The sequence below is a fragment of the Artibeus jamaicensis genome, unplaced genomic scaffold, assembly GCF_021234435.1.
Source record: "Artibeus jamaicensis isolate MK-2021 breed Jamaican fruit bat unplaced genomic scaffold, CSHL_Jam_final scaffold_1283, whole genome shotgun sequence".
Classification (NCBI taxonomy): domain Eukaryota; kingdom Metazoa; phylum Chordata; class Mammalia; order Chiroptera; family Phyllostomidae; genus Artibeus; species Artibeus jamaicensis.
This window is the reverse complement of record NW_026522028.1, coordinates 5937341-6081519: the sequence shown is the minus strand read 5'-3', so window position 1 is coordinate 6081519 and position 144179 is coordinate 5937341. Positions and strand designations below refer to the sequence as shown.

Sequence of the window (144179 nt, the reverse complement as noted above, 5' to 3'; positions counted from 1 at the left end):
TTAATGTACACTGGTAACTGAGATTCCATTCTATCCAAAGGAGATTAAATTTAAGATTCTCAAGAAATTGTAATCATAGCCTACATTCGGATCTGTGTCTAAGAAAGTAGTTAAGTGTGACTAAAGCAGAGAATCCATTCACACGCTTCCCCCAGAGGATGCTCAATTCCACATCATTAAAAGTTTGTTATTGTAGCCCTGGCTGGTGTAGCTCAGTGGGTTGAGTGCCAGCCTGAGAACCAAAGGGTCGCTGGTTCAATCCTCAGTCAGGGTACATGCCTGGATTACAGGCCAGGCCCCCAATTGGGGGCAGGCAAGAGGCAACCACCCATTGATGTTTTTCTCCCTTTCTCCTTCCCTTCCCCTCTCTCTAAAAATAAATAAATAAAATCTTTTTTTTAAGTGTGTCTTTTTTATTGCAGACATGAAAAGAGGTCTCTAAAGGAAGCTACTGTAGTAGTGTCTTGTTCCTGCTGGGCTTGCACCTTCAAACAGATCCTGAGGCAGTATATCAAGACCTTTCTAAAAGAACCATTATGTGAATTCACAAAATAAGCATTGAAAAGTAAAACTGAACTAAAGTTCCCTAGGAACAAAAAAAAAATGAATAGTCTAGAACAATGGCTCCACAGTTAATTAGGCCAACATAATTCTTAAAGTTTTGTGTCTATCAATGCAGTATTGAATTGCTGACAAATTAGGGAGACATGGTCTTCACCCACAAGCTTCTGTTTATAAATACCAGATGTTTCTGGAACTGCTACATTTGCTAGGGAAGTTTAATTTTGCTTTGCAATGTAATAAGAAGAATTGAAATGGTTGGAATATATTCTCAAAGCTAAAGTATTCCTGGATTTATGGGACAACCAGTAATAAGTATACTTATCTCAAAAGTTGAAGTTTTGTGGATGAACAATTCTGTGACTATTAAATGTCTTTTTAACTTATAAGGAGATACAACCCTTCATTAACTTTTTTGGAAACCCTAGGTTTACTTTAAAGGATTTCAGCTGAGGTATACCAATTGATATAAAGAATTTTTGCTTATTTTACATTCACTATGTCTTCCCATTCCTTTGTGTGTTTGGTGGGGTGGGGGAGGGCATGTGTATGCACAGTCACCAATATCTTCTCTTAGAATAGAATCTTGGATATACTACCAATAAAAGATGAGCTATTTCTGCTTTCCTTATAAAATATGTTTAGTTTGTTGTTCACATAAAAGAGTTAGCAACACTATCCTGTTGAACAGTAATAGTCATGAATTACCAAATGACAGAGAAGTCACTGTGGTTTAATGCCAGCAGAACTTGCTGGAAACCCACTCTAACCTGCTGTAAAAAATCAGTCCCCTATAATTCCTGTGGAACTGTTCACAGAGAGGAGTCTCATGAGAGGCACTCTGCTCTAAAACCACTCAAGGTGGTTCTTTTCCTTCCTGGCTGCTTGAAGATTGGCCCTCATCATGAGGTGCACAGGAACTACCCTCTGGAGCAGGAATTTTATGACCAACAGGCTACTTTAGCAGAAATAAATAGTCATTGACGTCCCTCGCCCTGGAAAAGCAACAGTACCCAAGACACAAATTCAGGAAAAATTAGCCAAAATGTATAAAACCACACCAAATGTCATCTTTGTGTTTGGATTCAGAACTTATTTTGACAGTGGCAAGACAACTGGCTTTGGCATGATTTATGTGATTCCTTGAGTTACACAAAGAAAAATGAAGCCCAACATAGACTTGCAAGACATGCTCTATATGAGAAGAAAACCTCAAGGAAACCGAGAAAGGAATGCAAGAACAGAATGAAGAAAGTCAGGGGTATGGCCAAGGCCAATGTTGATGCTGGCAAAAAGTCAGCTGGAGATTGGACAACAGAAGGAGTAAAGATTCCTCAGTGACTTTATCTGTAGTGATTGTGCAGATTTTTCAATGAGAAGATTAATAAACCAAGAACTTTTTGGTCCCCAGTAGGGGGTGTGTGAGAGGCAACCACACACTGATGTTTCTCTTCCTCTTTCTCCCTCCCTTTCCCTCTCTCTAAAAGTAAATAAATAAAATCTTTTAAAAAAACCAAGAACTTTTATGCAAAAAATACAAATACAACCACTCAAGATGGCTGCCCAGGGAAACTTCTGCACAACAGATGCTGCTGGCTTCTGTGCATCCTGGGACCTGGATACTGAAGAAGCTGCACTGGTGAAGCCCAGCATCCTAAAGGAGCCTGCTAAGCAAGCACATCAGCCTATGGTTTGAAACCCTTTCTCCCTTCATTGTCTCTCCAGCATTTTCTACTGACAAAGCTCAACATTGTGCCACTGGAAAAGCAAGATTTAAAGGGTCCCAATCCATTTTCCCCTAAACTAGGCAAAAAGAGTAGAGAGAGTTCATAAATCAGTAACTGGCACAGGAGGTGAGAAAGGAGAGGAGTCAGTGAACAGGGTGACGAAAGCCTGGAAAATGTCTACGTAGGACACCTCTCATATGCCAACAAGGTTCTGAAGAACAAAGCTGGCTGCTGGTCTGCCTCAGTTCTCTACCCAAAAGGTTTTGGATCAGCTGCTAGCTCTCCACAGATAAAAACCATTTAATATTTGCTCTGAGTCTCTGTGCACTTCCTTCAGAAACCTGTGGTATTTCAGGCAGAAAGATATACTGTATCTCCATTCTCCAGTGACTTCAACTTGCACTGGTTATATTTGTAAGGTGTTACTAAAGGCCAAGGAGCATTTATTTTTTTTTAATTGATTATGCCATTACATTTGCTCTATTCCCCCCCCTTCCCCTCCACCCTGCATACCCCTCCCCCACCATTCCCCCCTTTAGTTCATGAACATGTGTCTCAAATTCTTTAGATTCTGTATTTCCCCTACTATTCTTACCCTCCCCCCTATGTATTTCCTATCTACTGTCTATGCTACTTATTTTCTGTACCCCAAGGAGCATTTAACCAAAGATGGTGGCTTGAACAGACTGACAATATAGTCATTTCCCCAGCTTGCCCTTCCCCAACAGGGTAATGTAAGAAATATTTATCAAGTCTTTATCAGACTTAATAAATTAAGTCTTTATTAGACTAATAAAATAAATTAAGTCTTTATTAGACTAGGTACCTTTATATATATTATATGTACATATTTTATAGACATTCATTTTACCAGAAAAAGGCATCTGAAAATTAGTGACCTGCCCAAGTGACACAGCTGTGACCAACTCATACCTTCTAACTCAAGTTCCAGAGTTCACTCCACTAATCCACGTGGAATACTGGCCATCCCATAAATATCACCAAAACAACTTGTTGATAACACAAAGCTGCCCTAACCGTTGTACTTCAGTGGGTTGGGTATTGTACCACAAAGTGAAAGGACTCAGGTTGGGTTCCTGGTCAGGGCATGTATCTGGGTTTCAGGTTTGGTCCCTGCTGTCAGGGTGTGTATGAGGCAACTGGTCAATGTTTCTCTCTCACATTGATTTTTTTTCTTTTTCTCTCTTTCTCCCTCCCTTCCCCTCTCTCTAAAATATAAATAAATAAATAAAATCTTTTTTTAAAGACAAAGCTGAGTGAAAAAGCTGCAAATGACCTTGAAAGTATCTTGGATGGGGAGGGGAAAGTCAAGATATTTATGAGATTTAGAAGTCTGTGCTAAGGAAGGCCTTTCAATGAGTAATCTTGCTTAAGGTTAGGTCAGGATCATGATGTAATAGTTTAGGATTGGTGGTATACACAGAAAGCTGAGGATTTTTATGAAAGGTTTTATTTATTGACTTTCAGAGAGAGGGGAAGGGAGGGAGAAAGTGAGGGAGAGAAATATCAGTGTGAGGGATATTGTTTGCCTTTCACAAGCCCCCCAGCCAGGGACCTGGCTCTCAACCCAGGCATGTGCCCTGACCAGGAGTTGAACCAGTGACCCTCTGGTTCTCAGGCTGGCACTCAATCCACTGAGCCACACCAGCCAGGGTGATATGTGGCAAATTATTTATACATTGATCATTAACCAGTTTCAATATTGAGACCAATCTTAACATAATAACTAACTCTTACTTGTACTGTCTGTGTGTTCTTCACATACTAGCTCATTTAATCATCATAACTATGAGATAGGTGCTATTTTTATCCATATTATAGGTGGTGAAGCTGATGCCCAGAGTGGTTAAGTAACTTATTCCAAGTCATAGTGCAATGGAAAATTGAACTGGGATTTGAACCTAGGCAGTCTAACTCCAGAGTCTTTTCTCAAGACCTAATTATTCCAGGTTAGGGTTTTACGGCTGACTTTCCTTCAATTCATGCACAACTCATATAACTTAAATGTGAGAGGTGTTTCAGATCAACCTGTTCCCCAAGGTCATTCTGTTAATAAGTTATGGCCTTAAAACTAAATGGTTTGGAGTTTCTAACCTGAGTTTTCCCTATCTCCACTTCTGTAACTACCTATTAATTTCCAAAGACCAATAAAAAAATCATTAAATATTGCCCAATAAAGGGCCCTAGCTGGTGTGGCTCAGTGGATTGAGCATCATCAGCCTTTGAACCAAAGCATTGCTGGTTCGATTCCCAGTCAGGTAATGTGCCTGGTTTGTAGGCCAGGTCCCCAGTAGGGAGCGCTCAAGAGGCTCAACACTATGCATTGATGTTCCTCTCCCTCTCCCCCTCACTTTCCCTCCCTCTAAAAATAAACAAAATAAATAAAAATTTTTTAAAAATACTGCTTCCCTGGCTGGTGTGGCTCAGTGGTTAAGTGCCAACCTATGAGCCAAGAAGCCAATGGTTCAATTCACAGTCTAGGGCACATGCCTGGGTTTTGGGTCGGTCCCCTTTGGGGGGCACACAAGAGGCAACCACACATTGATGTTTCTCTCCCTGTCTTCCTCTCTCCCTCTTTCTAAAAAATAAATAAATAAACATTTTTTAAAATATTATTCAACAAAGACAAAAATATCAAAAAATATAGTTCTTATAAAATTAGGGGTCTCTTCAAGTTAGAGCATTGACTGAACTTTGATTCCTGGTATAAAATAGAGTAAGGAAACAACACAGAATTTTTATGTTCCAATTGCTCTGAAGGGTTTTTCCTAAAGGACTTTCATTAAAAGAGGTGATTAAAAGTAACACTCTTTTACTGAAAACAAATATTTAACTCCTACAAATAAAATGTAAACAGCAATGATCTGTGATTCCTCAATATGTTCTTCTTTGCTGAAGGACATTTAACTACTTCTGATCTATAGTCAGGATAAACATAGAACAAACTTTATTTTTTAATTATATTTTATTGATTATGCTTTTACAATTGTCCCAATTTTTTCCCTTTTATGCCCACTCTGACCTCAACCCAACCTTCCAGCATTCCCCACCCTTAGTTTATGTCCATGGGTTGTACATATAAGTTCTTTGACTTCTCTGTTTCCTATAACATTCTTAACCTCTCCCCATGTATTTTATGCCTACCGATTATGCTTATTCCCTGCACCTTTCTCACCCATTCTTCCTCTCCCCCTCCCCACTAAACCCTCCATGTGATGTCCATTTCTCTGATTCTGTTCCTGTTCTAGTTGTTTGCTTTTGTTTTCATTTTTTTAGGTTCAATTGTTGATAGTTGTGAGTTTGTTGTCTTTTTACTGTTTATAGTTTTTGCTCTTCTTCTATTTCTTAGATAAGTCCCTTTAACATTTTATATAATAAGGGCTTGGTCATGATGAACTCCATTAACTTTACCTTCTCTGGGAAGCACTTATCTGCCATTCCATCTAAATGAAAGCTTTGCTGGATAGAGCAATCTTGGATTTAGATCCTTGCCTTTCAAGACTTCAAATACTTTCGAGCCCCTTCTTGCCTGTAAGATTTCTTCTGAGATATCAGCTGATAGTCTTATGAGCACTCCTTTGTAGGTAACTGTCTCCTTTTCTCTTGCTGCTTTTAAGATTCTCTCTTTATCTTTAATCTTGGGTAACTTAATAATGATGTGCCTTGGTGTATTCCTCTTTGGGTCCAATTTCTTTAGGACTCTCTGGGCTTCCTGTACTCCCTGGAAGTCTATTTCCTTTGCCAGATTGGGGAAGTCTTCCTTCATTATTTGTTCAGATAAGTTTTCAACTTCTTGCTTTTGTTCTTCTTCTGGCACCCCTATGATTCTGATGTTAGAGTGTTTAAAGTTTTCCTGGAGTTTCCTAAGATGCTCCCCATTTTTTTGAATTCTTTTTTCTTCATTCTGTTCCAGTTGGATGTTTATTTCTTCATTTTGTTCCAAATTGTTTGTTTCAGTCCCAGTTTCCTCCCTTCACTGTCACTTCCCTGAATATTTTGCTTTATTTTACTTTGGGCAGCCTTCATTTGTTCCTTCATTGTATGACCAAGCTTAATCAGTTTTGTGAACATCCTGATTACCAGTGTTTTAAACTCTCCATCAGATAGGTTGGCTATATCCTCTTCACTTAGCTCTTTTTCTGGAGTTTTGATCTGTTCTTTCATTTGGGCCATCTTTCTCTGTCTCAGGACACCTGTTATGTTGTAAGGGGATGGGGCCTTATTCACCAGGGCAGGCAACCCTCTTTGCTGTGTTGTGTCTCTGTCTGTAGGGGAGGGGTCAGAGAGGGAACAATGCAGCTCACTTGCTTAGCTCTTGCCCCACTTTCCACTGAACTATCTCATGTGAGACTGAGAGTTTCTCCTGCTGTGGCAATCCCTGCCATAGTTTACAACTAGCGTGAGTCTTTAGTTACTCATTCAGCCAGGCCTGCCTTGCTGACACAGTCTACTACCTTGCCAGGAGTCCTCTTCTCCATCCCTACCTCGCCTGCACAGTCCGTTGCCTTGAGGTGCGTCCTCTCCACTTGGCTACCCATCTCCTACTGATCTGGGTGAATTCTTCTTTAACTCCTTGCTTGTCAGAATTCCATGCAATTTGATTTTCTAGCACTTCTGGTGGTTTATTGTTTTTAGATTGGTTGTCATCCTTCTTTTGGTTGTGTGAGGAAACAAAGCATTTCTACCTACACCTCCATCTTGACCAGAACTCAGAACAAACTTTAAATTTCCAACAATAAGGATACACAGGAAAGGTAAAGCCATGACATAAACCTCACTTAAAAGAGAGAAAATAAAGCGTGGTGCCATTAAATGTCTAACACTAATGATTTTTTTCCCCAATAACTCAGGAAATTGAGCTTTATAAAAGTCACCATAGTTTATCTTTTTTGGATTTTTAAAAATTTAAATTATTTTATTGTTGTTCAATTACAGTTGTCTATATTTTCTCCCCACCACTCCCCCCACCCCCTCCAAACCCACCTCCCTCCCTTGCTTCCACCCTCCCCCTTGGTTTTGTCCATGTGTCCTTTACAGTAGTTCCTGAAAATCCTTCCCCCCATGGTCCCCTCCCCCTCCCCTCTGGCTATTATTAGATTGTTTTTCATTTCAATGACTCTGGTTATATTTTGTTTGTTTTTGTCTTTTGTTGATTATGTTCCAGTTAAAGGTGTATCTTTTTTGGATTTTAACAGAATAAAAATTATTCTGTCTTTCGGTTGTCATGCCCGTTTTTTTTTCTGGATTCCAAAGTTGATGGGCAAGTTGATACACATTCTGAGTGAATGGGAAGAAAGGTAGGTGTGCAACTTACTTACAATTGCCAGTGAAGATATTACCTTTCTTTGTTGTACATTTCACAAGCAGATTACATAACCTCAGGATATGTTGTCAGCAGCAACATTTTTAAATAACATATACTAACTACACGAAGGTACTTGGCTTCTTGAACAGAGGTAGTTTGAAGTGGGCTTCAATGTTCCTGTCTTTCCTCTTGGTGGGTAGAGTGATAGGAGATAGGAGAGAGGAGTAAGGGTGATAGCAGTGTTCTGTAGGCTTGCTTGGAGAAAGGCACTCATGAGTTCCCTATTTATCCCTGCAACCCAGCACACACACATTACATAAAGAGCCCCATGCAGATGAATGAAGCACTTTATAATGCTTTGAAAATGACACAGCAATTGTGCTTCTCTCAGCAGCCTTTCCCTGGATTTCCATGGCCAAAGTCATGCATAATTTACATTCCTTATCCTACCCCAATGCCTCTTGATCCCACACTCTCCTGACATCACTTCCTTGTGAACCAACCACTAAAGAAGCTATCTGATGTGAACTCCAGCCAGTGGGGTCCATGTGTTGTGGCTGCAATGAACAAATTCACATGGACTACAGAAATCCTGTGGAGAAAAAGGGATGGCGTGGCTATTTTCTGAGTGAGAGAGCACCCTGACCCCTGCCTGGACAGGCTTTTATTGCTTTTCTGGGTACATTACATTGAGGATTGTCCTCATTTACTATGCACGGGTTGGCTTTTGGTGATTACCTTTTACAGATAACAAAGGAGAGAATGTTACTAATTATTTCAAAGAAAAAAGATATTTGCAAATGCAAGGGGAAAGGTGGTTGAACTGGTTACACTCCTCCTTGGGAGGTTCAGCATAGATTTTACGAAGTTACTTTAAAGATATGCAGTAAATATTTGCTGCCTCAATTCAAGGTGAGGGAGTTTTAGCAAAAAGCGAGGCTCAAAGTAGCCTAGGTATAATGCAGGCCTGATTCCCCACAGGAAAACCTATCTGTCAGCTCAGTACCTATGTGCCAACTTGCTCCCCACTGGTTTTCTGAATCAGGGACTGGGCTACATTCGCCACTGCCACATGGAAAGATTCCCTATAGCTATCACCTGGTTTCTAATATTTTGCACCTTTCCGCCAGGTTAAAAAGAGTATTATACTACAGAAGAGACCATGTCAAGCAGCAAATAGAACTTGCTAAGAGCCTGCAATGGGCCCACACCTTTAGCCAATATCAAGTAGAGCAAATATAGGAAGAGCCCTCCCATACAGAACACTCTAACCCCGTCCTGTGCTGACAATAACAGATTCTCCTATTTGCCCAGCCACCTCAGCCTTGAAGTTTTGCTCATCTCTCTGAAATGCAACAAATCAGCATTTTTGTCTCCGCTTTAAAAAGTAAAACTTCTAGAACCGAAAGTCAGAAGCCCTGCACTTGAAGTTCTAGTTTAGTTCCCTCTTGACCCTCTTAACCTATACCACCTCCTTAGGTGGGTCACTTATTCATGATTAATCTCCCTCATTTTGATTCATTTTAGCTGGTGATGTTTTTTTCTGACCTGGTTTTCAAATTCTGAATTCTTTAAGCTGGGCTAATGACGAAATTACCAGAGGCAGATTAACAGAAGAAAATGTCCAAGTTTATTACACAAATGCACACTTAAGGATGCCATAAGAATGTGACCCAACGTGGCACTGGGCACTTGAGGTTTATATGCCATTATGGACTAAGGAAGAAGGGGGACAGAAGTCTGAGATTTTGAAAAAAAAAAAAAAAGCAGGGGGAAGTCAATTGACAGGTAGCTGAAAAGAATGGCAAACAAATTCTTGTTAGACACCCCAGAAACAATGGGACACAGGAGGGGATCTAGCCAGCAGGCCCTGGTCGGAGCCTCCCTTACTAATGCTAAGGTGAATATGCTGAGTCCCTTCCTGGAGCTGACTTTTCCATCTGAAAAGGGGGGAGGGAAAAGGTCTGTCTTGATCTTTTGTTTCTTAATCAGCTTAAAATCAGTATTTCAAGGAGAGCATTTTGGGTGACAAAATTTTGGTCCCCTTCACCATGACATCAGAAGGGAGGATTAAGCTGTGGAGGTAAAATTACATAATTGTTCACAAAAAGGTACACTTGGGACCCTAGACAAAAATTGATATTGCTAAACAGTATGATTTTGTTTAATTATAGAAGCAGTTTTCCTTATTATGCCCAAATTAACTTTTACTTCTGAATTTTTTAATTGAATTTATTGAGGTGATATTTATTAATAAAATTATATAGGTTTCGAGAGTACAATTCTATAATACATCATCTGTATGTTGTATTGTGGGTTCACCACCCCAGGTCAAGTCTCCTTCCATCCCCATTTATCCCCCCTTTACCCTCATCTCTCTCCCCCACTCCCTTCTCCTCTGGTACTCACAATACTGTTGTCTGTGTCTATGAGTAGTCCTGGATTTTGTATGGGGTTTCCATTTCCAGTCAAATTGTATTCTTCTTTTCTTTTCCTATAACCTGCAGAGTGAATTTTGTGTATGTGTGTCTATGCCACAAACATACAACTCAAATTGTTAGCAGCAAAATGGCACTAGAGTGTTACTAGTGATTGGACCTCAGTTCAGCAACCTTAGTACTTGAGTTCTGGCTAAGAAAGAATTTAGAGCCAACACTCAGACACAAGCAAAAAGTTTATTTAGAAAGTCACATAGGCAGAAGAAGTGAGCCTTGGAAAAAGTGAGCCAGCTGGGCTGTGTGGGCTCAGGAAACAAGTTACAGAGGCAAAAGAAGGGCCCTTGGAGCTTAGGAAAGAAAAAGCAGAGAGATGCCTAAAGACAGAAGGTGCTGGGCAGCTCTAGAGCAGCAATTTTCAACCTTTTTCATCTCATGGCACACATAAACTAATTACTAAAATTCTATGGCATACCAAAAAATATTATTTTTGCCAATCTGACAAAAAAAATTAGTATAATTTTGATTCATTCACACCAGATGGCTGTTGTGTTGGCTGTTGTCATTGTTTTATTTGACAGTCTAAGGGAAAAGAGGTCAGTGCCCCTGACTGAATAGTCAGGTATTGCATGTTTTAAAAATTCTTTGGGCACACCAGTTGAAAATCACTGAGAGAGAGAGAGAGAGAGAGAGAGACACTGAGTTCTTCTTCTTGAAAGCTTTTATCTGCTTTCCAAAGGTGAGGATTTCAGGGGAGCTCCCAGGGAAGGATCTCAATAGAGAATTCATCAACTTTTCAGGTATGTCCTCTCTGAGTCCTGGTCTCTACAGATTGGTCAGTGTTAGGACTGGGGGCATTGTTCAGTATATCTGGTCCTGACGTCAACCATGGAGTAGGTAGGCCTGGCCTTGCTGCTTTTCTGGGCCTGAAGCTGGAACACAATGGAAGCCTAGGTATTATCTAGTTTATCTAAAACTCTGTCTCTGCGGCCAAAAGACCTGAGGTTTGGTTCTTACAATTACTTCATGTATGAGAGTGGGCAAGGTCGGGGAGACCAAGGGGGGAAAACTGGGGCAACTGTAGTTGAATAATAATTAAAAAAAGAGTAAAAAAATTAATGTGGGTCAGGACCTCATTGTCTTGAGGGCTTAATGCTTAAGGGAGTGGTCGTGCAAGGGCCAGTATGGGAGTTGTGTGAGGCTATTATTTTCTGGCCCCCTTGTTCCTCCTCTGAGGGGGTCTACCACATGACTAGCGACATGCTGGGGAGAAAAGGCCATGAGAGATTCCAAAGTGCAAGACTAGCGATATGAAAATTCAGGGGGTCTAAATCACATGACTGTCAATATAATATGCTAGGGGAAGAAAGGTCACCCTGGGGCAAGGTCCCAACCTCAAATTTTCCATTGCCAGGTACCCAGAGCTAAACTCAAGACTAGTGATAAGCTAGGGGAGGAAAGCTTACCCTAGAGGTCTTTGTTTTTCAAATTTTGCCCATTCCTAGGTACCTGGGGCTTTCTGCCCTCATTCCATATTGGCCTATCATTCCTACTCTGCTCCTGTCTAACTGCCTACTACAAAACCAGTGATACTAACATACTTATCATATATGCAGAGTAGTGATGGTAAGTGTATTTCAGCAGGGGCTCTGGTGAGTGGTAAAATTTGCATAGGAAGTGTGCTAAGGGCAGAATTCTGGGCAGCAGTCTCCCACTGGGGATGTGATTGTCTTGGTGGATGAGAGACTCCACAAAAGGGCAAAAGCATTGATGCAGATGTAGCACCAGCAAATATATCCTAAAATTTAAAAGAGGGGAGAAAAGGTAAAGAAATTAAACAATTGGGAGTTTCATACTCAACTCACTAGGAAACTAGTGTAATAGGTTTTCCTGCAGGCTACCCCAGACTGAGTATTGTCAGCATGAGATTATAAAGCCACATTCAGCCACTCCAGATGTATTACTAGCATTCCAGCCCCTCTGGCTCACATTAGGAACATCCCTGTACAGTCCCAGAAGTGACCCTGTCCTCCTGTCCTGTGGTAGGCAGAATATGGTCCCTCCAAAATGTCCATATTCTAAATCCTGGAGTTTTTGAATATATATCCTTACATAGTAAAGGGGATTAAATTAAGGTTGCTAATCAGTTAACCTCACAATACAGGAGTTTTCCTAGATAATTTGGTGGGCCCTATACTATCAAAAGGGTCCTCAAAGATTGAAAAAAGAGAGCATCAGAATGAAGCAATGTGGGAATGGCTGGCTTGGCCTCCACTGACTTGGAAGATAGCCTGAGTCAAGGGATGCAAGCAGACTAGAAGCAGGAAAAGGAGAAAAAACAGATTGCCCCCAGGAGCATCCAGAGGACAGCAGCATTGACAGTCCTTCACGTAAGCCCAGTGAGATTCATTTTGGGCTCCTGACCTCACAACTGTAAGATAAATACATGTGTGTTGCTTTAAGCCACTGTTTATGGTACTTTGTTACAGGAGCAGTAGGAAACTAATACAGGTACCCTATTGCTTCATGGTGAATTTCTTAAAAAGATTTTATTGCTTTATTTTTAGAAAAGGGAAAGGAGGGAGAAAGAGAGGAAGAGAAACATCAATGTGTGGTTACCTCTTGGGCGCCCCCTACTGGGTATCTGGCCCGCAACTGAGGCATGTGCCCTGACTGGGAATCGAACTGGTGACCCTTTGGTTTGAGGTCTGGAGCTCAATCACTGAGCCACACCAGCCAGGGCTCATGGTGATATTTTTCATTTAACTTTTTACTTTATTAAATTTTTATTTTTTTTTAAATAAAGGCTTTCTGCCCTGGCTGGTGTAGCTCAGTGGATTAAGTGCAGGCTTGTGAACCAAGGGATCATGGTTCAATTCCCAGTCAGGGCACATGCCTGGGTTGCAGGCCAGTTCCCAGCAGGGGCCAGTTCCCAGAAGGGGATGCACCAGAAGCAACCATACATTGATATTTCTCTTCCTCTCTCCTTCCCTTCCCTTCCCTTCTAAAGATAAATAAATTTAATAAATAAATAAATAAAGGCTTTCTGTTCTTCCTTAACAATTCTGCCCATCTAAAGTTATAATGTGATTATATCCTAAGAATCCTAAAACATCAATATCAAAGAACCTATGCACCACAATGTTCATAGCAGCACAATTTACAATAGCCAAGAGTTGGAAGCAACCTAGGTGCCCATCAGTAAATGAATGGATCCAAAAATTGTGGTACATATACACAATGGAATTCTATGCTGCAGAGAGAAAGAAGGAGCTACTACCTTTTGCAACAACATGGACGGAACTGGAAAGCATTATGCTGAGTGAAAAATAGGCCAGGTGCTGAAAGACAAATACCATATGATCTCACCTTTAACAGGAAGCTAAACAACAAAACAAACAAGCAAGCAGAAAAAAAAAACAAAGACACTGAAATAGAGAACAAGGGGACAGTGACCAGAGGGGAGAAGGAAGGGAAGTGAAGGGGAAAAGGGGGGAGGGATTTGGAGGAACAAATAGGAAGGACACAGGGATGAGAACTAAGGGGGGTGGAAATGGGAGGGAGGTGGGGAGCAAGGGGCGGGGGAGGCTGGGATGGGAAAAATAGACAAAAAACTGTACTTGAAAAATAACTAAATAAAATTAATTTTAAAAAATAAAGAAATAAATAAAAAATAAAGTTATAATGTAATAGTTATCCTTTCCTAGCTTTTTTAATAAAAAATTTCACTTTGCAACTTGCTTTTTTAAATTAAATCATGGTTAATATGCAACATTGTTAGTTTCAAATGTACAGCATGGTTATTCAACATTTATATCCCTAACAAAGTGATCACCATTACAAGTCTAGTAATCATCTCTCACCATACAAAGTTATTGCAATATTATTGACAATATTCCCTATGCTATATATTACATTGCTATGATATTGACTTTATAACTGGAAACTTGTACCTCTTATTACCCATCCATAAAAAATGAAATCTTGCCATTTTCAACAACATGGATGGACCTAGAGGGTGTTATGCTAAGTGAAATAACTCTGAGAACAAATACCATATGATTTCACTTATGAGGAATCTAAAAAACAAAGCAAATGAACAAACAAACCAAACAGAAACAGACTCATAGATACAGAGAACAAACTGATAATTGCCAGAGGGGAAAAAGGAACTTACTTTTTTCACTGAAAATTCTTTGGACATTTTTCCAGGTCAGTTCACATGGATATAACTCAATATAAAAGTTTAAATATTTATTCTATTTATCAGAGAAATATAAATAAAATATGCAGAGGAGTATAAAGTTGCAACAAAAAACACAAAGAAAAAAATATTGACCCATGATTCCACACCTATATAAATTCTGTTGACTATTCTAAAATATCAGTAACAGATGTAACTAGGTACAAAATCCATTCTGTACAGATCGGCACAAGATATTAAGTGAATGCTATCCATTTTCCCTTCCTCCATATCCTTCACTCCAAAGGCAACTACTGTTCAGTTTCTTTTCTTTTATTCTAGAGTTCATATATACATGTGTGTCTATGTGTGTGTGTGTATGTCCCATTCATGATTGTACACCTTCCTTTTTCTCTCTTCATGATTTACCCTACAGACCTGTCTCAATTTGACATACACAATCCCATTTTTAGTGGTTGTATAGTATTCCATGTGAAGGAATAGTATCCCAATTTACTTAAACAGTTTCCAATTACTCAATGCATTTGTGATTCCTTTTTTTCCTATACAATAACGTTATAATAAACATCCTTTGGAACAAACTTTGAAGAACCTCTGCAAATCTATTTCTGGGGTAAATTCCTAGCAATGTGATTTCTGGATGAAAAGTGCATTTAAATGATTCGTAGCTATTGCCAAATTGCCCTCCAGAAATCATTGTGTGGATTGACACCCCGTCCAACACAATATGGCAATGCCTGTTACCCTAAACTCTCATCGTCACTAGATATCATAATATAGTTTTAATTTATTACTAATCTTAAGTGATGTATAGCATTTTATTATTTTAATTTTCATTTTTTAAATTATGAGCAAGGTTGAGGTAATAATACTTTTAACATTGAGTTACTATATTTGATGGATCATATGCTCATTTTGAGATATGGCAAAGCTGTTCATAGAAAATAAGTAATGCCTGTACATCATCTAAAAATTAATTTGCTACTGACAAGTTCTGTGACTTTGAGCAGTCCCTTTGTCTCTCTGGGCCCCAATTCCCAAAATGAGAAGGGTGGACAAGATAATCTCTAATATTATATCTAATTCCAAGTCTACAAATTGAGTTGAATAAGAAAAAAGTATCAAAAGTATCAAAAGATATCGCAATTGTAAATAGTTGGGCTGCAAAATCCCATAGACTGGGTGGCTTATAAACAATAAACAGGGAAAATCAAGGAACCAGCAGACCTCTTCCTGGTTCATATCTTCTCACTATAACAATACATAGAAGAAGGGACAGGGACTTTTCTGGGGACTTATTTGTGCTTAGAGAGAGGGCAAAAGAAAGAAAAACTTCAGTTGTGTGATTGGATGCTTCTCCCATGCCCCCAACTGGGGACCTGGCCCACAACCTAGGCATGGGCCCTGACCGGGAAGCAAACCCCATTCTACATGATGACTAATCCCATTCCTGAGGCCTCTGCTGTTACAACCTAATCACCTCCTAAACACCTCACCTCCAAACACCATCACATTGGAAATTAGGTTGTGGCACATGAATTTTGGGGTACACAAACATTTAGTCTATAGCAGTAAATAAATCATAATATACAGATGTGAAAAATTTTGAAGATAATGCACAATCCTGGGGAGTATTTTATTTATTTCTGACTTTTTAATGTATTTTCAAATTTTTGTTTTTAAGTTTTTAGATACACAGTATAAAACAAAGTCCAATCAAAATATTTAAATGAGCCCTGGCTGGTGTAACTCAGTGGATTGAGTGCTGGCCTGCAAATCAAAGGATCACCAGTTTGATTCCCAGTCAGGGCACATGCCTGGGTTGTGGGCCAGGTCCCCAGTTGGGGACATGTGAGAGGCAACCACACATTAATGTTTCTCTCCCTCTCTTTCTCTTTCCCTTCCCATCTCTCTAAAAATAAATAAATAAAATATTTTTAAAAATCTATTTAAGTGAGGGGGAAAATATTTGTTTTAAAGTTATTTCTTATTTAGCAACAGGATCCCTTCCAACCCTACTGCTTATGCTATAAATTTTATAAGGCCAATATCAATGTATGTACATCATTTATGTTATTTAACAATATTTTATACATGTATTTTCACATATTTATATGGTCCTAACATTTGTCATTTCTAAGGAGAATATTAACCCATTGCCCAAACACACCACAATTTGCCTAGCGATTTCTCTGCAGTGGTGTTTCAGATACTTTCCAGTTTGTCCCAGAATACAATATGCAAATAGAAGTGTCTTTGTACAAATGGGTCTTTTTCCTTACTTTGGAAGTATTTCCTTGGTAATGATGGCTCAAATTCACTCAGTAATATATAAGAATATCTTTTCCCCCCACAAGTCTGTCAACAATAACCTACTCAAATTGACTTATTTTTACTAGTTAAATATAGTTGACACCTCATAGTTGCCTGAAGTTACCAAATTTTAAGTTCTTCTGAAAGCTAAACTTTTGAATAACATTTGATTGCTCCATATATTTCTTCTTACGTAAATGTGCATTTATATTTTTTTACCTATTGGAAAGTAGTTCCTGCCTTTATAAATGTATATCTGACTTGCTTACATATATTAGGGCTAAAATTTCTGTTCCTACATATGAATTACAAATATCTTTTTTCACTCATTTGTTTTCATTTTCTTATTCATTGTTGTGGGAATACATTGCATTTCTTTTTTAAAAAAAATTTTAATTGGTTCTAGAGAGAGGGGCAGGGAGAAAGAGAGGGAGAGAAACATCTATTGGTTTCCTCTTGCACATGCCCTAACTGTGGACCCAACTGTTGGGAACCACTCTGTTTGGTTTCAGGAGTTGTAACTGCCCCCCATGGCTAAGGCTGAGTGAGCAACCTCTGGAATGTGAGCCACTAAGGAGACAAAGCTTGTCTCTGCTTCCTCCCCTGCCTCCAATGCATAGTCAGTCAGTCAGAGACGGGTAAGAACCCTCAGAGGAGGGGCAACCTAAGCCAGACATGACCACTTGGGAGGAGATCAAGGAGGGACTCAGAGGGCTGTAGCAAAGAGAGAGTGATGGACTCTCGCCCCCCAGCTATTCTGACATAGCCCAAGTCCCCATTTCCGTCTGGGAGAAGTGCTTCCTGGCTCTAATCCATTTAAGCCTAAAACCTATGATGGGGAGGCTATGCAGTTCCTTTGCCAGCTAGAGTGGGATCCAGGGTCATCGGGCATAAGAAAGAGTTCCTAAAGTCCTGTGAAGCCTGCTTTGCTAAGAGTGCTTTCATTCATACATTAAGGGTCTGAGCAGGAAATGAGTATGTCTCCCAAACTTTTTGCAACCCCCTCACCTGACAGACACTGACTCAGACTAAGCCCTCGGATTTCTTTGAAATGTTATCTATTGTTTGATCCTTGCCACCTGACATTGATTGATCAGCTTTACCTGTATTCCTGTGTGTTCTGAACCTAATAAAAGCCATTGAAGAAGAGGTTCTTGGTCTTTCTCCTCTGAGAGACTGACCACCTCTCCTCCCCAAGCAGATCGTGTCTTGGTAGTTTCACTCTCATCCATGGCAGAAGAGGGGACTTGCGAGCAAAGTTGCCCCCACACACAACCAGCAACCCAGGCATGTGCCCTTTTGGGGAATTGAACCGGCTACCTGTTGGTGTGCAGGACAATACCCAACCAAATGAGCCACACCAACCAGGGCTGTTTCATTTCTTATTATATCCATTTTATCACAAATATTTTTTTTACTTTAATTACCAAGAAATTATCTCTCTTCCACAACCCGTTTAAGATCTCTGATTCCCCTTTCTTCTAGATTTGTTTGCAGATAATTTTTACATGTAATCCTATAACTAATTTAAAATATATTTAGGACGTGATACAAGATATTGCTGCACATTTATTTTTCTCCATATTCATATCTGTTCTCTTTAACACATTTATTAGTGATTCATTTTTATTACTTTGTATCATTTGATGCCATGTGTTAATATTTTTAAATGTTATTAGTCATTTTTATATCTACTCTACATCATCATTCTGTTTTCTCTACTTAAGATAGTAGCAGAAAATTGTGACAATCAGTTCAAAGTAAATCCTGTGCTATTATCGTATTTTATAAAAATATTGCTTGGATGAATGTTTCTCAGTAAATGGTTTACAAGATAGTCAAGTTCTGTTAAGTACTCTGTTGGGATTTTAATTGGTAATGAATTGATTCTGTAAATTAGCTTGCAAAATACATTCCTTACTATATTGTCTTCCCAAACAAGAGCACGACTATTTCTTTTTGTGTTCAAGATGATCATTTCTGTGGTTGAAGTTGTTGAATCCTCCTTTACAAGTTACAGCTATCCCTCATTAGATTAGTAACCAGACAGTGTTTTTTATCCCCTATATTTCTAAAGCTTGGTTCATCCAGAATTGGTTTTCACCATCTCATCACTTAACGTTTTGTTGTTTACACAGTGCTTTGCTTTCCCAATCATTATCTCAGTGGAGCCTCACACCAACCCAATGAAACAGGTCAAGTTTCAGGCTTGTGACTTCAGAGAAGAACCCATGTAAGAAGTTAGCCCAAGGTCACTCAGCTAGTAACTGCTGGAAGTAAGTCTCAAGCTCCAATCCAAAACACTTTCCACCTCCTTATTGGATCATACAAGGAAACAGTGAAATGCCAAGTGTTCCCTTTGTTATTATTCCTTACTATTGTTTGCTTCAGAATGAAAGTTCATGAACGGTCATATAGTACAAGGAAAAAGCACAAAAATTCTGGCACAGTCATTTGTTACCCTTATGCTAATCACCAAGGCTTAAACTCTTCGAGCTTTGTTTTCTTGTCTGCAAAGTTGGAGAGCACCTGTCATTTCTACTTCACCAGGTTTCAAAGATAAAATAGCATAATGTATATATGAAAATCTCAAAGACATGTTAACTGGCACAGTCACCAAATTTCTCTTAATTTAATTTGTAATGTAGAAAATGTTGATTTTCTACATTAAAATGTAGAATGCTAATCCAAGGTTACTTCCAACACAAATATTCCATCATTCAAAGCTGCTAATTTAGAGGACCAATTTGCATTGAATTTAAGGCTACTGTAGTCCAACTTGATCATGCAATTTCCACCTTTTACTGAAGGTGGCAGTGCTAGTCTCTGTAGAGACCACAATTTTTGGAATTTCAGCAATCTTAGATTTTATAAAACCCTTATTACCTCTCCTAAATATCATATGTGGCACGTTTATATATTTTAAGTGGAAACAAAGGGAAACTTTGTTTCAAATTAGAATATAGTACCATTGGGCCAAGATGGAGGCAGAGGTAGACACACTGTGCCTCCTCGCACAACCAAAATAAGGACAACAAAAATTTAGAAACAAAATAACAACCACAACTGACAGAAAATTTAACTGTATGGAAGTTGGACAGCCAAGGAGCTGAAACAGACACATTCATCCAGACCAGTAGGTGGGGCAGAGTCGAGCAGCCAAGCAGAGAGGGGTCATGGCACAGAAAGCAGTGACACCGGGCACGCAAGTCACCCCGGGCAGGTGAACAAGATGCAGCAGGTGGACCCTGGGCATGTAGGTGGGGGCTAGCAGACCCCAGGAACAGGGTGGCAATGGGCAGACCTACCGAGGCAGCGATTGAGAAGTGAGGCACTGCACACAAGGCAGCTGGCTGACCGGACAACGGTCCCACATTCGCGTGCAGATAACTGGGGAGAGAGACAGACCAAGCAATCTAGGGTCCTAGTGCTGGGAAATAAAACCTCAAAACACTGATCGAAAACACCTGTGGGGGGTGAGGTGCAGGGAGAGACTTCCAGCCTCACAGGAGAGTTTGTTGGAGAGATCCACAGGGTCCTAGATCACACAAAAGCCCACCTACATGAAAATCAGCACCAGAAAGGCCCAGTTTGCTTGGGGGAAGCAGCAAAAGGGACTGAAGTCTGACAGAGAGCAGAGCAAGCATCTTTATTCCCTCTTGGACCCTCCCCCACATATAGTGTCATGACCCAGCAACTGGGTGAACAGCAACCCAGTTCACTGGGTTGCCCCACCCTGGTGAAAACCTAAAGCTCCACCCCTTATACATAATAGGAGGGACAAGACAAAAAATGGCCAAAAAGGAAGAACTGATCAAATCTCCAAAAATAATACAATTAAGCAACCAAGAGATAGCCAACCTATCAGATGCACAATTCAAAGCACTGGTGATCAGGATGCTCACAAAATTGTTTGAATTTGGTTGCAAATTAGATGAAAAAAAATGAAGGCTACACTAAGTAAAATGAAGGAAAATGCACAGGGAACCAATAGTGATGGGAAGGAAACTGGGACTCAAATCAGTGGAGTGGACCAGAAGGAAGAAACAACCAAACAGAAAAGAATGAAGAAACGAGAATTCAAAAAAATGAGGAGAGGCTTAGGAACCTTCAGGACATCTTGAAACATTCCAACATCTGAATTATAGGGGTACCAGAAGGGGAAGAGGAAAAGCAACAAGTAGAAAACTTATTTGAACAAATAATAAAGGAGAACTTCCCCAATCTGGCAAAGGAAATAGACTTGCAGGAAGTCCAGGAAGCTCAGAGAGTCCCAAAGAAGTTGGACCCAAGAAGAAACACACCAAGGCACATCATCATTACATTAGCCAAGATTAAAATGAAGCAGAGAATCCTAGAAGCAGCAAGAGCTAAGGGGACAGTCACCTACAAAGGAGTCCCCATCAGACTGTCAGCTGATTTCTCAAAAGAGACCTTACAGGCAAGAAGGGGCTGGAAAGAAGTATTCCAAGTCATGAAATCCAAAGACCTACCACCAAGATTGCTCTCTCCAGCAAAGATTTCATTTAGAATGGAAGGACAGATAAGGTGCTTCTCAGATAAGATCAAATTCAAGGAGCTCATCATCACCAAACCCTTAATATATAAAATGTTAAAGGGACTTACCTAAGAAAAAGAAGATAAGAAACATGTATAGTAAAATGACAGCAAACTCACAGTTATTAACAACCACACCTAAAACAAAAACAAAGTAAGGCAACAACTAGAACAGGAACAGAACCATAGAAATAGAGATCACATGGAGGGATAGCAACAGGGGAGTGGGATGGGGAGAGAGGGGGAAAAGATACAGAGAATAAGTAGCATAGATGGTAGGTAGAAAATAGTGGAGGGCAGGGATAGTATGGGAAATGTAAAAGCTAAAGAACTTAAGACACATGGACATGAACCTAAAGGGGGGAATGTGGGTGGGAGAGGGTGTGCAGGGTGGGGGGAATGCAGGGGGGAAAATAGGATGACTGTAATAGCATAATCAACGAAATATATTTAAAAAAAGAAAAAAAGAATAGAGTACTATCTTTTTCTTTTTTAATGGTATAACATTGAGTGTCACTGGTACTAAGGTTCAAATTTCACTCTGGTGATTTGTGCAACTTCAAGCCAAACCTTTACACTTGAATGTTATGAAATTTTTGTGGGCTATCTTCACTGCATCCACATTGGTTCTTTAACTAGATTAAAGGTCATCCTGTACCTTTCCCCTTTTTATTACCTGTGTGAATGCCAATGTCAACCATCGAAAGTAGAAGAGAGTCCTTGGGAACAATTAAGGCACTCCGGTCTACCCGCTTGTCATTGGACTTTGTATACTTCACTAAGCAGAATTAGTCTGGGGCAAAAACTGTGGGAGTCATGTCATTTATTCTCCAGTTCCTAACTTTTCTTTTATAACCTCTTCTTGACCTTTTGCCTAGTTGTCTCCCACCAGGAGGAGCCAGGTCAGGAAAGCAGAATGTAGAGGAAGGAGAGTGGCTTTGGCATCAGAAAACCTATGTTGTCATCATTACTCTTCTGCTTTGAATTTGATTGACTCCTGATTAATCATTAAACCCTGAGCCTGGTTTCCTATTTATACATTGGGATGAATGATAGCTTCGTGAAGGTTTTCAGAAGACATAATAGGAAATTATTCATGTAACATATACATTTAGGTTATGAATTTACCAACATCTACCATAAATACTTAATGTGTTTCTCCTTACAGTAACTTGGGAAGAACCCCAGGACCTTTGTACGTGCTACTGACTGTTGGAACGACTTCTGCCCTTTACTCTCAGGATTCTGACTCTAAAAGGCTGGTTAAGGTTGCCCTTCTTAGAGGCTCCAATAGCACTTACACTTCCCTCTGTTTCATGTTTACCACATGTTACAATTCCCATTTACCTGTCTGCATCTCCTTTTAGACCAACTAGAGTCTTTTGAGAGAAGAGATTTTGAGTACATGTGTCTTTATAGGCCTACAGAAAATATCGGATGTCCAAGACATAATGAACACAGAGGGAAGAGGAAGGAAAGGATAGATAAAACAAGTACAGGTAAAATGATAATACAAAGCAGACTGTGGGTTGGACTGTGGGAGTTAAAGTTGGAACAGGTCATATTTGCTTGAGTAATCCCCTTCCTGGGAGAAGTGGAATTGGCGATCGGCCTTGAAGGATAAGCCTCTGATAGGCAAAAATTAGAAAGACAGCATCCCAGGTGGCAGGAACAGCACAGTCAAGGCACAGAATAGGGGAAGAGTAGGATGACTTTGGGGAATGGAAAGCCCGCTCATTGGCAGTGGATAGAGTACAGATGGGGAAGTTGTGGGGGATGAGGCTGGGCAGATAAACAGGAGCTTACTCTGAATTCAGAGATGAGGAAGTTTAAAGAGTTCCCACTGCTGCTTTGGCCTCTGTCCATTTCTTCCCCTAAGTGCTTGGAGGAAGCTCCTCCCCCACTTCTCCTAACACTTCCAGTCAGGTCACGGCCTCTTTTTGGGCCAAAGTGACTAGCTTGCATTAGGAACCTCTTCCAGAGCTCTCAGAGTAAGACCCCTGCTGATTATTTACTTTTATTGCCTATCCTTCCTACCATCAATTTACACTTACTGGGTCTTCTGACCTTGTTATCCTGATCTCTATACCTTAAACAATCAGAATCAACTATGAGAACATGGGCCTCCTCTGAATTTTATTCTTTAAAACAGTTATATGATTTTGCACATGATTCACACATGACAAATTAAGGAAACAGATAAGGCAATACATCAGGAATTGCCAACTGAGTCATTTAAACAAGTGGTATGGTGGGTTAGGGGGTGGGAGGCAGTGACTTTACAAGCCAGAAAAGGCACTGTGAGCTAGCACGATCAGTCCATGGTTGTTCTTTCTTCTCAGGCCCTAAGGACCTTCAATCAGCTTTCATCTCTGGCCCTAGCCAAGCCTGACCAAAGCAGAACTTCTGGGACCTGAACTAGTCTTGTTCTATTAGTCTTGGGCCATTGCTTGCTGTTGTGCTGACACCTTGCCTCTGGCCTCTTCTGTTGGCCAGATATGTAACTGTGTGTCTGTGTTGCTTTCCTGATGTGCTGAGCAGTTTTCTCATTCTAGGGAGTACAGCCAGGAGAACAACCTGGCAGGTTCTCTCCACTATTGGGCCGTTATGGCCTAGAGATTACAGTTACAGTGCCAGATTGGATGTCCTGGAATATTAACGTTGATCCAGAGCAAGCCCATATCCATCATGTCCCTTTAAACTCTTGTCATTTTGACAATCTTAGAAGCCATGCGTATACACGAGTTAGTTTCTGTAGTCCTAGACCCATCTCTTCCAGCTCTTCAACATTAGTCAACAACACTACCATCTCCGCTCATCCAAAAATGAGCATATCAAAGACACAAAGGCCCTTGCTAGGTAGCTCAATTGGCTAGAGCATCATCCCAATATACCAAGGTTACAGGTTTGATCCCTGGTCAGGGAACATAAAAGAATCAACCAATGAATGCATAAATAAGTGGAACAACACATCCCACTCTCCTCTCTAAAATCAGTTTAAAAAAAAAGAATATGTAATGCTTATTTTTTTAAAAAGATATAAAAAAAGGAAGAAAGTGTGCTAGGTTGCATTGCTGGTCCTAATTCTTCAGCCCTACCTATGGGCAGACACTTGCCATGGTCTCATCATGGGTGGAGTGGACTTCCCTGCTCCTTGACTTGAGGCTTGGCCATGTAACTCATTTCAGTGAATGCTATCTAGAGAGAAATGCCAGTGTGACCATTTCTAGCCCAACCCTTGATAGGCCTTGCATGTTTCCATTTGTCCTCTTGTACTTTCACCATCACCACAAGATGAAGATGACTAAGAACCAGCTACATTACTGGACTAAGGACAACAATAACACACATGGAGCAGAGCCACCCTAGCCAATACACAACCTGAAGTAATTTTAAAAAACCCACCCTAACTGCCACAGACTGAGGCAGGGACACCTAGCTGAGTTCAGCCTAGATCAGTAGAACTCCAGCTAACCAGTAAATGCACAAAGTCTTCCTGCTCACCCATCTGTTCTATGTTACCCCTGCTGTCTAGATCGAGGTCATCATTTGATTCAATGGTAGCAAATGAATTGAGCCAACCAAATCTTCTTTTTGTGTTTAGAAACAGGTTGTAATTGATAAGGGATAGAGTCTTCTAGACTTAGAGACTAAGTTGTCATTTGGAACCCTGTGCAACTTGATGAATAAACAGAAAGCCAGTCTTCAGAATGAAGTAGGAAAGAAGAATAGATGTTCAAAGAGTTTCAGAGTCCTAGACAAATACATACACACACATACACAAATGGTTAGAGTAGACTCAGTTCTCAGAGGCTTCCCAATACCAGCAAATGTGAAGCCTGGCCCGGGCTGGTGTAGCTCAGTGGATTGAGTGCCGGCCTGAAAACTAATGGGTCACTGGTTTGATTCCCAGTCAGGGCACATACCTGGGGTTGCAGGCCAGGTCCATGGTTGGGGGCATATGAGAGGCAACCACACATTGATGTTTCTCTCCCTCCTTCTCCCTCCCTTCCCCTCTCTCTAAACATAAATAAATAAAATCTTTTTTTAATCAGAAAAAAATGAAATAAAAAAACATGAAGACTCACTAAGCTGCAGGCCTCAGGTCTTCTAATAAATTGTTTGTTATGTCATTAAAACCATCCCTTACCTCCCACTCAGCATGTGAACATTCATACACACATACACACATAGAATTTAGTTTTTAGCTAACTCAAATGGGTTTGGTTCCTTGTAACTAAAGAACTGGACTACTGTATTTTCAATAATGGAAGAAAAAGAAAGATGAGCAACCAGTTGTGTAACTGGTATCACATAGCTTTTCCTGCATAACAAACCACTGAAACTTAGGGGATTAGAATAATAAAATATCTTATTTAGCTCAGGGTTCTGTGGATTGTGTTGTTGGGGACATTTGGTACATCTGTGATGGCCTTTCTGGTCTTGGCTGGCTAGGCTGGAGTTAGATGGTCTGAGATAGCCTGGCTCACATGTCTGGTGATTGTCAAGCTGGTTTTTCTAGTAGGGCCTTGCTTGCAATGATGTGTCTATGTTCCATGGGGTCGCTCATCCTCTGGAAAGCTAGCCCAGGCTCCTCCATGTGGTGGTTTCGGGGTTGCCATAGGAGCAGCAAATGGGCTAAAGCCCAAATGAGGAAGCTCATTTTAAGTTTCTGCTCACATCATAGTTACTATTGCTCCCTTAGGCAAAACAGATCACCTGCTCAAGTGTAGACCAGGGTGATGGAGACTAAGCAAAGGCTTGGATACAAGGAGGAGTGAACACATGGAAAGCCATTATTGCAACAAGATACCACAAACTACAGTGGATGGTGGGAGAAATGAGTACTGGTAAAGAAGACCCTGTGAGCAAAAGTCAAAGGCCAGGGGAGTGGTATTTTTAAGGGAGTGAGTCTAACAAATCTTTTAGTTTGCTGTAACTTGACCTACATACCTTTGGAAAAGTACAGACTTCAATTGAAAGACTCACAACTCCAAAGCTATAGAAATATTGGTCTAAATAGTTATAAAATATACAATGAGTATCTATGATATTTTCACTCTTGTTGGAATGTATAATTTGCCTTTCCTCTTTTAGAAAAAAAGAATTTCAGTAGAACTAATGAGGAAAATAAAAAATGAATGAAAATAAAGTCTGTCCTGAAATACAATCCTCATAACAAGCTCTCTTATACTTGATAGCAGAAAAGGTTCCTAAATAACAAACATAATTATAGGGAGCAAAATTATTTTGCTGCAAAATATTTTACTGTGGGGGGGTGCAGGGCTGGTTGGTGTGGCTCAGTTGGTTGGAGCATCATTCCCTGAACTGAAATGTCACAAGTTCAATTCCCAGTTAGGGCACACGCCTACATTGCGAGTTTGGTCTCCAATCCAGGTGCCTGCTAGAGGCAACTGATCCATGTTTCTCTTTCATGTTGATGTTCCCTCCCTTCCATTTTCTTTTTTTTTTTAAATATTATTTTATTTAGTTACTTTTCAAGTACATTTTTTTTTCATCTATTTCTCCCATCCCACCGTACCCCCCCGCCCGGTCTCCCCCCTCCCTCCCATTCCCCCCCCAGTCCTCATCTCTGTGTCTTTCATACTTGTTCCTCAAAATCCCTCCCCCTTTTTCCCCTTAAGTTCCCTTCCCTCTCCCCTCTGGTCGCTGCCCACTTGTTCTCTATTTCAGTGTCTTTGTTTTAAAAATATGGAACGCTTCACGAATTTGCGTGTCATCCTTGCGCAGTCCATTTTCTCTAAAAATCAATAAGTATGTCCTTGGGTGAGAATTTAAAAAAAACGTTTCACTGGGGGTACCACAGAAAGTAGCAAACCCTTACTTGAAATGGGGCTTGTTCCTTTAAGCTTCAAAACCACAGAGCCGTGAATCATAAGTTAAAAGCCATCACTCTGTTCCTTTTTCCTGAACATGTGTGCCAGTCAGGGTGTCCATAGACATGAGATTGGTAGATTGGAGATTTCCCAAGGTCAAAACAATAGGGACTTTGTCACACCTGTGGGGTATGCAGGGATCCCAAAATGTCTAATCATAGGCACTACATCAAAGCCAATTCTCTCCAATAGACAGAGAGGTCATATCACCCCATCCGAGAGGAGAGGGAGTCATGAGAGTCATACTAACATGCTTTCTTCATTATACAACTGCTAATTGACCAATAGAAGTCATTTGCCCTTTAACAAGTTTCCTCTTGCTATGTTGCCTAACTGCCAACCAACGATTGTGACACCACCATCATTTCTAGGCAGCCAGACAGACACAAACTACAAAGGAAATGTTTGTTTCTTCAGAACTCTAGAGTCATTCACCAGCAAGTAGGGAAATGGGCATGAAGAGGAATAGAGAAGTTAAGGCATATTTGAAAATGTTAGTACAAAGCTTACATAAAATTTCCCTAAAGAGAAGGAATTTTGGAACCAACTCTTTTTAAAAAGACAAAAAAATACAACCCTATTACCCATAAGTTAGTGCTTTCATGTTGTGCCAATTGTTTTTTTACAAAATATTTAAAATAGACTTAGCTTTAAAAAGTATGACATTCATAAGCTGATTTTAAAATAACTGAAAATTCTATTAAAACTTATTTTATCATAATGCAAGGAGATATACCAATAAAAGCAGTGTGGTCAAAAGGAAAGGATGTCAAGACCAGAGAATCGAAATGGCCAGGGGAAGGAAAGAGTGGTCATATCTCCACCAAGGTCATGCAGGCCCAGTATGTGCAGTCAGCTGAGCACAATAAGTAGTGGACAAATCTATCCAAACTATCCAAATTGTCTCTACTGTTCTTTTAAATAGATTTTTTTTTTAGAGCAGTTTCAGGTTCACAGCAAAATTGAATGGAAAGGTCAAAGAATTCCCATATGACCCCTACCCCAATACCTAGAGCCTCCCCCACTCTCAACATCTCCCATCAGAGTGGTACATTGTTGGGAACTGCCCTGCCTGGTTTCAGAAGCTGTAAACCTGCCCCCCCCCACCATGGCTAAGGCTGAGTGAGTGACCTTGGGACCATAAGCCACTAAGGAGACAAAGTTTATCCCTGGCAGGGGTGCCACCACTGTTCCGTTTACTTCACCCTGCCTAGCCCCCAGTGTTTGATTGGTTATCCAGTGACTCGTAAGATTTCTCAAGGGAATGAAGACCTAAGACAGGCATGATCATGAGGAGGCCCTCATTGAAGGACTCAGGGTGGCTACAGAAAAAGGGGGTGATTGACCCTTGACCCTCAGCTTTGACATAGCCTGAGTCCTCATTGTGTCTGCAAGAAGTCTCCTAATCTCTTGGCTGCCTTACTTCCCCTGCCTAACTTAAGCCTGAAACAATGCCGGAGGCAGGGTGCAGCCCTATGCTGGAAAGGGCAGGTTCCCTAGGGTGCTCAGGCCTAAGAAAGAATGCATAAAATCCTATGAAATGTACTTTGCTAATACCCTCAATTAAAATAAGAGTCCAAACATGGAATGAGTTTCTTTCACCAAAGTTTTATGGCCCTTTAACTATCTGACCCTGACTCAAAATAGGCCCTCAGTGTTCTTTGAATGCTATCTATTGCTTAATCATTTCTGCTGACAATGATTGATGAGCTTTATTCCTGTGCAAATTGAACCCAAGAAAAGCCTGTCAAGGCAAGGTTCGGGGAGCTCTCCTCTTGAGAGGGTGGACGAAGCGATACGAGGCTTTTTCTGCTCTTGAGAGAGAAGCTGCACCATCTCTTTTCTTCCACAGGACTCGGTAGTCCATGTGAAATAGTCTCGTATCTCATCCACAATGTCGTGGACCCCACGAGCCGGGGTCTGCATCAGTACATTCGTTACAGCTGATGAACCTACAGTGATTGACACATTGTTATTGCCCAGAGTCCACAGTTAACAGTAGGGTGCATTTTCAGTGTGTGCCTTCTATGGGTTTAGACAAGTGTATAATGATGTTTATCCACTTTTGTGGTATCAACACAAGAGTACTTTCACTGCCCAGAAAATCCTCTGTGCTCCAAGTCTTCCCCACTCCCACCCCAAAACATCCCCTGGCAAGCACTGATTTTTGTACTGTCTCCACAGTTTTGGCCTTTTTAGAATGTCACAGTTGGAACCATACAGTATGTAGCCTTTTCAGATTGCCTTCTTTCACTTTGTAATGCGAATTTAAGATTCCTCCATGCCTTTTCATGGCTTGATAGCATACTTCTTTTTAGCACTGAATATTTCACTGTGCATGTGCCACAGCTTATGTATTATCTACCCACTTACCAACTGAAAGACATCTTGGTTGCTTCTAAGTTTGGCAGTTATTTTAGAAAAGGTGCTATAAACATCTGGTGCGAGTTTGATGTAAACATAAGTTTTTGACTTCTTTGGGTAAATACTGAAGACTGCAATTGCTGCATTGTATGGTAAGAGTCTGTCTAGCTTTGTAAGGAATTGCCAAAGTGTCTTCCAAAATGGCTGAAGCATTTTGCACTGCAAGCAGCGGTGACTGAGAGTTCCTGTTGCTTAACGTCCTCACTAGCTTTTGATGTTTCAGTGATGGCTTAATTATTTATACACATAATGTTTATATATTTATAGTATAGTTGCAAGAAGTGTACTGTTGATTCACTGTAGGTTGGATTTTACTGAGTTCTTTTTTTTACCCTATTTTTTATTTAATTATTTTGCAATTACAGTATTCTGTCTTTTACTCCCATCCCAGCCCACCCCCTGTACCCCCCACTAAGTTCTTTTTTTAGAGAGAGAGAGAGAGAGAGAGAGAGAGGACAGAAGGGAGAAACAGAGGGAGGCAAACATCGATGTGAAAAAGAAACATTGATCAGTTGCCTCCTGTACGTGCGCTCAGCTGGGGATGAACCTGTAACCCAAGCATGTGCCCTGACTGTGAATCAAACCAGTGACCTTTCAGTTTGTGGGATGACATCCAACCCACTGAGCCACACTATATACAGTAACAAAAGACAGAAAATAAAAAGAAACATGTAACTTTGTGTCTCTGCTATTAGTCACTGGAAGCTTAGAGGCATGTAAAAAAAGGAAGACAAGATAAACAAGTCCACATGCCCTGGGTGGTATCCTCAGTGGACTGATCACCAGCCTGTGAAGCAAAGGGTTGCCAGTTTGATTCCCAGTCAGGGCGCAAGCCTGGTTGCGAGCCAGGTCCCTGGTGGGGGACCCATGAGGGGCAACCACACATTGATGTTTCTCTTTCTCCCTCCCTTCCCCTCCCTCTAAAAATAAATAAAATCTTAAAAAAAAAGAAGCCCATGAAAGAGACAGTGTGATGAAAATAAGAGGAATGTGAGACCAGAAAGCCAAAGGGATGCTGAGGGAAGGAAATAAAAACAGCCAGTGACAATGGTCTTGCCTTAAGTACCACTTTGTCCTTAACAAGACCTCAAGGGCATTTCAGGTATCTCCCAAGCCCCAGAACCCTGAAAACCTCTCAACTTGCATCAGCTGCAAGTTTCCAAACATGCTTGAAAAATGAGAGAGGTTCTGGATGCTCATATTGTGATTTTCCCAAAAGACCCAATGTCTTGGTTGTAACCAAAAATGGCCATGAATTAAATTTTGTTAGGAATAGAGATCACACCAAAATGTACTCATTGTATCATTTATTTGTTGCTACATAACATACCACTCCAAAACCAAGTAGCCCGAAACAACCATTTATTATTTCTTATGACTCTATGAACAAGCTGGGCTTTGCTGGGTGATTTCCCTGTGATCTAGATGAGATTGGCTAAGGTCACTCATTCAACTAAGCCACCCATTTAGCAGCTACAATCAATGGCAGCTCTGCTGGGGCTGGTCTATCCAAGATGGTTTATTCACACATCTGGAAGTTGGTGTTGGTCAGCTAAAGTGCCATTGTTCTCCTCCACAGGGCTTCTTATCTACTAGTTGATTCGGTTGGCTTTCTTGCAGCACTGCAGCTGGATTCCAATAGGGAAAGACCCACTTTCATACAAGCACGTTTCAAGCCTTTGCTTACATCGTGTTTACTAACATCCCATTGTTCATGCAAATCATGTGGCGCAAGCCCAGTTTTCTCTGCACACATAAAGGGACAGACATTGGGTAGTAACTAATAAGGGTGGTTGAGGCTAGACCAGGTAAAGCAGTTACAAGGAGCTGGGAATGTGTGTGAAGTAACAGATGGATTTTGTCCGCTTTTCAAGGGACATTTTAGTGTTTTGTACCCAAAGGATTCACATGGGTAGCCTTTGACACAATGTACTCCAAAAATCAAGTTTATATTTTGGAGTGGTTATTACAGCTTAAGATTTTATAGGTACAGCCCTACTTGTGACAGCTGTATGCCTTTATTTAGTATCCAGCAGCCAAAGGCTACAGTAAAACTTGACAACAATAAAAAAAAAATGTGGGAGGGTACAACACAAGGACATTATTATCAGAAAGCATGACTCATCAGGAGTCATCATATAAGTCTATCACGTTCATTCATTCATTCATTTGATTACTTATAGAACACGCAGACCCGAGGGATATAATGATGGTCCAAGCAAAATCCTTGGCATTGGGAAGCCTAGTTCCTTGCATTTGAGGGGTTGGGGTAGGGAGAAAGTAGCAGGAATCTGCATCCTTAACAAGTATCCTAGGTGATTCTGACATAGACAAATGTCTTCAAGCTTGTGCCTTAAGCCTTTCTCTATCAATATTCTAAGTGGATTACTTGATTGTTAGCAGAAAATTAAGATTTGTGAGAAAAGAGCACTAACACAAATTGTAAGACAGATTTCTCTTACCGCTCAGTTTTGTCAACTCTTTTTTTTTTTAAAGATTTTATTTATTTATCTTTAGAGGGGAAAGGAAGGAGAGAGGAAGAGAAACATCAATGTATGGTTGCCTTTCGTGCGTCCCCTGCTGGGAACTGGCCTGCAGGGAACCTGCCTGCAACCCTGGCATGTGCCCTGACTGGGAATCGAACCGCGATTGTCTGGTTCGCAGGCCCGCGCTCAATCCACTGAGCTACACCAGCCAGGGTAGTTTTGTCAACTCTTATGTCAACATTATAAATGTCCAAACCTGTAAGAATTTTTATGAATTTACTTGAGCCAAACCAATGACAATTGCCAGGAAGCAAAACCTCAATGGATTGAGAAACTGTTCTGGAAATGGCAGTTTTGCACAGAATTTTATAACATTACCATTGAAAGGACGCATAAGTGGGTTACATGAAATCCATTGGTGATAGATTAGGGGAGCAGGAGAAAGCAAAGGGGGGGGAACCTCTGGGATTGGATAAAAAGTAAAATGATTGGCACATACTTCTTTTAACTAGGTGGGTACAGGATGGTTAACAGCCAAAAATTAACATAATAACAGTGAGGGGATTTGTTGTCTCTGCTCTGGTGTGGCTGTTATGTTGAGAGATGGTGGGGTGGAGCAGGAAGGTACTTTGCTATTTCAAAGGCTTGTTTATCTGGTATATTATCCTAGATTCCAAAAGACAGCAGACAGTCTCAGTTAAAGTAGAGATTGTGTGTTTCCACTTGCAGATTGACTTTTGTTAGAGAAAAATACTGCCCTAGGACAAAACTGCGCAGCATGAACTGCTTTTGTTAAAAAGTTTTCATTTCAGACCATCCTATGTGGTTATTTCAGGTCTCTGAGTTTGTAATGCTACCTCCCCTGAGCTTGTTAGAATGTGACCCCTTCTCATTCACAGCTAGGAAAATAGGGATCGCTGTGGAGCCATAGCCCAGTGGTTCTCAAAGTGCAGTCCCTGTACCATCAGTATCAGCATCACCTGGGAATTTGTTAGAAATGTAAATCCTCAGATCTCACCTACGGAACCAAGATATCTGGGGTTGGGGCCCAGCAACCAGGTTTTAACAAGCACTCTAGGTGGTTTTGATGCAGGTGAAGTTTGAGAATCATGGCCATAGTCTAATTCTGTTACAACTGCAACGTTGCATGAAGTGATACAGAATTTTAGATAGTTACACTGAAATTTTTTAACACACATGTGAGTAGATTCTCCAGTTTCCTGTGGAGCAGGGAGGGAGGGAGGCTATTTTTAACATGCATCTGAGTAGATTCTCCAGTTTGCAAGTGTGTGGGGGGGAAACTTGGCTATTTCTATCAAGTATATTTAAATTCTTAATCTGTCTTTAACTCTGCTACCTTGAGCAAATCACTTCTTATATCTGCCCAAATCATCCCAATCCCATAAAATAATGGAGTGCCTGTGCTCTTCATTGTCATCTTTCCAGCACTAACTTTCCATGTTATGCTTTCCACATCCATGTCAATCCATAGCCAAGTTGTCATTAGCATAGCAAAGAGAGATTAAGGAAAGGCAAGTTTACCAAATAGACTAGACTAAGCAGAATAAGTCAGGCAAATATAAGAAGACCAAGAAGTGTTACTCTACCACACACACACACACACACACACACACACACACGATTCTCTAGGGAAACGTAGTGTTCCTGCTTACATAAATTATGTTGCGTAAATTAAAAAAGAACAGGAAAAGTCAGAGAAGTAAATGGGGATTAACATTGATTTCTTGCTCTACCAGTCAGAAATCATCACAGTGAGCTTCAGATGATTCAAGCTAAGCTACTTAAATCATTTTCATTAAAGATCTTCATCTTCTCCTTTGGCTTTCTTTGGTGAAAACAAACTTGCCAGTGAGAATGCATCTTGCCTTTCATGATTAACCATGCTGCTTGTAGAATGATTTCACAGGCATTATGTCACATTAACCCACCCACATCAGAGATGTTTTCCCCATTTTACCAATGAGCAAAAAAAAGCCATGGAAGGAAATGAGTTACTTAAGGTCAGGAAAATCTACATTGAATGGCAGGGCCAAGATCAGACCTTCGCTTTCCAATCCAATGTTTCTTCCACTGCTTTGCCTTCAGATCTGGCTTGGGTGGCAGGGAGATCAAGGTAGACCAGCATCCTACTTTCTTCCTCTTTATCCACTTTCCTTCCTAATATTTCTCATCTTTCATTCCCTCAGGCTGCTGGGAAGTACACTAGGCTTGATGTCAGGTGATCAAAATTCTAGTTCTGGTTCTGCCACACAGGGCTGAACCTTTAGACAAGTCACCCAGGCTCTCTGGCCTCAGGTGCCCCATTGATACTTCCAACTCTGCCTCAGTGGTAGCATGATAAATGAAGTGAGAATGTTACAGAACCGACCCAGCAGGGGGTGAATGATATACTATTACTGAATACACCTACCCTTGTGCTCTGAGCATCCTCCACCCCGTACTAGGTTCGCCTTGCCCACCACCAGGGAAAGACCTCTCTCAATGCCAGAGATTGGTGAAAAGGAAAGGGATTATTTATTTAAAGAGTTATACAAACTTAAGAGTAATAACTTAATGTCTTCATTGAGATCCCAAAGTCCTTTAGCATACCCACAAACGCAGAGTCCTTCCTTCCCACTCTGCTCAGTCTGGGGTACCATATCTCAGAAAAAGAAATGGAAGTCTGTGGTTCTTCTCTGCCCAAGCCATGTGGTCCTAAAAAGACCCTGCATGGATGCCATGCCTGAGTTTAAATCCCAGCACCAATCTTCCTCTGTCACACCATTTCTGACTCCGCCCACAATTGGCCACGGCTGCCAGCATTCCCATATTTTTCCATCTTTACTGGGCTGCCATAGTAAGTATGGGCAGGTGTGGCCCTGTGGTGTGGAGCCAATCATCTCCAAGCTCTCATGTAGGCGCTGTAACCAGGGGGAGCTGCCTCCCAGTTGCATCAGGGGTTGAATTCGCTCCCATCCCCCTGGCTCAAAGTGTGACCACAGCTATTTAACATATCTATGAAACCAATTAAAGGTTATAGATATATTAAATGACCATTCTAGAGGTGATCTGCAAAACCGTTGCTACTCTAAACAGCTCTCAATGGCCCTGCTCCATGTGTCCCTAGCTCAGACTCGTGGGGGTGAGGACATCATATATATTTTTTTCTAATATTTCCTGGACATTGAGTTCTGGACCTCATTGCAAATCCCTATTTGCTCCCCCCCCCCCGCCCCCGTTGGCTGCACCCTGTTACAAGAACATCTATTGACTGATTTTTACATTTATTTAAATTTGAGTCTTCAGACTGCAGATGTAGCTTGAAGAAATGAGAAAGAGCAGATAAATGGGAATAATTCCAAAAGGAAAAAAGAAAAATGGGTCTATGAGAGTCAGAATAAATATATAGCATGTGGAGTTGAGGTAGGCTGGGTTAGACTCTTCCCATTTAGGACCATTCCCTTTGACCTTCCATGATCTCTAAAAGGAAGTTAGGTGTATGTGTTTCCTGAAAGCTCAAATAATGTTTTGGCCTGCCAGTTTTGTTTTGGTGAAAGAAATGAACATGTGGAATACAGATTATTGTGAAGACCACAAGATCAATATATTAGAGAATCTCTCATGTACATCTAGCCAAACTTATTCTGAAATGTCTGAATTCCAGTCCCAGTCTACTGCCAAACAAATAATTTGCTGTCCTGTTAGAATCTGAGAGTCAAAAGTGTGTGAAAGTTCAAATAGGGTCAGGAATTTTTTTTAATGAAATCAATGTCGTAAGTTAGAAGGCTTTCAGAGTCTCAGAAATCCTTATCCACATCATTCAATTAATACCTTTCACGGTGTTTAGAGGCACATTAGCCTACTTCCTTTATAAGCCTGTATGCCTATCTGTGTTTTTTCCTCTTCCAGGAAATTCAGAAATACTGATTCGTCTATATCCCTGTCCTAAAGCAAGCCGGTTTATCAGTAGTTATCAAATGCAACATCTCCGTAAGCAGGCCTCATCTGAAACACCAGAATCTGATTTCTAAACAGAGTCTAGGAAAATTTACTTCCAGAGCAAGTGTGGTAAAACTATAAACACAGAGGTGGGCAGATGAGGTAGTGTAGAGAGTAAGGCTAGAGGGAAAAAAGAACTGATGTTTCAGAACACTGAAAGATTGGGGAAAGGGATGGAAAAAATTGAGAGAGTGGGAATAGTAGAGTGCTTTAGAAATTGATAGAAAGCATGGTGGTTTACAAAATCAATGTAGCGGTTTTCAACCAGCATTTTTTAAAAATGCTATGCAATAGAATAAAACAATGTGGAACACATAGCACGGAAGAGTAAATATTGTTTTGGAAGCATTTTTAACATGTGAATGAAGACTTTTGGGACAGTCTTCCCCCAGGTGTGACACTTTGGCACGTGAATTATTTTATTTTTAAAAAGATTGTATTTATTTATAGTTAGAGATGGGGGGGTAGGGTGGGGCAGAAGAGATGGAGAGAAACATCAGCGTGTGCTTGCCTCTCTCATGCCCCACACTGAGGAACTGGCCTGAAATTTAGGCATGTGTCTGGACCCGCCAGGGATTGAACCAGCAGCCCTTTGGTTTGCAGTCCCGCACTCAATCCACTGAGCCACACCAGCCCCGGGTGAATGACTTTTATTTGTTTTTTATTTTAAAAAAATGCTTTGTTCATTAAGCTTTTTTTACTTTGATGTAAGTATAGTTGGTATACAATACTATGACTCAGGTGTACAATATAGTGATTTGACATTTATCTACCTTACAATGTGATCATCCTACTAAGTCTAGTAATCAGTGTGCAAATCTATCACAATGTTATTGATTATATTCCTCTTAACCTTTTTCACCCATGCCTCCACCCCCCTTTCACCCTCCCCTCTGGCAACCATCAATTTGATCTCCGTTTCTGTATCTTTGTTTTGTTCATTTTTTCCAGATTCCACATATAAATGAAACCGTATGGTATTTGTCTTCCTCTGACATGTGAATTACTTTTGGCTGAAGGTAATGGAGACTCTGCTAGCTCAGGAGAATCATTTACCCCTCCCTTAAATAATTCAGATTGGGGTTTTGTCCCTTATGAGTTACCAGAAATTACTTTGTATGAGCTATCTATAGGGTAGGGCAAATTTCTAGTTACACAACATCTGCTCTTCTTATCACCATAAGAATGACCTTCCTCCCCTCTGAAGCCTCAGGTGCTTCACCTCAAACTTAACCCAGAATACCATATAGACCTCATTTTCCCTTTCTGTCTCTGAACCTCTCATGCATGTAGGTCTCTGACTCTGTCATGCATGTGGGGTTCATCTCAATACGTATGCAATTAAATGTAGTTATTTTCTCTTGTCACTCTGTCTCTTGTGGATATTATTATTAGACCAGCGGAAAGAACTTAAGATTGAGAAAAGTTTCTTCCTCCCTCACATAAATAAATAAATATATATACATATATATATGATGTATTTTTGTATATGTAACTGTAATGTATATTATAAATAAACGCACGTGGCCACACGCCCAGGGCTCCTTTATAAACTATTTCCTACAGTGGGCCTTGGTCCAAAGTTTTAAAGCGCCTGAAACACAAGACTGGAAAGGAGCTTGGCAAGGAAAATTCAAGGTCAAGTGAGAACCCCTTGACTCTGCGTTTGTACACCGAAGCAGTTAATAGGAGAGGAAACGACATGTGAGGGAGGGAGCAACAGAGTGAGGTCAGGAGAAGAGGAAGAGAGGGCGCTTCGGGACAGGAAGGTGCTTTCTGCCAGGACAGTCAGTTGACGGGACCTAGGGAGGTTAATTTTGAGCGCCTCCTTTAAATGGTAAATCAAAAGAACTTCGGCGTCCCTTGTCCCTGAAAAGCCAACAAATATGAGAGATTCGCGCTGCCTTTGGAGGTGACACTACTTGGGGTCAGTCCCCGTAGAGGGGATTATTATCGTTATTCCAGGGCCAAGAGCTGGTAAAGTGGGCGGGGCATCGGGAGCGCGGGAATGCCGGGCCGGTCGCTCACGTCTAAAGACCGATTCACTCCGCACACGGCACAGAGCCTCAGAGAAACGAGCAGTTCTGCACTTTGGGACCCATCCGCAGGCAGTAGGCCCAGGGCGCGGGAGGCGCTGGTGGGGCCGTGTCCTTGTAGCAGGGTAGTGGCCCTCCTTGCCAATGGGCAGAACCCGCCTCTGCTCCCGGCCCCGCCGCAGGTTGGCTCAGCCTCCGCCGCCGGCTCCCACGTGACCTACTGCGCGGGCCACCGCCCCCGCCGCGCCCAGGCCCCGCCCCCGTGACGTCCCGGAGCCCTCTGATTGTCCCGACGTGCACTGTCTGTCTGCGTTTGCCAATTGGCCGGTCTGCTAGACAGCGCCCCTGCCGCCACGCCTCTGGAGTCCTGGGCAACACGGTTGGGGACGGGCTTGGGCCGGAGGGGCGGAGTGAGAAGACTCCGCGCGGGTAAAGGGGCTGTCTAGAGCACCGACTGATCATTTTGCGGTCACAGGCTGCTTTCCCCTCCTCCGCTGGCCGCCGTCACCCGGGAAACCGGCCACGATCTCCCGCTGACCCGAACCTGGTTTCATGGCAGCCGCGAAGAAAGCAGTTTTGGGGCCGTTGGTGGGGGCAGTGGACCAGGGCACCAGCTCGACGCGCTTTTTGGTGAGCCCCGGGTGACATTTGAGGAGCTGAGTCAGGGCGGGAACCCCGGGACGCCGGCACTCGGTGTCGTGTCCCCATCCCGCACCTCCCTCGGCCCCCCGAGTTCCCTGCCTCAAGGCAAGGGAAGGAGGCCAAGGCCCCCAGAACAGGAGCTGCCCAGCCTGGGCCTGGGGACCTCGGCTTCTGGAGACCCCAGCGGCCGAGCTGAGCAGCCCCGACCTCCGTGGTGGAGTCGGGTCACCTACTAACAGGGGACTCCTCCAAAAGGAACTAGGAATCGGCGAGCATCCGTGCGGAGCCGCCCGCCTGCAGCCAGGGACAGGTGGTCACATTGACCGCTGCTGCGGTCTTCCCCTTGAGCATTTGGCTTGTGGGGCACAGGACGTCCTTGGATGGGGGGAAAGCTGTGTCACGGCTGTGAGAGCCTAACACAACGTCGTCCTTTGGAGCTGTAGAACAAATATAGTATTAGCGTGATGATGCGTTGTCATCCTTTCTCACAGAAATTGTAGAAGGTAGAATGCTACCGGGGAGTGGGGGCGGGGGGGGGGGAGGGAGGCGCAGAACACATCAGGAAAGACTGACTGTACCTCGCCTTTACCAGAATCTTAATGTTAGACTAGCAAATTTCAGTTCTCATACTTTGCCTATTACAAACGCTTCATGCTTCACAGCGTAAAGTGACAGGGAAATTCTGCTTCTTTTTTTATTTACTGTACCAGGCTGCTATTTAAATGACTTTATGCTAGGAATCTTACTCTTAAAGTGATCGAACTGGCTCTGAGTTCAGTAAGGTAATTTTTAAATAATTTAAATAAACGGTTGTTGGTTAACCCATACTTCAGTGGGCATTAGACTAACCTGGCAAGTTCACGTGAATGTTTAATGATTCTTTAGCTCCATCTTCATTACGTTACCTCAAATCATATTTTCATGCATTATTTAGTATGTATGTATGCAGATGTATACTATATGTATACACTATACATACAATGTACATGTTGTTCCAAACTTATGTTTAGCTGACCACTTGACTAAAACCTTCATTTGCGCCTTTATTTGGATATTGCGCTCGTGTCTACACTGGAAAGCTTTCCATGCAGTTTTAGTTTGAATCTTATTTCAAGAATTACCTTATTTTGAGCTGCCAAGACACAGTTCTACAACCTTACATTGTTTATCTTTCGATCACCCAGGGCAGGTTTCACTTTGTCTTATTTTCATAAATGTTTATAAAGTATTCCTAATTCAGATGTAAGAATGTTTGCCTAACTGGATTTGATTAATATATACAGGCATCGTGGTCTATTTAAAAGGAAGAAAGGGCCATTAAGACATGTGTACTAACTAACTCGTGGGTTGAGTTTTGACACCATATTCAAGAATCACCCATGCAAATGCCTGCAGGGACCCAGGCAGGTAGAGGTTAGGCGACTGGACTGGAGAGAGCAGACCGGGCCAATGGAATAGCCTATAGTTGCCAAGCAGCAACACAAGCCCAGGGTTCCCAGATCTTCGAAGTCTTTATGAAAAGGTGGTCCTGTTGAGTTTTCAGTGAAAGCTTCCTATTCTTGAATGTTGGCAACTACTTCAGAAAGCCCCCTGGGGGCCAAATCAAACATGATGATTGTTCTCAAGTTTATACCGTCATTGCCTTCTATGAAAGCCTGTAAAACGTTTTATAACTTTATACGCTTTGTAGGAGCCAGCCTAACTGTGTTTGTCTCTTTCTTTTTTTTTAAGATTTTATTTATTTTTATAGACAGAGGGGAAGGGATGGAGAGGGAGAGAAATATCAATGTATAGTTGCCTCTTGTGTGCCCCCTACTGGGGGCCTGGTCTGCAACCCGGGCATGTGACCTGACTGGGAATTGAACTAGCAACCCTTTGGTTCACAAGCCGGCACTCAGTCCACTGAGCTACACTGGACAGGGCATGCTTCTCTCTTCTTTCGACTCTTCACTCTTGTTCTCCACATGGCCCAAAAATCTTCTTTATTCACTGAAGGCTGTTCCTGGTCCCTCAGATTCTGTTGCCCAAGAGATGTCTTTCCATGCTGGTTTGGAAAGAATAAGTCAACTTCATATTGTTGAAATCAGTTGCTCAGTATGTGACGTGAACAACATGAGCCATCGAAAGTAGGTTTCTGTTTATTGGGCTCTGTCGGCATGATCTCAATGAGGAAGCTAAGGTACAAATTCAGGAGATTCCCACCCTGCTTATAGTATGATGTGTAAAAGTCGATCAGTTAAGTTTCTGCTTCCTAACAAACAACTAAAGAAAGAATGCTTCATAGGTACATAAAGGATGTAGAGATCCTCTGCAAAATCAGGAAAAACTTAGGAATGAATGGTTTAGCAAAGTCTTTTTTTCTTTGTTTATAAGGGAAGGGCTTGTTAAACCACTCCCTGCAAAATGCAGATAATAGAATTGCTGAATAAGTGCTTCAATCCCAAGGCGATTCCCAGAAGTCGTCCCAGTCATATTGTTCCAGGTTGTAATTATGACTCAAAAATAATTGCTCGCTTTCTCACCAAGACTACAGTAGATAAGAACTATCTTAAGGAAGCTCATAAAGTTAAAGTTATTTAAATAACTTCCTGGACATTGCTCATTCAATTTACATATCCAGTTCAACTTTCAAAAGACCAATAACATCTCCAAGCTTCTCACCTTTCACTCATAAAGGACACAAGTTTTCTTTATTCATGGTCTTTTATCCAATGGAAACGCCTCCTCTATGCCCCATACCGTCTTGAAATTCTACTCTGCCTCCAAATAGTAGCTCAACTACCATCTCTTAGTAATCTTCTTCAACCCCTTAGTCAGAATTCCTCCCCCTTTCTATAGCACTTTTCTTATGTCTCTCTCTCAGTAGCTCTTACTACTGGCTTTATGCTATAATTCTATGCCTGTTGTACTTGAGAGCAGGGAACTCCTTTTAAGTCTACTTCATCATTGTATTCTTTAAAACATCTTGGTCAACACAGCAAATACTTGTTTTGTCTACAGGGAGCACTTTACACATACTGAATAGATTTTATTTCTTTTTATAGGTCAGCTGAATTTTAATTCTGGTTATCTTCTTTACATGTCAAAAAATCTTAAAGCTACCCTGGCTGGTGTAGCTCAGTGGTTTGAGCATGGGTCTACGAACCAAACAACCACGGTTCGATTCCCAGTCAGGGCACATGCCTGGGTTGCAGGCCAGTTCCCAGAAGGGGATGCATGAGAGGCAACCATACACTGATATTTCTCTCCCTCTCTCCTTCCCTTCCCCTCTAAAGATAAATAAATAAAATCTTTTTTAAAATAAACTCTTTTTTAAAATCTTAAAGCTTTCTAACTTGGGTATGTTTGATTACTTAATTTCTTCTATTTTAGTAGTAGACCTGCAACTTTAGAACACATTATTAATTTCTTCCTCTAGTTGTCAAAGAATTACTCTTGGCAACCTATGAATGAATATGCTTTGTAGAAAAGGAAATTTTCCAATTTGTCCCATAGGAAAGCGAACTGCGGTTGGTTAGCAGGTAGTTATTCAGAATAGTGAGTAACAACTTCTTGGAAAGAATTACTGTAACAGCTTTTAAGGAGGGGCCATTTCTGTATAAGACAAAAGTTGCAGCTTAAACAGTCAACTTCCTTCTCTCATTTGGTAACTTTGTTTTTTTTCCCCCATTAAGTTGAATGTTAAAGAAAAAACAAAGGCTTAGAATGTGCTGTAATTGGAAATGTATCAGGTATTATAGAAAGCACTTTCCCAGCATTACCTCATTTAATCCTTATAACAACTGGTAGTATGATTAAGCTCCTGCACACAATTAATTAGACCCTCCTGGGGATGGTGCCCAAAGTCCCAGAGTAGCTGGTGGAACTAGGATTCAAGTACAGGTCTGGAGCACTAAGAAGCCTGGCCTGACTCCTTGTCTTGGCTCCCCGGCTGCCTGGAGTACGTGGAGGGGAAGGTGGGATGCCGGAAAAGGCCACTTACCCATCTATCACTCAAATGTCAGTTCTGATTATGGTCATAAATGATTCTTCACCAAGAAAAATATACTTACAATTTGGTTTTGCAATATGTGAAAAACTTTGCCTTTGAATAAGTACTGATGACTTGATTATCTTGTAACTTGGGCAGGTCCTGGGCAGGGCTCAGGTGTAGTCACCAAGGATATGGTTGTGTAACCATTCCGTTCCAATAGCCAACATCAAGAATGAGTAGAACTGAAGTTCTGTGCTTGTTTTGGCAAGAAACCCTGCCTTGGCCCCAGGTGTCTCATTATATGTAGAGACTTCATAAGGCTCAGGGATGGATTTCCGCTTTCTCTCGTTTCTTTATTCAACACACTTATTAAGCAGCCATTAGGGGCCAGGGACTAATGAACAGTAAATTTGGTAAAAACTAATTTGATTCATAGCTGGAAGGAGACCATTCTTTTTTAAAAATATGTTTTTATTTCTTTATTTTTAGAGAGAGAGGAAGGAAAAGAGAGAGGGAGAGAAACATCAATGTGTGGCTACCTTTCACATATCCCCTACTGGGGACTTGGCCTACAATCCAGGCATGTGCCCTGACTGGGAATCGAACCTGTGATCCCTTGGTTCATAGACCTGCACTCAATCCACTGAGCTACACCAGCCAGGGCAGGGGACCACTCTTGTGACAACTATAGTTGTGATTTTTTTTTTTGTGAGATGCTTTCCCCACTAAATTGGTTTGTTTTCTTGACTGTTCCATTACACAAAGGGCAAGGACATGTTCTCACCAGAGATCTGATACCTTCTTTTGTCCTCTTTCAATTTTGAGCTTTTAATTTTGAGCTCCTTGAGGGGCAGAATGGTGTCTTTTTTTCCCTCCCCCAAAGCCTAATACAGCATCTGGCATGTGGTAGGTGCTCAGCACATGACTAGATCTTCAAAGAGAAGGACCTTACGGGGCTCAGAGGTGTTGACTAGAAATCCTGTATTGGAAGACTAGGAAGGTAAACCTTGTGGAGTCTCAGAAAGAGCGAACTCCTGCAACTATAGATATATTAGATATATGTCTAAAGTATTTGACACAATTTCATTTTGAAGAACAATATATACAGTGTCATTTGCTGTGTTTCCTTCTGTGGCTTGTTGCAAGATGCCACTATGCTTTTTTAAAAAAATAAATTACTTTATTGTTGTTCAATTATAGTTGCCTGCATTTTCTCCCCCCGCCGTCCCCCCCACCCCAGCCAAACCCACCTCCCTCCCTGCTTCCACCCTCCCCCTTGGTTTTCCCCATGTGTCCTTCACAGTAGTTCCTGAAAACCCTTCTCCCCACTGTCCCCTCCCCCTCCCCTCTGGCTATTGTTAGATTGTTCTTAATTTCAATGTCTCAGCTTGTATTTTGTTTGCTTTTGTCTTTTGTTGATTAGGTTCCAGTTAAAGGTGAGATCATATGGTATTTGTTCCTCACCGCCTGGCTTATTTCACTTACCGCTATGCTTTTTGTGGTCAAATTTGCAATGTAACATACTTTTATTTTAGGTCATTTAAATTTATGTAGCATCACAGTGTCCTAGAGAGGAAATTTACATTCCTGAGAATAGTCTTATCACATAGTAAAGTTGAGTGTGGCATTAAAGAGTCAGCTAGTGGGGAAATCACATGGGGAGGGAAATGAATGTGCATATTTCTGATGGGAGGGCTGCATTAGTCATAGGATGAGTGAGACCAGCCTAAGAGTCAGTTACTTAGTGGGCAGGGAGAGCATTTTGTCTCTCCACTACTCTTCTTCTAAGAGAGGGCATGTGTTGCTTCAGAAAGTTATTTTTAAACAATTCTTTAGAAAAATAATGTTCCTTCTTTGTTTAGTTTTCTAAGTATCCCCCTCTTCCAAATCAGGAATTGAGTCATGAGTTAGCTGTAGAGGTGGATACAGAGCTGGTGACGACTCCTAATTCTAATCCTACGATTTACAAGGACGAGTCCTGGTAGTAGCAGCAACAAGAACAAGCCTCAGCTTGTAGTAATAGCAGCGGTAGTGGTAACATCTTTTGGGTGTATGGGGTGTGTCTACACGGTGCTCGAATCTTTTCCTGCTATGACTTTCCTAACACTATCACTTATCGGTGGTGGTGATGATAGTAATAGTACTAACAGTAATACAAATAGCAGTAATAGCGGCCATAGTAGTGAGTCTTTTGGATGCCAAAACTTTTTCATCAATGATTTCATTTAAATCTTTTACACATGGAAAAGTCGAAGTTCAGAGAAGTTAAACAGCCAACAGGGGCAGGGCTGGGGTTTGACTCTTCTCCCCCAGCTCTGCACTTCCCCTCTGCCGCCCCCCCCCACGAGTCTGTGCTCTGTGCTCTTAGCCTCCCTGTTATACTCAGCATGAAGTTCTCAAGTCCGCTTTATTAACAGGTCCAAAATGTATCTTTTAGTTTACCTGTAATAAGAAGTCAAGGATAAACTTGGACCTATTTCACAACGTTTTAGTATTTTATCATATTCGGAAGTGATTTACATATTCAATGAATTTAGCCTGACTCACCATTCAACTTGGCAGAACTCGAAGGTTTCAAGTTACCAAAAGATTTCGGGAACCTGTTTAAGCAGACTTGTCATAAAGCAAATATTGCTGACAAGTTCACCTAAAAAAGTTTTTGCCCATCTACATCTATTTGTTTTACTTGTTCTCAACAATTAGGTTTAGGTTAGTTATGAAATTTCATCAGACTGAGTTTTTTTGTTTTTTGGTTGTTTTTTTTTTTTTGGCTGGCAAATTTTGGAATGCAGAAAACATGGACTTAATTGACAAAATAAGCCCAGGCAAAGTAAAACTTCAAGATGATACTCTAAGGACATGCCTATTTAACCAAACCAATCTCAAACCAGCCTCAAGAGCAAATGTTTACTCATATCACATGATCCTGAAAAAGCATTTGGGTTAGTTTTCTATTATATATTTTTTAGATTTATTATTTTCAGAGAGAGGAAGAGAAACGTAGTTGCACGAGAGATATACACTGATTGGTTGCCTCCACCCCACATGCCAACTGACACATGGCCTGCAACCCAGGCATGTGCCCTGACTGGGAATCAAACTGGCAGCCTTTCAGTTCACAGGCCGGTCACTCAATCCACTGAGCCACACCAGCCAGAGCTCTATATTATGTTTTTGAGAATTTTTATATAAGCATTTAATTCCTTTAAGCTGATTAAACAGAGCTCTTTGCAAACCAGTTCTAGTAATATTCTCTGGAGGTAGACATATATACACTAATATTAGATATAACCTGATACCTGATGGTTTTGTTTTTAAAATTTTAGCCATGAGCCCTGGCTGGTGTGGCTTAGTGGGTTGGAGCATCATCCTGTAAATGAAAGGTTATGGGTTTGATTCCCTATCAGGACACATGCTTAGGCTGGGGTTTGATCTCGGGTCTGGACGTGTAAGGGAGGCAACCAACTGATGTTTCTCACACTGATATTTTTCTCTCCCTTCCTCTCTCTCTCTAAAAGCAATGAAAAAATGTCCCCGGGTGAGGATTTTTAAAAAAAATTATAGCCATTGAGACAGGTACAATAAGACAATAAATCCCCTGATTTATAACAGTTGGAATAAATTAAGTTTATTTGTTCAGATGGTGAAGGCTTTTTCTCATTAATATTTCTTGGCAAGGAGCCTAGGACCCAAAGCAGCAGTTTGGGTTTTAAAAACATGCGAATAACCCTTGGGCTTTAAAAACAAGTACAAGAATAATCCTCGTTTGCTATATTTTATTTTCAGTCATAGGACTTGAGGATGGTAAAGATAGGTGGGCTTTGAACTGCTTCTAGAGTTGCAAGACCAGTTTCCTAAAGATGTATAAGTACACTTGCTCTCCACTCCCCAAGGATTTGGTTGTAAGTTATGTGACATTGTAGGCTGACCTATCAGTCTAAGTACGTCATTACAAATTTGCTTCTTTCCCTCTGGATACCTAGTTTATTTTACCTTCAAGGGAAAGGCTTTAAAATTTTATTTCTATTAGTCTCTGAATCTTCAGCTTCCGATTTTGCCAAGTGTCTGATTAAAAGTTAAGTCTGGTCAAATATCTTGTCAGGTTTCCGGTAAGAAAAACAAGGAAATTTAAAATACTAGTCCAGATGCCAAAAGTTTCTTTTAGGAGCATTTTAAAGCTGTTTTGTCTTTTCAAGTCATTTTGTCTCTTAAAAGCTTCTGCATATCAATCAAAGAATGCAGTCATTGTCCCCAAGAGGTCTGGAATCTTCCTCTTTAATAACGCTGGGGAGGGTAGCCTGAGGTGAACTTAAAAGGAAAAGTTTAAGTTTTAAATTCTTCTGGCTAAGTTGGTCCATCTTATTTAAAAAAGCAAGGAAGGAACTTTTTAGAGGGTGCAGATCCCGTGTTAAAGATAAATTCCCCTGAAAGCTGTCGGGGACCCACAAAACAGCAAAAGAGATGATAATAAAAGACCCAGGTAGTGAGCAAACTCTCAGCACGAGAGAAAAACTTTATCTTTTTTTTTTTTTTACATGCACATTAACAGCTTTAGTAAGACTTAGGTCTCTTGGAGTCAGACTAATAATACCTAAGGGGGATGTGCCCTCAGGATTGGGGATTGTGTGCCATTTTCTAGTGTTCCTGGGTGCACAGTTTTGTTTTGTTTTTTGATGGTGGTGGGTGACCTGATGTCAGTCTAACCCGTTCTGTGCTGAGACTCCAAAGACTAAGTACTAAAAAAAAAATGTAAAAGCCCTCATTAATAATTTCATATTGGTCATGTGTTGAAATAATAACCTTTTATTGCCTTAAATAAAATTTGTTATTAAAATTAATCTCATCTGTTTCTTTTTACTATTTTTTTAATGAGAAGATTGAAAACTACAGATGTGGCTTGCATTTGTGATTTGCACTAATTATATTGTAATTGGATGGTGTTACACTAAGAAAGTTGCACATTCTAAAAACATTAAACCTGAAAAGTGTTGAGCCCTGGCTGGTGTGGCTTAGTGGATTGAGCTCCAGTCTATGAACAGAAGCGTCACAGGGTCGATTCCCCCAATCAGGGCACATGCCTGGATTGTAGGCTGGATTTGCAGTGTGGGGCTCACAAGAGGCAACCACACATGGATGTTTCTTTCCCTCTCTTTCTCTCTCCCTGTCCCTCTCTAAAAATAAATAAATGAAAATCTTTTTCAAAAAAGTGTTGACAAGCCTGGGAGTAGTGCACACAGTCCAATTCTAAACATCTAAAGATGGGATCCACTTCCTGCTCAGATTCAGCACTCTGAAGAAGTAGGGAGGTCCGGGCTCCTTCCTGTTTGTGTCCAAATGCTGTGCGATCAGACGTCGTCATGCTCTTATATAGCAAATAGAATTGACCAAAATCTTTCCTTCTTCTTTGCCTATTTCAAAGGCCTATAAGTCCATTTTTAGTGTGAGGGTTCTGAAGTTAGCCTAGCCAAAACTAGGAGGTGATGAAAGAAATGTCACATTTCATTCATAGCCCTTTAAGTCTAGTTACTGAGATTTTTATGAATCCAGCCGGCAAAAAGGGACACATTGGTATAGCCCCAGAGTCCCTTGGGGATTTGAGAAGAGACCTTGGGAGCAGCAGTAATATAAATAAAAAGAATACAACTGTGGTTTCCTATTAGAGTTTAGGCGACATAACTGTTTCTTATTTGCTAATTTTTGTTTTAATAAGTACCCGATAGACCAAATTTTTTCCCACATGCAACAAATATCCATTGAGTACCAACTCTGTGTCAGACAGAGAGATGCCTCAGCAAATAAAATAGAACAAATGGAGCAGATACGCTAAAGGCACTCTAGTGCTAAGTCACCCATGGGGTTTTAATGTTCTTTTTCACCCATGGGGTTTTGATGTTCTATATCAAGGGTCAGCAATTCTGCCAAGTGTCCTTTACTTATGTGTTAAGTTAACCTTTGACCTGTAAGATATTTTATCTCCTCCAGGGGCTTGAGAATTTGCCTTGTTTTTTAAAAAATGGACTTAGCAAGTTTTGTTATCTTTAATTTGTAGAGAGAGATGAAGGGATGGGACGAGAGGGAGAAAAACACCAATGCGTGGTTGTCTCTCATGCACCTCCTACTGGGGACCTGGCCCCCAACCCAGGCATGTGCTCTGACTAGGAATTGAACCGGTGACCTGTTTCTTAGTCCGTAGGCCTGTGCTCAATCCACTGAGCCACACCAGCCAGGGCAAGAGTTTGTCTTCTTGCTTTCATTATGTTTATCATTTCCTCCCAAAAAGGAGGTGTGGGGGGGGTGAGAGGGCAGAGCAGCAACTCACCCTGGTGTGTTTTCTCTTCCTTCTCTTTCTTAGTCTTCAGTGCTCAAGTAATCTTCTCCCACAGGACACCTAAGCATGGAAGTATGTTCTTACCTAATTGTATGTGACTCTACCACTGCAATTACAGTGATTTTGGAAGTTAATATTAATGAAAATATGAATCCTTACTCTGAAAGACTTTAGTGCTTTGGTACTTCAATAAAGCTACTCCCAGGTGAAAACAATATCCAGTTGACTCTTGGAGAACAAAGGTTTTCTTTAAGTGGTCCAAGTTCAATAGACCCAGGATGTTCAAGGGTCACCTCCGAAGTGGGGAGTCCAAGTATGTGGGTATAGCTACACGTGGACTTTCGACTGCATGGGAGGAACACCCACCCCCCTGAGTTATTTAAGAGTCAATTCCATATACAACAAAGGTTGCTAAGTTTTTTAAACTGTGGTTTTAGTAGCATTAAATTTGTGGAGGATGGTACAGCCCTTCTTTGTTAGCTTTCACCCATGGGGTTTTAATGTTCTGTATCAAGGGTCAGCAATTCACGACCAGGATATCACTGAGAGCCCTCAGCTGGGTGCCAGGATATAGTTCCATTTACCTCTTATTGCCAGATGTACTTCCCTTTAAAGGAAGTTCCGCAGTACACTTCCCTGTGAGGCATCTGTCTCCACACCCACGATGGATGCCAAATGGAACTTTGAGCCGTCACTACTAGAACCTTGCCAGCTCTCCCTTATTCTTGGTTTTCCTACTCTCAAAAAGAAATCCTTGCTATTAATTGCTTGGTGCCTACATGTGGAGCCATTTTGGTTTTTTAAAGAGTAAGGAATGGCCTCTTTAGCTTATCTTCGATAGGTTTTTATTTACCAAAAGGGAAGTTATTAGTTCGGAAGCTACTTTATAACTTTTATGTTATGGCAGTCCATCTGATTGGACTCTTTCCATCAGTAAACAGGAACCTGAGTTGCTGAATAACTTTAAACATCTTCACTCCTTGCCTGCATTGTGACCATAATGTTGCAATATATATTTCAGGTTTTCAATTCAAAAACAGCTGAACTACTCAGTCATCATCAAGTGGAAATAAAACAAGAATTTCCAAGAGAAGGGTATGTTTCCTAATTTCATATGTAAAGATATAGCACATTGACTAGCCCATCTCACCCCACCTGCTATGGTGCTTTCTAAAGTAAACTTGACCTAACACTGTCCTGAGAAGGCTTGAGGGATAGGTATTGATCAGGAAAAGGAGCAGTAATTTTGTAGCTCAGCAAAATATCTGGGTATATGAGGCTTAGGAATTCAGTGACAGAAAAGAAAGGGATGATCTATTACTAAAGCAAAGATGTATAAAATATTGGAAATTCTGCATTAATTTTAAAGGCATTTAGTTCTGTGTCCTCATTGTTGCTAAACTGATGTTTGCTCATTTGATGTTTTTTTATTTAATAAAGATATGTTTTTCTAAAAAGCATTCATATATCTTATCGTCAATACTAAAATCATCCTTTTCGAGAATAATATTTGTATGTGGTAATTCTGATTAAATAGAATGTTAAATATATTACTTAAAACGGCGATTTTCAACCAGTGTGCCACAAGAATTTTTAAATGAGCCAATACCTGACTATTCAGTCAGGAGCACTGACCTCTTTCCCCATAGATTGTCAAATTAAAAAAAAAAATCACCATCGCCAACACAACAATAGCCATCTGGTGTGAACAAATCTAAATTATGTATTTTTTTTGTCGGATCCGCAAAAGAAAATTTTTTTTGGTGTGCCACAGAGTCTTAGTGATTAGTTTATGTGTGCCATGAAGTGAAAAAGGTTGAAAATCACTTATTTAAAATTTAATGATGTGTATTACACAACCACTTTGAAAAATATATATGGCAGTGTCTTACAGCTGTAGTATTGCAGTGCGCCCTTAGGAATTAATCCAACAGTGGTGAAAGCATATATCTAAAGAATGACTTATACATAAGTGTTTTTAGCAGCTTTAGCCATAATAACCCAAACTTGGAACAACCCAAATGTCTGTCATTGGTAAAATGGGTAACAATGAAGTACTGTTTAGCAGTTTTTAAAAAATGAGCTGATATACTCAATAACGTAGATGAAGCTCATTGATATTGTGGAAAGTGGAAAAGGCTGCACAAAAACGTGCATACTGCATGGCTGCACCTGAGATTCAGGATGAAGCTAAACTAATTGAGGATGACAGAAATCCACAAATTGGTTGCCTGTGGAGTATGTGATTGACATGAGGGAGGCATGAAAGAACTTGCCAGAATGATGGCAACATTTCATATCTTCACTGGGTTGTTTGTTAGATGGGTATGAACATTTGTTAAAACCCAACAAATTGTCCACTTTAGATCTGTTCATTTCACTATGAAGTTTACTTCAATTTAAGAAAGCGAAAAGATTGGTGTCTTGTCAAATTTTATATTTTCTTTCTATGAAAAAATGTTCTGATTTTAAGAATTCCTTTGTTTAATGATAAAAGCTATGGATATGTTAGCAGCATTAGAATGACTGTCCATGGGCCTGATTGCAATGCAGTTTGGAGAGAGGATACCTGCGTGTTGTGTGTCTTGGAAAGATGAAAATTAGAAATATGTGGGAGGAGATTGCATTCTTGGAAATAAAGAGTTTAGAGACAGTACTCAAAGCCCAGGAAAGCCAGGCAGGCCTGAGGAAGGCAGAGAAGAAGGGCCTGTGGAATTCTCTTGTTACTTGCAGATCCTATCCGAGGGTAGAATTCTTTTAGTCTGTCTCATTTCTGCTTTTGGGGTTTCCTCAGTTACCATTTGTTTCTCCCATGTTTCCCTTCCTCATTATTTATTATGAGCCTTTCAGCCTTCTGAGGCCTTAGTACTGTCCCAAAATTATGCTGGGATTGGATATAAAAATCGGACCGATCACTTATCGATTTGAAATTGTTACGAAAACAAATTTAAATTATTTTCCAAATACCAAACAAAACATTTGAGAAAAATGACAAAAGACATTAGTATACTAACTTGACTTTTCAGCATTTCTTTTTTAGATAGATAGATAGATAGATAGATAGATATAGATATAGATATCAGTCTACTTAGAAATAATTTTTAAGAAAATAACTACTGACTAGTGAAACACGTAGGTAGTTTATCACTTTATCGAACCCACGGGTATAAAGAATTGGGGAACTTAAATATTGGATATGAACAAATGATTTAAAAATAGGTAGAATATTTGCTATTTTGTGATCTATTACTTGCCTCCTTTCAAATGATTAAATACTGTATAAAGAATAATACAAATGTAAGGAAAATAAAATGGGATTTTCTTTAAATCATTTCCTTAGAGTACTGAATATGCTTTGCGCATCTGATTTTAATTTATACACCAGCCACATCCTCATAAGTGAACATTTCTAGAGATATAAATTAAAATTGTATTGCTTTCTTATGAACTAACCAAATGCATTCTTTTTGTTCAAAGATGGGTGGAACAAGACCCTAAGGAAATTCTGATGTCTGTCTATGAGTGTATAGAGAAAACATGTGAGAAACTTGAGCAACTCAATATTGACATTTCCAACATAAAAGGTATTTTTAATGGCATATTTTTCTCCATGGTATGATTATGTCAATCAAATTCATTCAGTCATTCAGCACATAATTGAGTGTCAGTGTAGCACCAAGCATTTCTGTGAGAACTGAGGATGCAACAATGAACAGGAAGATTAGGTCCCTGTTCTCATGAAGCTTTTATTTTAGTGGGTTTGAGACCAACAATTAGTGCAGATACATAGAAGCTAATTTTAGATACCAATACGTTCCATGCAGAAAATGAAACTGAGTAATATGGTAGGGTGTGCCCAGAGAGGCTTACTTTAGATTGGATGGCCAGAGAAAGCCTTTTTGAGGAGGTGACACTGCTACTGAGGTCTCAAAGACCAAAAAGGGGCCTGCCATGCAAATAGCTGGGGGAAGAGTATTTGAGGAAAAGAAAGCAGCACATGCAAATGTCCTGGGGTATGAATATGCTTGCAGCACATTTCTGGGTCAGAAAGAAGGCCAGCGTGTCGAAAATAGAGTAAAAGAGGGTGAGGGGTAAGGGTGGGTAGGTAAGAGGTTTCAATAGGAGCTGAAACCAGGGAAGTAGACAAGAAGTAGCACCAGTCAGAAACTCGAATGCTATTAGTATCACAGAGAGCCATGAAGAGGTTTTAAGCAAGACAACAAAGGATGACAGAATCTGACTTGTGGTTCGAAGACAACTCCCTGACTGCCATGTGGAGCCATGTGGAGAGTGGATGGTAAAGGCATAAGTGTGGACACAGGGACACCAGTGTAGAGGCTGCTGTGAGAGTCCTGAGAGAAAGACAGTGAAGGTGGGAAGAAAGGGCCAGAACTTCCTGATGGACCAGATGTCAGAGTAGTAGAGAGAGTAGTGGGATGAGGGGAAGATGGGTCAAAGATGATGCTCGGGTTTTTGCTGGAGCTGCTGGATAGGTAGGGACGCCTTTTCCTAATGAGAAAAAGGCGAGAATGAGAAGCAGGGGAAAGGGGAGGTTTTTTGAAATCAAAACACTTGGCTTGTAAAATCTCCCTGAAAGGACTGTTTGAGAGTGTTAGACTGTTACAGATCTCTTTGTTAATTCCTAGTAGGCTTCATAGGATATCTGTCTAAGTTGGACTTTGCATCATTTATACAGGGAGAAAGAAAAATAACCCAGTCATCTAAAATCAATAAGATGGTATAAAGGGCAGCAGCGTAATGTGGTAAATGCCATATCTTTATAGTTTAAACTTTACAAGTTCATCGTTCAAAGCTGTTTGTTTTCTTCATTAAGTAGTTTGACTCAAAGTAGGGGGAAGCCATCACTGGTGATGGCAAATACCTTAAGATTCACATCATCTCTCTTGGCTCTTGAGATTTACCAGCACTCCCGAGATGAAACTTTTATTTTTTTCAGACTGTTCCCTATTTGTATAAATAAAACTCACTTTAAAAAAGACTAGACATAACCAAAACCATTCACTCAGCAAACATATAAAGTGCCTACTATGTGCTGGGTGTGCTAGGGAAATAGTGGAGCACGAATAGGGTTGTACATCTCATGGTCAAGTGGAAGAAACAGACATTGACTCAATAATCACAATAATTGCCAATTAATGGAAAATTGTAACAGTAACATAGTTATTTCTATTACTGCAGATTTTTAAGAGAAACACCCATGTGGACTTGATATTTTGTTGACAATTTAAAAATATCCTACCCTTACTTTATCCCTACAACTAAGTGGAAGTGTTTCAACCTTCTTTTAGAGTTGCATCCACCAAATTTCAGATGAGTTGTATATCACAGTGATTGCTGGGTATTTCCTTGAATTGTTCTCTTAGCTTTCACAGTCTAAACAGCATCCTTCATAGCACAACTCTGTTGTCAAAACATTCATTACCAGTGACATAAATCATCTAGGTGGCTTAAAGCCATGTACTGGATGTAGAGTCCAGGGTGACTGGCCATGGTTTTGACATCATTTACCTACTTTACAGGTAAGGTGGGCTGCAACATGTTGGCCTTCTGTTCCCACTTGGAGACCATGCCCTTTTCTCTTGTTTGTGGTGTATATGGAGATGACATGCAAACTCCAGTCCAAGTGACTTGTCTTTCACTTGAACTAACTGGTCTGTAAGAATACAGAACATGCTGGTCTCTGCTCTACACGCCTCTATCCGGCCAGTCTGAAAGCCATACCTGAGCCAGAGCGATCCAACACTTCCTTCTTGGCACTGCCAGTGCATGTCCAAGGCCGAGAACATTCCACAAGCCACTCCATACCAAGCCAATTGTGCTAAATGTTCCCCCAGATGATTTATTGACTGACTCTGCCAAGGACCAAGATTCTGCTTGCCTATATAGAACTCTACACCGCAAACACTAATGCTATTAAGGATTTTTGGTCACTAGACCTAGCTGCAAGAGAGGGAAGGGGACTTACTACAGGCCATGTAGCTGTGCAGTGTGTTAGGTAACACTGGGTAGATAACAGATGCTCCCTGTCTCCTAATTCTGTGCTCTCTTCCCTGAGCCACACTGATGATAACCTCCCAAACCATTTCAGTTTTTAGTTCCAGTGTTGCAAATACATAATTTGTATTCCATCTCAAGAGCAATTTGTTATTCACACAGCCTTACCTGATAATCAGTAAGGGTTCATCAGAGCTGGTTGTATTTCTTTTGCAAATCCCAGTCTCGTTTTTACTTGTCCTCATCTTTCAGAAAGTTGGTTGATTTTGGGTCCCAATGAACAAGGCCTGCAGAAATTAAAGTTCACTCTCTAGCTGAACAGCGCAGGTGAACACAAGACAAGTAGATAGGCTGCACCTTTCCTTCCTGACTTAGAGAGTTAGGTAGCTCTGTTTGCCTGTCACTGGACTGAAGGAGCTATAAAGTGCGGGGGGTGAGCAATAGGAATTTTACTGCTCTCAGTATGTGAAACAGTTTATTCTTGTGTTTGTATTATTTTTTCATATGAATGACCGTATACCTAGTTGTGCCTACCCCTGTATAAAGAAATACTTTATTCACTTTATTTTAAGAAAGAGTGCATATTTCTCCTAATCAAAGCCCATAATATTATCCATTTGAAAATGATACCAGATTAAAATAAAATAAAATTTATATTATGTTGATATATTCTTTTTTTTTAAGATTTTATTTATTTATCTTTAAAGGGGAAGCAGAAGAGAGAGGGAGAAATGTCACTGTATTGGTTGCCTCTTGTGCATCCCCTGCTGGGAACTGGCATACAACCCAGGCATGTGCCCTGACTGGAAATTGATCCGCAGTTGTTTGGTTCGCAGGCCCGAGCTCAATCCACTGAGCTACACCAGCCAGGGATGTTGATATATTCTTAATTTACAACTTTCACATCTAAAGTAGCATTTCTAACCATCATTAAGCCCATATAGTATGATTAAATTAGAGTAGTGTTTCAATCAGGGAGTGACTAGTCTAGATAATTTAAATAGTTATTCTTCAGAAGAAAAAATTATACTACTAGATACTCTTCATTTATCCTCTCATGTGATAAAATCCAAGGACAACATAAACTGTCAAAGATGAGAGTATAACATTCTCAGCAATTATAAAAGTAGTCATCTCAGTGTGTTAAGCAAAAGGAAATGGTTGCATTCATTTCTCTACTGCCTGGCCCTGCCCTGCGAGGTCACATGCATTTCTGTCACCTGCTTTTCCATCACCTGAGAGTCTCAGGGGTCTCAGAAAGACCTCTCATTCTCCTAAATAACTTTCCAGCAGTGGCCACATCTCCTTTGCAATGGTTAAAACTTGGCTCAAGCACACAACATCCAGATACTATTTCCTTCAACCTTTATACCTCCTCCCACAGGGCACTTTCATTATTTTGCTCTGTGTGTTTTTACTTTTTTAAATGTGTGTTACAATTACAAATTAAGTTTTCAATTTTCTTAAAGATTTTATTTATTTTTAGACAGGGGAAAGGAAGGAGAAAGAGAAGGAGAGGAACATCAGTGTGTGGTTGCTTCTCACGTGCCTTGTACTGGGGACATGGCCCACAGCCCAGCCATGTGCTCTGACTGGGAATCAAACCAGCAACCCTATGGTTTACAAGCTGGCACTCAATCCACTGAGCCACACCAGCCAGGGCAAGATTTTTATTTTTAAATAAGGATGTATATCATTCATAATTCTACCAAGACGATTATATAACATCCTGGAGGGTTTCCAAAGGTTTTTTCCTAAGTATATTTCCTTAATTGATGATAATAACTTTTTATAAGGACTTTCAAACAAAATTGAACCAGAGATGTTGAATGCAACATTTAACTAGTGAATTTCATTAATTTCACAAGATATACTCAGTTAACAAAAATTCCCCCTGAGACAGAATGTATAAGTGAAGCATGAACCTGAGATATAAGAGTACTAAATTGGGTTTACATATGCCAACGATTATAGCATCTGTAACTGAAAGACTTTGAGGCCAGGAAATACAGTGACTTTCATATGCTCTTAAATGGTAAATGAACTAGTGTGGAGACTCCCAAAACCTGAATGTGTTATTCTGAGAAAGAGCAAGTTAAAATAAGCACTATTAAGAGAAGCACATGTACTGGGATTAGCAATTAGTAAAGGTTTCTTTTAAAGAAAAAATAGGATTTCAGGGTAAAAGTGACAAGAAGTTAGAACATTGAAAAAGTTTGTAGGCACTGGATGAGGCCTATGTGCTCTGGGGAGAAACCAGTAATAGGCGTGTTTATGGCTGGAGGAGAATCCTGAGAAGCTCTTTCACTGGACTTTGCAAGAAAAACAGTTTTACTTGGCACAAAGGAATTAAGATAGAGGGGAAAGAAGGAGTGGGCAGGGAGGAGACTGTGCCCAATGAATTAGATGGAAATAGCTCTAGATTGCATTCTCAATACAGGTTAGAATGAAGCAATAAAAAAAGTATTGTGCAGAGCATAGAGTAGTGATTCCTAGATATTGGCAAAGGGAGCCACCAGCGTATTTGTGGAAAATTCATGGAGTGGGGAGGAATGGGAGATTTAGTAAACCATGATTTTATTGTTAGCCCACCTTGTAAAGTTGTCATGGTCACAATATTCCACTTCAGCAGCCTGGGATCAAGGTCCCACTGAGGTCTCTAGCCTCTGTTGTACCCACAGTGCTGCTGGGGAATTCCTTCAGGGGTCCTGCTTTGCCCACTCCCATTCTCTGCAACTTTTACTCCACTTTCTCCTCAGTAATGATGGCAATGAATGGCGGCAGTAAGTGCTTACTCTGTGCCAGGCACTGATTTAACATGCATTAACTCAGGGGTTCTTCGCTGTAACCCTGTAAGGTGGAAACTATTATTATCCCCATTTTATGGAAGATTAAACTGAGACCTGACGTCACGCTACTAGGAAGCAGAGGAAGCAGAATTTGAATTCCAGCTGTTTGGCTTCAGAGCCTGAGTGCTACCGAATGCTTCCCCAAACTTGAGATCCAACTTTTTCTGTTCAACAGATAACCTTATGTCCTTCACAGAGCATGCTGAGGCTCTCGGCCCTTAATTCCCCAGCTTGCTCTTTCTGTACTTAATGTCTGGATCTCTTGCTGCCTTTCTTCCATCACAAGGAGAACTGAGGCCTTCTACCCTCCCTCAGGCTCCTCCCTCCACCTGTGTATTAATCTCCTTCCCTCCTGTTACTATAAAGATCAGGACTGTGTCCCACTGATACCAGCCCCCCACCACCACATTCTCCTTTCTCTTTAGTCCTACAAACATGTGTGCCTTATATATATTTAAAAAAACACTCCCAAATCTCTTCCTTTTATCCCATGCCTCTAAGTTTCCTCAAAACAGAATCTCCATCATCTTTGTACCTCTAGAAAAGGTATCAGAGTAAGTAAATCTGCATTGGATAAAGAAGCTGCTCATCCCCTTCAGCTCTGTGTTGGTCAGAATATTCTTATTATGTTTTATTCTGGGTGTATGATCTGAGTAATACAGATAGCTGCGTGTTCCTAGGAGAGGAGGAATATGGCATATGGAGGCGGGGGCAGTGGAAGGAAACTGGATTGTTTAGCCCAGATAAGGGAAGAGAAGACTTGAGAGACAAAATAGCTGCTTTGAGTAGGAAAGAGTAACGTGTGGAAGAAGGATTAATCTTATCCTGTGTGTCTCCAAAGACTACAGATAAGATCTATAGGTAGAAGCTGTGAGGAAAAGGACTTGATTTTTCACAGCAAAACTGTACCATAGAGATTTTTCCTCCTGGAGAGAGGTAGTGAGTATCTTGTCACCAGTAGGGCTGTCTGAATGGTACACGACAGGTGATTCTAGAGATTTGGGCACAGGATGTGTCATTGGTTATATAGCATTTAAGGTCTGCCTTGATCTTAAATTCAGAAAGAGCTCAATTTATTTTTAGCCCAGGATGTTCAACCAGGGCTATACAGTAAAATTATCTGGTGAATTTTAAGACAAAATAATAATACTCAGATCCTATTTCAGGTCAATTAAGTCAGAATGTTTGGGCCAGGTCCTGGGCATTGATATTTTTTAAAAGCTCTGTAGCCAATTCTAATGTACATTCAAATGTGAGAACCTCTGATGCAGCTGAATCAAGCTGAATTGAATAAGGTGGGATGGATTCGTATTTCACTTATAATAACTTACTGTAACTATAGCACTTGAGTTGTATGTAGGTCAGTGTAGTGGAAATGCCGTCACATGGTGTTCTTATGTCTGACTCAAACTCCTATGTCTTATATTATATTATTAAAATAACAGGAATCAAATTGAATTTCTAATTAACCATAATGTGCATTTGCCCAACATGAGGGATCTTACCTGTGGCTATTTTCTTAAAACACAGGTACACACACACACACACACACACACACACACACACACACATACTCTTGCATGCACATAAAAGGAAATTTCTTGTAGCAGTGAGTAAATAAATGAGTGAGGTGATTGTTGGTCTCCTCAGAATAATAACATGGATATTAGAAATTTGGAAAGTTAATGCATTTCCGTTTTATAAGGCCACCTGGGAGCCTTGCATTTGGATATTGATCTGGGTCCATGTCATCATGTGCTGGTAGCGAAGCAGGGAGGAGTCTGTAGTATTAACGAGAAACACTTGGCACCAAGTGAACACTTGGTGTTCACTTTTCCTGGGGCCACTCAGAAAATAAACTCAATACCACTTCAGATGTTCCAAATTGTTTTTGAATTGTTATGTTTAGTTGTGCCTATAAAAAAAGAGAGAACTGCTCTGAAGTAGTTTTCTCCACGTTTAATATTCTAGTCTCTTCTGTTTAACTTTCTCTTTAAAGCTATTGGTGTCAGTAACCAGAGGGAAACCACCGTAGTCTGGGACAAGATAACTGGAGAGCCACTCTACAACGCTCTAGGTAAGCTGTTGTGCATGGATGGCACATGCAAGGCCTTTCTCCCCTTGCAGGTGTTGTCATACTAAAAATCTCTGGCTAAAAAAGCATGCATCGTGATTCCCATAATTTGATGGGATGGGCAGAAGAGTCCTCTAAGAAATTCATTGTTTTATATGCCACATTTAGCCATTTATTCCCATCTTGATTCTATCTTGAATGAACTCTTTCCCGTGCTCCCCCCTTTCCTGATTATTTGTATTATACAAGTGGGTCAATGTTGCCAAAATTATTTTATAATCGCTGCTGTTTTCTGACACCTAAAAGAGATTTCAGTTCCTCCTCTCCCCTCAAAAATCAAAATTAGAAATATTCGTAGTCATCTCTCGGCAAAGCACCTGTGTACTTGGTCTTCCCACCTAGGATTTTGAGTCCATTCTTCTGAGGTTATGAAAACAAAATCTCAAAATTCTAGCTCCTTCTGCTATAAATGAGGCTATTTTGGTAGGAGTTCAAAAATCTCAAATATACCACCATTAGATATCACATCTTATTTAAGTGTAAATGATCATGGGTATATTTTAGTATCACTCTTAGCACATGCCAATTAAGCACCGAATGATACTGTCACTTGCTAAAAGGAAAATTTGGTTCTAAATATATACTCACCAAAAGGCATCATTCTGTCACAAGTGGCAAAGCACAATGTTTGTCAATAAAATGCCAGGTTGTGGAGTGGGGAATGGAAGCAGGAATAGTCAGAAATTGGATGATTTATAGAGTCAACTATTTTTACTTAGTAATAGAGTTACTTCAGTAGCCATTGGAAGAAAGTGATATTGAAGCAAAAAATATACTAAAAAAGGTGCCTTGTAAAAGTAGCATAAATCCTTTGGAAACTTTATTAAAAACTAAGGCATTGAATGTTACTGTGTTATAAAAAACCATTTCATATTTCTTCTGCACTCATGATTTCAAAAGACTCAAAAACTATTGAAGAATTGCAACCAAAGTTTCTATTACACAAAAGTACGGCTTTTAAATCTTTATTTTGCCCTTATGCTCATGAGCAGCTCATTTTGAAAATTAGTACAGCAGGATATTACAATACTAGTGACGAGTACCTAAGAGAAGTATTCTTTCACAGATCAATTTTAGCCAACTGCTAGAACTAGTCTGGGTTTTACTTTTTTCTTTTTCTAATGAAAGGAATAGCCTAGTCAAAGGAACCAATAATTTCTTGTTAAACTCTAAACTTGAATTAAGTGACAACTCAGAATCAACCTCTGGACTTTGAGTTGTCATTTTAAAGTAATGCAACTAGGTTAGTTGAAGTTATACTTTTAGTGAGGAATTCAAGTAACTGTTTTACAGGAAAAACTTTGTGATATACTTATTTACTCGTTTCCTTTTCTCCTGTGTCCCTCTGCACCCTTCCCCCATTCTCTGTGCTTTGAAGTATTAATTCAAACCGTACCTCTGGAATATGAACTTTTTCTCTATATTGAGCCAAATGCATGTTTTGAGAACTTTTTGCGTGTTTAGTGCTGTACTGGGTATGTTATGGAGGATGGGGATTATTGGCTGTTGGTGTAAAGACTTTATAATTTTGTTTTGGAAAGAGACTAACACAAAATTAGGGAATAGTTGATCAACTGTGTGTTGCTAAGTTGAAGGAAAATTAGAGCAAGTAGAGGTTAGTCCGGATGTTGAGTTTTTGGCATATCTTTGGGAAAGGTTGAACTCCATTGTAGGCCTCAAAGAATGTATTGTATTACATTAGGAAAAGGGAGAGTTGGAGGATAGTGTACATAAGCTGTGAAGGTAAAAATATGTACACTTATTTCACCAAAGAATGAAATGATGGATCAAATTCAAGCATAGGGTGACTTTATTTAAAAGAGTTTTAATAGAACTAAGAGTGATAATAATGCTCAATAAGTGCTAACTGCTATTATTGTATACTAGGCATTGTGCAAAACACTTTACTCATATTAATCTCAATGAGCCTGAAATAGGTTTTACTAGCCCTGTTTTCTAAATGAGTTATGGAAGAGCTATATAACTTGTCTAGTGCCATAGAGCTGTAAGTAGTGGTAGGACCAGTTAGAATGTAAACCTGTCCAACCCCAAAGCCTGTGTTCTAACTTGGATAGAGAAGGTTGATGAGAATGGAGAGGGCCTTGAAAGCCATGCCCTGAGCAACATGGGGCACAGTAGGAGAAAAGTAGGGGGAATGGGTTCTTTCAATGCACCTGTCTGCTGAGAATAGCTAGAGAAGTAGAACAACAAAACTATCTGAAGGCCTGGAAGGTTACCAAGGCAGTGAGGAATGATGGGACCAAGATCCAGGAGAGAAAAGAAGCCCAGACAGGTGGGCCAGGCATTTAGTGTTGTTTATTCCCTGGAAATATCTATAGATTCTGAAAAGAGTATCCAAGAAGCTAAGCAGCACTATAATAGATTATGAAGATAGGGAGGCAAAAGATGGAGTCAGGGGCTACTAAGGTGGAGAATGAATGTTGGTAAAATCACAAACCTTTGAATGGGACTGTGAAGGGCCAATCCTAGAAGTGAGGGAAACTGAAAATATACCAACCTTCCCAGGAATCGAAGCCCAGGTTCAGATCATTTTAAACCCCAGTTAGATTAAGATGTTCTGAAATTGCTAATGCCCTTAGTCTAACTTCTTTTAGAGTTTTCGTATACAATTTCTAGTTTTCTATAAAAGAATAGTGAGGCATAGAAAATAACACATGACTAAAAACCAACAGAAATGAGTGGCATTACAGACAGACCTCGAGGAAATCCTGATGTTAGAGTCATCAGACTTTAAAATAATCATGATCAGCATGTTCAAGCAATTCATTGACAAGATTGATAACCTTAGGAAACATTAGAAATTTAAAAGTGGAAATTCTAAAACCATATTTAAAAACTCAGTTGGTGAGTTTTACATTATGTTAGACAGAGGTGAAGATGAATTAGTGAACCAGAAGAGAGATCAGAAGTAAATATCCAGACTGAAGCACAGAGAGACAAAGGTTTAGAAAATGCAGAAAAGAATCTAAGGGAAAGATGGAGTAAGGTAAGGTGGGGGTCATATTTGTATTGGAGTCTCAGAAGAAAAGGAAAGAGGGATGATCAAGTTTCTGAAAGGGGATGAAAGACATCAAGTCACAGAATCAAGAAGCACTTTGATCCCCATGCAAGATGCATACAGAAAGCCAAACATAAACATATGCTGAGACCTGAAGATAAAAAGACAAATCATAAAGTAAGCAGAGGATTCATCTCTTTGCAGTAAAAAAGGATGCTACGAATGAATTCCTGGGATTAGCGCATGGGGATAGAGAATAGAGAGAGAAGGCAAATTGGCAAGACCTTTTGGAGGGAAGATACAACGTGTGTGTTTATGAATTGGATAGGGCATAAAGGTGAAGGAAAAATAAAACAGGACTACAAGATTTTTAGCCTGAGAGAACAGAAGGAAAGTAAGTAATATTTAAGGAGTGCCAACCTGGGAAGGAAAAAAATGGCTTTTGGGGATAAGGTGAGTATCAGCCTTGCATTGAAAGCTAATTTCTGGGTAATTAGAAACTTGTGGTTCTATTAGAAAGAGATTGTTCAAAATGTATACTTAAAAGTAGGTTATATAGAGGGGATAGTCTTAGTTTATTAGATATAAATTCACATAGGAATGAATGTAAAAATAATTAACACAATAAAAAATGTAAGTGCCTTTCTATGTACCAGGTTGTGTGGTGACCGACCCCTAAGCATACAGTACCAAACCAGGGATGCACAGAAGGCTAGGGAAAGGAATTTGGAAGAGAGGAGCAGGGGTCATAGTAAAGGAAAGGAGCCATTTAGTAATGACAGGGATAGATTCTGTCTCCAACTTATTTCGCCAGGAAAACACTAAGCTGTCCTATCTCCATGCAAGTCTTCAGTTGAGAATATCAACATAATATTAAGCCGATCACAGCTTTATCTTAAGATAGCACGAGGTACAATTGATGGAAACAGAATCAGACTTTTACATATCCATGTGAGCTCCTTTGTTTATAACACAGTCTGGGTTTTGCATTCTTGTGTGTGTCTGTGTGTGCTCTTTCCTATTCCCTTTCTCTTGTAAATCTCTGTCACTCTAGGCCTGCCCTGCTCTTCATTTTCCTCTGTTTACTAAGTTACATAACTGATAAGCAGTATTTGCTATAGATGAGCATATGAGAGTCTACATTTCGCTTTTTTAAAAATTGCCTTTTTTGTGACCTGTTTTGTGGGTCAGCAGTCCTTGATAAGCAATCTGCCCACTCACCCCCAGTACAGTAAGAGATAGGAGAATTTCAGGGTACTATTAGTGCACACGAAATACGCTGGTTGAAGAAGCTGAAGACTGAAGGCTATTTGTTTTTGCTTGCCATAAAGATGTGGTCATATACTGACCCTTTTTAGATGCAATTATAAGCCTATAAAAAGGTTTAAATAGGTCCATTGAGGCACAGGTAGCCCATGTTAGTAGTTTCATACACTTTTAGAATCTGTGTGTTAATTCATTCTCCAAGCAAGGTAAACATTGGTGTGCCATCTAAAAGGAAGAAGTATCACTTCACATCACTGATTCCCAGTCACTGGGCCACACTGCAGCCATTTGGTACTATGACCTCACCAGTGGATTGCCAGGATCTCGGTGGCCCCGGATGTGAAATAGGGCTTCGGCTGCTCTTGCCTGTCTTTGGTTATCCTCAACCCTCTGGGACTTTTCTCCCTCCCTCTTAGCATTATTTTCATCAATATTCTTTTCTAAAGAGTTCCCGCCACCCCAGTCCCTGCCATTTTTTGAAGCCCTTTTCTTTCAAGACCAACTTTGTTAGTGGTCTACATACCTTAGCGTCTCCATATTACTGAAAAAGGTTTGGGTTCATAAATACACCCAGACTAAACTGGGTACAAAGAAGTACAAAATCGGCCAAGCGGCTCTAACGTTGAGTGGGGAAGGCTAGAATCAACGATATCTATTGTGTTCCTATGCACATTTCCCTGATGCCACTAGTGACATGTTCCGGCCTAAGTCGGAGAGAACACAGTAAGGACTGATATCCAGGGAGGCAAGGGCCGTCGCCTAAAGACTTTCAGTGTATTAAAGAGAACCACCAACCGAAACATTTGACTCTGAATACATTTTCCTTATTGAAATTATAAGGTGAAAAAAAAACATTTTTCCCTAAGATGTTGGATTTAAAGGTCCCTATGACCCATAGCTCTTTAGGCTGAGTGTGCAATTTTAAACATTGCTCATCGTCTTCACCTTGGGTTTTTTTTTAACATATTAGTTAACCCTGGGACAATGATTAAACCTGTGTAATCATTTGCTGTGATCTGCAAGAACCTTGAGCTCAATTTTTAAAATCTTTTCTGGACTGGGTTATCTTTCAAAGTATCAGCACAAATGGCAAACCATAAATGGCAAAGCACCAAAAACTCCTAAGCACATTTGGCCTTAAACAACAAAAGTGTGGTTTTATTTTGATTGCTTTACAGATTTTAAAAATTTTCTTTATACATATTTTTTATTTTTAAAAATTGTATTTATTTATTTTTGGAAGACAAGGGAGGGAGAGAGGGAGAGAAATATCAATGTATGGTTGCCTCTCGTGCATCCCCTGCTGGGAACTGGCCTGCAACCCAGGCATGTGCCCTGACTGGGAATCAAACCGCGATCCTCTGGTTCACGGGCCCGTGCTCAATCCACTGAGCTACACCAGCCAGGGCTGATTTTTTTACTTTGGTAAAATCTAGGATATTTAGCTTTGTCAAGATCCACTTGTTTTTTCCTTATTTCAAGTCTTTTATGACACAGTTCAGTTCTTTGAGTGCCTTATGTCTCCTTTGATCCTGGATAAAGAAACACTGCCGTATTTTGCAATGGTTGATTTCTTTAACTCTGACCAGTTCAAATTTAAAATAACGGCGTGAAAATAATATTGAATATAAACTGTCATTGAAAAAAATTAAATTAAAATGGCAAAATAAAATAACTGAATTAGATTTTAATTTTGAGGTCTCTGACCTCAAAAGAAATATGAGGTATTTCTTCATATTCTGTTTAATAAGAGTACAAAGTCATCCTGGCTTATACCTATGTCATAGAGGTTTAATTCTGGATTCAGATTCTGGGGTCAGCCCCTGGCTTTTCCACTCACTACCATTGTGTGCCTCTTCCCTCAAGAGTTAAACTAGAGAAATTCAAAGCGCAGACCTCATAGGTCTGAGGTGAAGATCATTGACCTAATACATTCAGGGTTTCCGTAAGCATTAGCCATGACCACTGCTCTGAATTGGCTGATAGCCTTTTTGATCCAGGAATGCCAGAGGAAAGGATTGATTTATACATGACAGATGTTCTTAGGGGAAAATGCAGAGCCTACCCGGGGACACACACGCTTCTCTGAGTCATTATTGGCATTTTGGCATCTATACACCTAACAGCTGAAAGAGGTTTCAGCCCCCACATTTTGGGCACATACATATATGCATTTTAACTCATCCCCTCCCCAACTCCATTTTTCCTTTGTCCCCACCTGACTTCCGAAGATGTCATCAGGGACAGTCATCAATATAATCTCTTTCCCTTGGCAAATGACCTCTTACTCAGCTTAATTAATAGCTTAGCTTTTGGCAAGTGGTAACATGTGGCAATTAAATTTGGTTTACTATTACTGTGCCTCTTGTGGGAGAAACCACTTGATAACCCTTTGTGTAGCCATCAGCAGTCCTCGCTTAGGGCGTGTTCCATAACCTGGAGCCTCCCATTCGTCTCAATTCCTGTCAGGCCAGTAGCTCATCATAACAAACCATCTCGGAGGATATATTATTTGCCTTTGTTTCTAGTCCCCTAAAAATAATTTAGATGACCTCTAGTGTATCGGTTTCCTTAGATAATTTCCCCTTCTATTGTCATGACTAACCAAAAGTAACACAAATCTCTAAATAATCTAAAAATAATTTTTCCCTCTGTGCTGTCACAACATCACTGAACTAACCCTGGTCCATGGGCACTCAGGCAACTGCATTTCTCTTCACTCTTAAAGCTTTGTTTTTCAGCGCAAACCAAATCTACCAGACTTTATTTCTTTATCCTCACCTGAGAACATTTTTTTCATAGCTTTTAGAGAGAGCGGAAGGTGGGGAGAGAAACATCAATTGGTTGCTTCTCATACACGCCCTGAAGGGGGACTAAACCCATAACCCAGGCATGTGCTGTGGCTGGGAATTGAACCTGTGACCCCTCAATCTATGGGACAATGCTCCAACCAACTGAGCCACACCAGCCAGGGTGGAAGTAAGTTTATTTAATGCAAGTGAAAGTTTTCAGTCATCCAAGTTGTTTTTTTTTAAGTTACCTATTCAATTGATGGCCTGCACAATTTAATACCAATTTTCTTGGTCTAAACGAGGGAAATACCTTCTAGAAGTATGTTGTATAATATTCTGGACTCCTTAGCATCTACTTTTCTTAGTTTGTTTTTTTTTTTAATCACCTTGGAATTTAGCTATTCCCGTTCCCTCTGGACCTGATGTTTCTTTGTGGCGATGGCCTTCACTTCCTGCTGCTGTCACAGAAAAGTACTTTCTTGGGGCTGTGCCTTCCTGCAAATGGCCTCAACAGAGATCCTGACATTTCCTTAGCATTAGTTTCTAGCACCCCCCCACCCCCATGAACGTGCTCACTCACTATTTCATACAGCCTTTCAATTCAGGGGTTGAGTGGGTGGCCAATAACCATCTGAGCCACTTTTCTAACTAGGTCACAGACATGCGGCCAGGTAGGGAAGAGGCATCCTGAACAAAACATCAGGTCTATACCTGGTCTCTGTTCAAATGAAAATAATATTGAACCAGAGACTCTGACTGGACTGCTTTTGTTCCCCTTCTGTACTCTATGTCTCTTCTCTTTCTACGCTTAAATGTGTAGAAAAAAATGTTCACTGTGATGAAATTGCCCACAATGTGAGTGAGCTACCCTTTCCTAAGTGGTCGACAAGAGAACACAGACCTTGAATCTGGCCGTCTCTAGCAGGAATTGCCATTATTTCTCCTAATGCTCCAGCTGCTCCAGTTTCTCCTGGCCCTTCAGATCCAGTTGCCGTTGTTCCCTCTGGCTCTTCAGTTCCAGCTGCTGGCCCTTCCTCAGGTATTGGTGCACTGGCTCTTGCTCACTTCCTAGCCTTCCAGCTCAGACGTGCTGGGGGAAATTGACCACTGCTGCTGGATCTGGATCTGGCACTTCTTCTGATTGTTCTCAGAAATTACCTCCAAAGGGGCTTAGTTTTCCAGCTTGGGGTCTTCTCTTTGGCTTTTGGTCTCTTATTCTGCAAATCTAATTCTGCTGTCTTAGCTTCTTTAATGAGTTTTCTAACTTTTTTGTGTTCTTAATTTAATTAATTTTGGGCATTTTGCGAATCGCTTGGTAGTATACCAGCCACTGACATTTTTTTTCCTCTTTGGCAGTCTTACTAATTAATTGTATGTATTCTAATAGTCTTAAACTTGTGGACCATTTAAAAAAAAGTAAATATTATGCCAGCCCTCTGTGATCATGGACTAACGAAAGGAGAGAACCTTTAGAGAGCACCTAGTTCAACTGCCTTATTTTCTATTCAGGAAATCCAAGCCACAAAGGCTAAAATGACTTGCTGGAGTCTCATAGCTCATTGGTGGCAAAGCCAGAATACAGAACTTTGGTCTCCTGATTTCATTTCACACCAAGTGCTTTGAGTGTTTCTGGTGAGGAATAAATTCTTTGGATATGACTGTGGCTACTTGCAAGCTTTCAAGTGAGGAGTAAAGTGCCCAGTTACCTAAGTGGCCCTTGTCAAGGAGCAACAGAGTCACTGAGACTCAGGAAACTATTTATCCGGTTGTCAGTTTGCCTTTAGTTTTGTTTTCTTAATAAATGATTGGAAGAAATCCAGTATCCTAAAGAACATGACCTTGAAAAGAGGTTCTCAAATTCTAGTATGATACCTGGGATACTTATAACAAAAGTAGAAAGACTCAGGCCTTCCTTGCCCAGACCTGCAACCAGAATCCTGCAAGGCAGGGCCTGAGATGTGTGATTTCAAACTTTTCCAGGTGGTTCTGGGTGTGCTTTCTGGTAGGAACAACTGCTCTGGAGTCTAGCAGTGTTTCTTAAAGAGGTGTATTTAAAAGGTGTATTTCTAGGCCCCCCTCCCCAGACCAATCCTAGAATTTCAGGGGCTGGAGGATCCTCTTTAAGCTCCCTAGTGATTGTTGTGCCCATTAAAATATAGAAGAAGGCTGATCTAAAAGGCTTTGAATCATTAAACAAGTGGCCTAGAGTGATGGCTTTCATGTCTCTTGTTCATTTCCCTTGGTAAGAAATATATTTTGCATCATGATTCAGCAAACCCAGAGAACTAAAAAGTTTCACCAGTCAATACTATCTCACCAAGTTCTGTGAACTCTGATATTTTTCCATTCTAATCCATCCTCTTTTTTTTTTTTCAAAGTAGGTCATAGAAACTCACTAAGTTGCTTTGAAACCCCTAACCCACTATAGTTTGAAAAACCGAAGGTTGAGATGGGCTTTTTAATTATTCTACCTGTCACAAATGTAAAACTTTTCTTTCCAATTCCTCTACTCTTCCCAATCACTCCTGTTAAGCCATTAACGTCTGCTTGCCCCATGAGGAAAGTCTGCTTTTGTCAGTCATACAATACTTGCACTGTGTACAAAGTGGACTGCCCTTGTTCCCCGGACGTGGGACGCTTTGCCAACTCCTCGATGCTGCCGCTAATGGCCTATGTCAGTCACAGTGCAAGTAATAGAAAATTCAACCACACTAAAAGGAATGTTTTTTAAAAAGGAATTCTTTGGCTCATGGAACCAGCGATCCAAGAGTAGCTTAGTTCAGGGGCTGATTTATTCCAGACTCAGACAGTCACCTGGATCCCTCCAAGTCTGTCTTTTCCAGGACAGCTCCGAATGTGGCTGATTCAGTTCTCTCTTCACGAGAACAGCAGGGCCCAGTCACGCACCGCCAGCCTGAGTTGAGAAGAGGGGCCTCCTGCAGACTGAGCACAAATCTCGGTTGAGCTGATTAGACCCCATGCTCTCTCCTGAAGCTGCCACTGGGGTCAGGACAGGATACTGGAGATGGGGGGTGTTAGGGGTGTAGTTGAATCTCCGGCAAACCATATGGCTGAGGGTGAGAGGAGGAGGATGGATCCCTACAGAGAATAGGAGCTACTGCTCCCAGAAGCAAAATGAATGGATGCTGGACAGCAAATGCAGATGTTACCTATAGGCTGTGCATGTCTGTCGTCTTCCTCTTTGCCTCCCATTTCCTTGGTCATGACAAGCCTTTTCTTGCTGCTTTGCACATCTGTGGAAACCACCAGAGTGTCCTAAAGTTCATAATTCACATCTCATGTATAGGAGCCACTGTCAAAATCAAACACAGGCAGCATTCAAGGGAAATGGCAGTTTCAGTAATGAGAAAGAATTGATGAAAGTTCGCTACAGGAATTTTACTAGTTTTTTAATTGAAGGGAAAGAAATAGTATAGTTCAGGGTGCCCCAAACTAGACAATAACTGTTGGTATTCACAGGTGTAGTGGGCCGGCCTGTATAATCTTCCCTGGTGTCCTTCAAATAGGCTGTGGGCCCGAATCTTTTCAGGAGCCATCTGAGCACAGTCAGTATCCAACAATACCTAGTGAGCACTAATGCACTAAAAGTTATAAAGGTTAAGTACACAACTTAATTCTGGCAAACAAAGCTCAACTGATCCTGTTGGTTACCTTCCACAATTGCTTTGTGTACCATTTAATGCTTTCGCTTCCTCAAGCCTTTGTCATGGAGCAGAACAAATACTTTCTACTAGGGAATCAGAAAGTGGATGATAGTTATTTAGTTAAAAATAACGTTGGTTTGTTAAAATGGAGATGTTTGTTTTTCACAATCCGCCATGGAGAAAGAATGGTGAAGTAATTCTTTTAATGATTCCAAGTTCTTGACTACTTTGAAAGAATTTAGTGTAGATAAGTATGTCATATGTGAGAGACTTAATCTTATTTTTTTCAATAATAGTATCAGGTTCTCTATGTAACAAATTGCTCCCAAGTTTTCAAACATACATACTTTATATATGGTATGGTGATCCTGGGCTGTGCATTCTGCCCTGGTGACTGGACTGCCTAGCATTTACATTTTCTCTGCATTTATGTATGCTTTGAAATTGCATATCCAAAATATTTTGGGGGTTTTTTTCTATAAAATGGATACAAAATAAGCATCCTAAGGTTTGTATTGTTCTAACTTGGTCTGTGATTTTGCATAAAAGCTTTAAAAGCTCCCTCATAAATTTATTCTCTTCTAACAATATACCCATTCATCTCTAATTTTCTAATTACTGTCTTTTGAAAGCTATAGCATTTTAATTGCTTATGGAAACTAATCAGTCTCCTATCCTTGACAGTGATTTCATTAAGGTCTGATTTTATTTTAATGAAGATTTTCATATATATTATTATATTTTGGTCTATAGTGTGGCTTGATCTAAGAACCCAGTCTACCGTTGAGAACCTTAGTAAACGAATTCCAGGAAATAATAACTTTGTCAAGGTAAGAGAGCTCTTCTAAAGTATACTATTAGAATGGTCATTTAAAAATGTAGAGATTTCACCAAAAAGACTTTTTGGGCCCTACATCTTATTACACAGTGGTTATCTGATACAATTCATAGAGTATTTCTCCACAGATAATTGAGGACAACTCAGGTCTTTTGTGTCTTCTTGCCCTGTGGTTGATTGGAGGAATAATATTCCAAGGTTTGTAGGCTAGAGGGGTTACAAAGTATCCCCGTGGTTATGGCATATTCCCAGGGGGGTGTGCTTCCTGTGATTGAACTCTGACTTTCAGAACCATCCCTCTTGATTTTTACTATCCATCCAAGAAAGTTCTGGGTGCTTTTGAGTGTTCAGGCATCTGGATTCAGGGAGAGAAAGTAGAAGACATTTTATTGAACTCTTTATTGAACACTTCTACTCTCTTCATATGAAAACGGCTAATAAAAAAATTGCCTAGTGTTCAGTCCTTATATAGATCTCTCTTTGGATAAATGAAGGGAGAGAGAATTTTGGAAACCAAAAGGTATTTTTCTTAGCAAGGTCAAGACCAAATTCTCGTATCAAAAAAAAAAAAAAAAGGTTCTGGTGTTTGGTTTTATCCCCTTTATATTTTTCAGTGGGATTCTTATGACAGTTGGTTCTTGGTCTTGAAACTGGTGTTCCAATTCTATTAATTACAGCAGTTTAACAAAGCATTCCTTCTCTGACCTGTTCTCATAACTTCAGGCTAGTCCTGAATATACCCTTACCATTTTGTATTCCATTCTCTTTCTCACCCTGTCCAATCTTCACCCCTACCTCCAGCTACACTTCGCTTCAAGAGATGCATGTTTTTTTCTCCATGCCATTTTGGGCAACTTTTACACTTTTTACCTAAGTCATGAAAATGAGACAATGCGTACTACCTCACTATTAGTGTTGTGGGAGAATATTCCAATCAATTATTTCTGTTCATTATGTTTGATCATTGGTGTATTTTTTTTAAGAAAGCTAGAAAACCAGTGAGTTGCATTAAACTATTAAATCCTTTGGTTGAGTTATATTTTTTCTTAGATTTTATTTATTTATTTTAGATAGAGGGGAAAGGAGGGAGAAAGAGGGAGAGAAACATCAATGTGTGGCTGCCTCTTGCACACCCCCTACTGAGGACCTGGCCTGCAACTCAGGCATGTGCCCTGACTGGGAATCAAATCGGCAACCCTCTGGTTCACAGATCGGTGCTCCATCCACTGAGCCACACCAGCCAGGGCATGGTTTAAGTTTTCTTACCAAACATATTCATAGGAGATAAGAAGGAAAACAGTAATTACTTTCTGTAGTTAGGAGATAAATGTGGACAGTAGGGATGGGGAGGGGAAAGATAGTTGCATTATTTTGATGTATGTATTTTCTTAGCCACTTTTGTCAGCCCTAATAAAAATATTGGTATGTAATATGTAAATAAAAGTAAGAGTTGGACCTGATCCATTCTCAAGGAAGATTAATAAGCCCATATGTGTTTTATTATTATACTTTAATCTTTATTCAATCCACCCTCCCTTTGTTTAATCCATTTGCTAATTTAGACAACTACTTTCTTACATAGAGCAGCTCTGTTTTGCTTTCATCTGGTGTGTCTTAGAGCTCTGCTGTATTCCACACTAATTTTACATTATATTATTTGAATATGAATGTATAAATATTTGTAATATATATTTTTATACACATATATGTTAGGTCTTATATGTTTTAAAACAAATTTTTCTGGGTTCAGTCATTAGTTTATAATCTGATATGCTCTCTGATCGCAATAGTTTAAATATTACTTTCATGGAATCTGAACTAAACGGGAGAGCTTTGATCTAGGTGAATACTAAGCCATCACAAGAGTCTAGATAACGGGGTGCTGTGCCATATAATTTTCTCTTTACTTTGCTTCGTGGATGCTCTTTGAACTGCAAACATCACACTGATCTTTGTTCACGAGTGCACTTTCCTGTGCCATGAGATGGGGCAAATATTTTTTTTATCCATCATATTGTGGGATTACCTTTAGGACCACTGAGTATTTTGTGATTTGTGGAAGGTTTTGGTTTGGCGTTTTGTTCCATTTCGAACTGTTATGAATTTAATTTGCAATTGTTTTTAGTCCAAGACAGGCCTTCCACTTAGCACTTACTTCAGTGCTGTGAAAGTTCGCTGGCTCCTTGACAACGTGAGAGAAGTTCAAAAGGCTGTTGAGGAAGATAGAGCTCTATTTGGGACCATTGATTCCTGGCTTATTTGGGTATGTTTCAGTAGAATGCGTGTGTGGAGCAATTTTTTTCAGAAAGTTTTCTACTGCCTTGTCTGCTATCTGGTTTCTACTCTACTAAGAGTTCACACTTTTTAATTGGCAGCATTATTCAGAAAAGCCACTCAAGAAGTAGCAGAACGTTTCGGCCTCCAAAATTGAGAGGGGCATTTTTTGCCTACTTCCTATTTATTTTTTCTTACCTTATTGCAGTAAAAATGGAGGGTGATTACCAAAACCATATCTGTTGTCTTTAGAGTAAGTAATTTAGGTAATTAGTACTTGGTAATTTAAGCAGCTTTTCTCTCTTGCCTATCATGAAGTTTTCCACTAGGCATTGTTTAGTAGAAATAACTATTTCACATGGCAAAACACCTAGACTACCTTTTTTAGCTGTTCCTTATTTAATTAAGCCATAATATGAAAAATCATAGCGGACATTTCTGATCCATAATCTTTTTGCCCAAGCTGAACATGGATAACTGGAAGCTAATATTTCAAACATTTCCCAGGTAGGTCTTTAAAATTCATGTTCTTCCCTGGCTGGTGTAGCTCAGTGGATTGAGCATGGGCCTACAGACCAAAGGATCACAGTTCGATTCCCAGTCAGGGCACATGCCTGGGTTGCAGGCCAGTTCCCAGCAGGGGATGCATGAGAGGCAACCATACATTGGTATTTCTTTCCCTCTCTCCTTCCCTTCCCCTCTAAAGATCAATAAATAAAATCTTTTAAAAAATAAATAAAGTACATGTTCTCTCTCTCTCTCTCTCTCTCTCTCTCTCTCTGTGTCTCTCTAGTATATCTCTCTCCCTCAATTTTTAAAAAGATTTTATTTATTTATTTTTAGAAAGAAGGGAAGGAAGGGAGAGAAACATCAGTGTGTGGTTGCCTCTCACGTGGCCCCCACTGGGGACCTGGCCTGCAACCCAGGCATGTGCCCTGACTGGGAACTGAACCGGCAACCCCTTGGCTCACAGTTCACACTCAATCCACTGAGCCACACCAGCCAGGGCTCTCTCATTTTTATGATAACTATTTTCAAATATACCCCAAAGCAGAGGAAATGGTGTAACAAACCTCTACCACAGTGAGCCAGCTACAGCAATCAACTCTGGCCATTCTGGTTTCAACTACACTCACATGCTCTGTCTCCCCACAGATCATTGTAAAGCAAATCCCAGACACATAATGTCACTTGTAAATACTTAAGTATTTTGTAACAATCAGGGAGCTTCAAGGGAATACTGTCCCTAACCTTACTAGCCAGATGCACACGGCAGGTCTCGAAAAGCACCATTAGCAGGCTGTGCTTTGTGCTAATAGCAGTTTTCACACACATCAGTCACCTTTGAAACAGTTCTGACAGTTTGACAATTGCCTGGAAGCGGTGTAAGACATGAGGTGGGAACTGCGAGCTGTGAGGGAGCTTTCTCCATATTTGTTCCTTTCTTACCTCATTGCTTCAACGTAAAAAGAAAGCAGCCATTCAAAAAAATAAAGTAAAACAAAAAAATTGTAATAACAATAAATAGTTTTTAATCATTTAAAAAAAACTTTAAAAAGTAGGCAACAGTGTTTTCAGTTCCGATCGGAGGGTATTAACATCAGAAAGAGTTTTATGTAAAACTGTACAGGCATAGTCCAATGAGAACTCTTATTCCAAAACAAACCAAAAAGAAACAGCGGCAGCAACTCAGGGTTTAGTAAGACCCTGAAGAGGCAGAGATTTCAACGTGTTTCACTTTGCCAGATTTAGTGTCTGCATTTTCCAAAGATAAGAGGATGAAAACAAAGCCGGTGTTTTCTTTAACTATCGGTTCATTAGAACCTTGCTGATAATATGGTAGCCACTTTTGCCATGAAATGTAGTTAGTCTGAAGTGAAATGTAGCCAGTCTGAATCAAGATGTGCTGTGAGTATAAAACACACACTGTATTTCAAAGAGTTAGTACCAACAAAGGGTTAAATGTCTTGGTGTTGAAAGGCTATTTGGATATATTGGGTTGAAATAAAGTATATAGTATTATTAAAATCGATTTCACCTGCCTCTTTATACTTTTTAAAAAGATTTTATTATTTATTTTTAGACGGAAAGAGAGGGAGAGAAACATCAGTATGTGGTTGCCTCTCGTACACCCCCTACCGGGGACCTGGCCTGCAACCCAGGCATGTGCCCTGACTGGTAGTTGAACCCATGATGCTTTGGTTCACAGGCCAGTGCTTCATCCACTGAGCCATACCAGCCAGGGCTGCTACTTTATACCTTTTAAATGTAGCTACTAGAACATGTTAAATTACCAGTGTAGCTCACACTATATTTCTATTGGACACTATTGAAAACTAGAAAATCAAGTCATTAAAACATGCCACTCTCCTGGTTTCTACGCCGTGCTGCTGATTATGGCCCTTGACAAAATGTGAGTGAAATGGCAAGTAAGAGCACATGTAACATGTCCTTTTCCTCCTGTTTAGAGTTTGACAGGAGGAACCAATGGAGGCGTCCACTGTACAGATGTAACAAATGCAAGCAGGACGATGCTCTTCAACATTCACTCTTTGCAATGGGACAAAGAGCTCTGCGAGTGAGTTGTGTTTGCCCCTAAGAATAGCTTAACAAATTGTTACCTATTTGTAACCTGAATCTTATTCTTTGCAGATATCAGTGAAGCACCACACTTTAAATGTTGGTATTTCAGCCACAGTACACACATCTATGTTGTGTATTGTGTTAAGAAAGACTATTACATACACATACCCAATAAACATGGCCAATTAAGGCATCGCCTTGATTATTCTGGATTATTGCCTTGATTATTGCTTTAATTTCAAGGAAGATTAGGTTCCTTCAGCAAAGTGCTTTGGTTTCTGTATACTTTTTTTTATCGATTGATTTGTATAAAATTAGAATGTTAACTATCTAGTCACGCAACTGTGTTCTGCTAGTGTGTTGATTTGTTACTATTTAATTTTATACTCAAATACATCCATTTACTGTTATTTACATTTTTTACCTTTAAATGCATATGAATGTTTTCAGATTTTTATATACTTATAACAGTGTTAAATACCCAATCTTGTCTTATGTTTTCTCAGATTTTTTGGAATTCCAATGAAAATTCTTCCAAATGTCCGAAGTTCTTCTGAGATTTATGGCTTAATGGTAAATATACATTTTTGTTTTAAAAAACTTTATTATTCATAATTTAAAAGTCAACTGTTACACTTAATAGTTTGAGAGTTGTGACTTCATAAATGTTGGTAATATGTAAAGTAATAATTTAGTATTTAAATAGTTTTATAACTTAAAAATGGTAGAGTCCTTACCAATTCATTTCACAGTTTATAAACTTGAATTGGCTTTTCTTTGAATATTATGCTTTTGAATTATTACTGGGATAATCTAACTACTGAAGGTGGCATGGGAATATTTTGAGCCATTTTATTATCCACATAATTGTTTAGTAGTTGCTGTGTCTGCTTCTAATTCATAAGAAGGTCTCATCACATTTTAGTGGTGTTCTTTTTTCTGTTGATTCTCTCTTTTTCATTTATTTTTTTCATTTAAATATAGTGGATATGCAATCTCTTTTACTGGCCAAACCGTGTTTTAGATTACTTCCTTTGTTAGCCTGAGCAAAATTTTAGCAAAGAAACTGAAAGCAAAGAGTCTGCTTCTGATATGTGGTTGCTAATTAAACTGGGCTCCATAATGGATGTTTTTACCATTGCTTTCATGGAAACTCAGAGAAAAAGCAGTTTCAGCAAAACATGTGCTTAGCACCATTGAGTGTCTCTGATTGCACATCAGGGATGAAAAGCTCAAGGAGGGTTTGACCTGATGTTTAAACACCCAAACCTGGAATTTATGATAAAACTTCAGATCACAAAAAATATAGGCATTTCATGGCAAATATTAGAAACTCTATGTATAGAGTTAATAATAATGGAGTTAAACACTACTGGCTCTGAATAAATCTGGATCAAGAATTCTTGAATGTTTCATTCATAATAAAGCCTTTTAAGGCAGCCTGGAGCTTTTTAAGAGATAGGTAACTGCTTATCTACAGGTAAAGTGCTCTGATGAGTTTATCGCTGTCTGCAGACTGACCTGAGTGAGAGAAATAAAACAATTCTTGAGAAACCATTTCAGAGGATGGTTGAAAAAGCATTTAACTGGCCTAGTTTTCTCTTGCATTTCAAACATTATGCTTCTGTCCCCCTTTTTCCCCCTTGCTGACTATAGAAAATCTCTCATAGCCTGGTGAGTAGGTTGCCCACCAATTATTCTACCCATTCACTCGGAAAAGATACAGTGCATTTCCATTTAGTTTGAAACAAGCAGAAGTCCATTTACCAAACAGACTGATCCAGAATCATGGCTCTTCAAATTATTATAAGCTCTAGTGAAGCTGTAGGTTTTGTTTAAATTTCATCTTATTTGTTTTTAACTTTTCCATAAGACTGAGAGCAGTGTTTCAACATAAAAGTCTGTGGTAGTTTCCTGGCATGAGAAATTCTGATGTCCCCATTACAAAGTACATTTGTGATGTGCTTTGGACTTTAGCATAACAGGGAAATTAGATAGAGTTTTTTAATGTCCTAAACATCTACTTTGGCCAACCTTTCAGACCAGTTAGTTGGAAATGCACTGTCACTTTTTCTGCATGCTTCACCGGAGGATGTTCCCAAGACTCTTCCAGAGACCCCTCCCTGTGACAAAAAAGGAACGTTTTCCATGCCTGATCTCACATACTAGATCCTGCTGGTAGTTGGAAAATAACATCAATAGTATAAACAAAGACTTCTTTTAGTACTTAAATAGACGGAGCTGGACAGCCTCTACGTTTCCTTTTGTGACATTTATTTTTCACTTAATATCCAGGTTCAGGTTTGCTAAGCATATATACAGAAAATAAAAATAGCAGGTCTTGAATGAATGAGAAAGCATGAAAGAAAGAAAATAATATCCACTATCTGAGGGTGTTTTCTATTCTGTAAAGGGTTTCCATGTGTATGCTATTATTTCCTTATCATCAGAGCTATGTGAGGTGGCTTCTATTCTTACCCTCACTCTAACAGATAGGAGGCCCCAAGCTCCCAGCGACCAGGAGACCTGCCCACAAATGACAAGCTGAGGGGTGGGTGCTTTTATTTGGTGCACTTCCTAGGACATCACACCTACCTCAGGGATCATATTCCTTTCCCTTAGGACAAATTGCTTTGTGTGTTTCTTTAAAAAAAAAGTTTGTTGAAGTTCACAGTCAGCCACTTATATCTTATTTTTCTTCCTAGAATGCTGGCCGTACTTGATCAAAATAAAAACCACTACTCAGGACACAGATTAGCTCTTTGCTTATCTAAACTTGAAGAAAGATGTTAGCTATGAACAAATAGTACCCAATACCTGAACACTGTCGTGTTTCTCATCTTAAGAGCAGTTTGGGTAGGAAGAATAGTTGGTAAAATGCAGCCTTCCAAAATAAGTAAGTGCCATGCTGACATGATAGCTATTTATATATGTTCATTTTAAAGAATGTGTTGATGTCTTCTTAGTAATGACGATAATGGCAAAGAGCTAATGACTTCGGCATTCATGTAGCCCAGGCTCCGTTTTGTAGATCAATAAATCGAGGTGCAGAGAAGTTTCAGCAGCCTGCTCAGTGGCTTAATACTAACTAACCAGGAGTAGAGCCCATGTCTCCTGACTCTCAGCCCAGTGTTTCATGTCCATTCTCCAATGCCATGTCTCTTCTCGTTACTTTAGGAGTACTTCTAATATCTGTCTTTAAACCACTCATGTAGTCGAAACACTTGCTTTGTCTTGTCTGCCCCACATGCTCTGGCATGTCGCTATTCATGTTCGTTCCTATTGCAATTATGTTAATAGAGCCAACAGATTCTGATTATTCATAATCCTTTTTAAATTTGTATTAGAAAGCTGGCTCCTTGGAAGGTGTGCCAATATCTGGGGTAAGTTTCATCACCTAACATCTCCCTGCTACCTCCCCACCCTCGCCCCTTGCATGTTAAGGCTTTCTTCCTTTGTCTTAATTAATCTGCTCCTACTGGAAAAGAAGTAAGAGCAGGAAAATTGACTAATTCTTGTCCCTGCATGGGTTGAGAATCTTTTAAATAAAGTAATTCTAGAACTCCCACTCCCTTCCCATACCTATTATGTCATAGGGGTATTAACAAATAGGAAAATGGTCAGATGGAGGCAATGTAAAAAAAACACACACACATAAATCAATTCATTCCTTGATATATAGAAAACAAAAAGAAAATCCTATGGCTCTTGTAAGAAGGAAATCAGTAATGTTGTCTTAGTGTCCTATATTGCCATTTACTTGCAGTGTTTGGGGGACCAGTCTGCTGCGTTGGTGGGACAAATGTGTTTCCGAGATGGACAAGCCAAAAATACGTGAGTTTAAGAAACAGACCTTAGAACTAATGGTGTTTTGTTTGTTTTCCCTTTGGTGCTTTAAATGAGGAAAAGCTTTATCTCCATCAAATAAAATGCACTATGCCTTGTGTAGACACATTGATGAGGTTTGTGAAGACCTTAATCTATAAAATTCATTGCCTTTTCTGTCCAGAAACTAAATTTTGGTTTATAGTATTCATACCTTTTGCGGGGAGGTTGGCAGGGAGGGCTGAGCAGAGAGGAGGAAGAGCCATGTTTAAAACGACAATATTCAATGTGCTCCTGCCCTAGATGTTCTCACTGTAACTCGAAAGTCATAGTTTTGTGGATTTTTGGTGCTATTCTCCTGGCACTGCATTCTCTCCAGAATCTGGAGTTTCTCCTTAGACAAGAAGCAGAAGGAACGATAGAAGTGGAGATTTGGTGCATTTTTCTCCTAACCTCATCTCTTAACTACTCACACAGATGGAGTCTAACAAGCCCCATATGTAAGAGCAATAAGGTTGCTCCCACTTTAGAATGAAAAAACAGATGCTCGGAGAGGTTAGGCTAGTAAGTGGCAGAAGCCATCTTTCTACCCAGATCCATCTGATTCGAGTTAGCCAGGCTCTTAACCTCTGCACTTGACTGTCCCCCTGTGTGGTGAAGATTTCCATAGGCCTGGCAAAAGACTGTCTACATATAATTGTTCTTTGCTTGAGAATTTCCTAAATCCCTCATCAATGTTTAACTTCACTATTAAGTTTTGTGACTGATGGAATGTCTAATTTTTTTTTTGAGATTTCATTTATTTATTTTCACAGGGAAGGGAAGAAAGGGAGAAAGAGGGAGAAAAACATCAATGTGGGATTTGTCGACTGGCTGCCTCCCGCACACCCCCTACTGGGGACCTGGCCTATAACCCAGGCATGTGCTCTGACTGGGAATTGAATTGACAACCTTAAAGTTTGCAGGCCATCACTCCATCCACTGAGCCACACCAGCCAGGGTGGAATGTCTAACATTTTAGATTAAATGTTCTTGTAGTCTAGCAGGGTCAGCAGTCCCGGTGTGAGAGAGAGTTTTAGGGGTAGAGGGGAGATAATGAAAATTCTTTGCAGATCATGGTATCCTGAGGTTACTGGGAACAAGAGAGTTTGAGTCAGCATGGGTCTGGAAACATATTCTTTAAAGTCTGGGTTTCAGCCAGCTGAATCTCAAGAGTCAAGAGAAATGATAGAAAACTGGGCTCTTTTCTTTACTTCTCCCACCCCACCCCCACCCCCAGACAAAAACATGTTTGTTCCTTTTTGGTGGTCACGTTAATGCTAGTAAAGTGGATGCTATCTCTATTTGTCAAGTACTTAACACAGTACCCAATAAAAATTGCCTGGTTTTCCTTTCTACTCCCCTCCCCCTTAAACATTATCAGCCAAGCTTTGATGGTGAATTTAAGTCAGGGAGGGCTTGTTGAGAATCTCTGCAGCCACTGCAGGTTGCAGGTGGGAAGTAGCAGATTAGAAGTTTTGGGGGGCTGCGGCAGCAGCCATGAGGCGAGGACTGGCGGGTCTCCGGCTTGGGTTCATCAGGGCTCCGGGTGGATGGCGAGACCCCATACCGGGGCCCCGGGTGGGAGAGATGAGACGGAGGCACCCCTGAGGCGACCAGTCCCAGAACTTGAGGTTGGCCACAGCACACTGGGCCCTGGCCTCCGCCTCGAGAGGATAGAGTAGGGGAACCATTCCGAGAACTTTAGGCCGCGGAAAATTCAGGCACCGGCGGCGCCGCACACGTGTTCCAGGCGACCCACTTGGGCAGAGGAAAGGTAGCAGCGCTGACTGGGTTTAGGCCCCGCACCTGGATCCAGGCCAATCTCTGCCGAGGTTTGCTCAGGCTTCAGAAGAGGCTTGCCTCCAGCATCCTCTGCTGTGGCAAAAAGAAGGTCTGGTTGGACCCCAACGAGACCAATGAAATCGCCAATGCCAACTCCCATCAGCAGATTCGGAAGCTAATCAAAGATGGGCTGATCATCCGGAAGCCTGTGACTGTCCACTCCCGGGCTCGATGCCAGAAAAACACCTTGGCCCGCAGGAAGGGCAGGCATATGGGCATAGGTAAGCGGAAGGGTACTGCCAATGCTCGAATGCCTGAGAAAGTAACCTGGGTGAGGAGGATGAGAATCCTACGCCGGGTACTCAGGAGATACCGTGAATCGAAGAAGATCGACTACCACATGTACCACAGCCTGTACCTGAAAGTGAAGGGGAATGTGTTCAAAAACAAGCGGATTCTCATGGAACACATCCACAAGCTGAAGGCGGACAAGGCTCGCAAGAAGCTCCTGGCTGATCAGGCGAGCCCCAAGGAAGCTCGCAAGCGCCGGGAAGAGAGACTCCAGGCCAAGAAGGAGGAAATCATCAAAACTCTGTCCAAGGAGGAAGAGAGCAAGAAATAGAGCTCCCCCTCTCTTACCCGTACATAGTGGCCTTGGCAATTACATGGATCGGCCGTCGAATAAAGTAGCCTCATCTGCAAAAAAAAAAAAAAAAAAAAAGCAGAAGAAGAAGAAGAAGTTTTGGGGGGCTCACATTTTTCTTCCTGAGGGGGAAGAGCACAAATATATGATAAATCAAATTATAAATGAGAACGTCAATGCTGTAAGAAACTTTGAAGTATGGCTGTTGGGTTCCAAAGGGAGGAAAGAAAACTTATCACAAAAGATCATGTTAGTTATACGATGTTTTGAGGAATGAGCAATATTGGCAAGTGCACAGAACACTGAACAAAGATGCAGATGGGGAAATGGAAGACTTTGTCTAAAGACTATAGAGAACATTCAGGTAGGGACATGGTAGAAAAATAGGTCAGGATCATATTATGAAGCCCTGAAATCTGGACCTAAAGAGTTTTTTCCCTCCCCTCCCCCCTTTCTTTTTTTTCTTTCTTTCTTTTTCTTTCACAAGAGAACAAATCCGTTTTATTTATCCACTCTTGAGTAAGTTCTGATCTTTGAGGGGTACAGCATGACACTGATTCTGTGTGCAGTGGCCTTAGTAGGAAGGTTGCTTCAGAATTTAGCAGGAACCAGCCACGGTTCCGGTTTCCATGAGCACAACTTCCTTTCCCCAGATGACACTGGTTTTGTTCACACTGCCACCATGAGTCAGTGTTGTTCCTTCCCTTGTGCACAGAAGCACCTCTTGCCCAGATGGAACTCAGTTTCATCTCAAGCACAAACACCTTCAATTCTAAGAAGAGCTATGTGCTCCCTCTGGTTCTAGAGAGACCCCACTTATACCAGCAAAAAATGGCGTCAGACCACAGCCTTCCAGACAGACGTGTTTGTCTTTATAGGGTCTTGTTCCCAGCAGGCTCCACAGGCTCCAAGATAGTGGAAAGAGCCTGAAGACTTTTTCTTAATAGGCGGTGGGGCACTTCTAAAGATTTGTGAGTTGGTGTTCAGAGATGACTGGAGCTATTTATTTAATAATACGACAATTCTAGGTCAAAGTGAGGAGAGACTAGAGGCAAAGAGGCCAGAGAGGAGGCCACTACAGTGAACTCATAACAAAGGCAAGGACTAGGAAGGATGGGGACAGGAAGGCTGCAGGTGGATGTCCGTGGCACTGCAGAGGGACAAGATATAGGAAGCATATAGAGTCCAGTCACCTGCCCTGAATAGTTAGACTTAGCGAAAATAAGGAATGGATCCAAGTAGAAGAGTTTCTGTTCGGGAAATATTTGCGATACTGGTAGGCTCTATACTGCACATATTTGGAAATGCGGAATGAGTTTAGTATAAAAGTAGAGATGTTGAATGCCCCCTATTTACAGGTGATTTTTTGAAGCAGAAGTAATAGATGAAATTACGAAGATAAAGTATACAGGTGGAGGAGATATTTAGAAGTAGGAGACACAGATGGAAAATTCGGAAAAATAGAATGTAGCTATTCATTCTCGTGGATATCCATGGTAGAGATATTCAGGAGGGAGGCTTGGTCAGCAACGCGAAAAACTACAAAAAGGTCGTTGAAGCGGAGAACGAGAACAGACCATGGTACATGGAAATTGGGTCCCATGGGACTTCCAAAGATGAAACTTTAGTTAGCATGGAAGCCAGCTTGCAAATGGTCCAATAGGTGTTGTGGGTAGGTAAACAAAATCAATAAAGACAGCCAGACAGAATATGCCTTGCAAACATGCAGCCATCCAGGAATGATAAGATCATTAACGGGATCATAACCAAGGTTGGAGAATTTCGTTTGTGTTTTTGGTCACAGCCAGAATAGAGAATGTTTCTTTGGAGTCTGAGCAGAGAACAGATGGAAGCTGTCAGATAAACGAGAGATAAGTGATAAGCAGAACAAAGTCCTAAGAGGTTGGAGAGATTGGGACTGAGAATGTAGCTAATCTCGCTGAACCTCAGCAGGGAGCTACCGATGTCAGCTGGGATGTCAGTGCAAAATCCATCTGTTTCTGGATGGAGGAACCGATGATGGGGGATGCTGATTTTTCTTCCAGTTTATCTGTATTTTCTAATTTTTTAGAATAAACATGAGTTATTTGAACATCAATTTTGCTTTAAGAAAACGAACCTAAGATAGATGCCTCCTCTTCCCAGAGGTACTAAAAGTAATAAATGGGGCCCTTTCCCGCCTTCACAGCTTTGGCCAGGGCCATCTTGGCACACTTCCCCCAGAGGGATAGCAAGCAATCTGTACCTTCACTGACATTAGAAAAGTCAGACATCTTTTGGGGATGTTTGAACACAGGATGGCTGTAAGGAAAAATAGATAGGCCATATAAATGCTAAAAGCGCTATATCTGTTGGGTGACTGGGAAGAAAGAGTAATTAAATGTAAGAGGAAAAACATTGCCTGTGTACTGCTTTGAAAGCTGTGGTCTCAATGCAGCAATAGCGTCTCTTCATATATTGCTAATGTTCATGAATTACTTATTAAGCGTACTAACCTAAGGACTCACTTTTACTAAGTGCCTTGAGTCTTCACATCACTTTTGTGCTTTAAGACTTGGGTACCACTATTCGCACAAACAGGGTTTATATGGGTGCTAAATTGATACAGATTTCTCCTCTTAAAAGTATGAAACAAATCACTAAGTTCCATTTTATGAATATTTATTAAAATGTATAACTTCACCCTGGCTGGTGTGGCTCAGTGGATTGAGTGCTGGCCTGTGAACTGGAGGGTCGCTGGTTTGGTTCCTATTCAGGGCACATGCCTGGGTTGCAGGCCAGGTCTCCAGTGCGGGGTGCATGAGAGGCAACCACACATTGATGTTTCTATCACTTCCTTCCCTTCTCTCTAGAAATAAAGAAAATCTTTTTAAAAAATGTATAACTTCAAATGCATAGCCTTTTCAGTGTTGCAGAAGTAAAAATGTATATGTGACTTGGATGTTTTCATTTGTAAATGTATTATTAACTGTACCTAATGTTACTTGACTGGTGTTTTTATTTTTTTTTTAAGATTTTATTTATTTATTTAGAGACAGGGGAAGGGAGGGAGAGAAACATCAATGTGTGGTTGTGTCTAGTGTGCCACTACTGGGGACCTGGCCCACAACCCAGGCATGTGCCCTGACTGGGAATCAAGCCTGTGACCTATTTGTTCGCAGGCCAGCTCTCAATCCACTGAGCTACACCAGCCAAGGCTGACTGGTGTCTTTAAAAACTTAGATATCCATTAATCCCATCTTCCTTGAATGTATCTTCTGTGCTTCAAGGAGGCTGAGAATTTATTTGGTTGAGAAGAAATAGAATGCCTTGGGCTAATTCTTATTCAGAACAATGGTATCTGGGGAAATGTTGATGGGAAAAAATTGCCCTTGGTTTCTGTTTGCTCCACAAGACAGGCAGCAGATGGGGTCTGTTGACATAGTGCTGACTGGAAGTAGCTTCTGCTGGGGTCCCTCTGCCAGCCCTGGGACTGAATGCTGCCCATTCTCCCATCTGCCAGAATGTCACAGAACACAGCAGCAGGGTCTGTTGGGAGGCAAGCCTGAGCTCAGGCAGGACAGCTTGTGGAAAAGCAAGGTGATGGTCGCAGCCAACTTGGTTGAAAACTGTTTTCCTATGACCCTTACTGGTAACAGTTTGGGCTGCTTATCTGCCAAAACTACTCAAGTCCACATGTCAGACTTGTTGCAGAGTCCGAAGCTTGTGCTGATAAAGCTGGCACAAAATAAATTCAGTTCTTGCATGACAACCATGTTACAGTCTCCCTGCACTCTTAGAATGCCCAGGCCTGGCCCTGGCTGTGTAGCTCAGTTGGTTAGAACATCGTCCCAGTCAATAAACCAAGGATGCGTGTTTGATCCTGAGTCAGGACACATACAAAAATCAACCAATGACTGCATAAATAAGTGGAACAACAAATTGATGTTTCTCCCCTTCTCCGTTTGGCTAAAATCAATCAATCCATCAAAGGATCAATAAAAAGAATACCGAGATGGGAAAGCTAGACCTCAAGTAGCCTTCCCCTCTATGCCGCTCCTGTCCCCGTAGCCCAGCTACACTCTCTCGCACTCTGCACTTGGCCTTGGCAGAAGATGGTGGCATTTCTGGTTGTGGCCGTGTTCTTCTAGACTGATTTTTAAAATGTAATTCCAAAAGGAGTATGTGATGTTTGTTAGCTTTTGGAACTTTTCCGAAACTTTAATATAATGACTTTTGTTGTACTTAGTTAAATGTCAGTTTAAGTAATTTGTATTATTAATGCTTCACCACTTTTAATAAAATTGTCTTACTGTTTATTCTTCCCCTAATTATAGGTATGGAACGGGCTGCTTCTTACTATGTAATACAGGCCCTAAGGTATGTTTTTCAAAATAAAAAATTGGTGAAAGTCTTCTTTAACTTCGTATAAATAATGCACCCAATGATGAATGCCACTAAATTTGAAGGGTTCTAATAAGAACCACTTGAGGTTCTTTGAATTTTATATATGTTTTTATTTTTTACATTTTTAAAAGAGATTTTTATTTATTTATTTTTAGAGAGGGGGAAGGGAGGAAGAAAGAGAGGGAGAGAAACATCGACCATTTGGGCACATGCGCCAACCGGGACCTGGCCCGAAACCCAGGCGTGTGCCCTGAGGGTTTGCAGGAGGAAGTCCAACCCACTGAGCCACACCGGTCAGGGCATGAATTTTATATATATATGTATATGTTTTTAATTGTGTTAGTGGGATTTGTACACTAGGACCTTGTACCTTGTTAGATTTTTTTGGACCTTGTTAGATTCTTAATGCAAATCTAATTTAGAGCAAGGATAAACTTTTTATGCTGTTTAACTGTATTGTTCCTGATACTATTAATTTTCCTAAGAGTTATTTTCAGAATTGTTATGTTTATTAAATTATTTTGTACCTAGGTTATTTTAGCTTTAAAAAAAAGTTGTCTTAAAAAAAAAAAAGGCTGTCTTTTTATTTTCCTGACTACTGAAGTCTTGTTCTCTTTCCTATAGTGCGTATTTTCTGAACATGGCCTTCTGACCACAGTGGCTTACAAACTCGGTAGAGACAAACCCGTATACTATGCATTGGAAGTAAGTACTTTTCAGTCAATATGGATAATACAACAAACATTCAAAGTTAAGGAAATCATGGTGTTTTCTAACACCTTTTCTGGTAAATTTAAATACATAGGACTGACAAACCTCAGCTTTCTTCTTGACATTTGGTTGAGTGGAAGGAACGAAGGCCTGAGCTCTGGGGCTCACGACTTCCAGATGACCTTGAGTATATCAGTTCCTTAGTTCCTTTGCCAATTAATTGTGGGACCTTACCCATTTTGCTGTTACTTAGCTGCTTTGCAGTGTAAGAGTTTTCTATTTCTAAAGTTTAAGGAGGCATCGATTCACTCTAATATTGCTTTCCACGTGAACATGCTGTTTTTGTGGCCACAGTGCGCCAGTGTTCCGAAGAGAAACCCTGGGCACGACAAGGCGGGGCAGCTCTCTTATGTGTCTCTCTATAAAAGTAGGAAACGAAGTGAGAAGATTTATGCCATCTTTCACTGAAAGCATTTGTTACAAAGCATGTTTGTCAATTCTAGTAGGAATATGTCAGCCTATAGGGCATGGTAGGTGTGTATTGTTATATCCACCAGACGCGGGAATAATTTTCGAAGACCTTTCAGGGTTTTGATCTTATTTTATTGGCCAAGCTTAACCTGTGCAGGGACAAACTCTCAGGGTGTCCAGAGGCACGGTGCCCAAAAGGGCTGCAGAGGAGAGTCACGCCGAGCGCTTACAGCTAAGTCCTTATATAGGGGCGCACAAGCAAGCGTTGAACAGAAGCAGACGTGGCAGTTAGCTGTTTGCTGACAGAGACTGTGCATGGGAACAGGGTGGGGTTTCAAAATTCAAAGCTAAGCAGATTACAATCAGTCTGTTTTGCTGTGGTCAGGCTATGTTCTCAATTTCCCAGGTCTCAACAGTATTAAAAATATAGAAAACATTTACTGCAAAAGTCAAAGAAGTGGTATAGTACTCTGTTTCTTTCACATATATTTCTTTTCTTTTTTTGGCTAATATTTTATTTACATACTTTTAGGGAGAGGGGAAGGGAGTGAGAAAGAGAGGGAGAGAAATATCCATGCGTGGTTGCCTCTCATGTGCCCCCTACTGGGGACCTGGCCAGCAACTCAGGCACATGCCCTGACTGGGAACTGAACCAGTGACCCTCTGGTTCATAGGCTGGCACTCAATCCACTGAGCCACACCAGCCAGGGCTCAGGTACATTTCTTAAAAGCATTTCTTTACAATCTATTTTAAATGGCTTCCTTATAATATACAATTACAGTATATGATCTAAAACCTTACTGAGTCTTGTTTCCTCGAGTAGCTAATAATAATTTGCTTAAAAGTGTTAGACTTGTTTTTAGTTAAAACATTTTATTAGCTGTTAAGCCTAGAATATGAGGAATTTTACTTTATTTGTTTTTTCTTGCCCTCTCCCTATATAAGCACTTTAACTTCGGCCCCAATCCCTTTTTTGTGGGTGATAGGAGCATTTGTGAAAACACTTGGACTGTGTATTAAAGGTATCTTAATACTTCTTGGAACTTAAACTCCTACCAGCCTTCTCTCTGTCCCCCGCCATAGAAAGTATTTAGCACAGCGCTATGCACACTGAATATGCGGCATTGAACAGTAAGCTGTTCTCTTTTTTTTCTGATACGGGAGAAAACCAGCCCTTTAGAATTTTAGATTCCGTAGACTTGAAAGGGGCCTGAGGACTGCAGGTTACCTGGCCTTAACTTCCCTCCCAGTATGAAAAGCCTTCTCCTCTATCCTCTGCCCATATCCTTCTAAGTTCTGTTTGCAGATAACACCAAATTTGCTTCTTACTAACCATCGGACCTAGATCAGCTGTCATTCAAATACTAGGAGGCTGCTACCAGTTTGTCTGGGTCTTCCTACTCCCAGATAAACTTCCTCATGCCCTGATGTCACATGATTTCTAAATGCTTTTCAGTTCTGGGCTGCCTTAGTTGAATGCATTCCAATTTGCCAGGGACTTCTACAGCAGAGTAGAATATTCCCCATGCAGCCTGACCTGTACTCACTAGAGTGATTTGGGCATCTCTGACCATAAACACTGCTTCGGCTGTTCTAGCCTGAGAGTTCATGAATTGAGTCCGATGACTTCATCAGAGCCATAGTTCCAGGAGCACGTGTTAGAGTATCCAGTGCTTTTCCAAACGAATCATTTTAAGCCCAGTTGGCTTCATTCTGTGTTTGCACAGATCTTTTGCTAAATTCAGGTCTTTGTTTCTTCCTGGTAAATTTCACAATAGTGATTTCAGCTTATACCAACACAGACTGAATTCTTTTTCACTCTATTTTATTACTCTTTCAGTTTTGTCTCGTTTGGAGACTGAGCAAGCATGTACTTTCTTTCTTTTTTTTTTAACTTTTTTTTTATTGTTCAAGTACAGTGTTCTGCCTTTCCTGCCCCCCACCCCTCCTTTCTGATTTTGTTTCAAATCATGTAATTTTGCTCACATTCATAACATTGTAAAGCTGAGGACAATAGATTGGATGCCCACAGGCTTTGCTACACCCTGCTCTGCCCTTGTTTTACACACACGGAATCTGAACATAGACAAGTGAAATTGGAGTCACTTGGCCGAAGTAACTTTTGACAGTTAGTGAGTAGCTGATCCAGGAGGGAAATCTCCAGGCTGCTGGGCTTCAAAGTCTAGATGCCTAAGCCATCCCATTGTGCCTTCTCCTTTGTAAGTCTGAATATTCAGCACTCCAGTCTCCCAAGCCCAGTGTTCTTTTCGCTGCATCTCACATATGTCACTTCTTTAGTCCGCTAGCCTAGCAACTCATCCACTACACACACACACACACACACACACACACACACACAGAGGAATGATGGTATAAGATTTTTTCCCATATTTTCTAATTTTTATAATTAACAAATATTTATAAAAATTAAAACAAATAAAGAAAGATAGCAGGAATAATGCTAGATTGGTAAGGCTTTCTCAGTAAGTTCCTGCTAATTGCACTTGGTCATGCTGCTTCCTTTTTTCTCTAAGGGCTTACAAAGGCTGTGTTTAATATTCATTTCTTTCATCGGACAGATTCGTGTTAGGCTTGACCATCTGAGGTATGGAAATTTTACTGTCTGCCCTTTTAAAACACTGAAACTGGCCCTGGCTGATGTGGCTCAGTGGGATGGAGCGTGGGCTGCAAACCAAAGGGTCGCTGGTTCGATTCTCAGTCAGGGCATATGCCTGGGTTGCGGACCAGGTCCCCAGTGGGGGCCTCATGAGAGACAATTACACATTGACATTTCTCTCCCTCTCTTTCTCCTTCCCTTCCCCTCTATAAATAAATAAGCAAAATATTTTTTTAAACTGAAACTGTAGCTGTCCGTCTTAGTTTTGAGACTTTTTGTTCTCCCTCAGCTGATTTGGAAGCAACAAAATGCACTTCTGACTTTTGTTGTTGTTGTTTTGGGGTTTTCATTTGTAGTGCCTTTAAGCTTTTACAGTATTATTTAATTAATTACATATTTTCCTAAGAGAGTGTACAGATGTGTAGTATTTTTAACCTCCTGGCCATGATGGGAACCTCACATGCTTTACCGCTACCAGCCCCACCAGAGATCATGTTATTGCGTTTAGTTTTCATTTCCCTTTTTTTTTAAACATGCAATAATTAGTACTATTTCCTTTTCCAGTCCACAGTAAATCTACTTTATCAGAGTTTGGGGTGGGAAAACAATGTAAGATTAACAATCTTTCCTACATCCCCTCTGGCTGTTTTTGATGCTGATAAGACCTCAGCTGCTGGCTGTAACTGATATCTTTGTAGATAATCTTGTTTATTGTCTGAAATTTAATATTATCTCCTTATCGTGGACATTCTCTCTGGTTTTACTAGAATGTTTGGGTTTATTTTTACATATCCTGTTAAGTGCTTGGATATAAGTCTATCTTCAATTCTAGAAAATTCTCAGCAATGATCTCTTCAAACATTGCTTCTTTACCATTACTGCCATTCTCTCCTGAAATTGCTATTGTATGGAAATTGGAACCTTTCACCTCACCCTCCCTACCTCTTAACTGCCCTTTTGTATTGTTAAAGTCTCTTTGTTTCTCTCTGCTATGTTTCTGGGGAGTTTCTCATTATCTATGTTACATTTCCAAATTCTCTCTTTCAAAAGAATTAAACAGAACCAACCCTTTTTTACTATGAAGTATAAGACACATACAGAAAAATACATGAAATATCATGTACAGCTTTATCAATTATTCTAAAGCGAAGACCCTGGTAATCTCACCTGGTATTTCCTGACCTGGTATTTCCAGGTTTCCAGGTCAGGAAATAACATAACTAACCCCCAAGAACCCCCTCTGTACCCCTCCCATCACAGCTGCCTCCGCCCCTCCAAAAGGCCAACACTGCCCTGACTGTTCTTATAATCACTTCCCTACCTTTTGGAAAAATTAAGTTATTTCTTGTCAATTATAGTGTACATATGATATTATTAGTTTCGAGTGTACACCCCACCAATGATTTGACATTACATAACTTGCTAAGCGATTTGTACCCATCTGACACCATACGTGGTTATTAGAATATTTCCTTAGTTTTCTTTATAGTGCTAACACTGAAATGTGTAAGCAGTAGAGATTTGTTTTGCGTGTTTTAAGATTTTATTTATTTATTTTAAGAGAGAGGGGAAGGGAGGGAGAAAGAGAGAGAGAGAAACATCAATGTGTGGTTGCCTCTCACACGCCCCCTACTGGGGACCTGGCCCACAACCCAGGCCTGTGCCCTGACTGGGAATTGAACTGGACCCTTTGGTTCGCAGTCCATGCTCAATCCCACTGAGCTACACCAGCCAGGGCTAGTTTTGTATGTTTTTAATACACTATATATTTAAATGTAAGAGAAAGAGAAGAAAGTGAGAGAGACTGGGTCATATAGTATGTATTCTTTGAACTGGCTTTGTTTACTAAACATTTTATTTGTGAGATTTATCCATGTTATTAAATATAGCTGTTTCGAACGTGGATGGAACTGGAAAGCATTATGCTGAGTGAAATAAGCCAGGTGGTGAAAGACAAATACCATATGATCTCATCGTTAACAGGAAGCTAAACAATAAAACAAACAAGCAAGCAAAATAAAAACAAAGACACTGAAATCGAGAACAAGGGGACAGTGACCAGAGGGGAGAAGGGAGGGAATTTCAGGGGGAAAAGGGGAAGAATTTACAGGAACTAGCATAAAGGACACATGGACAACAACTAAGGGGGGTGGAAAGGGGAGGAAGGTGGAAGGTACAGGGGGGGGTGGGCTGGGAAGGGAGTAAAAGAAAGAATACTGTAGTTGAAAAATAATTTAAAAAATAAATTAATTAATTTAAAAAAGATATATAGCTGTTCCATTTTTTTCATTGCCATATAAAAGTACCACTAGCAGTGTATGGTAACACTAATTTATTTATCATCTGTATCCTACAGTTTACCCCATCTATTATATTTTTAAATTCACTCAGTGATTTTACTTCTAGGATTTTTTAAATATTTATTTTTAAAGAGAAGAGAAGGGAGGGAGAAAGAGAGGGAGAGAAACATCTATCAGTGCCCCCTGCACATGCCCCAACCTGGGACCTAGTCCACAACCCAGGCATGTGCCCTGACCGGGAATTGAACCAGCAACCATTTGGTTTGCAAGTTGGCCCTCAACCCATGAAGCCACACCAGCCAGGGCAATTTCTAGGATTTTTAATTAGTTATTTTTTATACCCACCGGATTTTATTTTATTTCCCTTTTCTTTTGATTCCTAAATACATGATTTTTTTAATGGAAATCAGATCTTAACTTATCCCTTTGAGGATTACTTTTAGCACACTTATTTTAAAGTCTTTGTCAGACTGGAGTGAATTCTATTCCAACTATTAACTATTGTTGGCTGATGTCTTAATAGATTTCTTATATTTTGGAACTTTCACTTCCTGTCTCTTTATAGCCTTAGCAAGTAGACAGTTGTTTGCAAGCATTCCTACAGTAGTAGGAGAGCGCCACCTAGCTCCTGGCTTCAAGCACTGAAGCTGATTCTGTTCCTTGTCTTACACAAAACATTTTAGATCCCTTCCTTCCAGGGGAGCCAGTTTCCCCTCCACCACTCCTACTCCCTGACACATAAACAGAAATTAGTCAGAACACATTGTGCTTGCCCTGGCCAGGTAGTTCACTTGGTTAGAGCATTGTCCTGATACACCAAGGTTGAGAGTTCTATTCCCAGTCATGGCACATACAAGAATCAACCAATGAATGCATAAATGAGTAGAACAACAAACCTCTCTCTCTCTCTCTCTCCCCCCCTCTCCCTCCCTCTCTCTCTCTCTTCCACCTCCCCCCTTCCCCTCCCTCCCTTCCTTTCTCTGTAACAATCAATCAATAAGTAAAATTTTAAAAATAAAATGAACCCTTCTTGCTGTGTCTTCAAGTTCTGCCTGGTCATGCATTTCTGTTTCTGTCCACATCGACACCATTCTGGATGTGAGTCAGCATGTGTTGTTTTGGTTTTCTCTTTTTACATTTTATCTGTAATCCTCTGTGTTTAGTATAGAGGGGATTTTTAAAGTGCAAACTCACCATCTCTGTTGATGTGAACACCTATTTTTCTTTTTCATCACCAACAGAATTCTGTTATTCTCTCCCTGAGGCCGGCATGTGATTCATCTAGGCCTGACAGGGTAGCATCTCCAGGTTCCTGGTTTCGTTCTCAGTGAGAAGGAATTGGGTCATATAATCCTTTACCTGTTCTAAGATTTTAAACTCATATTTAACTGCTTAAATTTGTCCCACTCTTTCTAGTTGAAAATGTTTCCTCAGTGATGGGAGAGACTGAAGCGAGAGAACAATTGGGTAGTTCTGCTTTCCCTCCGATGTCTATTAATAGTGCACTATCTTCCCTTGTTCATCTGTTTCTGAATATGATCTCGCTGAACAGAAACCTTTTGGGGCTTCTAATATGATTGATTATGAACTTGAGTTTATTTAAGACTTGGGACTTCTCTGTTCTGTATTCTGTCCCGAGTATATAAATACCCTGAGGCCAGGGTGCATGTCTGTGTTTTTCACCGCTCCATCCCAGCCAGCTGGCATGTAGCAGACACTCAATAAGTATTGTTTACATACTAAATCCTATATTCTGCCATTGATGTCTACTTAAGCATGAGCTTTAAAGAGTGTTCCCTGTATCTCCCCGCCTCCTTGGTTTCTTTAGATGTCCTTTCTCCCAATCTCTTCCTTTATATGATTTATAATTATAGTGTTAAGATGTTGTTTTGTATTTTCCAGACCTCTCAAGCCAGCTATTCAATTTTAGGTATAAGCCTATGTGTTACTTAACTGTTGCTGTGTAATAACATTACCACAAATGCAAGTGGCTTAAAACCACACCCATTTATTTTGTTAGCTCTCAGTTTCCATGGGTCAGGGGCCTAGGCACAGTTTAGCTGGGTCCTCTGCTCAGGCTGCAGCCAAGGTGTTGGCTGTGGATGCAGTCTCATACGCACCTCCATCCTCTTCCAGGCTCACTTGGGTTATTGGCAGAATTCAGTCCCTGCAATTGTAGGACTGAGGGGTTCAGTTCCTTGCTAGCTGTCAGCCGTAGGCTCCCCTGTGTTCCTAGAGGTCACCTGCAGTCCCTTTCCACCTAAAGACTGCTGATATGACGTTCTGATGCAACGTAATCATGTACATCCCGTTACCTTTGACATGTGCTATTAGTTAGAAGCAAGTCATAGGCCCCACCATGTTCAAGGGGAGGGCATCATGCGAGGGCATGACCACCAGGAAGCAGGGATCCGGTGTGCCACCTTAGTTAAGAATCTGTCTGCCACAGCCAGTGAACATTGTTTATGGACTTCTGCGATGTACTTTCTTGGAAAATATACCATATGTTGCTGTGTATAATGTGCACCTTTTTGCCCACATTCTTGAGGGAAAATAAAGATGCACATGATACGCAGGCATATGAATCCTGTGTATAATGCATGCAAAATGCAGGTGCACGTTATGGCAAAATATGATACTTTCTGAGCAATAAATGCTTTCAGTTTTATGCCCTAATTTGTTGCTGAATCATTAGTGATATAGATTACATTTCAAAGATAGTGTTCTCCTTGTTGAACTGTGCTCTATTTCTGTTTTCTATGTGATTAAAAATGCTATTGAGTTAGATTTTGCATTTGTAATCTTTTTATTTTATTGTTGTTCAAGTACAGTTGTCTGCCACTGCTCCCCTCCCACCTCCACCCCCTGATCCCACCCTCCCTTGGTTTTGTCCATGCGTCCTTTATAGTTGTTCCTGAAAACCCTTCCCCCTTTCCCCTCATTACCTCTCCCACCTCCCCTCTGGTTACTGGCAGTTTGTTCTTCATTTCAATATCTCTTGTTATATTTTGCTTGCTTGTTTGTTTTCTTGATTAGGTTCCAGTTAAAGGTGAAATCATATGGTATTTGTCTTTCACTGCCTGGTGTTTTTCACTTAGCATAATGCTCTCCAGTTCCATCCATGATATCACAAAGGGTAGGAGCTCCTTCTTTCTTTCTGCTGTGTAGTATTCCATTGTGTAACTGTACCATAGTTTTTTGATCCATTCATTTACTGATGGGCACCTAGGCTGCTTCCAGCTCTTGGCTATTGTAAATTGTGCTACTATGAACATTGAGGTGCAGAGGTTCCTTTGGATTGGTGTTTCAGGGTTCTTAGGGTATGATCCCAACGGTGCAATTTCTGGGACAAAAGGCAGTTTCATTTTTAGTTTTGGGAGAAAATTCGATACTGTTACCCTTTTAACTACTCCCTTCCCCCTCAAAATTATTTACCCCAACCCTAGGCAAACACTAGTTTACTCTTCTTCCCTATGGATTTGCTCATTCTGGACGTGTCATATAAATGGAGTCATACAATATATGGTCCTTTATGACTAGCTTCTTTCACTTCACATGTTTTCAGAATTCATCCATGTTGTGGGAGGACTTCATTCCTTTCATGACCAAATAATATTCCGTCATGTGGATATACACTACATTTTATTTCTTTTTTAAAGACTTTGTTTGTTTGTTTGTTTGTTTGTTTGTTTAGGCAGGGGAGAGAAACATCAATGTGCAAGGGAAATACTGGCCAGTTGCCTCTCACACCTGCCCCTACCAGGGCCTGGTCTGCAACCCAAGCATGTCCCCTGACCAAGAATTGAACCAGTGACTTTTTGGTTTGCAGGGATGATGCCCGACCTACTAAGCCACACCAGTCAGGACTATGTTATTTATCCAATCATCAGGCAGAGGAAACTTTTTTAAAAACACTTTAAAAAATTAAAGAAGCTAATATTTATATTCAGTAAGAGCCTTGCAGTATATTCTCATATTGGGCCTCATAGCAGTCTCTTTAGAGGTAGGTATTGCTATAGTCACAACCAATTTGTAAGTGAAAAATTGGTGGCTCAGAAAGCCTAACCAATGTGTCTAAGATCACAGCAAAGAACCAGAAGACAGACTCAAACCTGGTTCATCTGACTCCAAATCATATTTTTTTTCTTTATTGCCACAGCTGCCTCCACTATGTCTTGGTGATTTTGTTATAAAAAATAATTACTTCACAGTTATCTTCTTTGCTAACTTTTTTCTTGCTGTTCCCTGAGTTAACACACTGTTAGGTGTGGGAAATAGGCTGGAAAAGAACTTATAATGCGGCCTCCCCCGATGCCTTTGTGGATAAGATGGGAATGTATTCTAGGTGGTCATATACCTCAGCAGCTTAGCAACAGGTAGAACAATTGTACCAGAAGCAAACTGCTCAACACGTTGATGTCCACCTGTGGGCAGGCATTTCCAAGGGTGTATTGGAGGGTTCTCTTTTCCTCGGCTCATGAAAAACTATGACCTAGATAAAACTATGTTTGTATCAGAAGACCTAGGCTATTATATCTGTGCAAGTCCCAAAGCTGAAACTTTTGCATTTCACCCATCTGGTAGTGCCATACACAAAGCATTACGCCCAATAAAACTTTTTAGAGTGCTAACATGTATTTCTCTTGGATTCCTTTTTTTCCCCATAGGGTTCTGTAGCTATAGCCGGTGCTGTTATTCGCTGGCTAAGAGACAATCTTGGAATTATAAGGAGCTCAGACGAAATTGGTGAGTCTGTTCTAACAAAGGGTTAAAACCTAAGTCATGAAAACTCTCTCAATGTTTTACCTTTGCAATCTGTTAATATGTGTGCTTTTGCCCCCTGTGCAACATTAAATTATATGGATCCCTATTAGGAGTTTGATTTATACGTAAAAGACTATTTTGTGAAGATTTATAAAATGAGTTGACATATTTAGTGGTGGTTATTAATAAACTGACAAGGTAGGGCATAAAAATTACCCAAGAGTAAAATTGAATACCAAAGGTTGCCAGAACTGGCAGGCGAGTAGTCCAGTTAAATTTACCTGAGGAGAAAGAGCTTTAACTCTTAGATTAGAGGGACCATGAAAACTCCAGTACCTGTCATTTAAGTATTAATATGGATGTTTTCAGTTTATGGATAATCATTTTGAACTCACCTCCCCACTCTTTTGTCTGAAGGTGAGATCATCAGAAACACGTTTCTGATTAGGGATGCACTGGGGGCCACTCATTCATCTTTTAGTCAGCAACCTTACAAATGGTGGAAATGAGCTCAAGTACCTTAACAAAATGAATCCAGTTCCTTAACTTTGGAGGGACTGGGCTACATTTCAGTGGTGGTATTCAATGCAGAGCAGTGTATTTGTTTTGCACCTAGCATACTGCTGTAATTAGGAACATTTTAATTAATTCATTTATTTATATGTTTTTAAATCTTTTTTTAAAAATTGCATTTATTTATTTTTGGAAGACAAGGGAAGGAGAGAGGGAGAGAAATATCAATGTATGGTTGCCTCTTGTGCATCTCCTGCTGGGAACTGGCCTGCAACCCAGGCACGTGACCTGACTGGGAATCAAACTGTGATCCTCTGGTTTGCAGGCCCGTGCTCAATCCACTGAGCTACACCAGCCAGGGCTGATTAGGAACATTTTGCTATATTAATGAATAGGAAACCAAAAGGCCTGTCCTAATTTTTTTGAAATATATGTGTTTACTGACTAAAATAAGTGGAATATATTAGAGTGAATTTTGTTTCTATTTCTCTCTCTCTTGTTTTTTAAATGTTAGAAAAACTTGCTAAAGAAGTAGGTACGTCTTATGGCTGCTATTTCGTCCCGGCGTTTTCAGGGTTATATGCACCTTACTGGGAGCCCAGTGCAAGAGGGTAAGAATTAAACATAAGGTATGCTTGGTGGACCGAATAACTAAGCAGTCAATAGTTGCCTGTGTATTTTGAAATGATTTTAAAGCATAACTTCATAACCTTTCATTTCCAAGAAGTTATCACTCATGTGACAATAAGGCCCCACCACGTTCATATCTGTGTTGTGTTATTATCTTTTATCTTCAAGGCATCTGCAAGTTATGTATCAAAGGGACATCATTCTAAATTGATGCTGATTTGGTTGTATATTTTTGTCATCTATTCAGATGGATCATGTACTGTTTCCTATATGGATGCAGGATTATGGACCACAAAGACTTCCTAAATGACTTAATGTTTTTGTCCACTTTTGTGGGGGTGGGGGTATGTCTATTTTCTCCCTCTGCACATTTCTGTCTACCAAATTCAGCCTTTCTATATTCAGAACATTTCAGATTGATGACTCATTTGTTATCACTCTGACCACTCTCACCTTAAAACTCTTTGTATTTTCAGAATCATCTGTGGGCTCACTCAGTTCACCAATAAATGCCATATTGCTTTTGCCGCATTAGAAGCGGTTTGCTTCCAAACCCGAGAGGTAATCAATGTGCACTTGGTTTTTTTTTTTACTTAATCTGCTTTAATTATGCTTAAACAAATTATGTCTGAGTGTCAGAAATTTATTAATACATTTAATTCATTAAATACTTAAAAATTAAATGTGCCTAAACACTAATCTAATAAATGTAAGGTTTTGTTCTATTTCCAGCTGGCATTACCATCTGAGTTCCTATCATCTGCCTGGCACTGGGCATTCTATGGTGGGGGGGCGGTGCTGAGTAGCTCTACTCAGGAAGGGGAATACTGTTTTGGGGAAGGGGAATAGCACTAACAACCACCCATACAGGAAACCTGAGTATAAAATAGTTGTTTGGCTGGATGTAAGGGTGAAGACAGAGGTGTGGGGAGAGAAAACGTTGTTTGTGACCAGACCAAAGAGGGATTAGAAGACCAGAATAAAAAAGTCTCAATTTTATCCTGTAGGCTTTGAAAAGCTCTTGAGCATTTTTGAGGAGAAGATCGTCATTTTGGGGGATGTTACTATGAAGTAGTTTACTTAGGATCATTACATTGCTTTTTCTTTAAGATTCTGGATGCCATGAACCGCGACTGTGGAATTCCGCTCAGTCATCTGCAGGTAGATGGAGGAATGACCAACAACAAAATTCTTATGCAGCTACAAGCAGACATTCTCTATATCCCCGTAGGTTAGTAAACCTTCATTTGTCTCAGTTCTGAGACTAATGTTTCTTTATGGAAGAACTGGGTTTTTTGAGACATATGTAAAATAAATAAATACGAAGTTGTTGATGTAGCTGTCTCCTCTTAGTGAAGCCCTCCATGCCGGAAACAACTGCCTTGGGAGCCGCCATGGCAGCGGGGGCCGCAGAAGGCGTGGGCGTTTGGAGCCTGGAACCCGAGGATCTGTCAGCTGTCACGATGGAGCGGTTTGAACCCCAGATCAATGCTGAGGGTACATTTCAACAATGAAAACCTTGCATGTTGTACTGTGAACACAACCCCAGTGAGAGAGAGCTTCCCTTTCTGTTCATTCATACGCTAAGCAACTAAATACAATAGCAAAATGCTACTCTTTCAGGTTTGGCTACTAAGCATGTTGGGCTACACTGAATGAGTTTGGATGAGAGAAATCATTCCCTATTTTTTAAAAAACGTAGAATCACAATTTTACTGTTCACATATTTACAGTCCTTTTGTGTGGGAGGATAATACTGCCACACTATCAGGTGTAGCTTGTTCAAAAAGCCTTTTGTAAAAGGGAGGAAGGTGGTATATCAGCCACCCATCCCTAATGCCCACCCGGGATCATCTTTGGAGCCAATGGCCCGGTTTCAAGACATGATTAGCTGGGCTAAGGGACATTCTGGTAACTTTTAAGCACAGCAGGGTTAGCCAAAGGCAGCAACAGTTTAAATAAATGAGCATTACTTCCTAACAAACTAAGCTAAGGCCCAAGCTCTGAGCGACACCTTTATTAAAATAGTATAATGATGCATCTCTTACAATGAAACAAATGTGAGTACAAAAATAAGGATTTATCTGTATCGAGTTTGGTTTTATAACTTCGTAAAAACCTACGCATAAAATAGCATCAAAGTAGATTTTGAGCTATTGGGAAATAAGCTTCAAATGCATTTTTTGTTTTCTAGAAGACCATGCTAGTGCTTCTTAATTTAATCGATTCTTTTCCATACATCAGAAAAAAGGATTGTAATACTAATGGTTTTCTAGCCAGACAGTATGCCGTGGACCTTGAAGTAGAAATGTGTTTCAAAATTTGATCTTCTGTCCGTAAATAATTTTTCACTTTTGGAAAATTGGATAAAATATAAAGTTCAACACTTTTTCTAATTCTGAAAAAAATCAACTTTGTAATAAGCAAATAATGTTTAGCAAGTATATCGTCTTGAGATGCTAATCCTACCTTTAAAGCAAGGAAGTTTTGTGTAAAGAGTTGAGGGTTACTGTTTCCAGAGAGAGCCATCTTTGCGGTTTTTAAAGCCTTAGCCCAGAGTTGATCAGTCGTGTCAACTGTTCTTCCCTCTGCCAGCCCCTCCCCTCTCCCCACAGCACACACATGCACGCACATGCACACACAGGCACATAGATGTAGATAGTTCATTCCTAGAGCAAACATTTGTTGAGAGTCCTGGCTGGGTAGGTAGGTTGATTAGAGCATTGTCCCCATACACCAAGGTTGTAGGTTCAATCCCCAGTCAGGGCACATACAAGAATCAGCCAATGAATGCATTTAATACGTAGAACAACAAATTAATGCTTCTCTCTGTCTCTAAATCAGTAAATTAAAATATTTTTTGAAACATTTGCTCAGCGCCAACTACAGAGCACACACTGTCCTTCCATGGCATAGACTCAAATATATTTGAGACTCAAATATGTTGGGAGAGGTAGACAAAACCGTGAAAATTCACTGTAGTAGCTAATACCCTGAGATGTGCGTGAGGTGCTGTGGGAAGTTGGGTGAGGGGCCAGAAGTGGGCACGTGGAAACCTTTCTGAAGCGAGTGATATTTGATCAGTATGTCCCTGGAGTTGCAGCCTTGAGGTACTGTGGAAAGGCTGGGAAGCTTCAAAGAAGGGTAGCTTCGTGTGTGTTGCCTATCGTTAGGAGTGCTGTGTGTGTGGATGCACCAGTGCCCATTTTTTAAAAATGTTTAAAAATATGTCTATTGATATTAAAGAGAGAGGAAGGGGGAGACAGAGAGAGAGACATCAATCATTTGCCTCCCATATCCACGCTGACCCAGGACCGGACCTTGGCGTGTGCCCTGACTGAGAATCAAACCCCCAAACTTTTAGTGCATAGGGCAACCAGTGCCCATTTTTGTTTAGTCCTTTTATTGTGGATTTCTACATTAAAGAAATTCTGTATCAGCCCTGGCCAGGTAGCTCAGTTAGAGTGTCATCCTGATAACACCAAGGTTGCAGGTCTGATCCCCATGTCAGGGCACATACAAGAATCAACCAATGAGTACATAAATGAGTGGAACAACAAGTCGATGTTTTTCTCTCTCTTCTCTCCTGTCTCTCTAAAATCAATCAATAAATGAAAATAAAAACATTTTTAAAAAGAAATCTTGTCTCACAGGAATGCAATTTGAATCTTGTGAGAAGAAATCAAGACTTGTCAAATCCTTTGACTGGACCCAAAATAATTATCCTTATAGTCTTTCCACATTATAGCATACCCCTTCCTGTATCTTAAAAACAACCCTCAAAACAGAAATCAGATTAAATGAGATTCCCCTTTCTAGTTCATCTCCACCTGCTTGCAAATGGCCTGGTCTTTATAGGCAGGCTATTTCCCATTCTGCCAGTCACCCTGTAGACCAAGGTTATCAAACTCATTTTCACCAGGGGCCATATCAGCCTCATGGTTGCCTTCAAAGGGCTGAATGTAATTTTAGGACTGTAGAAATGTAACCAGTCCTTAACAGTTAAGCAAGAGCTCGGCACTGCTGCTGGGTAGAAACAAGGTGCCGGGCCAATAAAACAAGGTGGAGGGCCGGATTCAGCCCCTGCGCCTTGTGTTTGCCACCTGTGCTCTAGACCATGCTGAATTTCCCCTCCGGCCTGCAAACTTCTCTGTCCCAGTCACTGGGCATCAGTAGCAACCGTACTCTCCCAAATCTGAGTCCTTGTGAAGCCTTGTATCAGCTTAATATGCATAACAATTTGTCACGAATGCTGAGTGAACTTAAGTATGGCACCTGGAGCATCCCAGTAACCTGCCCTTCGTATATGTATGTTTCCTGTCTTCTCTTTCTAGAAAGTGAAATTCGTTATTCTACCTGGAAGAAAGCTGTGATGAAGTCAATGGGTTGGGTTACAACTGAGTCTTCCCAAAGTGGTAACTATGTTTTATTAATATTATTATTATTATTATTATTATTATTATTATTATTTTATTATTACTGCCACTTTGTCTTGGTATGTTAAATAGCTTAGTTAAGTATCTGACCGTTTATACTTAGTAAAGGTGCTCTGAAGAAAGGCATTATCATATATCCACAGTTTCTAACATTTTGAAAACACTTTAAAGTTCTAAACATAAAATGTAGATTATCAGGTTGATTTGCATATGTCCTGCCACAACTTTCCTTCTTAGTTTATCCCTAGTACTTTGGTTTATAGCTAACTTTTCTAAAAGTAAAATGACTTCCAGTTTATTTCTGGTTTTTTTCAAGTTTCTTTTTAATGGAAAAAAATCAACTACGATTATTGTTGTTTTTTTTCTCTCCATGTTTTACTTGACCTTTTTGGGGGGCTGTCCTCATGACCTGAACCAACCAAAAGTTATATTAATTCCTGAATATATTCCTCTACTTCCTAAACTGAGTCCAAGTTCTTAGCAAGTGTACATTATGGGAATTCACTGGAATCAGAGAGGGAAAAATGTAGCAACTATAGTAAATTAGAAACGTCATAATAGATTAGGAAATGCTCTTGGGAGAAACCAGAGGAGTGTTTTTTAAATCATTCGGGTAGGAAAGTATTCAGCTTAAGTAAACCATTTAGTTATAAACAGCTGTAAGCTTCCTTTAATATGTCTGTGCTATTTAAATAGCTTTAAACAGGCCTTTACTATAACACAATATTTTAATTATTTGCTAAATGCAAGGTTTGGAACATGAATGGAACAGTGACCAATAATATGTTAAACATATACTGTACTGAAGAAGAGTTTATAGATGAAATAAAAATATTTATAAAGTAATTTATTTTATAATAAAGGAGGGTATAGAACCACTTTTTTTCTCCCACTTCTACCCCCTAGAACCACTTTTAATGTATCTGGCTTTTAGGAGAAGCTTCTGGAACTATCCACTACCACAGATCACCATGATCTATATTTTTAGTCCTGGATGTTCCTACTTGAAACGTTTGTTCTTTTTTTCTCCTAAAGAAGCTTCATGTCTTTTTTTTTTCTTTCAATTCTGAGACTCATTCAAGAAAACATCAAAACAACCATGTTCTCAGGCAATATTTTAGAATGTAGATTAATACAATTTAGTGTTTAAATGAGAGTAATCTTTTTTAATTTAATAAATGAGAGTAATCTTAATATTTGAGTACATCTCTTTATACACTGAATTCTATTTGAAAAAGAAAACAAAACCAATGGACTTTGATATTTATTTTCAGTGGGCTAATATAACTTTTCTGATAGCCAAAGGATCTATACATTTGAATTGGAGGGGGAATTGAATTGCTTATATTGTATCTTTTGGGGAAGAATCAAGAAAGCTAAAAGCAACAGCCTCCCAAAAATGTTCTTCATCAGCTTTCTTTGGCTTTGCCAGTGGAAGGCTTGTGGTCTATATGCGTTCTGTTCTTGGCTACTTGTGGCATGCTCTCTGTATTGTTTGTTAATTGTCATAAACCTTCAATATTGATTATATTTTTTCGATTTGAAGTAATAACTCTTTGCTAGCTTTTATGAATATACTATTTTTATAACTTAATTTGTTTTGCTATCATGTGATTCTTAACACAGATATTGTAATTATGTGTCTCTCTTTTGGTTTGCTTGACTGGAATTCCTTCTTCTTGGATGGCCACAGGTGACCCTAGTATCTTCTGTAGTCTACCCTTGGGCTTTTTTATAATGAGTAGCATGGTAATGTTAATCGGAGCAAGGTACATCTCAGGTCAGTTACTCTTTAAATTAGACAATTTTTATTAGTTAGCGTTAATGTATTTGTATGTAACTCAGCAGAAAGTTTTCAGTGATTTTCATTCTTCCTATGCCTAGGAACCTGGAGAATCTATTAAAGGTCTAATTAGACTAATTAATCTTTTGCAGCAGTCAGAGTTAAGGACTGTGGCTCTGCTTAACTTCTATTTTTAGTAAATGATGGTTTCTTGGAGGGGCGGCTACCTTCTGCTGTCAACTATAGCAATGAACAAAAGTGAAAGTACTACTGTTCATGCTAAATGACAGGACTTTCAGAGTGACAGATTTTTGACATTAATTAAATTGGCTTTCAAACGTACATAAGATGTTTTCCATACATCTTCCTTACTATGAAAGTTTGCTATGCATGGCCTAAGACTTTAACTCTGGTGAGAGTTTTGGCCAAAGTATGTGAGCAGAATTTCTATAAAACTCTAAAACTGGGGGAATTTTATAGTCATATATGCTTTAGTTAAAAGAATACATTTTGTGAACTGAAGTATTTAAAGTTTATTGCTTAAATAAATTGGGGTTGAATTAAAACTGAATTATTATTTTTGCACCTTAACTTGTACTGAATATTCTCATAAGTAAAATTGCTCAGCATGTGATGAAATACATTGCATAACCTATATTAATATAAGTATAGTCATCATTTTAGAAAGCTCTTCCTTATGATAGCTCCATTTTACTTCAAAATAGTGGCTTAAATGGAAATAACTTGTTTCATATGTTGCCAAGAAAGTGAATCATTTTTAAAAGGCTTCATGATTAGGGAAAGAGTTAAGTTATGTCTTTTAACTAATCAGATGATGAGCTGGGTTTAAAATGTAAAATTTAAACTTTATTGATATGGAGGAGCCATCTGTTTGTAGAAATCTGATCAGCCTTAATTCATCTTGCCATCATCAACTTAGTGCTACATAAAATAAGGAATGAAAGTTATTTATATCAGGACATTAGGTTATCCTTTTTAAAAAGATTTTATTTATTTTTAGAAAGAGGGAGACAGACATGGATGTGAGAAACATCCATTGGTTTCCTCTCCCACACCCCCAACCAGGGACCTGGCCCACAACCCAGGCATGTGCCCTGACTGGGAATCAAACCAGTGACTTCTCGGTTCACAGGCTGGCGCTCAATCCACTGAGCCACACCAGCCAGGGCACTTTATCTTTTTATTAATGATAAAATATGGGCTACTTGCATGAGAATTTAAAACCAAGATTGCCTTTTTCTGTACTCTTCATATTTAAGATAAAGTCATTCAAACCTTCTGTCTCCATAATAGCAATACCTTATGTTGGCATTAGTGCTTTGCACCTTAAAAGGGCTTCTATATGCATAAATCCATAGTGAATTAGCAGATGTCTATTTTCTTAGTAGAAGAGCCCAAGTATTCCCCCCGAAAAACTGTAATTTAAATTTATAGAGAAACTTATATGCCACTTGGGGGAAAGTTCTCCTATTTGTTCAGTATGCTGAGGTTATTTTTGGCTGCATAACGGTCATCTGGAAAAGGAAGGAATATTGCAGCTAAATGTTTTTGTTGAGTTTTCCCATTTCCCCTTTGGTACCACGAGTAGATCACAAAGCCTGGTCCCTATGAAAATTGAGGCACAGAGCATACCTCTAAGCTAAAGGGTACATTAAGTTTCCAAATTCCTAGGCTTCCAAAATGGATGTGATTACCATTTTCAGGTTCTCTCTTGGTAACATATGCTGAGATTGGAACAGTGGGATTGGTTTGCCTTGGTTAAACAATTAGCAATAGTGTTAATATTTGCTAATTTTGGAATTGGCCAATATATTTGTTGCATTTTTAACCATGAAGCAATACTGAGAAACCCATATGGAATTTCTAATTTGATAAATGATTACATAGTCTTCATTGCTTTAACCCCTGAATTGCACGTGTGTTGTTATTGACCTGTGGTTTCTGTCCCCCTGTTTTAGGTATCCCTTAAATAATATCAGCTCGTGGATTCCAACAATGTGAGCTCTTTACCTAACAAGAGACTCCAGCGAACCTATTTCTTAATGTGATGACACTATTCATAGACTCTGATTTTATTTATAAGCCACTTGCTGCATGACCCTCGAAGTAGACCCTCCAGGCTTGAAATAAAGAAAATGCAGCCGAATGAATGCTATAGAAACATTTGGTGTGTTTTTTAACATCAGCCGTTCAGATTGGACCAGCCACCTTTGGAGCTGACCCCTCCTTTGCCATCACTTCCGGCCCATTTCCTGTAAGATCTGGGAAGAAGCCAGATCCTGTCCACTGGCAGCTTTCCGAGAGCTTGGTCACACGCTGCCGGGCCAGGATTTGGTTCTCTGCACTACACACACTTGATCACGGGGCTAAGCGTGAGTGACTTTGTGTTTCCCTTTAGCAGACCCCCAGCAGTCCCCTTCCCTGCCTGTGAGGGAGACCACAGCGTCTTCACTGAATGTCAAAAAGGAATCCTCCACTAAATTCGCGAAGTGGAAATTTAGTACTCTCATAGCTTAGATATTTTTCTGAAAAGTATTTGCCAAAACTGAAATTCTTCAGACTTTTTACATGGCCTCAGTAATTACACGGAGTTGCTGTGTGGATCTTCCAGGGAGAGACACATCTTCCTTTTCTTTTCCCACTTCTCCTCCTTTTTACACTTTTTACTTGATATGTATAACATACATGTCTATATATTTTATATACTGAGGGTAGCCCATTTATAAATTAAGAGTACATTTTACATGGCCTCACTATTGACACTGAATTTCTGTCTGGATCTTAATAGGAAAGAACACTTTTTTTTTTCTTTTTCTATTTCTTACTTTGTACTTAATGACATACATGCCTATATATTTTATATACTGAAGGTAGCCCATTTATAAATTAAGAGCACATTGTATTCAGCAGATTATAATGGGGCTGGTCTTAAGTGGACCACTATGTGCATAAATATTTTGGGGAAAATAGCTGTATGTTTTAGGGCAACGGTTATACATATTATTTAGCAGGAGAAACTTTTTCTTAAAGAGCCAACATTTAAAATTTAAAATATGTGTTCTATGTCAATAAAAGAAAATATACTTTATTGTGACTTCAACTATATTTCTTATACCTTATATTTTTATTTAATTTTTTTAGCTGGATATCCGCTAAAGAAAACAAAACTGTGAAATACCACAGTAAGGACTGTTTTTAAACACAAGTACTGGTCCACATAATGTTATTTTCCGTTGACATAATTTTTAACAGTTTGGGATCCTTTAGAGGGGATGTCAAAAAAAAAGGTGAAAAAAATTAAAGAAACACTTTAGGAATAAAGCCAAAATCACTTTCCATTCGAATGTGTTATTAATTGTTGATATGCAATTATAATTTCTATTTGGAATGCAAAGGATTACCTCTGCTTACCGTCATTACAACTGAAAAAAGGGTTTAATGTTAGAAATGGCTTCCAATGAAACCAAGAACTTCTCCAAATATTCAGTATTATGTGTGCCTAATCTAGCTTCTCAGTGTTGATTTTTAAAGTACCTTAAAATTACTGTTTACTACAATTGAGAATATACTGCCTCCTAATTATTTTCTGCAATCAGTGCTGAAAATGGAAAAATATTTATATATTGATATAAAAAGTTCTGTTCTGTTTGAAATGAATGCTAACTTGGACTTGCAGTTTGCACTGTGCTGTTTCTAAACTGTTGCATCCCCTGGGTTTTATAGATGTGCTGCCGCTTTAGGGACATAAATATCATAGAAAGGTACTGTGAAATTACTACTTTGTGGCAGGGTACTTTAAAACATAATTATGTTTTGACAAAGGTAGGGTAAGTTAATTGTAAATAATTGTGAAAATCACTGTTCAAATCATTTGAAGATTACATTAATTTTCTATAAATTGCAATATTTATAAATGTGTGAAATTGTACGCATTGGTATTTCGTGATAAATGTACTTAAAATAAATTGACCCCTCATTCTTACTTGCATTTCTCATTTACAGGCTATAACTTAGATCCAAGTTAAAATAACAAAGATGTTTAGGAAACAAGAAACTCGGCTGTTAACACTTGATCAGGCACATTCTGAAGAATTAACCAGCAGCCGAGGAAGTAGTTTCTAGAATGGTGAGCAGTACCTCAATCATTGTATTATGAAAGACTACATTGTCCCATTTCGGCATAGAGAAAATACCCTGGCAAGGTCAACAGCTATTAGCAATAGGGTCTCAGGTAATAACCATGGCCTCCTGGTTTCATGCTGTGGTTGTTTCTCTCTACCTGGGTTAGTGGGTGGAGTCGAATACATACCATTGTTCTCTCAATTCAGTAGCAAACACCTTAATCTTTTGTTTCCCAAACTAATAAATAAGTAATGCATCTTTGCTTCTGTAATGCTATCTTAGAATTTTTCAGTGTGTTTCCTTTGAAGTGCCCAAAGTTCAGTTCTTTGGTTTATGGGTGTTTTATGTTGTTTGGGAATGAAGAATGATAGCTACTTAGGAGAAACCACCAAGTGAAAGATGTCACAGGAAAAGAACGAATAACAGTGATGTTAGAGTAGATAGTATTTACCTGATAGTGTCTACCCAATAGTAACTAGAAGTATAAAGATTATTTTTATAGACTTAATGAGATATATAATTAATATATAGAAAACTGCACATATTTAATGTATGCAATTTGATGAGCTTGGACATACACACACACCCATCATACCATCACCGCAATCAAGGTAATAAATATATCACCTCCAAAAGATTCCTTGTGTCCCTTTGCTCTTTGTGTGTGTGCATATGGAAAGAATGTTTAACACAAATGTACCCTCTTATTTTTAAGTGCACAGTGCCATATTGTTGACTATAGGCACTAAGTTGTAAGCTGATCTCTAGGATTTATTCATTTGGTATAACTGTATCTATACCCACTGAACAGGTCAGCATCATGTATTCCAAGTCCATCCATGTTGCTGCTGATGGTAGGATTTCCTTCTTTCTTAAGGCTGAGTCAGACTCCACTGTATGCCCACACCACACTTTCTGCATCCGTTTAGTAACTATCATCATTTCAGTCACCACAAAAACATCCATCACAGGGAGGGAGATTGGTTAAGTAAACTGTGATACAGTCACAAACAGAAAATGTGTAGCTTTAGAAAAAAATGGTGACACTGTCTATAAACATGGGAACACCCAGGATAAGTGAAAATGCAAGGTGCAGAGGAGTGCATGTGTTACCTTTATTTTAAAAGACAGAGAGAGCCCTGGCTGGTGTAGCTCAGTGGATTGAGCTCGGGCCTGCGAACCAAAGGATTGTGGTTCGATTCCCAGTCAGGGCACATGCCTGGGTTGCAGACCAGTTCCCAGCAGGGGATGCACGAGAGGCAACCATACAGTGATATTTCTCTCCCTCTCTCTTTTCCTTCCCCTCTAAAGATAAATAAAGAAAATAAAAGACAGAGAGAGCTAGGATGTTTGCCCATGCTGTAAGGACATATATAGAGCTGATAATAGTGTTTATTGCATTATATGCCATTGAGTCGGCTCTGACTCCTGGCGACCATATGAATGAGTGACGTCCACACTGTCCTGTCCTCAACAGCCCCACTTGGCTCCTATACACTCATGCCTATGGCTTCTTTCATGGAGTCAGTCCATCTCATATTTGGTCTTTCTCTTTTCCTGCTGCCTTGTGTTTTTCCTGCATTATTGTCTTTTCCAAAGAACTCTGCCTTCTCATAACTTGCCCAAAGTAGGACAGCTCAAGTTTGTCACTTTTGCCTCCAGCAATATTTCAGCCCTGATTTGCTCTACAACCCACTTGCTTGCCTTCCTGGGGGTCCAAGGAATCCAGGGAGCTCTCCTCCAACACAATAATTCAAATGGATCTTTTGTTTTTTTCCTATCAAGCCTTCTTTATAGTCCAGCTTTAGTATCCATACATGTTAATTGGGAATAGAAGCCCGTGGGTGACAGCCTTGGTCTGTAATGACACATCTTTGCTTTTGGTGATGTTCCCTAATTCTTCCATTGCTACCCTTCTGAGTCAGCCTTCTCTCGATTTCTTGGCTGCAGTCTCCATTGGAACTAATGACTGAACCAAGGTAAGCAGAACCTTTAGCAATTTCTATTAACTATTTACAAAGCTAAATTTAAGTTCTGAGCTTAAATTCAAAGGTCAACCTGAATATTCATGACAGCATTATTCATAATAGCCAGTAAGAGGTGACAGCCTACATGTCTATCAATTGGTAAATGGATAAACAAGGTGGTCTATCCGCACAATGGAATATTACTCAGGTATAAGAATGAATAAGGTACTGAGACATGCTACGACATGGGGGACCTTGAAAACCATGCAAAGTAAAGAAAACCAGACACAAAAAGCTACATAGTGTGCAATTCCATTTATATGAAACGTCTGGAAGAGAGAAATCCATAGACACAGAAAGTTGGTTAATGGTTGCCAGAGTTGGGGGGATGGGGAGTGACTGCTAAGAGTATGGGGTTTCATTTGGAGTGATGGATGGCCAGTTCCTTGATGGTGTGTGAGCTTATAACCCCTGAAATGAGTCCTCTCTGATGGAAATGAGTTTTATGTCATCCTTGAAAGTAGAGGTTAATCCATTTTACTCCCTTTTCATTGTACTTCCACTGTTTTCAAGTGTTTAATAATTGGGAAAAAATACTTTCATCACTCATACATAAGAAATGGAGACAACAAAAGATCCTGTGTTCTGTTCACCTTCTCAGGCATTTTCATGGTCTGTCCAATAGAATGTACTGATATTAAAGGCTATGGTGAACTTGTTTCCCACCAAAGACTTGATAAATGAAGAGGCAGTCTTCTGAAAGCATTAACCCAAATATATGACCATAATTATCAGTAGCTTAACTTTTCCCTAAGTGCACCCTCTATGCCATTTTGTAATCTTAAAAGTTTAATTTCAACTTTTCACCATCATCTTTCTCCCCAAACTCAATTTAAACCATCAGCTTTAAAAAAAAAAGAGCACCACAAGTTTGCAGGTCATCCTCATTCAGGGGCCCTGTCAACCTCTGTATTGTCCAATGTTATTATATGTGCTGCTGAAGTGAGCTCTAAGCCTTCAGCTTTTGATTAATTTACCAGCGTATCGTTTTCTTTACTACAAAGCTTATAGGAGGAAACAATAGGTCTGGATACGATCCACATCTTCAATTCATTGGAAATGTAATTCAAATTGCAATAAATCCTTGCACGTTCACACTACATCAGCAGCCAAGGGAGCCCTTTTAAAAACAAGCACTTCTAAAAAAAATAATAAAACAAGCACTTCTGTCTATTTGTTTTACTCAAATTGTTTGGAAAGAAATACTACTGCTCGCAGAATTATTGGAATATATAATAAGATTAGAAAGAAGAGTAGAAAATCATCCATAGTCTTAAAGTAATGCCTGTAGTTATTTTGATTTTTCCCCCTTAAGCTTTTAGGGAGTATTTTTGTCTAGATTGTGAACGTTCATAAAATTGACATTAAATTTGTAACATGCACAACAGTATGAAGTGTCATGTATATGAACACATACAGGTGGACTAGCCATGCACAGCTTCCATCGGGCTGACAGATACCACGTTAAGGGGGTTGGTTATCTCTGGAAGGGAGACGATGAGATCAGGGAAAGGAACTTCAGAGGAACCTGAAAAGTCATGGTTTTTGAAAAACACCTAAAGCAACTGTAGTAAAATATTAAGATTAGGCTGAGTGGTGATACACATATATTTACTGTATTCTCTACTTTTCTGTATGCTTGAAATATTTCATAACAAAAAGATGAGGTGCATTGGCAGCCTAATTGTATCTAAATCCATAACTCACTGTCCATTAGCTAATTTTTATTATCCTGATAGCTTTCCCAATTAAAAGGGTTGAAATCTTAATGATCTTCTGGCACAATTAAAATCTTTTTACCGGCTTGCTAAAGGACATGTGCAATAGGCTCTAGTAACTAACTTGAAAAGCTCTTTTCTTGTTAGAGACTAATTTAACCCTAGGTGGCGCTGTTTTTCACACTCAGGCTTCTCTGTCTTCCCATCAGGGTGTACTGAGGAAGTTGCTAGGGTACAGGCTTTCTGGTAATCATAATGAAATTAAAGTATTGTAGGGACTACAGGAGATGTCCAGGATGCTTTCACGCTAGGATCATAAAAATCAAAGACTGAAGTGAACCCGTCAATCCACTTACACCTTCCTGCAGCTTTGATTTTCCTTAGACTTTTCAGCTCATGATAAGTCAGATTTATAGATAATTGATAATCTTCATAATCTATAATTGAACAATTTAGAAACCGGGATATCTCTGCTAGTTACATCTTTGTTTTCACTCTTGGGAGATAACATAGTAAAATCAACCAATCAATTCCAAGGCCCACATTCTTTTTCCAAAACAAACCATGTAATTTTCAGTATTCTTTACTTTCTGTTTTTGCCTTTCATTATTTAGGTACTAGAGATTTATAAAGAAATAATCTCTTTATAACAATCCACAAACATGATCAAATCAAGACAAAATTATGTTAATTATACCTTAGGTTGGTACCATCATTACTGTCTCAGTGCTGAGCAAATCTTTTAAAATTCTATCATCATTAGCTTTTTACATATTAAGCTTTATGAAGTTATTAAAAATATATTCTTTATTACTACAGTCCATCAGCATTTTAATCATGTTCTAAAAATCATAAGCACTTTAGCATCCAAATATAATAATAAAACTTAACTAATTTGAAAAATGGTGAATAATCTAACCGAGTATTTTATGGTGAAAACATTTTCCACATACAGTTGAATTAGGCAAAGGGTATACTTTAAAAAAACAATCACAATAGATTTATTTCAATGTTAGTAAGCTACAAATAGGGTTAAATTTCTTTAATCATAAAACAATTATGGAGCCAAAGCTTTTTTTAATATATTTTATTGATTATGCCATTACAGTTGTTCTATACCCCCCTTCATTCCCCTCCACCCTGCACACCCCCTTCCCCACCATTCCCACCCCTTTAGTTTATGACCATGTGTCTCAAGTTCTTTAGGTTCTGTATTTCCCATACTATTCTTGCCCTCCCACTTGTCTATTTTCTACCTATCATCTATGCTACTTATTTTCTGTACCTTCTCCCCCTTCTCCTTCTCCCACTCCCCTGTTGCTAACCCTCCTTGAGATCTTCATTTCTATGGTTCTGCTCCTGATCTAGCTGTCCTCTTAGTTTGCTTTTGTTTTAGGTGTGGTTCTTAATAACTGTGAGTTTGCTGTCCTTTCACTGTTCATCTTTTTTGTCTTCTTTTTCTTAGGTAAGTTCCTTTAACATCTCATATAATAAGGGCTTGGTGAGGATGAACTCCTTGAATTTGATCTTATCTGAGAAGCACTTTATCTGCCCTTCCATTCTAAATGAAAGCTTTGCTGGATAGAGCAATCTTGGATATAGGTCTTTGGATTTCATGACTCGGAATACTTCTTTCCAGCCTCTTCTTGCCTGTAAGGTCTCTTTTGAGAAATCTGCTGACAGTCTGATGGGAACTCCTTTGTAGGTGACTGTCCCCTTAGCTCTTGCTGCTTCTAGGATTCTCTCCTTCATTTTAATCTTGGCTAATGTAATTATGATGCGCCTTGGTGTGTTCTTTCTTGGGTCCAACTTCTTTGGGACTCTCTGAGCTTCCTGGATTTCCTGGAAGTGTATTTCTTTTGCCAGATTGGGGAAATTCTCCTTTATTATTTGTTCAAATAAGTTTTCCACTGGTGGCTGTTTCTCTTCCCCTTCTGGTATTCCTATAATTCAGATGTTGGAGCGTTTAAAGATGTACTGAAGGTACCTAAGCCTCTCCTCACTTTTTTGAATTGTTTCTTCATCCTTTTCTGTTTGGTCTTTTTTTTTTTTTCCTCTTTCTGGTCCACTCCTTTGATTTGAGTCCCAGTTTCCTTTCCATTACTATTGGTTTCCTGTGCATTTCCCTTCATTTCAATTAGTTTCGCCTTCATATGTTCCTCTAATTTGTGACTAAAATCAACCAGTTCTGTGAGCATCCTGATCACCAGTGTTTTGAACTGTGCATCTGAAAGTTTGGCTATTTCTTCATCGCTTAGATTTATTGGCTCTGGGGCTCTGAGTTGTTCTTGAGCCATGTTTTGATCTGTTCATGCCTGTTACATATGAGGAGCAGAGCCTTAGATGTTCACCAGGGCGGGACCCCCCAGGTCGCTGGTTTGTGATGCTGTATGTGGGGGCGGGTCAGAGGGAGGCCACCCAGGTCGCTGGTTTGTGATGCTATATGTGGGGGCGGGGTCAGAGAGGGAAAATAGTGGTCCCCTCTGCTGCTTCCCACCTCTGAGACCTGCACGGTCTGTCTCACTGCCCCCTCCTTCACTGGTTTATCTGCGCTCAAATGTGTGACCATGGTCAGCCCTCAGTGGGTCCACCTGCTACTCTACACTTGGGTCTGCCCACGGCTGCTGGCACACCTGGGTCACACGCCTGGGTTGGTCCAGTGGATCTTTCCTGCCTGAGCCCGCTCTGCTGCTGGCTCTGCCCCTCTTACTGATTTGGCTGAAGGGTTCATTGTTGTATAGTTCAATTTTCTGTGGTTTGGCTGCGTTTTTGTTGCTAAAACTTTGTTGTTTTTAAACTTGGTTGTGTGAGAAGGCACAGTGCTTCCACCTATGCCTCCATCTTGGCAGAAGTCTCTGGAGCCAAAACTTTTAACACCCTAATTTCTTAGGTATCTTTTGGGTAAAGTATATTTTTAAGTGGAATTCTTTTTATATAAAGTAAGACATTATTAATTAAAGTTTTTTTTATTTTTACAGAGAGAGGAAGGGAGGGAGAAAGGAAGAGAAACATTGTGGATCAATTGTCTCTCATATTTGCCCTGACCTGGGACCAAACCCACAACCCAAGCATGTGCCTTGGCCAGGAATCCAACATGTGACTTTTCACTTGTGGGTTGATGCCCAATCCACTGAGCCACACCAGTCAGGGCAATCGGTGTGTCTTTTTTTTTAATATTTTATTTATTTATCTTTAGAGGGGAAGGGGGGAAGGAAAGAGGGAGAGAAACATCAATGTATGGTTGCCTTTTGTGCGCCCCCTGCTGGGAACTGGCCTGCAGGGAACCGGCCTGCAACCCAGGCATGTGCCCTGACTGGGATCAAACCGTGATCATATGGTTCTCAGGCCCACGCTCAATCCACTGAGCTACACCAGCCAGGGCAGTGTGTCTTTTTTAATGGCAGTCCCATGCTGTTTAAGTTACTATAACTTCTTTTTTTACTATAGCTTACTGTACAGTTTGAATTCAGGAAGTGATGCTTCCGGCTTTGTTCTTCTTTCTCATGATCGCTTTGACTGTTTGAACTCATTTGTGGTTCCATACAAATGTTATAATTGTTCTAGTTCTGTGAAAAAGGCTGTTGGACCCTGGCTGGTGTGGCTCGGTGGATTGAGTGCCGGCATGCAATTCAAAGGGTCACTGGTTCGATTCCCAGTCTAGGGCACATGCCTGGGTTGCGGACTGGGTCCCTGGTGGGGGGTGCACAAGAGGCAGCCACACATGGATGTTTCTCTCCCTCTCTTTCTCCCTCCCTTCCTTTCTCTAAAAATAAATAAAATGAAATATATTTTTTTGAAAAAAGGCTGTTGGATTTTTTTAAATAGTAAGTTTTTTCCACACTGGTCAGGGCTAAAGCAAGACATTTTTAAGAAGAAATTTCTTTGAATGTACTACTGTTAAAAATCATTAACTACTTTGGAATTTAGTAATCCAAATTAATTTTTAAGCAATAATATTTTGTTTTGCATTGTACTACTAGTGAGAAATTTAACTGTAAATGTATAGATGCTAAAAATACACAGGGAAGAAGGCATAGTGAAACATCGCCTTGCTTCCGGAACTCTTTTTGGGAATCTGCTATAGAAAGATGTTAAAAAAAGGTTTTTATCCATCCTGGCTGGTGTAGTTCAGTGGATTGAGCACGGGCCTGTGAAGCAAAGGGGTGCCGGTTTGATTCCCAGTCGGGGCACATGCCTAGGTTGCAGGCCAGGTCCCCTGTAGGGGACACATGAGAGGCAACCACACATTGATGTTTCTCTCCCTCTCTTTCTCCTTCCCTTCCGCTCTCTCTAAAAATAAATAAATAAAATATTTTTTTAAAAAAAAGGTTTTTATCCAAAACAGTGAGTGGGATGTTAACTTGCAATAAAGTGAGTGTCCTTAGAGTTTTAGTATTCCTTTCTCTGCCTTTAGGTTTCTAGGTTAAGGAATAATGAGTTTTGCTTCTAAAATTGCTCTTAGCAGAGTGAATTTTAGTTCCGTTGGGGAAAAGGTTGGAGAAAAGAAGGTAGACTTTTTCTTGCACACTTTAGTGGTCAGCCGACTGTAGTACTGTATATTCAAACAAACTTGGCCATTCTAACCAACTATGCTTAAAAATTTTCTGAAATCAAAAGGAAAAAAGAAAGAATCCAATTCTACCATCAAATATTTGGTTACTAAAGTAAAATATATTTAGATTGTTACCTTTATGTAGACTATCCTCTCCAAATAAGGAATAACAAAAATTGACATAGTGATGTTCTTAGTATCAAAATTTCAGTTTTAGGGACATTATAGTTTTTGATAAATAGTGAGTTGCATTCAGTAGAGGTTTTAAGAGTTTCTTCTCCCCAACAATTCCACTACTAGGATTATATCCTAAGAATCCTAAAACATCAATTGCAAAGAACCTATGCACCACAATGTTCATAGCAGCACAATTTGCAATAGCCAAGAGTTGGAAGCAACCTAGGTGCCCATCAGTAAATGAGTGGATCAAAAAATTGTGGTACATATACACAATGGAATTCTATGCTGCAGAGGGAAAGAAGGAGCTACTACCCTTTGCAACAACATAGATGGAACTGGAAAGCATTATGCTGAGTGAAATAGGCCATGCATTGAAGGACAAATACCATATGATCTCACCTTTGACAGGAAGCTAAACAACAAAACAAACAAGCAAGCAGAATAAAAACAAAGACACTGAAATAGAGAACAAGGGGACAGTGACCAGAGGGGAGAGGGAAGGGAATTTAAGGTGAAAAAGGGGGAGGGATATGGAGGAACAAATAGGAAGGACACAGGGATGAGAACTAAGGGGGGTGGAAATGGGAGGGAGGTGGGGAGCATGGGGCGGGGGGGGGGGCTTGGAGGGGAGAAATAGACAAAAAACTGTACTTGAAAAATAACTAAATGAAATTTGAAAAAAAGAAATAAATGTGAATCTTATTGCAATGTTTTAAGGTTGAAGTCCAAAGAGATCTCGCCAAAACCCACTACTGAATGATTATATTCTCCCTTAAGCAGAAAATCCCGGATGCACCATGCAATGTGCATCTGCTGCAATGTGTGTCTGCTTCTCAGTTATTTGCTCTTTGATAAACAAAGATCCCCAGAAATAAAAACAGAGTCACTTTATTACCTTCTGTACACATTAGTGTCTTGAATTCAACTTTGCTGGTTCTCTAGAATTTTCTGACTTTTGAGCATAATTTTGATGATTGAAAACTATTTTGGAGAGGATGGGTAAGGTGCTTTGCCTCCATAGTCTGTTAAAGTGCCTGTATATGAACAAAGTTTATATGGTTCTGTAAAAAAGGAAACCTGTTCCATTTTTCAAGTATGCTTTGTTTTAAGCCATAAATACAGATTTTTTTGTCACGTCCTTCCAGCCAGAATTTTCAAGAAGAGGTAAAGCAAAAAGACTGTTTAGAAAGAGAATGACATTGTTCAAATCTTCACGTTTCATTTATAAAATTGTTTCTTACTCCTTCCACGCAACCCCTTCTTTGTCTTTAAGTGCATGCCTTCAGGCATGCTTAGTTATTTTTATTGTCTCAAGGTACCATTTAAAATGTGTAATTAAAGTAAATAAATCTACATTTTTGAGTTAAAAAAAGTTTCTTTTCTTTAAAAAAAAAAAAGAAAACAGGAAGAGACAGAAATCTGCAGACCACACAGTCTATGTGAATGGGGATGGTCACCATGGGAAGTGCAGGCTCCTGTTACAATATCTTCATTAGCACAATCCTGTGCATACAAGGCAGACATTTGGGAAATAAGAATAGACTACAGTAATTCAGAAACTCTTGGGTGGTAGGTTACCAAAGCTCAAAAAATATTGCATGTCCTTAAAAAGGAGGAGCCAGAATTTGAATCTAGATCAGTCTTCAGGGGAAAATGCCTATGAGGATTAATATAAACTATTAACTCTCTGGTTTATAAAATGTTGCTCATGTGAGGCGATAGACAAGCAAAAATCATATTTATTGAATTGTTACTATATATTCAACCTTATTGCTTTACTTCCTTTATTATACATTATCACAGTTAATTCTCGTAAATGCCCTTTAAATTAGGTAATACTATTTCCACTGTGCCTAGGTAATTTATTGATCTATTACAATATGCTTTGTTTCTACTGTATATTTTCCACCACAAGGAACACTCAGCTTCTTCTCCCCACAGAGACTTGGGAAGGAAACTTCAGAAGCCTCTCAGGTGGGCAGGAGTGGGAAGGAGCTGTGGTTGGTGTTCAAGGAGGCTGATCCTAGGACTAGTATCTTCCCTAAGAACAGACAAGCTCCCTGAATCCCTAGACGTTTCTCAGAGAAGTTGAGTGACTTTCCCAAGGTCAAAGACCAAGTGAGTAACAAAACTGAGACTCAAGTCCAAGTGTGTCAGACTCCAAAGCCAATGCTCTTAAGCAGACTTCTTAATATCATTGGCTCTCTTCTGATCATGAGTAACTGTGGTTCTTCCATATGCATTTCTGGGGCCAAAAAGTACAGAAGGTAACCACTTCTTGGTTACTTTCAAAAATGGAACCAAGAAATGGCAGTGGGACAGTAGATGGTGATGTGGAATTCAGCCACCTGCCCTGACATCCTAATGCATTAGCTCTGATTCCATATTCTAATGAGTGACACAGGCTTGCTTCCCAGAAATGTGGCTCACTTTCACTCACTGAGGTTGCTAGGATGCATATTTGCAGGTATATTTATTTGCAAGCCTTTATTTTCTACTTCAGTAACCTCTGCCATTAATATTTATTATTAATCCATAAAGCATACATAATTGTACCTAAGTAGGTGACCCTAAATTAGCAAATTCCTATCCCATCAACCACAGAAGATTTATCTGTTCTAGAAATCATTCATTTTTTTCACCACTGATTCTCTGGGGGGATTTCAGAGGTGCTTTTCATGGCCATTGCTTCTCAGATAACTGGAAAAATAGCCTGAGCAGCCTTTGAAACTGCTGAATGTGTGATGAATGTCTAGAACTTCATGTAAAGTTGGGGCTAGAAGGTGATCCTTCCTCTGTGAATAATAAGACCAGAAAAGGAAAGAATGTCTTTATATACTCAGGATAAAAAGGTCACAGTGAGTAATACACTTGATAGTTTAGTGAACAAATATCTTATCCACCTATTCTGGCAACTGACAGGTGTAGAAATAATAGACAAACTAAAATGTCCCTATAAATTACATACATAAAATGGATAAAAGAAAAGGCATCTCAGATAAACAGCCATCATTTAGGGAAAAACTGGAAATAAAAAGTTGAGTAAATAATCTACTGTGTCTTAAAACTTTTTATAACCCACATTTTAAACATGGAGGGGAGACAGAAAGAGAGAGGGAGAGGGAAATTAAAAAACAAACAGGGAAACCCACTAACCCAGAACCTCAGTGTGGCCAGTAGATTTAAAAGATAAGTCACTGAAGCCCCTATTAGCTAACCCTTTATAGATCAAGGACAGTGAGAGACATGTACAGATGACCCAGGTTGAACTTAGCATTGCAGATTCCCTAGCTGCCCTACAGACATGTAGGTAAAAATCAGTGTTTATTGTGTGCCATAGAAATGTTGTGTTTTCTTAACATTAAAAAATTTTATTGATTGATTTTAGAGAGAAGATGGGAGAGGAGAGAGAGAGAAACATCAATTTGTTGTTCCACTTATTTATGCATTCATTAGTTGATTTTCATATATGCCCTGACCCAGATGGAATCTACAACCTTGGCATATCAGGAAGGTGCTCAAACCAACTGAGCTACTCGGCTAAGTGAAATGTTGTGTTTTTTGTCATTACAAGTCAATAGCTGACTGATATAATCATAATGTTTGTTAGAAAGGACATTGTTAGCCCTGGCTGGTATGGCTCGGTGGATTGAGCACCAGACTGTGAAGCAAAAGGTCACCAGTTTGAATTCCAGTCAGGGCGCATGCCTGGGTTGCAGAAAAGTCCCCCAATAGGGGGCGCTTGAGAGGCAACCACACATTGGTGTTTCCCTCACTCTCTTGCTCTCTTGCTTCCCCTCTCTCTAAAAATAAGTAAATAAAATCTTTTAAAAAGTAAAAGTACATTTTAAAAATGAAAAGCAAATGTATAGTGACCCATGAAATACTCAGAGTCAAATACAAGATATTTGAGACCAGAAAATACAGTGATTCAAAATTTCCTAATTAAAAGCACAAAATTCACAAGAAGTGATCCTGCAGCAGCTGGAGAGTTGGTTACAGAATCAATGCATCAAAGCTGTGGTGATTCAGGAGAGCCAAGGCATGCACTGAGCGTCAATCAGCTCTATGCTCTGGTCTTGACCACTGAGGACATACATCATGTCACCACAGCTAGACACTAGGTCAAGAGCACTAGGTCAAATAGTGGTGGTGCCTAGATCATAATCTATTGTTTCTATATAATCTACTGAGATCACAGGAAATCCTCCCACAAGTTTTCAAGTCACGCATAGTTAAGGAAATGAAACCATGCGCAGCAGGTTGTTTCAGTAATTTGTCCCAATTTGGTCACAGCTCCCCATGTCCATGCCCCTGAGAGACCCTCTTATGCAACGACCCTGGGAGAGCCGAAGTGACTCGCTTTGTCTGATGAGACAACAGTAAATGAAATGCAAGCAAAAGCTTGAAAAGTGATTGTACCTAAGGAATCACTACTGCTGTTATTCCCCGGAGCCCTGAGACCACCAGGTATAGAGGTCAGGCTTGCCCGCTGAAGATGAGACGATCACGAGGGAATAGTCAGTCATCAGCTGAAGACTCTTAGGCAGCAGAAGGGACAGCTGACTGCCTTCACAAGCGTGAGCCCAGAGGCTAGAAGCAGAGGAACCACCCATACAATGGATGATTGTTGTTTTAAGTCATTACATTTTTTCGGGGTGGTTTATGACACGGGAAAAGCTAACTGATACGCCATGGGAACAACCTCATGGAGCCTTTGCAATTCTGATCCAAGAGAAAGTGCGCCTTGTTTCCACTTCTGACAAGTTGGTAACCTGATATTGTGATTTACAATAACAAAAATATATTTAGTCTCCGTTTGGGTTCTCTGCACAGGGCTCCCAAAGCCCTTGGCATTTCCTGTGTTGAGAGCCTTAAAGGTATCTTCAGTTATGTTAATGAGGAAACTTTGGGAAAGCTCCTAAGTCACCAAGGGATGGGGCTGGTTGCCGGGGAATCCAACTACGTGATCAGAGGGTTGAAACTTTCAGTCCCACCCCCAGATCTTTGGGATGGGAAACAGCTGTGGGATGAAATCAATCACCAATGGCTAAAGACGTAATCATTCGTGCCTGGGTAATGAGTCCCCCATAAAACCCCAAAGCCATTTGGAGAGCTTTCGAGTTGGTAAATGAACACGTGGAGGTGGGTGAAGAATGGCGCTCTGGGAGGCCAGCAGCCCCGTGCCCTTTCCCCAGGCCTCGCCCTGCGTCTTCTCCATCTGGCTGTTCCTGAGTTACATCTTTTTATAATGCCCCGGTGAGTTAGTAAGTAAAATGTTCCTCTGTGTACCATGGCCGGTCCAGCAAATGAATTGGACATTGAGGAGGGGGTCTTGGGAACCTCTGAGCTGCAGCTGGTGGGTCAGAAACACAGGTACAACTTGGACTTGGGATTGGCATCGGAGGTGGGGGCAAGAGGGTGTTTTGTAGGACTGAGTCCCTAACCTGTGGGATCTGTCGTTGTCTCCAGGTACACAGTGTCAGAACTGAGTTAAATTGTACCCCATTCGTGTCTGAGAGAATTGGCGTGGTGCTTGGGGGGGGAACCCACACACTGGAATTGGATGCAGAATCGTTGGCAGAAACTTTACTAAAGGTTATTATTGAACCACCCGGAGACTTGGGATTCAGTTGATACCTCTCTCTCCCTCCGCTTTCATATACCCAAGACCAAAGTCTGTTTTTACCGCCTTTAAATCTGAAATCCTGGCCTAAACAAGGAATCCTACCCATCTTCCTGAATCCACCCTGACTCCACTCCGATCTGTTCCCTGGTGTAACAGAACAGTCATTTAAAAACCTGTCCAACTATGTCCCCCTCTCACTGAAAACCCCTGAGTCTCTTTCATTTATAACCATGACCTGCAGTCCCTCACAGCATGAGCCGCCCCCCACCCCCCACCCGGCAGCCTCATCTGTATGACCTCCCACACCCACAACTGCCCCAGCCCTTCTGTTCTGCTAATGGGCAGTGGCCATGTTCCTCCTGCTGGGGCCCTTTTGCGTGCTCTCACTTTGCCATTGATTCTATTCCTCTTGCTTCCACCCCCCACTGAATCTTCGCAACCTCCTCTTACCTCGGGTCTCACTTACTTAGGGAAGCCTTTTCTAGGTCCCTAGTGCAGATTATAATCTTTTTCGTTATTGTACTTAACTCTTTTTTCATTTTGTGATTGATGTACTCGTGCTGGTGTGGTTTTCAGTTCAGGGTCTGTTTTCCCAACTACACTATAAACTCCAGAAAGCAGAGAATGCGAAGCTTTGCTCGCCCTGGGAGTTAACTGTCTAGCACAGCGCCAGGCACAGCGCTGACAGTGTATGTTTGCTGACTGACTGAATGAGTTTAATATGCAGAGCTGTAACTGTGCTTGGCATAAATCACAGAGACTCAATACGGAGTTGCTGAATGAATAAAGACTGGACGAATAAGCCTGGGATAGGAGGCAGATAGCAAAAGGAAAAACCATATCTTGCATGGCCTTGTGTTCCTTGCACGTAAGCTAAATAACTAGCAATGTAATTGGAGGATTGTGAAGAGGTAAATAAGGATATGGACAAAAAGAGGACAAAAATTTGTTTCCTTTATATTTGAAGTGTCCAATTAAATGGTCTTTTGTGTGGAGATGGAACTAATTTGTAAAACAAATTAATTAATTAATTTTTAAAAAGATTTTATTTCTTTATTTTTAGAGGGGAAGGGAAGGAGAGAGGGAGAGAAACATCAATGTGTGGTTGCCTCTTGTGTGTCCCCTGCTGGGAACTGGCCTGCAACCCAGCATGTGCCCTGACTGGGAATCGAACCGTGGTTACTTGGTTCCCAGGCCCACACTCATTCCACCGAGCTATACCAGCCAGGGCCGTAAAACAAATTAATTTAAATGAGTGCTTCTCTGGATGTACAACTATAAACAACCGTGTGATTCTATGGGCTATCACCTTGTGGTCACAATTACTTAGCATGCCTAGGGTCTGCACAGCAAAGGCAACCATCAACAAAATAAAAAGACAACCCACAGAATGGCAGAACATATTCACTGATACATCTGATAAGAGGTTAACATCCAAAATTTACAAAGTACTTACAAACCTCAACACCAAAAAACAAACGACCCAAATAAAAAATGAGCAAAGGACCTGAGTAGACACTTCTCCAAAGAGGACACACAGATGACCACATGGACATATGAAAAGATGCTCAGCATCACTAATCAACAGAGCCATGCAAATTAAAACCAGAGTGAGATTCCACCTCACAACTGTCAGCATGGCTAATCAATCAATCAACCAACAAACAACAAGTGCTGGCAAGGATGTGGAGAAAAGGGAACCCTGGTGCACTGTTGGTGGGAATGCAGACTGGTGCAGCCACTGTGGAAAGCAGTATGGAATTTCCTCAGAAAATTAAAAATGGATCTGCCTTTTGACCCAGCAATCCCACTTCTGAGAATATACCCAAAGGGATCCAAAGCACTAGTTTGAAAGAACATAGGCACCCCTATGTTCATTGCAGTGTTATTGACAATTGCCAAGATATGGAAGCTGCCCAAGTGTCCATCAGCAGATGAGTCGATAAAACAACTATGGGACATTTACACAATGGAATTTTACTCAGCTGTAAAAAAAAAGAAAATTTTACCCTATGTGACAGTATGGATGAACCTGGGCAACATTATGCTCAGTGAAATAAGCCAGTCAGAGAAAGACAAATACCATATGATTTCACTCATATGTGGAATCTAATGAGCAAACTGAACTGACAAGCAAAACAGACACAGATGCATAGATGGAGGGCAGATGGCAGCTAGTGGGGAGGGGGAGGTGAGGGAGTAGAGGGGCTGAGCAAAAGGAAAAAGGACTCGGGGATGTGGACAACAGTATGGTGGTTCCTGGGGGTAGGGGGATGTAAGGGGACTAAATGGTAATGGAAAAATACAATAAAGATTAAAAATAGAAATAGAACACATGACAATTGGGTAAGAAAGTAAAATATTTAAGAATCATTTCAAAGAAATGATAAATACTATAAACATTATGAATTCAGATGAACAGAATGTTTTTATTATTACCTAACACTTGCTACAATATTTTTTCTACTTTTAGCTGCATATTTTTCATTGCCTCTTTGAACAACAATTTCGTTATATAATCTTCTATAAGAACAGTAAAGTATACTTCAGTCTTTCTTCAAAAAATTTCTATACTCTAAAGGATGAATTCTCTTGGTTTGTAGAACATAATTTTCCCAGTGAGTTGAATTCACCCTTCTTAAACATAAATAAAAATCAAAACAGAACATATCGTCCTGCCCCCTGATCATCCACCTTATTAACCTTGTTTAAAGACTCATCGTCTCACCCAGGCTGGGTGTCTCAGCTGGAGCATCGTTCTGTAAACCAAAAGGTTGTGGGCTCCATTCCTGGTCAGGGCACATGCCTAGATTGCGGGTTTGATCCCTGATGGGTGCACATACAGGAGACAACCGATCTATGTCGGTGTTTCCCTCTCTCCCTAAAAAAAGAAATAAACATATCCTTAGGAGAGGATTAAAAAAAGATTTATTCAGGAGTTTGATTAGATCTGTCTTCGAGTCAGCCAGTGAAAGGCTCAGTATCCATGAAATTACATATCTTTCTGTAGAGTCTAATCTAGGGACCACTTTTTTTACCTTATTTTGAACATGCAAAAAGAGTCTAAAATATGGAAACACAGATTGGGAACGTTTTGCCACACGTGACACTGACTGAGAGTTAGTCATAGGGAAGGAGAGCTGTTGGCAGTCATTTCTCCTTGTTGAATCCCTTCTTGCCTTGCGTACTCAGCATCCTAATGCAGTGCTCGGGTTAGGATGCAGCTCCCTTCACATTGTTAAACAGCGATAAATAGGTCCAGCTGCTTTACATTAGAAGGACATTTTAGTTAATGTTCCTTGAGGAGAAGCAATAGTAACCAGTGTTGCCCATTTGTCTGGTCATTCCGCGCTCCAGATGGCCTCATCGGTGCTTGAGGAAATAGGAATGTTTTATTGAGCTGGAAGATTAAGTAATAAGTCCTGAGTCACTTACACCACTTTGGGAGGGGTTTTAGGTTTAAGCCTCCAGCATTTCTGGTGAAATGCACACCCCGGTGTGAAAAGTAATCGAAACTGCTCTTGCTTGCAACAGGATGACTAAGCTGTTGTTGTCTTTTCCACAAATAAAGATTTATAGAACTGTCCCTCCTTGCCTACTAGGAGAAAAGCACTTTGGAACATTATCAGCAAAGTTTACAAAGAAACTCTGGCTGGTGTGGCTCAGTGGATTGAGTGCCAGCCTGCAAACCAAAGGGTCCCCAGTTTGATTCCCAGTCAGGGTACATGCCTGGGTTGCAGGCCAGGTCCCCAGTAGGGGGCGTGCAAGAGGCAACCACACATTGATGATTCTGTCTCTTTCTCCTTCTCTTCCCCTCTCTCTAAAAATAAATAACATCTCTAAAAAAATTTACAAAGAAAGTAGTTTCATATATATATGTATATATACAATATGATTTTGTATTTTCCAAAATTATTAAATATCCTGTACAAAGTTTTTTAAAATTTTTTTAAAGATTTATTTCTTTTTAGTGAGGGGGAGGGAGGGAGAGAAACATCAATGTGTGGTTGCCTCCCTCGTGCCCCCTACTGGGAACCTTGCCTGCAACCCAGGCATGTGCCCTGACTGTGAATTGAACCAACGACCCTTTGGTTATCAGGACAGCACTCAATCCATTGAGCCACACCAGCCAGGGACAAAGCCCTTAAAAATTAGATTTTTACCCTGTTAAATGCCAGTAGGAGACAGCTTTGAAGTCACTGTTGGTTTATAAACTTCAAATGTATTTCTGGTAATGTTTGCCTGATTAGTTATATGACTGTTGTGCCAATGAGATATAACTATAAACTTTATCCCACCTTAACACTTTGTAAAAATTAAAAATAGCATAAAATGGTAGTTGATCACAAGTGATGGGAACCCAAGTGGAACTACGATGGTAGATTGTAAACATGGCCAAAATTTTCTCTCCCCCTTCACAAGGTGCAGTCTGCTTATCCATCCCTTGCCTTGCTTTGGACAATGGGACACTAAAAACTGTCACGCAATCAGAGGTTTGAAAAGTGCCTGCACCTTTGGACTTGCTCTCTCATGGACCTACCTCAGGGAACCCTTTGATTGTCCTGTTGACCTGGACTGCTGAGCTGGACAAGAAACCACATAGCCCAGTCATTTCCATAGTGTCCCAGCCAAACTGCATCCCACCTGCCTGACGATAAGGTCATCTTCTAGATCATGCAGCTGTTGGCATGAGTGGTGCATGATTGAACTCATGTCAGATCAACTAAGGCAGCGCAGCTCATAGTATCCTGGGCTCAATAAATGCTGGCTTTGGGCCACAGGGTGTTGCAGTAGTTATGCCTTAATCGCTAACTGCTCTGCAGCTTCAGCCACAAAAGATTCATTGGAAGACCTCTGTGTGTGGTGAGGCTGAACCAAGTGAAGGGAAGGACATGATAAATTGGGGTTCAGAACAAGTAGTACCAAAGATTTGAATATCAGCACAAAATAACACCATCATCCAGGGTGAAGATATTTTTAAAGGTATCTATAGATAGCTGGTAAGCAATTTTAAAATTAATGTTGACCCAAATACGACTCCAAATCCACCTTTTAAAATACTCCCTGGCCCTGGCTGGTATAGCTCAGTGGCTTGCGAACCAAGAGGTTGCAGGTTTGATTTCCAGTCAGGGCACATGCCTGGGTTGTGGGCCAGGTCCCCAGCATGGGGGATGCATATGAGAGGCAATTGATGGATGTATCTCTCATACATTGATGTTCCTCACTCTTTTTCTCCCTCCCTTCCCCTCTCTCTAAAAGTAAATCTCAAAAAAAATATTCCCTGTATGATTACTACAAAAAAAACCCACCTGCTTTGATGGACCCTTCCAATTTTCCCTTCCCAAGTTCACCAGTGCAGGTACTACCTAAAATACCATGCAAGCAATTCCAACCTTCGTCACAGGGCTTGATGCTCGTTTGGTTATTCATGAAAGGTGAATGCATATTCACTGCAGAAGCTATTGGCCCCTCAGAATGTTTTCTTTCAATCTTCTCCATGAATGAACACAAGTCACTGTATGGGCCACATAGACTCTTTAAAAAATGTATTATGCTTTCAAGGACTGCCTCATGAAAGGATAAAACATACATCATTAATGTACATTAATGAATACATGCGTGAATACTTAGAGTATGACTTTATATATTATTTCTTTTTTAACTTTTTAAAAAGATTTTATGTATTTTTAGAGAGAGATGAGGGGAAAGAGAAATGGAGAGAAAAAGACAATGTGTGGTAGCCTCTCACACACTCCCTACTGGGGACCTGGCCCGCAGCCCAGGCATGTGCCCTGACTGGGAATTGAAGTGGCGACCCTTTGGTTCACAGCCCGCACTCAATCCCAACTGAGCCATACCAGCCAAGGCTTATAATTTCTTTCAAAATTTTTTTATTTATGTAATTGACATATACTACTCTGTAAGGTTAAGAAGCGCCATGTGTTCATTTATATATTGCAATATGATTACCACAACATTGGCTAACACCTTCACATCACATAATTGTCATTTTTTGGTGGTGAAAACAATTAAGCTCTAGTTTCTTAGCAACCTTGAAGTTTACAATACAGTATCATTGTCTATAAACACTGTGCTGTACATGAGATCTTCAGGACTCATTATGTATAAGTTGCAAGTCTGTATCCTTAAATAACATCTCCCCAGTTCTCATATCCCCAGTCCGTAGTAATCACCATTACGCTCTGTGTTTGAGTTTGGCTTTTTTAGATGCCATATAAGTGATACCATACAGTATTTGTCTTTGTCTTTCTCTGACTTTTCATATTTAGCACAATGCCCTCAGGGTTTATCAATATTATTGAAAATGGCAGGGTTTCTTTTCTCTTCCTCATGGCTGAATACTATTCCATTGTGTGTGTTGTATGGATGAATAAACTTCATCCACTCATCCATTGCCAGACACTTAGGTTGTTTCCATGTCTTGGCTATTATGAATGATGCTGTGGTAAATGTGGAAGTGCACATCTCTTCAATGTTCCACTTTATTTCCTTTTTGTTTTTTCTCAGGGAAAAAAGTTTGCCTTATTTTGTTCCATTTCCAATGCTCTTCATTCATTGTGTAATTGAATATATTTGACATTGCATGCACTTAAGGTGTACAACATGTTAATTTGGTACATTTAAGTAGTGTAATATGATTGCCATTGTAGTGATAATTAGCACCTCTATAACATGATGTATTATTCTTTCTTTTTAGTGGTTGACATGATTAAATTTTAGTCTCTTAGCAAGATGTTTTGATTTCCTCTGGCATATGGAAGGTTTTTATTTTTTGAGGAACCCTTGTGCTGTTGTCCACAGTGGCTGCACCAGTCTGCATTCCCACCAACAGTGAACTAGGGTCCCTTTTCTCTACATTGTCACTGGTACTTGCTTGTTGATTGGTTCATGATGGCCATTCCGACAGGTGTCAGGTGGTATCTCATTGTGGTTTGCATTTGCATCTCTCTGATGGCTAGTGATGCTGAGCATCTTTCCATGTACCCATTTGCTATTTGCATATATTCATTGGAAAAATGTCTATTAACTTCTCTCCATGTTTAAATTGGGTGATTTTTTTTTGTTCCTGAGTTGTATGAGTTCTTTATATATTTTGGATATTAACCCCTTATCCGATATGATTTAAAATATTTTTCCCATTCTGTAGCTTCCTCTTTATTTGCTTGTGGTTTCTTTTGTTGCAAAGAAGTTTTTTTTTTTACTTTGGTGTAGTCCTACTTTGTTTTTAAAGATATTATTTACTTATTTTTAAAGAGAGGGAAAGAGAGGGAGAGAAACATCGATCGATGGCACCTCGCATGCACCCTGATGGGGACCAAACCCACAACCCAAGCATGTGCCTTGGCCAGGAATCCAACCTGTGACTTTTCACTTGTGGGTCAATGCCCAATCAACTGAGCCACACCAGTCAGGGCAATCGGTGTGTCTTTTTTAATGGCAGTCCCATACTGTTTAAGTTACTGTAACTTCTTTTTTTACTATAGCTTACTGTACAGTTTGAATTCAGGAAGCGTGATGCTTCCGGCTTTGTTCTTCTTTCTCATGATTGCTTTGACTGTTTGAACTCATTTGTGGTTCCATACAGATGTTATAATTGTTCTAGTTCTGTGAAAAAGGCTGTTGACCCTGGCTGGTGTGGCTCGGTGGATTGAGTGCCGGCATGCAATTCAAAGGGTCACTGGTTCGATTCCCAGTCTAGGGCACATGCCTGGGTTGCGGACTGGGTCCCTGGTGGGGGGTGCACAAGAGGCAGCCACACATGGATGTTTCTCTCCCTCTCTTTCTCCCTCCCTTCCTTTCTCTAAAAATAAATAAAATGAAATATTTTTTTTTGAAAAAAGGCTGTTGGATTTTTTAAATGGTAAGTTTTTTGTTGTTTAGGTGTAATTGACATGAAACATATTAGTTTCAGGTGTATATCATGATTCAATATTTGTACACACTGCTAAATGATCGCCACATAAGCCTAGTTTCCCTTTTTCCCTGTCACATTATAAAGTTACAATATATGCAATACAATATTATTATGATTATTTTAATGCTTATCTGAGGATATACTTATTGAGTCCAGAGAAAGAGGGACTCATATGTGCCCCAACCAGGGACTGAACCCGCAACCTAGGCATATGCCCTGATAGCTAATCAAACCTGTGACCTTTCGGTTTATTTACGATGGTCCAACCAACTGAGCCACATCAGCCAAGGCAATACAATATTATTGACTATAGTCCTCAAGCATCCTCATGACTTACTTATGTGCCATTGGAATTTTTATAGGATTGCATTAAATCTATACAGGGCTTTGGATAGTGTGGAAATTTTGACCATATTCTTCTAATCCATGAACGTGACCAATCCACTGATAGCCTTACTGGGTTCCTTTGTAGGGTAAACTCTTCTCTGGCTACTCGATGATTTTCTTTCTTTGATTTTTTGACAGTTTCATTGTAATGTCTTGGAAAATGCCTTTTTGCATGGAGATAACTGCCACGTCCAGTTCCAGTTCCAACCATGCTGTCTGACAAAGTCCAAGTGTGGGGAATATGGCTTCAAAGAAGCATATTCAGGCCTGGAGGGCGTGGCATAAATGGATATATAGCATTGATTCTGTTCTTGCTGTCTCTTGGTGTTCTGACATTAACTTCTCTGATAATTTGGAATCTCCTAGAAATGATGGCCATTCTCAGAGCTGATCAACAACTAGGTCAGACTGAGAACTATGCCACCTCGGCCTTTCCCCAAAATAATACCCTCTCTGGGGGCCCAGGAGAGGAAAGGCCCACAATGTCCAGTGAATCCCAGGGGAAGAATATTTCCTTCCCTGACCCAGTTAAGCAGATGCAGAACAAGTTAATACTAGGTAGCAGGGAGCCAGAATTACCCAGAGCGCTCCCCCAAGTTAATCCCCTCTAATAAAATAGCCCCTGAATAACTAAAAGTTGTTGGAGTAACAGCCCCTCCTTTACCTTGAACAGGAATATATATTAATTAGAATTTAGTAGACATAGGAACAGGAGAAGCTTGTTAGATACTATAAACTAAACACGTAGATACAATTACCAAGGAGTTAGAGTCCATAGTACATAGAGAAACATTTTAGACAGAAAGATAAATAGCTAAGTTAGACATCACAAAGGCCTTATAATAAATTTCCTAACCTCTGCTTGGTCTAGCGTACCTTTTGCCCCATGCCAAATTTTAGACCTTTAATAAACAATAAGATATTCAAACTCTGTACATAGAGTTATTTCAAATAGTCTGATTAATGGTTCTCCTAGTCAAAACAATTTTTGTATAATATAATTGAAACTAAGGAAATTCTTGTACTTTTCCTGGTTACCAAAACTATGGAAATTCTTGTACTTTTCCTGGTTACCTTTGTATTGATTTTTTGTGCTTAACTGATCATGCTATACACCTGCAAATGCTAATCACTACCTAAAATGAAGATATAAAAACCTGCTTGTACTTGCAGTAAACGGAACAGAGCTTCACTGTCCTTTGAGGCGTGTTGTCATCTGTTATCCAGTGCCGACGCCTACCCTCACCTGTGGGACCTCTTGACCCGCTGCGGTAGGACCGCGGCAGATAACAGGGTGATTTATTACCATCACGGACTGGAATGTCCAATTCTCTCCCCATGTTTGGGAAGTTATTTCTTATTTCTTTTTTGCTTTGCTTATTTTTATTGAGTTCATTTTTTGTCATGGATGATGATGGTATGTAACTGTGTTTACTTACCCCACTGAAATGAGTTTCGATTCGTACTTCTTTAGTATGAGGCACACTCCTAAGAGTCCTCTATGCCTGTGGTTTCCCAAGACCGTCCATTTTGTATACTTTAAAAAAAATTGAATGTATTAGGGCAGCATTGGTGAATAACATTTAAATTTCACATGTACAACTCTATAATATGGCATCTGTATACTCTATTGTGTGCCCACCACCCATAGTCTAATCTCCTTCTATCACCATATATTTGATCTCCTTTACCCTTTTTGTTCTCTCCCCACCCCCTTCCCCTTCTGGTAACTACCATTCTGTTGTCTATATACAGGACTGTTGTTTGTTTGTTTGTTTGTTTGTTGCTTTTTATTCCACATATGAGTGAAATCATATATTCTTACTCTTTTCCAGCTGACTTATTTCACATAGCACCATACTCTGTCTATTCCTGCTGTCATAAATGGCAGTATTTCATCCTTTTATGGCTAAATAGTATTCCATTGCATATATGTACCACATCTTCCTTATCCAATCATCCATCAAAGGACACTAAGGGCTCTGGCTGGTGTGGCTCAGTGGATTGAGTGGGGACCTGCAAACCAAAGGGTCTCCAATTTGATTCCCAGTCAGGGCACAGGCCTTGCTTGCAGGCCAGGTCCCCAGTAGGGGGCGTGCTAGAGGCAACCACATATTGATGTTTCCCTCCCTCCCCTCTCTCTAAAAATAAATAAATAACATCTCTAAAAATTTTTTAAAAAAAGGACACTTAGGTACACTTAGGTCGTTTCCATGTCTTGGCCATCATGAATAATGCTGCAGTGAACACAAGGGCACATATATCTTTACAAATAAGTGTTTTCAATTTGGGGAGGTAGATACCCAGAAGAGGAATGTCTGGGTCATATGGTAGTTCCAGTTTTCATTTTTTGAGGGCCCTGCATACTGTTTTCCATGATGACCGCACCAGTCTGCATTCCCACCAGCAGTGTAGAAGGATCCCCTTTCCCCCACATCCTCGCCAGCCCTTGTTGTTTATTGATTTACGAATGTAGTCATTCTAACAGGTGTGCGGTGGTCTCATTGTGGTTTTGATTTGCATTTCTCTTATAACTAGTGAAATCGAGCATCTTTTCGTGTACCTGTTCTGTATGGACATGTCTTTCTTGGAAAAGTGTCTATTTAGGTCATTTATCCATTTTTTAAAATATTTATTTATTTTTAGAGAGAGGGGAAGGGAAGGAAAAAGACAGGAAGAGAAACATCGATGTATGGCTACCCCTCAGAGGCCCCCTCCTGGGGACCAGGCCCGCAACCCAGGCATGTGCCCTAGACTGGGAATCAAACCAGCAACCCTTTGGTTTGCAGGCCTGTGCTCAATCCATTGAGCTACACCAGCCAGGGCCATTTATCCATTTTTTAATAGGATTGTTTGGAGGCTTTTTGTTCAGTTGTATGAGTTCTTTCTCTATTTTAGGTATTAGATCCTTATCAGAGATACTGTTGGCACTGCCTTTTTTGTTTGGTTGTTGGCTCCTTTTGCTGTGCAGAAGTTCTTTTTAATTTGATGTAGTTCCATTTTTTTTATTTTTATGTTTACTTTCTAGCTATTGTTTCCTCAAATAAGCTTTCTGCCCCTTTTCCCATCTTTTCTTCTGGAACCCTGATTATTCTAATACATATGTGGGGTTTTTTTTGATGGAATCACACAGATCACATAGGCTTTCTTCTCTTTTTTATTCTTTTTGTTGTTCTGAGTACTTCCAAATTTCTATACTCTCATTCTGTCTTCCATTGCTTTTCTCTCCTGCAGAAGATGCTCTTTATTGCCTTTTCCCCATTAATTATTTTTAACTCCAGAATTTTTGCTTGGTTTGTTTTCATGATTTCTATCTTTTTGGTAAATATCTTATTTAAAACATGTATTTTTAAATGTTTTTTTTGGTGATTTCACTGAATTTTGTCTGTACTTTCTTGTAGCTCCTTGAGTTTCTTCAAAACAGCTCTTTAGAATTTTTTATTAGCTGGATAGCCAAATTTGTGCCTTTCAGGTTATTGAACTACTACTCTTTTGGTGATGACATGTTTCCTTGATTTCTCATGTTCCTTGTACTTTTGCATCATTGTTTTTATTTTTGAAGCCACAGATACCTCCTTAAATATTTGTTAGTTGCCTTCGGACGGGGGATTCTGTTCCTTGGCATTGTTATTTTGTGGAGTGTTATCTGCTTTTGTATGCGTGCACCAACTACACTTTTCTTGCTCCCTCTTGTGGCAGAATTCTTAAGCGTTTATGTCGTTTCTGGTTCATACAACTAACCAGGCTGGCTACTAGCAACCTCTTCTGTTTTCCAGGAGATGGCGCTACAGCTCAAGTTTGTGGTTTCTCCCGTGCCCATAAACCCTGTTTTCCTGCTCTGCCTGCTGCTCTAGCTGCTTGCACTCTCTGTGCACAATGAGCCAGCGGCCAAGTGCAGGGACGTATGTGTTTAGAAATCAAGGTATTGGGGGTGCGAGTGGATCTTGTAGGGAGTTCCCTGAGTATGGTACCCCCCCCCCAGGCTCTTGGCTGTACTTCCTGCTGGGTGTGGTCAACAGAACAGTGTCCCTTTAATGTTCTTTTATGTCCTTATCTGTTTCCTTCGCTTCACTCCCAGTCGTGGAGGTCCAGTCGCTGTACTCTGGGTGCTGCTCCAGCTGCATTCCGCACCACTGGACTAGCTGGGCACTCACTCACTGCCCTCCTTCCCCGCTGCAGGAGACGTTGGCACAGCCCTGTACAGTGTTGCCTGGCGGGGAGGTGGTGCTGGTAAAGTTCTTACTATCTCACCTGTATCCTAATTTTTAGACACACACACACACACAGTATATATATATATATATATATATATATATATATATATATATATATATATATTTAGTTCCAATAGCACTTTGCGGTCTCCCCTTTGAAAGGCTGGACTTGGGCAATTTCTCTCTCTTCCTTGGGTGTCTGCCCAGGTCAGCACTCTCCGGGTTTTTTCTCAATTGTGACAGGAGGGCTTAGGGCAGGTTTGCTGTTCCACTGGTTCTGTAGCCTCTGTACTGATGTCCAATGCCTAGTTCCAAAAGCGCAAATGGACAAGAGCCCCCCCCAGGTCACTTGGTGTACTGGCACTGGGTCCCACAGCTCCTACAAAAGGCTTTTGTTCATGGATATATGTCTAATTTTTTGTTGAAAATGGGAATAGAAAGGGGGAACATCTTATGCCATCATAATGCTCTTATACTTAATAAAAATAAATTTAAAAGCTTTATTGATTTGAGAGAGAGAGTGATTTGTTGTTCCACTGATGCATGCATTCATTGGTTGATTCTTGTATGTGCCCTGACCAGGGATGGAACCCACAGACTTGGGCGTATTCAGTATAACATTATAACCAAGTTAGCTATTTGGCCAGGGCAACACAAATAAGTTTTAATGGGAAAAATATAAATGTATCTGTCTTCACAGTTTTGAGACACAGGTGTTTAGGTTGAGCTTTAGAGGACCATAAGAAAAGTATGGGCTCTGGAGTCTGACAAAGAAGGTTAAAGATTACCTATGTCACTATCTAGTTCAGGGGTGTTAAACTCATTTTCACTGGGGGCCACATCAGCCTGGCAATTGCCTTCAAAGGGCCGAATGTAACTTTAGGACTGTGTACATGTAACTAGTCCTTAACTAGGGGACAAGGAGCTCGTTGCTGCTGCCGGGTAGAAACAAGGTGCCAGGCCTGATAAAACAAGGTGGAGGGCCGGATTTGGCCCGCAGGCCTTGCGTTTGCCACCTGTGATCTAACTCATTGACATTGGGCATTGTATTTACCTAACCAAGTTACAGGTTTGTTTAACTAGCATCATTTCTTTTTTTTTTTTTTTACATTTTATTTATTTATTTTTCGAGAGAGGGGAAGGGAAGAAGAAAGAGTGGGAGAGAAACATCAATGTGTGGTTGCCTCTCTTTAGTCCCCTGCTGGGAACTGGCCTGCAACCCAGGCATGTGCCCTGACTGGGAATCGAACCGCGATACTCTGGTTCACAGGCCCGCGCTCAATCCACTGAGCTATGCCAGCCAGGGCTACTAGCATCATTTCTAAAACAGTTAATACTCAGTATTTCAGCTATTATATTAATTAGGGCATTAATAAAGGAAGCTTTAATCTCTGAAATGAAGGAAAAACCTCATAGTGTATAAGAGCATGCATTAAGATAACTCAGAAGAGAAGGGGTCTACGTCTCCACGTGATTTGTTTCCTTTGGAATGAGATGACAGTGTACATAGTGTACATACTTCAGTAATATACAGGCCTGAGTCTGTGATGGGAGCTCACTCTGCTTAGCAAGGAGACACTCGGATTAAACAACATTTTGATTTTGTAGAAAAAACTTTTGGTTGTAAGCGACAAAAACTAGGTCTAGCCCCCAAAAAGCAAAACACAAATGCATTCACTGGATAGACTGTAGGTTATATCTTGGATCCCAAGTACAGAAAGGCAGCTCAGTCAAGATCTAGGTCATCTTCATGTCCCTGTCACTCTTTCATCTCTCTGCAGGCAAAGATCCTTCTTCTCTGTCACTGCAGACCAGCATTATCTGTTTCTGATTCACACGGTTCAAATTACAACTACCACAACTGCCCAAGTTTCAGGTTGCATTTGATAACCATTGGGAGACACTGCCTCGCTCTCCTGCCCTGCTGTCCTGATTGTAGCACCAAGTGTCCTGATGCAGCTGCTGTCACCCCAGCCCCAGGTGGCCATTCTGAGTAGAACTTTTGTTGTATTTAGCCACTGAGATTTGGGAGTTGTTATTGCAGTATAAGCTAACTATCCTGGCTAATAAAAGATGTTTCATATGCAGGGCCTGGTAGATTTTCTCCTTATCTTTCCATGACAAATACACAGGTGATTCTGGAAAAGAGAACTTACAAAAGCTAAATGGTGTCCTCTATACTAAGGCTTGCATTCTTAGGTATCTTAACACTATGAATAGCTAATCTATTAAGTACAATTAGCTAAAAACTGCTAAAAATGTTCTTTCCTAGGAAATACTTTGCTTATTGCTTATAAAAATATCACTTTTAGGGTATTTTTTAAAATGTATTGATTTGAGAGAGAGAGAGAGAAAAAAAACATCGATTTGTTGTTCCATTTATTTATGCATTCATTGGTTGATTCTTGTATGTGCCCTGACCAGGGATCAAACCTGCAACCTTGGTGTATCAGGACAGTGCTCTAAGGAACTGAGCTACCTGGCCAGGGTTGTATTTAGTGCATATTCTTGATTTACTAGTGTAACAGTCAATGCAGGTGTTGCTTTAAAGAGATAATAAACAGCAAATTTAGGTATATATTTCAGTGATTTTGGTTTACCTAATATTCCTGTAGTAAAAACTGAATGGATGGAAGGGACCAGGTTTAGAAGCACTTAGGTCATGCATTTGACTGCTAGGTTCAAGTCAATACTCTGGTATAAAGTAGTCTAACAACTTGCTTCTCTTCATCTCGTTTCTTTCTTTCAGATACAATATAAAGCCAAAACTAAAGGACAGGGAGAATATAATTATAAACAAGAATCATTAGAATACCAGATCTGGGCTCATAAATACTTGGTCATGCACCATGACCATAAACAAGAGAACAAGAAAATGTTATTTTTAAAGTCAGCATATTTACCAAAACGTCTTCTTTGTTTAATTTCTTTAGTAAATTATTCTTGGATTAAATGTGGAATACTAAAAGACATAAATCTTATTATAATTAAAAAGCATAACATACTATGAAGTTTATTTAATAGTGTGCTAAAGAAGTATTTTGCATAAAATAGTATTTGAATTACTCTTAATATGATGTGAAAAGTATCTGTATCTGTAAATTTTGAATATGGTTTAAAATTGGTGATTATGATTCTGTTCAATAGATATATCTTTTTGAAATAGGCAATTTGGCTTCGAAGGGCATTTTCATAATTGTTATTTGTATGCATTATGCTACCAATAAATTAAACTTTGGCCTCTTCGTCGATACACTGAGTACAGAGTTTACTTATGGGAAACTTTTTTTTTTAGATTTTATTTATTATTTTTTTAGAGAAGGTAAAGGAGGGAGCAAGAGAGGAAGAGAAACATCAGTGTGTGCTTGCCACTTGAGTGCCCCCTACTGGGGACCTGGCCCACAACACAGGCCTGTGCCCTGACTGGGAATCAAACCAGTGACCTTTTGGTTTGCAGGTTGGTGCTCAACCCATTGAGCCACACCAACCCGGGCCGTTTGCCCACTGGATTTTTTTTCGCCATGAGTAAAGTCTGCAATGAAGTAGAAATTGGGTAAACTGAAACAATTTCAACTGTATTCATGTGACTCGTGTGTATTTGTAACAATTTTGAATGGGAAAGACCTCAAGGACACACCAATATACTTGCTGAAAGTTCAATGGGAAATCAGTCAGGACAGCCAAGAGCGGAATAAGGAGCACACGAAAAACCGGAAGCTGCTGATAGAATAGAATATAGTCTGTGAAAAAAAAAAACCTTTAAAAAAAAGCGGAGTTGCCTTTCACTTGCATGGAGGAGTATTCTTGGTGCAAGGCCCTTGTAATGAGTCAAATAAAGAAATATTTTTGATTACATGAGCATTTTAATTTATTTTTTTAAGATTTTATTTTTTTAGAGAGGGGAAGGGAGGGAGAAAGAGAGGAAGAGAAACATCCATGTGTGGCTGCCTCTCATGTGCCCCCTACTGGGGACCTGGCCCACAACACAGGCATGTGCCCTGACTGGGAATCGAACCAGCAACCCTTTGGTTTGCAGGCTGGTGCTCAATCCACTGAGCCACACCAGCCAGGGCTATATGAGGATTTTTAAAGAAAGAAAATAAAGCATATTTATGTATAACATGTCAGTAGTTGTTAGTGTGATAGCTGTGACTTCTTGTTCACTGCCAAAGGAGCTTGTGAACACTGTGTCTTCATGGTGTCTCAGCCACCATTCCTTGGGTCCTATTAACACAAATTTAAATGGTATGTCAGTTAAGTTGGTTTTTCTTCCAACACACAAATGTCTTTTACATTTTTTAAGTAGAGGATAGTTAAATCCATTCTTTTCAGAAGATATTTTACCTTTGGTTGTAAATTATTAACAAGATTGAAATCCACAGGACAAAAAAATTCATAGAAAACAAAGTTGAAGAAACATCTGATTTTATGAGTGGTTCCCTCTTAGGAATGCGATTTTACTTTGATGTTTGTACATTCCTATATCTTTCTACCATGAAGTTATATTTCAAAATCAGGAGAGAAACAGACATTAAAATGGAAAACATGTCTGACAAAAGCCGTATTAAAAACCAGCCCTGCCCCAGCTGGTGTGGCTCAGTGGATTGAGCTCCGACCTGTGAACTAAAGGACACCGGTTCAATTCCCAGTCAGAGCACATGCCCGGGTTGCAGGCCAGGTCCCCAGTAGGGGGCATGAGAGAGGCAACCAATCAATATATCTCTTGTACATCAATGTTTCCATTTCCTTCTTTCTCCCTCTCTTCCCCTGTCTCCAAAAAATAATAAATAAATGATCTTTAAAAAAGTTTTAAAAACCAGTTCTTTTCTCGGGGCATTTATTTCACTTATATAAACAGCAGATATTTACTGCTACCTTCTATTTATCTTGATATCCTCCACAGTTCCTACTTGGGTAACATGAGAAAGGGTTAAGTGTAAGGCACAATGATAAAGCAAGCACTGCAAGCGATACAAAGGCTTAGTATATAGATACATATAAAAAATTTTAAAAAATTTCTTTACAAGGACTTTATGATATAAACATTAGCTGTATTGTTACAGATTAAAGAAACTAAATCCCAGACCCTAGTCGGGGTGCTCAGGTGGTTAGAGCATTGTTCTGATACACCAAGGTTGTGGATTCGATCCTGGTCATGGCACATATGAGAATCAACCAATGAATGCATACCTAAGCGAAACAACAAACTGATATGTCTCCATCTCTCCCTCCCTCTGTCACTCTAAAATTAACAAAAATTTTTAAAAAGAAACAGAAACTACAACTTGGTGGGGTAAATGACATGCCCATTGTCATATAACCAGAAAGTGGCTGGGCTCGGTTGTTGCAGTAATGGTCCCCAAAGAAGCGCATCTTGTATACGTACCCTTTTATCCACATTGATGCCAGGCCATGTGACTTGCTGTGCCCAGTGGGACATTAGCGAAGAAGTGCAAAGGCACTGTGGGATGTAGAAGATGGGCTTGGAGATCATGAATGAATAGGTTTGATCAACACACTAAGAATGGTATTTGATTCAACAGAAAAACAGAGATAGGTTTCTAAGCAAAATTGTAAGATGGCTCAAAAAGCAAGCAGTCACCACTGGCTGGTGTAGCTCAGTGGATTGAGCGCAAGCCTGTGAAGCAAAGGGTTGCTGGTTGGATTCCCAGTCAGGGCACATGCTTGGGTTGTAGGCTAGTCCCCGGTGGGGGCCACATGCGAGGCAACCACACATGGATGCTTCGCTCCCTCTCTTCCCCTTTCTCTAAAAATAAATAAATAAAATCTTTTTAAAAAGCAATCAGAAAAAAGAAGAGGTGGGGAATCATTGCAGCCATTTATGGAAGAATCACAGTGATGACTAGCCACATTGATGAAAAGGATGCACCAGATCAAAGCGTGCTGCAGAAGCTGAATGATCGGGGCTTAGTGACTAAGGAGGTGTGCAGGGGGAAATCCAGGGAAGAAATGTGGGGGACCAACATTTTGAAAAGTGTATGGAAAGGGAAGTAATTTTTTGTATTTGCTGTGTGCCACGCACTTCACACTCAATGTCTTAATTTTTTACACCAGTGCAAAATGAGGTGAATCTTATACTTCCTGTTATACAAAAGAGAAAACCCAAGCGTGAGAGAGTTTGAAAAATGTGCTTCATTTCACACCAGAACTGGGACCCAAGCCTGTGTAACATCTGTTCGGGTGGGGGAGTAGTGGTATCATGAACCTGGGACACTGAGGGAAGGGTTGAGTTGAACTTGAAACCTACTGCGTCTGAGGCACAGGCAAGCATTCAGGTGTGAACATCAGAAGGAACAGAGACTCCAGAGGATCTTGGGAGAGGCCAGAAAGCAAATTGGGGTCACTGCATATGACTTGCCATCCTTTTTTAAAAATTTTTTAAAATTTAATTCTAAGTAAAACCATGCATATCTTGGATTCTAGGGAAGTTACGAAAAAATTTCATCTCAAAGTCATCCAAGTCAAATTGTAACCGAATGCAGGTCTGGCTCCCTGCTGCTTTGAAAGCCAGTACTTGAGAGGCAGATGCTGATGTAAAGGAAAGTGGTTTATACAGATGCCAGCCACTTGGAAGATGGGGGACTCATGTCTCAAAGCCCATCTCCTGGGAAGATGGGAACTCCCATTTCAAAGCTCATCTCCACCTCTCAGTGTAGGCAGAGGTTTTTATAAGGAGGGGGAGGGGAATGGAGCAAAGACATCAAGGGCGGGGTTGCTAAGTCCTCTACACTCAGACCAGCACAGTCCATTCCAATAAGGCGAGTGATGGTCCGGTGTGCATCACCCTGGCTTAGTCATCTTGGATTCCCGTCACCCTGGGTTCATGCCATCCTAACTTTACATAACCCTGGCTCCAAGGTTGAAGGTCGGCAAATCTCCCAAAGCTGGAGTGACTGAAGGTTGGAGTCTATCTTTTGAAATTCATTCCTAGGATTCTTATACAAACATGCTGTTCCTTTGCAAGCTACATAGTAGCATCAGCACTTACAGAAACAATGTCCAGAGAATGGTGGGGTACATTACAATCCCGTTACAATTTTCCACTGTTACAAAATCTTTATCACCTTGAGCGGACTGAGTTTATTTCTCTCTCAACCAAAAATAACGCATGTTAGTTGAAGCATTCTTTTAATGTTTTCCAGGCAACACCAGCGCAAGTAATCAAGGTCTTATATTACTCATGCTGATTTACTGTCTCCTGAATTTGCAGGAAGCCAAAATCAAGCATCGCATGCAGGCAAAACATTTGGAGGACATGATGAAATAAATAACAGTTATCTATATTTTATATAAACATTTTTCTTTTTCCCCTTAGGTAAGGAGTTGGCAAACTTTTTATGTAAAAGGACGGATAGTAAATATTTTAGACTTTGCAGGCTCTACAGTTTTTCCAGAACAACGATTGAATTCTGTTGCAACTGCTCAGTTCAGTCACTGTAGCACAAAAGCAGCCGTAGATGATATAGAAACAAATGGGAATGGCTGTGTTCCAATAAGACTTTATCTATCTCCAGACAATAGCCTGTATTTGGCCCACAGGCTACAGTTTGCTAACCTCAGCCTTAGCTAATTATAGAAGCTAATAACTAATAGTTACATTTTTTTATTTACATGTACATTCTAAACCCATTCTTGGAATAGTTACTTTAATGTTTTTAAAAGTTAGTTTACATGATCTATGAATCTGGAATATTAGCAGTCATTCCAATTTTTAGGGAATAAAACCATACCTTATTCATCCAGGTATCTCCTGCATCTTGCTCAGTGCATAGAATATATTAAATGCTCCATTAATGTCCTGTATAAGTTGCTGAGTTAATTGCATCTAGTCGACCCCACTGTTTCAGAGGCGAGGCTATGGCACCTTTGAAGAAGCACAGTGTGGCTACTGGGCGATGCTCAGAACTGCATGGTGAGAAAGCATAGGTTCCGGTTCCGGTTCTGGCCCTAACACTGGATTGCTACAAGTCCCTTTCCATCTCTGGGCCCATCTTCATCATCTGTGAAACAAGGGAGTTGGACTGTAGCCTACTCTGTTGGTTCCCTAGCTGACCGCCATTCCCAGCTTCCTCCTTCCTCACCTCTCCTCTCCCCAACAGAGGCCGAATTCTCACTTATCCAGCCA

At 40.2% G+C, this 144179-nt stretch overlaps 2 protein-coding genes and 1 pseudogene across 4 annotated transcripts; all 3 read left to right on the top strand.

The window, feature by feature from the left end:
- Positions 1-1489: 1489 nt before the first annotated feature.
- Positions 1490-1902, top strand: LOC119035627 (40S ribosomal protein S24-like; annotated as a pseudogene).
- Positions 1903-38368: 36466 nt separating this feature from the next.
- Positions 38369-109250, top strand: GK (glycerol kinase). Of its 3 annotated transcripts, XM_053655790.1 has the most exons (21): positions 38369-38595; positions 49930-50003; positions 52386-52492; positions 59772-59849; positions 67939-68022; positions 71402-71478; positions 73612-73749; positions 76229-76338; positions 76850-76916; positions 79691-79726; positions 80110-80177; positions 86952-86994; positions 87646-87726; positions 97789-97867; positions 98913-99009; positions 99505-99589; positions 100139-100259; positions 100382-100525; positions 103363-103443; positions 105158-105244; positions 107227-109250. In XM_053655790.1, exons 1-21 carry the CDS (start codon positions 38518-38520, stop codon positions 107235-107237), a joined length of 1746 nt encoding a protein of 581 aa, XP_053511765.1. In that variant the 5' UTR covers positions 38369-38517; the 3' UTR covers positions 107238-109250. The 3 variants fall into 3 exon arrangements, with proteins under 3 accessions (XP_053511765.1, XP_053511766.1, XP_036982919.2); XM_053655791.1 differs by lacking the exon at positions 67939-68022 and having other exon boundaries at positions 38371-38595; XM_037127024.2 differs by lacking the exon at positions 105158-105244 and having other exon boundaries at positions 38373-38595.
- On the top strand, positions 81761-82674 carry LOC119035616 (60S ribosomal protein L19-like). The gene is made up of 2 exons (XM_037127017.2): positions 81761-81841; positions 81916-82674. Exons 1-2 carry the CDS (start codon positions 81761-81763, stop codon positions 82612-82614), a joined length of 780 nt encoding a protein of 259 aa, XP_036982912.2. The 3' UTR covers positions 82615-82674.
- Positions 109251-144179: the final 34929 nt, after the last annotated feature.

What these genes read in the sequence shown, in the direction of transcription:
- GK (XM_053655790.1), top strand. Translation starts at nt 38,518, where the DNA reads ATGGCAGCCGCGAAGAAAGCAGTTTTGGGGCCGTTGGTGGGGGCAGTG. An exon ending in AAGGTGTGCCAATATCTGGG is followed by an intron (nt 79,727 to 80,109) that starts GTAAGTTTCATC and finishes ATTTACTTGCAG; the next exon opens with TGTTTGGGGGACCAGTCTGC. An exon ending in ACCCCAGATCAATGCTGAGG is followed by an intron (nt 100,526 to 103,362) that starts GTACATTTCAAC and finishes TTCTCTTTCTAG; the next exon opens with AAAGTGAAATTCGTTATTCT.
- LOC119035616 (XM_037127017.2), top strand. Translation starts at nt 81,761, where the DNA reads ATGGCGAGACCCCATACCGGGGCCCCGGGTGGGAGAGATGAGACGGAG. An exon ending in GACCAGTCCCAGAACTTGAG is followed by an intron (nt 81,842 to 81,915) that starts GTTGGCCACAGC and finishes CGAGAACTTTAG; the next exon opens with GCCGCGGAAAATTCAGGCAC.